General features: G+C 39.9%; 4 protein-coding genes across 8 annotated transcripts; 2 read left to right on the forward strand and 2 right to left on the reverse strand.

Moving 5' to 3' along the window:
• Window positions 1–11,152: 11,152 nt before the first annotated feature.
• On the reverse strand, window positions 11,153–30,614 carry rps6kal (ribosomal protein S6 kinase a, like). 2 transcript variants are annotated; one of them, XM_042492873.1, is made up of 22 exons: window positions 30,378–30,614; window positions 27,805–27,864; window positions 27,583–27,699; window positions 27,421–27,502; window positions 27,222–27,302; window positions 24,427–24,506; window positions 23,595–23,701; window positions 21,969–22,006; window positions 21,491–21,633; window positions 21,324–21,394; window positions 21,113–21,201; window positions 20,809–20,873; window positions 20,276–20,378; window positions 19,973–20,097; window positions 19,300–19,422; window positions 18,050–18,139; window positions 17,808–17,966; window positions 17,558–17,719; window positions 17,265–17,341; window positions 16,757–16,874; window positions 16,161–16,301; window positions 11,153–11,325 (listed from the first exon to the last, which is right to left on the reverse strand). In XM_042492873.1, exons 1-22 carry the CDS (start codon window positions 30,402–30,404, stop codon window positions 11,200–11,202), a joined length of 2,184 nt encoding a protein of 727 aa, XP_042348807.1. In that variant the 5' UTR covers window positions 30,405–30,614; the 3' UTR covers window positions 11,153–11,199. The 2 variants fall into 2 exon arrangements, with proteins under 2 accessions (XP_042348807.1, XP_042348805.1); XM_042492871.1 differs by lacking the exon at window positions 30,378–30,614 and adding an exon at window positions 28,348–28,427.
• Window positions 30,615–32,043: 1,429 nt separating this feature from the next.
• Window positions 32,044–41,277, reverse strand: hdx (highly divergent homeobox). Of its 2 annotated transcripts, none has more exons than XM_042493659.1 (11): window positions 41,028–41,277; window positions 39,235–39,444; window positions 38,474–38,620; window positions 36,312–37,499; window positions 35,919–35,975; window positions 35,593–35,739; window positions 34,646–34,844; window positions 34,487–34,563; window positions 32,985–33,089; window positions 32,682–32,804; window positions 32,044–32,565 (listed from the first exon to the last, which is right to left on the reverse strand). In XM_042493659.1, the coding sequence occupies exons 2-11, from the start codon at window positions 39,346–39,348 to the stop codon at window positions 32,296–32,298; spliced, it is 2,427 nt and encodes an 808-aa protein (XP_042349593.1). In that variant the 5' UTR covers window positions 39,349–39,444; window positions 41,028–41,277; the 3' UTR covers window positions 32,044–32,295. The 2 variants fall into 2 exon arrangements, with proteins under 2 accessions (XP_042349593.1, XP_042349592.1); XM_042493658.1 differs by having other exon boundaries at window positions 34,484–34,563; window positions 41,028–41,276.
• Window positions 41,278–43,706: 2,429 nt separating this feature from the next.
• Window positions 43,707–121,091, forward strand: si:ch211-26b3.4 (connector enhancer of kinase suppressor of ras 2). The gene is made up of 24 exons (XM_042493215.1): window positions 43,707–43,925; window positions 59,601–59,764; window positions 67,285–67,487; window positions 70,518–70,605; window positions 71,841–71,882; window positions 79,664–79,783; window positions 82,654–82,713; window positions 84,152–84,220; window positions 90,817–90,963; window positions 98,233–98,360; window positions 99,041–99,252; window positions 100,623–100,709; window positions 101,492–101,700; window positions 105,958–105,995; window positions 106,105–106,147; window positions 108,808–108,856; window positions 109,474–109,646; window positions 112,185–112,258; window positions 112,394–112,465; window positions 115,639–115,709; window positions 115,790–115,890; window positions 117,792–118,542; window positions 120,340–120,602; window positions 120,685–121,091. Exons 1-24 carry the CDS (start codon window positions 43,862–43,864, stop codon window positions 120,892–120,894), a joined length of 3,438 nt encoding a protein of 1,145 aa, XP_042349149.1. The 5' UTR covers window positions 43,707–43,861; the 3' UTR covers window positions 120,895–121,091.
• Window positions 121,092–125,646: 4,555 nt separating this feature from the next.
• Window positions 125,647–135,304, forward strand: apool (apolipoprotein O-like). Of its 3 annotated transcripts, XM_042493902.1 has the most exons (12): window positions 125,647–125,701; window positions 127,053–127,151; window positions 127,244–127,369; window positions 127,857–127,911; window positions 128,376–128,474; window positions 130,143–130,234; window positions 130,333–130,449; window positions 131,204–131,417; window positions 131,519–131,694; window positions 131,725–132,139; window positions 133,164–133,307; window positions 134,635–135,304. In XM_042493902.1, exons 1-12 carry the CDS (start codon window positions 125,690–125,692, stop codon window positions 134,721–134,723), a joined length of 1,638 nt encoding a protein of 545 aa, XP_042349836.1. In that variant the 5' UTR covers window positions 125,647–125,689; the 3' UTR covers window positions 134,724–135,304. The 3 variants fall into 3 exon arrangements, with proteins under 3 accessions (XP_042349836.1, XP_042349835.1, XP_042349837.1); XM_042493901.1 differs by having other exon boundaries at window positions 131,519–132,139; XM_042493903.1 differs by having other exon boundaries at window positions 131,204–131,324; window positions 131,519–132,139.
• Window positions 135,305–137,706: the final 2,402 nt, after the last annotated feature.

The following is a 137,706-nucleotide window of genomic DNA, read 5'->3' on the forward strand; positions in this document are numbered from 1 at the left end:
CTGTTCACTGTCCAAGACAGAATTCAAACTTCGGATGAATGAATATTGAATATTTAGCGTTATGTTTAAAATAATACAAAATTATCATTATAATAATTTTATTAGAATCATATTCTAGTGTTTTTATTATAATTTCATCACAATTCTATTATAATTGTATTATAATGCTATTGTTATTATTAAAATAATTTTAAATAATTAAAGCAATAATTAAATATAACGTTACATTTAAGAATTAAATTCATTTTCTTTTTCACCGTTACTTATACATTTATACACAACTTCAGAATGGATTCTATTTAAATTGCGACTATATTACAGGTATACTAAAAAGAACATTATGCTCCATTTATGTATTTATACAATGCGTAAGCAGCATAACCTTCACTCAGCTTCAATGTCAAAGTCAAAGGGCAACTTTTTCAGAGCCCTTCATGTCACTAACAGCTGTAAAATATCCAGTGGTTTCAGCAGGACCTTGGCTGCAGGTCTGCAGGCTCTACGGATCACAGCAAACTAAGTCGCTTTCTCCAGCAGCTCCACTGAAATGTTATTGTCCGGGCCCTCTGCCCTCCTCAATCAGACATGCGTGATTTATCGCCTGGGCCGCTGGGCCTGACAGCAAAACACAATGACACACACACACACACACACACCCAGACACACACAATCAGAAGCAGATGAATCTCATTTCAAAGACTACAGCTGCGTATAATTGGCCATGCAAGGGCAAAATAGAGCTATATTCCTAAAAAAAAAAAAAAAAAAATCATAATGCCTAAAAATAATTTAGGGATGGTTTGGAAATAAGTAGGCCTATAGATGCAGTGCTGCTTAAATGATTCAAAAATAGAGCAGGAGAGGGAGAGTGAAGGAGGGGAGAGAGGAGAAGAGGAGAGGCGGAAGGGTGCTAGGCCTTGCCTTGAAATGGAGAGCCTGACTGGAATACTAATGCATCTGAATTTATGCATCTCCTCAGTCTGCAGCCCTGAGAGGGGGGTGGGGGAGACAGAGAGAGAGCGAGAGAGGGAGAGGGAGGGAGGGAGAGGGAAAAGGGTGTGAGGGTGGAGGTGAAAGGGGGCGGTTATGTAGAAGAAGAGAAAAGTAAAACCATGGATGATTGATTCCATCCATCTATTTTAGTTCGAAATAATCCCTGATTTCTGAGGGGGAGAGAGGGGGAAAAAAAAAAAAAACCCTGGATGGAAGTCAGAGCGAGCAGCCGAGCAAACAAGCAAAGCGAGCCGAGGTCCAGAGCAGCACTGCAGTATCCTTGAGCCTCTTCCACCTCATACTGCTCCAGTGTGGAGTCTTTCAAACATCGTGCACCTTTCAAATATGTCCTTAAAGAGTAACTGATACCTCCACATAAATGAGTTACCAGTAAAAAATGATTGACTTGGGGAAAAATGTGTTAAGGACAGCGAGAAAAATATAACAGGTGCAAGATGAAAGCACATTTCAGAGGTATTAAATGAAGAACTTCAGGTAATTATTTCCTCCAAAATGCTTGAGGTTGAATGACTCTGGCAGATAATTGAGGCTGTGAATCAGATCCTGAGTGAGAGCGGACTGATCATCAGACAGGACAGCAACAATAGAGAAGCAGGAGTAGTGACTTGTGTAGTAGCAGTTTGCAGGATGAGCCGGTTGTTTACTGGCAGGGGATAATGGGAGCGGCTGACTCACACCTTTTTCATAATTGCATCTCATCACAAACCTTCTGTTCTCTTTGAATTTATTCTGTATCCTGTTTCAAAGACTTTGGTTGAAAGTTAAGAAGTCAAAAGTGTAAAAAAAAAAAAAAAAGAAAAGAAAAAAAGTGGGTTACCAAATTCTTCTAAATAAATTGTTTTCCAAAGCTTTTATTAATAGTGTTATTTTTCCCCCCCGAGCTCTTTAAAAAGAAAATCTCTGAAGGTCAATACAGTGAATGAAACACAGCAGGATTAAAGAGGAGTAACTTAAAAAGCAGGGTGGCACAAATTTACTGAGGAGGCAGGAAGAAAAGTTTGTGAGGCGCTGATATAGTGTTTGCAGTAAAAACTGGCATGTGGGAGGTCAAAGAGAGGACATTCGACAGCACATTTATCTTTAATTGGAAAGGGGGGAACGCAGAGGGCTGCAGTGGAGATGTCGTACGGAGAACACAGACAGCAGCCCACATGAGAGGACTCATACATGCGAGTAATGAATATCGGCTGCTAGTCGGCTGCATGGTGGCATGACTTCTGGACTTTCTCTCTCATCCTTTACAGTTTGAGTTTCTAAAATCGACATCACTCCTAAATATTCTCTCTTTTACCATCAGATGATTGTAAGGTCATCTTGTCTTTTTACAGCTCTCTTGTCAGGCCACTGTCCGTCTGATCCTGGTCTTACACTGGTTGTTCTATTGTGTTTTTCATCACCTAAATTAAGAACTCCAGTAAGTTATTTCCATGGCTTAGGGACGTTTAATCAATATTTGTGAACATGAGCAACTCTCTCTCAAAGCCAGAAACCAGAAAGACGAAAGTCTCAAGCTTGTGATGTTATAGGGTATAAGGTCTGGAGCTGCTCCATAGACAATGAATGGGAGTGATTTTGTGGACCCACAGGATGTTTGTTTTCTGTTTTATACCCACATGAGCTTTATTCTGTTGTAGTGTTCTCAGTCTGAAACACAAAATGCTCCCATATACTCCATATTTCCCTGGCTGCTCTGTGTCATCTGGAACATCTTTTTCAATTCATCGTCTGTTGAGCAGCTCTGGACTTTATACCCCGTGACATCAAACATTTGGCTTTAGGAGAGAGTTGTTCATGTTTACAAGTATTTTTGGACTGGCTTAGACCATAGCAATAACATGAATGAATTTAAAAATGGGTGTAGTTTCCCTTTTAAGCATTGGGTCCCTGCCTTTTTGGTTTGTTACTCTTCTTGTGACCTTCATAACCAGCTGCGTACTGTCAACCAAAGAATCTAATATTTTCACTTCATTTTTAAGCCTGAAAACACTTCCAATGTCCAGTAATGCAAAAGATTGTAAGATTACAAGGATTTGGATGTTTTGGGGTTTTTTTTTCTTTCATATCCTGTTAATAATGCAACCTTGTTTGAGTTTCCTCTCACTGGAAAGCACTTTTTTAAAAGTTTAATCTACGTTACACTTGTTGTAAGTGAGTCCTCAAATGGAAAAACAATTGCTAGCTTAAAATTTTGAGAGAAAAAAACCATCTAAAATGACTCAAAATAATAACAGAAACATGCATTAATTTATGAAAATATAAAAATGAGGAAAACAGTGTCTTTTATATTAGACATATTAAGTTTTGGAATATAGCATATATTGCTAACAAAACTTATGTTATCTTTCACTTGAGAAGAGTGGCTAAAATTCAATTACTTCAGCATGTGAGATATTTTTTGAGAATTCCCAAAAATGACCAAAAAAAAAAAAAAGATTGTGGCAGTCAAACTCCTTTATAAAAAAAAAGAACATTTTTAAAATTCAAAGTTGCAAAAGCTCCAGAAGTTAATATATTAGAAAATATGAAATGGATAAGGCACACAAGCCACTGCTGTTGCCAACACATACAGCATTTGCATTCATTCATTCAAGACGCCCTGTTAAAGGATACCAACACTCCAAAAAAGGTTACACTTTATTCAGATAGTCCACCGACAGATAGTTCATAGAGTATCTGTAACATTTCAACAGGTTATTAGCAGAGATTCAACAATTCAAATGTCACTACATATCCACAAAACAAATAAGTTGCACTTGAAGTATTCAGTCAAAATATGCTGTTTATGTAGGTATGTACATGAATTGTCACATACTGTATACTCTAAAGATAATCTGTTAAAACCGATACAGAATAAAGCAAAATGAATTGTTAAATCTCAAGTAATAAGGTTTTGAAATGTTACAAATACACTAAAACAGGTGTGCCAAAGTCCGGCCCGGGGACTAAATGTGGCCCGCGAACCCATTTTTAGCAGCCTGCAGCTTTTTGTTCAAAATATACACAGTTCCCACACATTTTTGTGGAAAAAAACTTAAAAACTTTTCCATGACTTTTAAAGGACCCATAATACTTGTATTTTTTCTTGCCCAACATTTTCCAACTGTTAGATTCACATTTTCTTCATATAATTTCAGCTAGCTGGCATACATGAAGGGAGAGACTGAATATTTAGAGAAAATGGAGAAAACGTCACACATAAGACAAAACGTCACACATAAAGCTATGTTACATCAAAAATTTCACTACAAAATTTCATGACTTTTCCAAAACTTTCAATGATGTTTACTAATTCCATGACTTCTAGAGGCCTTTGAAAATGTGATAGTGAAATTAGGTGACTTTTTTAGGTTCATGACCGTAGGAATCTTGAATATAGCCCCACTATATATGGCCCACCACACAACATTGGTTAAACAAGCAAAATATCTTTGCATTTTTCTGTGCACCTCATGCTGGCAGGACTATCATACATTTACATATATACATTCATAAACAAACGCCAAACAAGTAAATGAACACTTACTTAACAGCAGACATTTCCTGCTAGGTAGCAGACATGGCTACAGTGAAGAAGCACAGTGAGGGCCACCACTTTCAGGAGCAATGTAATGTAATGTGATGTAATATAATGTAATTTTATTTAGACAGGGACAGTGCACAATAAAACATGAATCTATAGAAAACAAGGAGAGATCCATCGTACCATTTTTTTAGCAAAGCTGCTATTTTCCACCCGTTGTCCCTGGACAGGTAGATGGAACAAATAAATTAATGACAGAATTTGATTAAATAAAGTACAAAACATCTGTTCATAAAATTTTACAAACATTATTATTCCCATAAATTTCAAATTTTCTGGAAAATTGCAGCTGTAGAATTAGCAGGGCACAGTCATTCCTACATCCTAATACCTGTTTGCACCGCAACATTCACAAATATGTGCAAAATAAAAATTACAAGGTAGATTTAATTGTCATTTTTTAAACTACCATTAAAAATGAAATTGATTAATTAGTTTCATTATTATTTTGATATTAGATATGTACAATGCTGCACAATCCCAAGTCCTGAAACACATTTTTCTAGGTGTAAAGTTGAATTCTCTTTCACTGAAAGATGTTACAGTTGTGTTTGTCTCATTTGTATTGGATATCTTTTAACAACCCTTATGCTGCGAAAAGGCAGCTGGCTCCCATATTTTCACTTTATTTAGATAGTCCACTTACAGATGGTCAAAAGCGGTGGCTTCCAAACTTTTTTGAATGGGGGCCAGATGAGATGAAGTGTTACCCCAAAGAATTTCTCCTAAAATCAAAGCATTCTTAGACTTTTAAAGAACCCTCCAATAGTCACTGTCAGTGGTTAAGAAATTGCTTTTTCCTGTATCTTCCCTTGGCTTGAGAGTATCAGTGAGTCTTGCATGTTTTGAACTGTAAACACATTGTTTGGCAATGGTTGTCACACTTGTTGCAGGGGGCATCAACACACTGATTCATCACATTTTCAGTTTATTTGTACTCGTAGAGCAGCCATGCCACTGCAGGGCACTGCCCCGACTTCAAAGTGAATTTGACCAAATTTGATAACTGATCACTGGAGGGCAGAGAAACCTCTGCAGGTAACAACAGTATATTAGAGGAGGGAATCAATTGCAGAGTAACTGTAACTGAGAGCGGAGGAGAGAAGAAAGCAGAGCGGTTGAGGAGGAGGAGGAGGAGGAGGAGGAGGGGGAGGAGGAGGGAGGGTGTCGAAGAAGAAGACGGGAGAATCTGCAATATGACTAATCTCATAACCTAAAATCAATTTCACATCCTCAGTTCTGGCATCCCCCTGACAGCGCTGGGCAGCTACAGTTTGTCGGGTGGGGGTTGGGTGGTGGAAGAAATACAGTAACATCCAGCTGAGGGAGTCCCAATATGGAGAGAACCATAACAAAAAAAATGAAGCATATTCTTTGTATTTTTGGTAAATATAAAATATTGTTTTTTTTAAAGGAGGTCTTCCTCACGTCCTAAGATTGGTGCAGACTCTCAGAAACTGCCATTTTTTCCCAGCCAGTCACTGACAATTAATTGTAAAAATGGTGTCAGTAGAACAGCTGCCTCTGTGATCTCATTGTTCTTCTCTGTTGAGGCTGTGGCATTCATGTCTGTGCAATTACTTTGACAATTAAAACCATATTAAGGTTGTGCAGTGTGATAGCTCCATTAAGAGACAGGGGAACTCTGAGTGACATCCACACTTTGTTATTTTGAGGCTGACACTCCTGTGAAACTTTGATGTGATGCTAAGAAGTCACACGTGGCTGCACACCTGCAGTGAAGAGGCCTTTCTGCAAAAAACTACAGAGCTGAGCATGCTCTGTGTTTAGAAAGGAGGCTTCCCACTTACTCTGCCCATTAAACACACACACACACACACACACACACACACACGAACGAGGAGTATATGTGAGAGGCCTGTTTATGACACTGAGAGAGTAAATCACTGTGTCTGATATCTTCATTTGAGACAGAGGGCTGATCACTGCTCGTCCTGCTTGTTCCACATTAACTCATTATCACACACGCTCACTCCATTAATTCTCTTGCTTTTATTAGCAGCAAGAGTGCATACACACGCACACACACATAAACACACAGTGGGCCGATGACGAGCGCTGCCTCTACCTCATCTGACAGCTAATGGCTTCATTAGGAGCAGCGTGTTAATTGGCTGACTTTGGGGAGACGCTCGTTAATGAGGATAAATAGATTCACACCTGAGCGGGGCGCTACCCAGCCACAGCAGCACTGTGGGAACTCTGGATGACGAGCAAATGTGGACTGCATGTGTGACTGCGGCACTTTATTGTGGGGTATAAGTCAATGTGACACACCACTGTCCCTCTTTTATTTTCCTTCCTCCCAGCCTGAACACAGTGGTGTTTTCCTTTGCCAGGCGCACTTATTAGCCGAGTGGTTGATTAGCACCAGGAGGCCAAAACAAAGAGCAGTATGTCAAAACAATTAGCCCCACTGTTTACCGCTCAGCTCCCAGGCTGACAACTAAATGCACCTAATCCAGGACAGAGAGAGGAGAGACAGGAGAGGACACAGAGTCGGCTCAGACAGTTGCAGAAAAAGGACAACAGCTGGTCCATAGGCCAACGTGTGTGTGTGTGTGTGTGTGTGTGTGTGCACGTGCATTGGTGGGAGCAGTCCTCTTGCCTCAATCCATCTGCTCTCCTTCCTAGATCTCCATCCTCTGCTGTCTGCTCATGACAGCTCTGGGACACACACACACACACACACACAAACACACACAGAGACTCGTCTCTTTACACACCACTGGTTAGAGGAGCTCTTACTCTCAGGGGAGCAGGGGGTTGGACAGACAAAATGGAAGCAGGCGAGACTGATCATTTACATAAGGGTAGGACACAGACCCACTGAGGGCCGCTGTGTTCGTCAGCCATGTAACTTCTCATGTACTGGACAGTTGTACCACCTAGTGGTGGCTAATACACTTTGCATGTCATTGATGTTTATTGGGGGAGGACACAAAGGGAAATGAAGCTCCTTGGGAGGAAGCCTCATTTTAAAGGGTCTGTTCATGTAAATTACAAAATAATTGTAACTACTCCTTCTATCGATCCATGAAAAAACTCGGGTTTAAAGTAGGGGTTGACCGATATTGTTTTTTTCAGCGCCAATACCTTTTGTTAGTAGTTAATGAGACTGGTAACTGTTATTTGGAACCAATATGCATTTATAATAAAAATGAAAATCTTTCCTTCAAAATTTAGAATCTGGAATATAATAAACTCCAACATAAAACTTAGTGTAAATGCCTTTAGCAAATGTTTAATCAAAACTGAAACTTTCAACATCAAATACAGAAAGTTCCCAGCAACTTTTTTTATATAAAGTTCTGTGAAAATTTAAATTAAAAATGAAAACATAAAAATAGTGAAAGTAAAAGTTCCTCCCATGCTGACACTTTATTTGCACATTGTAATCAATTAATTCTATTGGCTATCATTAAAATAAAAATGCTGATACAGATAAAAGGCAAAATGGCAAATACTGGCCCCAATAATTGGCCAGGCCGATAATCTGTCGACCCCTAGTTTAAAGCTGCACTAGTCAATATTTTTGTATCAACCATGTATCAAATTACTACATGTAAAGTATCACTCTTACTCCACTTTACCACTGGACAAAACACCCACTAATACTCACTGACATCTAACTTTTGGTGGACAGTAACAATATACATTTACTTAAGTACTGTACTAAAATACAGTTTTTGAGTATCTGTACTTTACACTACATCAGAAAGACAAATATTGTACTTTTGACTCTTCTACATTTCTGGCTCTTGTTACTCATTACGTTTGCTTTAAAGTCTGTGGATGATATTCTTTTCTTTTCTAAAATGCAAAAGACCATAAACTGTGATCATGCAGTGCTGTTTGTCCAAGTGGTGTTACCAAGTCTCTACCTCATGCATGTGCTACTCAGACTGGGCGGGTCATCGGTAGAGACAGGTAGACAGTATAGGTAATCAGCAGGTGCTTGTATTTGGTTATGTGATGTTAGTAATGGCTATAGCAGTAAATGGAGATGAAGCTTCCCCACCAGATCCCCAATGGCCATACCTCAATTCCATGTTAAACATTTGCTTACTTCCAGATGAATATTTTAAACAAAGCTGACTGTGCTTGTAGTAGTTGCTGTTTTTGTGCTATTATTGGTCAAATGACTTTTTATGGATTTGTCCACGAAGTTGCTTTACACTGTTATAAAATATTTTTACTCAGCATTTTCACTTTAGCTGTGGATTAACCAGTGTGTTGAGATTTTACAAAAAAGTATTCTGAATACTTGAGTATTTTTAAAAGAAAATAGAAAAAAGAAAATAAGTAGGCGAGTCATAGAGCTGGTGGGTGTGTCACACAGCTCCTCTATCTGCAGCTATACTTACTGTATATTAGACTCTTTTCTGGCACGATACAATGACACATGGCCACAAAATACCATTTAGTCAGCACTGAGGTTGAAAGACATTGAATAAGTAAGAGAAGAAAGATGAAACCAACATTTTCACAGACCTCCATGCTGCTTTCTGCTGTTTACTCAACTGTTTTCTGGCCTGTCCGTGATGTTGAACATTACACACCAGAAAAAAGAAAGGCCTATTGGTCTACTGGCAATAGGATCACTATTTTTCTCACAGGTTTTCCCACTTAAAGAACCTGCACACATGCACTAATTATGGTGAAAGTGTTTTAGAGTATGATTGCCAAACTCTGCAGTTCAACTCAGCTATGCAAAGCATTCAGCATTTTTTAGCTCATTATTTTGGTTTTATCCACAACTTGTGTTTTGGTTCTCTCTCAAGTCTCTCACTGACCTTGTTTTAGGCCTAAGCTATTTCCAGTAAACCAACTCAGATAAACCAGTTGTAAGCTATGTGCCCAGCACCTAATCACTGACAAAGTTATGAGTTTGTCATTACAGCTGTTGTTATCTTGGCTTTTGGAGCCAGAAGTGCCCATAATTGGCCCAGAGGGTGGGGCTGGGGAGGAGCGAGGGGTGGAGCCATCTGAGAACCTGAGGACATTGTAGACAGACAGCCTGTCACTCAAAGTGGCCACCCTTAATTATGCCTAACTTTGAGCCTTACTTTAATGTAAACAGGTTGGTTCTCTAAAAATTCACCCCCCTTTGCAGTTGTTGTGAATGTGAAATTCGCTATAGAGACCAAAACTGTTTTTTGTTCCAGACTGTTAACATGTTAATTTGTGCTGTAAAGTTGGGCATTTTAACATGGGGGTCTCTGGGGATTAACTCGCTTTTGGAGCCAGCCTAAAGTGGCCATTAGAAGAACTGCAGTTTTTGGCACTTCTGCATTTTTCAGCCCCTTAAGTTGCTGTTTGGAGTGGACAGATTTTTTTGATAGAACAAACCAGCTCAGACCACACAGGATGCATGTCAATAATGATCTTTAATGTCAATATATACAGAACTTGAAAGAAAAATAGAATCTTAAAAATCAAATGAAATAAATACAATATCATACAATTTCCACAATGTCTTTTTGAAGAGATATCCATGGAAATTCTTTTTTTTTTCTTTTTTAAATTCAGCCTCTCTGGTTCGACAGGGTGCGTCCCGTCCCCCCCAGAGAAATCCCTACAACTCCCCCACATGCTCTTCATCTTCATCATCTTCATTATATATATTTATATATTTTTTGCAAACTAGAATTTCTTTCATCGTTACCACATTGTTCCACCTTTGAACTCCAGATATTATCTTTAGTCCATTTGCAGCTTATTTTTCCTCTTTTGATACATTGTTAGCATCACAAAGAAACATGAGCCAGACTCTGAATTTTAGGGGAAAAGAAATACATGCATTTATGTAACAAAAGTGCTGACGGATGATCTTGATCCTGAGGGACCTTTTAATCTGCCTCACAAGCAGAATCATGTCTTTTTTTTTTTTAAGAGAGAAACAGTCGTACAATGTCCCTCAGTCAATATCATCCTGCCGACACTCTCACACATAAACCATTACTTCACTTTGAAGAAAAGAAGTTAAGACAGCAAAAGCTAACAAGGGAAGAGGAGAGAGAACTGAGAACTGAGAACTGAGAACTGAGGAGGAGGAGGAGGATGGCAGAGCGCAGATGAAGAGCAGTGGAGGGGGTGGGGGGGTGGGGCACAGTTTACCGAAGCAGCTTTGGATCAGCCAATCACAGTGAAGGAGAACACCAGCTGGTGCGTTTCTTCCCTACGGGAGGAAGAGAGAATGAAAGGCGAGGAGGGCAAGTGCATATGAAAGCTGTGGAAATAAATACAAGTCTGTCTCCCCAGCAGTAACAGATATGTGAGTTTCCCCTCTTCCTCTTCAGCTGACTTCTTCACAATGCAACCTCCTCCAGTGTGGGTGTGCATGTTAGCGTGCATATGTCGGGTGTGTCAAATAAATAGATTAAAAAGGGAGACAGTAGATCTGACTGGCCAGGACTTCGGTCTGTGTGTGTATGTATGCATGTTTGCGTATTAGAGTCCGACTGAGAGTGAGGTCAAAACAGGAGGACGAGCAGTGTGTGTGTGTGAGAGTGAGTGTGCCTACGCTTGTGTGTGTGTGTGTGTCTGTGTCTGTGTCTGTGTGTGTGTCTCTGTGTCTGTGTCTACATGTCTGTTGAGGTGAGTTTCTTCATGCTGCGTCTCTGGGCTAAACTGGAAGCTGCCACGGGCTCCAACACCGTCTGACTTGTCTTCTGGCTCAGTGCTGAATAGGTGGCAGCCATGGCTCCCTGGAAAACAATGAAATAAACACTTTAAAGACATAGATTCTGAAGCTGGGGGTCTCTCAATCAACACAATAACAAAAGGTAGACTTTGATGATGTCGTAGAGTAGCATGGGATCATGGGAGTTGTTGTCTTCACTGTTAAACGACCTTATACAAACATTTTTTTATCTGTGTTAACGACCACCATTTCCGAAGTTGCAGTTCTGACAACATGCAGGCATCATATTTAAAAAAACGTTATGTTTAGTCACTTTTAGTCATTTCATTGTAATAAAATAGCCGCAACTTAACTTGCTAACTTGTCATTAGCATTAGATGAGTCGAATACACTTGCACTAAAGGCTACAGCTACTGTAGCGATCCCTATGTGAAGAATTCAATCATGGGGAAGCTCAGGGCTGTTATCTGTGGTCAAAATAAGTCACAATGAGTGAGGCAGCAGCAGACCAGAAGCTCCAGTGTTCTGTGTGTTAAAATTACTGTTTGAGTCTAAGGAGTCTGGTGGCTTTGAAAAGGGCAATGTAACAGCTTCAACAGGGCAGCAGAAAAATGTGTTTTAACCACCTGAAAAACAGGCATATCTTTAAAAAAATTCAGATCAGTTTAAGTGGCCGCTATGTTTACCATATTTTCACCGCTTTAATGTGCAGTCAGACAGCCGTTTCCATTGGGGTCTGAAGTGACAGCCATGAAAAAAAGCCATTTTACCTTACAGAACATGGAAGTTACTATTCTACCGCTGTCTCGATTGCTTAGTTTATTTGTGTTATTGTGTGACTAAAGTAAATCTGAACTTATGCTTTAAAACATCAAAGTCAATAACAATGTAATTTTACTGTATGCACTGGCATGGTGCCTGGCATGAACCACTTGTCAGAGCACATTGAAATATCACAAATAAGGTGTCTGCTGGATAACTGTGGTGCAAAATGGCATGCAATAACTCAATGATGCTGTGTGGCAGAAATAATTCTGTATTAACGTAAATAAGCATAACTACCTGACGTTGCATGTTTTTCAGTGATGTAAACCCCGTGTTAAACCGGAAGTTATAGCAATTAGAGAAAGGTAAAGGTTATGTGACCCACCAATTTCTCTGGGTTTGATCATTGTTGAAATCATTTCGATATATGTAAGTACACAACTCAGCTAAATCTATGACAAAGATCTAGTCATTTTTAGACATTTTAATGCAGAAGTATAACATTTCCCATTTACATGGATTCAAGACTCTAGCTTTGAGGCACTTCTGTTTCCACTTTTGTTGGTGTTTGATTTTTTTACCCGCGTGTCTGTATAGGAGATCAGTCTGTTTTGTGGAACCAAACAAAACCAAGTTTTGTTTTTGGTCATGAATATGTGATGCTCATTTCGCCACCACAACTCTACTAATTTGAAAAATATCTTTTTCCATGCAACAAAAGATCCATTCATCTTTTCAAATTCTTGGTGAGTTATGCTAACATTCAGCCTATTTATCATTGCACTGCACTACATTTGCTTGTTTATTTAGTACCACCCACTTATCCAGAAACACGTAATCATCTGAAAATGAGAATGAGACCAGCATTAAAACCTGACACTGGCTTTAGCAAGTGCAGTAACATCTTAAAAAAAAGTAGAAAAAATATTACATCATCAAAACAGCAAGCGAATACTCAGGGCAATGGTGCAGGCAATCAAGGTGAACAGGTTCAGTTACAATGATGCATGCTTGTATAATCACAACTTCCTCTGCTACACTCATCAGTGTGTTTACAATTCCATATAAAAGAGTCAAACTGGTGGAAGATCCAGTCTGATAGAAAAAGCGCCAAACAGAAAGTTGTTGAGGAGGGGACTTGTTCCAACTTACAAAGAGGCCACAAGGACACAAATAACACTTCTGGGTGGCTGTGGCGTGCAGTGAAACATTTCTATACAAACTATTGGTCAGACCTTAAATCACATGTGCAAGAGACGAGAAGAGCAAAAATAGACCGGTGACAGCAGTGGGATTCATGACTAAGAGCAGAATGACGAGTCTACAGTAAGCAACACTAAAATTCACACTGACGAGGAAAAATGATGCACGGTCTCTTAAGCGCTAACAGAAAGGTAAAATTAAATGTGACCGGCATGAATATACTGAACCATCCATCCTACCTGACGATAATCGTACCATCTGGTGGCGAGCTGTTAATGACGCTCGAAATCTATCAGTAGAGCTTTACTTCAGTTTTAGAACTAAATGCTGTTGCTGACCAGGTGCATTCATGCAAGCAGGCGTGTCACTTCCACGTCATCAGAACAACCGCGCGCCCTACTGAGTGGAAAAAAAAAAAAAAACGCTGTTAAAGTTGTGGTGCCAAATTGGAAAATGGAGTGGCTTTATGCCTAATAGCTGCTGCGTTGTATTTTGCATGTCAAACCAGGGCTGAGCGATATAGAGGAAATCAAATATCACAATATTTTTGAACCAATACCTCAATATTTATATGGCAACGATGTTTAGGGTAGACTATTGGTGCTTTCACAGAATATTTACATGAGATTTTTTATAATACTGATCAATAGTGTGGATAAAATGACAAAGTGGGTAACGGCAAATAATAGGACAGCTAAAGCAGTCTGGTATATTCAGGAATCACATTAACTTAAAATGCGATTAAGATCCTTTGCAAGATCTTGTTGAATCTTTGGCTTGGAAAATCTAGTTTCTTATGGAGTACCAGCACTGCAACTATAACATTTTTTAAACAAAGCTGGAGATAAGACAGGACTCTGCCTTGTGAATTTATCTGTTGCATTACATGAATAAAGATCTCTGTAGAGCATGCACTAACATCTGTAATGGAACTAAGGAAGATTTAAGGACTGAGTGAAAAGGACTGAGGTTTCTTGAAGTAACACTCTCTGTTTACTGCTGATCTTTGTTCAGACCCTCACCTACATATGCTTACAGGCTTTGGGTTGTATCTGAAAGAACGGGATCACAGATGGAAGCAGATTCCTGTGCAGGAAGGCGGATTCTCTCTGCATGTTTGGGTGAACAGTTCAGCTATTTCAGACTGCCTCTATATACAACCGCTTAAAAGCTTGTTAAGGATCCCCCTCAGACAACCTCTCCCTGCAGGGGTGACAGAGTGATAGAGACTGCACCACTAAGTTATGAGTGCATGATCGTCCAAGGGGATGAGGGGAGTCAGTGGGGAAAGGGGGTTACCAGGCTGCTCTGCTGTGCTGTTTTTAATGTTGACTTTTTGTTACTTCAAGTTGAGTCATATTGAGGATTTTCATGACTTTGTAGTTTCTGATAGCTCTCAATTCATAATTTGAAGGAAGCTTACTCATCTGGTGGGGAATTTGGGTTTTTTGGCTCTGCCTAGCAACACTGCTCAACACTGCTCTCACGACTGAAACACACCGGCTATGACATGTTTTGTGCATAAACTAAAAAAAAAAATGTTCTAGCTTTCTGCTTTACTCCCGCAGTATGCTGCCCACTGTATATGCACATTAGAGTTTTTCCAGCTGGACCTGCTTGTTAGTTCCTGCTGTACCAACGTCACAGATTTTTAAATTGCTTTTCTCAGCTTGAGAATTTTTTTTACAAATATAAAGCCACCATGACTCAAAAATTAATAATACAAAGATTCTTGATTTTGTTTGCAGTTTGAGGTGTCCTATCAACAGTTTTAGGGGTGTCTATGGGGAAAATGCTTTTTTGGTCACAGGGGATTTTTTTGCAGCAGTATTGCAAGTGACCATTGGGAAAAATTGTCTGCAAGGCTGAGCGGCTTTCTTGGTCAGCATGATGAGCTTTTTTTTAAACTTCTTCTACTCTGCGTTTATTGGTGGCTCGCTAAAGAATTGGACCAACTACCTCACCTACTTTACCACGTGTGTAGATGCTGCCCTTGTTATGTCAGTGAAAGCCGTCTGGCTTTGTATTATCGGCACAATTAATCAGGTATAATTTAATTATCAGAGTAATACATAATAATATAAATTTCCCAGTCAAAAATACGACCTGATGGCCTGATATATATATATATATATATATATACTGATATACTGCATCCCTAGTTTTGGTGTCCATGTGTCACTCTATAACACCAATAATCCACTTTACCAGTAAATGATATATTTCATAGTTTAAATACTCACTGTTTTTTAACATGTTAATAGCATAATATCATCACTATCAATATAAATTGAAGCATTACTGTACACACTGTGTAAGCTGTCATTCATCAAACTCTTGGCAATTGACGCAGATTCTGATCCCCACTGAAGTGTCTTTCCTTTTTATTTTTATATCAGTTTTGTAATCTAATCACTTTATCCTTTCCGCCCTTTCATCCCTAAACTTGTTGTTCAAGTGCAACAAAATGATTCACCATTTTTGAAAATTGAACATCCTCTTTCTTGTTGTCAGCTGCCTAGCAACACTGCTCTCACGACTTAATCCACTTGAGCACCAAATGTGTTGTGCACTCGGCTTCCTGTGTCAAAAATACGACCTGATGAGTTCCATTTCAAAGAAGCATCTGACCTGGATACGTGGCAAGATAAGATAGAAGGATGGACACATCTGCTCTGTTGCATGTTATGTTAGTAATAGATGAGTCTAGAAGTGGATGAATCACCAAAGGACTGGGCTCACTTTCAAATGTCAAGTGGCACTGCAAGGCTATGACATCACGGAGGAGAGTTCAGACCCTCTTCTGGCTCAGAGAGATGATGTGGTTCCATGTTTAGAAACACTGAGAGTTATAAAGCATGAGGCCAACACAGACCATGTATGTGCCTGTGTCTTTGTTTGTTTGTTAGTTTGGAGGATATGTACACTCACCTTGACGAGGTGAGGTGCATCATGGCGTGTGAGCTGGAAGTGTGGTAGCGTATCTCTGCAGGTGATCCAGGAATGCTTTAGAACCTGTTCTGCTGTGTATCGCTGGTGAGGGTCCACATGGAGCATATGGGACAGCAGGTCCTGCAACAGATAAAACCCATTCAGTCTTAAAAGTATGCAAAAAACTCAATTTCAAGAGTGATTTTTCATTGATAAACTCTCAATGTGTCTCAACAATGATGAGATAAAAATGCTGTCTTTGTTGTTAGCATCAGTTTTACAACAAACCTTTGAGTCACATTTTATCACTGCCTTTGCACAATCATAGAACAAAACGATACATATAGTAACAACTCTTAAAGTTACTGCTAAATGAAGTTCATGTAGCACCTTTCACAAAGTGAAGACTGTTTTACAGGCATGAGAAGAGAAAAAAATATTTGATATTAGACTTTGAAAATGTTCTTTAAAGTCACAGGACCAATGAAAATCAGCTTCAAAGACACACCACCTGTGTGAAGCAACAAAGTGTCAGTGTGTGTGTGTGTGTGTGTGTGTGTGTGTGTGTGTGTGTGTGTGTGTGTATCTGTGTGTACCTTTGAGGTGTCTGATACAGTATCCCAGTTGCCACCTGTCAAAGAGAACTTTCCAGATCCTATCCGGAGTAGAATCTCCTCTGGTGTGTCGTTTGGCCCATTAGCAAACGGCGTGTACCTGACGGGCGTTAAAGAATAGACATTAGTAAAGCACATGCAGTATTTCCTTTCTTAGATACTATTGTATACTGGTCTCATAACTCGACTGCCACTTTGTGGTATTTAAACACACCATGAATACAACTATCTGACTTTCTTAACATCTCTGAGTACAAGCAGGAAATGCTGAAGTGAGGCCAATGATAATTGTATCATATTTGCTAATCTATCCATTCAATAAGTATGCTTTTTAGGAAATGTCTTAGTTACAATAATATTACATAATGTGAATCAGGCATTTCCAGAAGAAACAGAAACAGAAATCGGTTTTGCACTGTCCCTTTGTCGCTCTTTCCTACAACATTTAAGCTGAATTATCCAACATTTTTTTTAATGAGTGCATTCTTACCCTGCCAGCATGGTATACAGTAGAACTCCAAGACTCCATATATCACAGGCTGCATCATACCCTTGCCGCATTAGTACCTGGACCCACAAAAACAAAGACACAATCCATTAGCAACTCATATTGACAATAGGAATAAAAAAATCTCTTTTTTACATGCTTAACTTTCTGTCCACTTTACATCCTTGCTCCTATATTATATCTCTTTCTCTATATATCTAAATTTCAGATTTTTAAGTCTTATATTCCCTCAGCATTTGCTCCTTTTTTGCTTTCATCATTTTCTCCGCTTTCACCTCTGGTGCCACAAAGTTGGCGGTGTAACAGGGGGTGAGGAGCAGGCCGTTGCCTCCTCGAAGCTGCTTGGCGAATCCAAAATCACAGATTCTGATGGAGTCAGGATTGCCCGAGTCATCCATATATAGGATGTTACTGGGCTTCAGGTCTCGGTGTACCACCTGGAGAGGAGGAGAAAAAAAGAACCTTAGAGACAGAAGATATCACATGTCCACTTGTTCTCATACATATGCTGAAGTGTGTCCTCACCCCTTGGCAGTGGAGGTAGTCAACAGTCTTGGTGATGGTGTAGAGCACAGCACTGGCCTCTCTCTCAGAGAAAAACTTCTGCCTGAGGATCTTGTCCAGCAGCTCCCCTCCCTTCATCAGCTCTGTCACCAGGTATACATACCTGCCCTCGTCATACACCTGACACACGCAGAGAGAGTTAGTATGGTGACAAACTAAAAAATGTACTCGTCATGAAATGCTCACACTCAAATGTTACGGACATCTTTCAGAGTGATGATGTTGGGATGCTGTCCGTATCGCATCAGGATCTCGATCTCCTCAGAGGGGTCCCTCTTACTTTTGTCTATAATCTGAAAGACAGACATGAGCAGCTGATGTCAAATGACAGAACGTACTGGCTGGGTCAAATAAAAAATAACCTCTATTCAGGGTTCCCGTAGTTCCTTAAAAAGGCATTGAATTCATTAGTCTAAAATATCTTTCAAAAGTCTTAAAAATGCTAGAACATGGGGATTGGGATTTTATTAATCTGTTTTTTTCTAACGTTGCATTGTAAAATCTCAAAATAATTAGTGACATCTTTTCTTTTTATTCCTTTTCTTACTCGTCATGGTGGGAATCCAAGCAGTGGAATCTTACATGCACACAAAATTGTCCAGAAAAAAGGATACTATAATGGATACCTTTATGACAATACAATATGTTCATTGTCGTCCATGTGCTTCACTCTAGAAAGAGTTATTTTTCAAACATGTGATGTAGATAATTTAATCTTTTCACTGGACAAAAACTCATGTTTTTGTTACTATAAACATTTGGGCAAACTAAAATTGTCCTTGTTCAATTTTAGTTATTAGAAAATTGGACTTAAACTTAATTCCAAGTGGCATTAAAAAAAACGTCTTAAGTTTAACTTACCTGGTAGCCTTTAACAAACTAGGTGAGATATACAGCAAAGCATTGCTTTAAATAAATGTGAAGAAGTGCTGCCCTCTGCTGGCATGTTGGCAACACTAACTACAATTGACATGCTCAGTTTTTTAGCAATTTCATACACTCACAAGGTTCATTTTATGTACCCACACTATACAGACACAAATATATTAAATTTTGCATTCACACTAAAGTCATCTAAATTAATCATTTAGCTCACCAGAAGTTTAATAACACTTTTTTTTTTTTTTTGCTCACAAATGCAACAAGAATGGAGGTTTATTTTAAAAAAACAAACAGAAACATTCACAGCTATGTTATAGGAGCTGATCATAACATTAACCTTATGAAACCTGAGCAAACTGACTTGAAACATGGGAAGACAGCAATGAACAACTTGAATTGGCCCACAAATTGGCAAATCTTTTTACTATAGCCAATATAGACATGCCCTTGAGCAAGCAATTCACAGGCCAACTAAACTGGATAACTCTAAGTTTAAAGCATGGACAGTGTTTCAGAAAATGAGCACTGGTACTTAGTGAATTTTAAAAAAGGAACTGAAACATTGTACTACCTTCACAGCATAGTCCATGGCAGAGACTCGGTGTACACAGCGTTTACAGATAGAGTATGAGCCGACCCCTATATCCTCCTGCAGCTCGTAAAGATCTGAGAACTTGGTCGAGCCTCCGTGCATCTAAACAGAACGAGATCAAACTGTTATGTTACATCCTTAAACATTAACTGAATAAATTAAATATTCTGTCCTTCACAAGCCTACACATTTGATGTGACGACTCATAGACCTGGTGTTGCATTCATTTTTACACTGTTCACAAATATGCCCGAGTGGAACTTTAGTAGTAATTTTATTACATATTCAGCAGCAGCAGCAGCAGCAGCAGCAGCAGTCAAACTGTCAGAGCAGATTTACCACCTCTGTAGTATTAGCTCCATATTCACACATCACTTAATGGCACAATGCTGTCAAATTAAACAGTCATGGGCAGAAATGGAGCCATGCTGGATATATGTGTATGTGTGTGTAGGTCTGCAAAGGGACACATCCAAATCTAAATGGTGACTCCACTGTTGGACATAAATGGAATTGTTCTTTAACGTCTCTGCACAAGCTGAGCTTCATATAGAGTATCTGTGTGACCTTCATGTATGTGAGGTAATATATAATTAACTGGTGTAACTTGTGATAGAGGACATTTGCAGAAATGGGGATAATGTGTGTTCACCTGAACTATGGGGAGTATGCTGAGCAGCGGGGAGCTCTTGTTTTCATCCATAGGGGTTGGAGCAACAAAACTGAAGCCTTTGAAGAGCTGGTGGGCGTTCGCACTGGGAGGGATACCTGGGGAGTCTAAACATACAAAAGATAATCCACAATATAGTCTTATGAACATACAGACACCCACTAAATTTTGGAGACTTTGCTTGTATTCAGCACTCAGTCGCAGTTTCCATGGCTGCAGGAGTGGCTGTTGTTTTTAAGCTCTAAAGCATGTGAACAGAGCATGTGTGTGTAGGTGTAGATTTACCTTTAGGCGTTTTAGCGGTGAACTCGGGGTCGAAGCAGAACGTGTCATCTGGTTTACCTGCTGCGGGCTTGAAGGGGGGCTGGAGCTCTCTCCTGTACAGTTTCTGCAGGTGGCATACACCACGCAGAAAACACACATACATGTTAGAAATCAAACCCCACCACAGGCTGTTTGCAGTGTGTGAACATATGTGAGAGAAAAGCAAAGACCCCTCCCAGATTAACCCGCTCCCATCCCTCCATAGCCCGGTGCAGCCAATAGCATCCTGCAGGCTCTTAAACACTCACGCAGGGCTATTAGTGCACACACAGCGAGCACTGGCCCTCTGCCCAGACTCACACACACACAAACATACTTGGCGTGGCCAAGACTGATGGCCAATCTCACCAAGCCAACCGTTTGTTAGGTGTGAATCCTCAACAGAAGCTGGAGAGTTACATGTGTGTGTGTGTGAGTGTGGGTGTTGTGAGAAATGAGAGCGGTGTGTGTGTGTGTGTGTGTGTGTGTGTGTGTGTGTGTGTGTGTGTGTTCACATTCCAGTCGATGGTGGAAAAGAAAGCGTGGCGTTTGATCTCCTCCACTCCGTCGGGCCCGGCCCCTAAAGACACAGATCACTCTGGTTCAGTTCACTGGCACGTTCGCTTTTATTGTTTCCAGAGGATCAACACATTCACACATTTTTCTCTCAGCGGGTTTTTCAGCATGTGATTTAAGTGGATGCCAAAATGTTAACAAGCTCAAGCAAAAAGCAAGTGGCGCAATGTGAGGATCAACACACTTCGTTTACTGTTATTCTAACAGGTTCACGCTCACACAGTCGGCTTTAAAGCACCTTACCTAGTCTGTTAGCGGGGTTACGTTTAAACAGCATTCTCAGCAAACTCTGGGCTTCCAAACTTAGGAACTGAGGCATTCCCAACTTAGCTCTGGAGGGGCGGAGGAGAGCAGAAAGTGAATGTACGGACAAAAAGAAAAGCTACAGTTGATCAGCTCTTACAAAACTTGTCTCACTTCTGTCACACTTTCAGTGTCCAACATAATGACTCACTTGAGAATCATGTTCATGGTCTCATTGCGGTCTTTCCCTTGGAACGGCAATGTCCCCGTTAGCATTTCAAACTGCAAGCACACAATGAAAGAAAAAGGATTGAATCAACATTTTTTCTGTAATCCATTTATATAAATGTCAAAGTTAAAAAAAGGGAGTTTCTGTACCATAAGTACTCCCAGAGACCACCAGTCCGCACTTTGCGTGTGTCCTCTCCGGTTGACCACCTCAGGGGCCATATACTCCACCGTACCACAGAAGGAATAAGCCTTCTTATCAGCATCTACTGACTCTTTACTCAAGCCAAAGTCTGCACAACAGCAATGTAAAAAAAAAAGAAGGGTAAGACACATCGCTGACTGAAGAGTCCCACCAGTAATTACATCATGCAGAGCTTTTATTCTTTAGGTGTTAGCAAGGGAAACATAAAAATAGCTGCTGAAGACAGTCAGCCTAAGGACAAAAATGGGTCATGACTCTATTTTAAGAGGGCACATTTAATATGAAACACTTTAATTACAGGCCATTACCCAGATGTAACTGTTCAATCACTCTTTTATACTAAACAAATGAATTTACAATTAAAAAATAACTCAAATAAATACCTGTGCATTACGTGTATTTAGCACTAATTCAAAAACATACCTGTTAACTTTATATGTCCAGCTTCATCAAGTAAGATGCTGAAAGACAAGGATAGGTTTTCATGGAGGTGAGTTTTAAACAACAATACAACAATGACAGTATTTTATCTCGTACCTTTGCATTCTGCATAATATTTAAAGACATTTTTGCAAATCTTAAGGGAAAGTTTGGATTTTTTTTTAAAGTCAGGTTGTATGAGGTACTTATCCATAGTATGTGTTTTACCAATAGACCCCCAGTCTGGAGAAGCAGACAGGAGTGCTGCTTCAGAAGCAAAGCAGGGGCTGCTGTGTACGGGGGCAACAGCAAAATGTATTTTAAAAATGAGTTTAAGCATATTCTTTATTTAAAATATTTTCACCACTTAACTTCGTCATCAGACAGCCCTTTCCAACAGGTAGCTGAATTCGTTATTTATGCTCTCTTCAACAAAACCAGTAATTTTACCTCCCAGAACACAGGAGTTGCTGTTCTACTTCTGCCTTGATGGATTTGGTGAATCTGTAGTGGTAGACCAGCAACCCTAATGTTCTGCATTGAAGAGATCATAGATGAATACAGGGGTTTGAGTTCCCTGTTGGAAAGGGCTTACTGAGGGGCAAGGTAAAGCAGTAAAACTATTCTAAATATAGAGCACGTTTAAACCGATAATATTTTTTTAGGTGTTCTGCAGCTGCCCCTGCTACTTCTGCCTGCTTCTCCAGACGTATGGCACGCTGACTGCCATCTACTGCAGGTAATACGAGACCATTAATATGTACCTCATATGACCCCACTTTAAAAAAATCAAAACTATCCTTTAAGTTCTGGAGATTTCTAATGGACTGCTAATTGGAAAAAGTAACAGATCACAGTACTGTGCTCAAAACAACATTTGACACATCTAGTCAAATTCCAAGACCACTCAGAATAAAGTCTGGACTAAAGTCAAGAATGTGTTAGCTGGTGTAAGTCTAATATGTCTAGTGAAGTTATGAGTTGAAATGACTTGTGAAACATAAATGGAGGGATTGACCATATATGGTGACGGCTGCCTGAAAAACACTGCTACACTACGTTATTAGGAAGTAACTTTGGACATCACACTTTAAATTATACGCTTATGAATGCATTTTCTTTTAGATGACGAAAAACAATCGACCTGTGAATTCTTGTCAGCTATTAGTCAGAAAAATTAAATTTCTGTGCTTGATGCATGCAGTATATGGGTTATATGTTTGGGTTTTTTTTTTTTTTTTTTTTTTTAGCATTTCCTCTTTGAGACATAAATACAATAATTTTACTTTCAGGTCTTTGAGAACTGCACAGTTCAAAAACTGATCTTGATCACATTTCACCATGACTATCCTATGGTTCAAAAATAATGTCAAAGTAGAAAACTAATAATAGAAACATTTCGAAGTTTAAATCACAGTAATGTCTGACATATAAATTAGTTTTCTGAAATAATGAGTAATGCTTTTGGCATGTGGTGAGGGCCAGAGCTGTACAGTTTATTTGTACAATTTTTAAAAAATATCAGTGGTTTTGAACTTGTAATATCTATGAAGTTGGAAGGGTTTGGACGTTGACAGTGGGATGAGAGTGTGATGGGTCAAAGGTGAAGGTGAGGTTTAGGACTCATACTTCTCTGGCTTGAGATCTCTGTAAACTATGCCCAGGCTGTGCAGGTGGTCGAGGGCCAGGGCCAGCTCTGCAAGGTAGAATTTCACATCTTCCTCTGTAAACATAACCTGATAAGAACTGGACAAATTTACTCTCTGAACTAAGAAGAGGAGAGAAATTCAGCAGCAAAGAAAAAAAAGACACAACTTCAATATTAAGCTTCAGTAACCACAAAACAGAGAAAACAGAGGAGCGTTATTGTCACAATATCAACATTTCAAATAAGTTACACGACTCGGCAAGCTGTTGATTTGACATTGCCAGCAGCTAACGCTTTGGTTCTGAGACATGCTTTCAACACAAGGTCTATCAAGAGAACAATCACACATTGTCTGAGTTCCCTGAAAGCATTTGAAAAGAACTGATCCCAGCCTCTAACTGACAAGCAACCGATGATCTAAAAGCCAATACAGATTCCAAGAAAAGCACACGCGTTTCCACGAGGAATTCAAGTCATAATTTGAATAAAAAGCAAACAGAAAACAGGAGAGACAAATGACTTGGCAGTGCTAATGCTTTTATAAAATAAATTAAACATTTTTGCATACTAAATTTGCACCTGTTCCATTTGTAGCTGTCAGCTGAACAATTCCTCCGGGTTTTAAGGAGAACATTGTGGCTGCATATGTACTTCAATTTAACAAACATGTTTAAAACATTAGCGATTCAAAAGAAAGGCTGTTAAATACTGGAGTGATGAGGACAACATGCTGCACTTTTCTTCTCAGACAGAAAAAGTTGCAAATAATCTTTAAGTTAATGTGAGACATAAAGCAACGGGACGTCAGCTTACCTCTTTGGATAAGCGAGTGAATACATCCCCTCCCCTGAGAAAGTCCAGTATTAAATACAGTTTCCCTTCTGTCTGGAAGGCTGGGAGACAAGGAAACAAGTCAATTACCTGTAAGCTAATTGTGTTTCTGACTACAACAGAGACACTCAGGGTGACGCATGTAAACACAGTAACTCACTTAGCAACAGCTTAATGACATTAACAATGATACTGATATCATATAAGAATGAAAGTAGATATTGGCTCAACCCTTTTGTTTTAATCATTTTTTTATGCATACTGTCACTATCTTGTCTACCAATTCCGGTTCAGTAAGTGTGTAATAACACCGAAATTTTTTGATTGGACCATAAGGATAATACACATAAACAGCTTATCCTACCTTAACTGATTATTAGGGCTGGGACGACATGCTCATGTCAAGATTCAATACTGCCATTTTACTTGGGTACCTATTTGACATGTATTGTGATTCATTAAGCATTGCTATTCAATATTATGATTTATTATGATTTTTTGTTCGCTTTTGTTAACACTAGACCATGGTAAAAAGTTTAGCCATATACTGGCACAATGCCAGTATATGACATATATATATACGACATATACAGATCTGCTCAGCAATTATTTTACTTCCAACTTAACCTTGTTGTAGATTTAAAGGAATATTACACCCACAAAAGGACCGTTTGTACATCAGTTACTCGCCATGTGTTAAGTTGAATTCTTTGTTTATCTGGCATGCCTCCACAGTGACCAAAGAATCCAAAAACAGAAAAATTCCTGATAAATTGAAATAAAGGAGTACCACTTTTTTTTTTTTAAATTACAAAACGCAAACTTACACAACACTTGTGCAGTATAACCAAGTAATATTTATCTAGTTGCATTTGCTTTACTTTACAAATACACACATTTTCGTTGAAACATTACAATGTAAAATGCTTCCGCCTACGAGTCACAGCCCTGATCATGCACGTGTGTGTGAGCTTCGGAGCAGAGTTCCAATGCATGTGTGTATTAATCGGAATGTTTTAGCAAAAATGCATGTGTTTGGGAAGTACTTAGCATACGAAAGGTTAAAATTAGACTTGGATTATACCTCACTGATCGGGTGAGAGTTTGTAAACAGATAATTTGATATCGTTTTGCTGTTGTTAAATGCAGACTGCTTTGACTTAAACTCATGAAGAATGTTTGCCTTTTTTGGATTCTCCATTTGCTGCAGAGGAATGCAAGAAAAACAAAGGCTCTTCGTGAATTCACTGTAATGCCAATGAGTAACTGATATACAAATGCTCATTTTGCTGGTGAAGTGTTCCTTTGAGGCACGGCTTGCTCTGAAAAGAGCTTCCTTGATGGTATGACATACCACAGCTCAAAGGTATAGACCATGATTCAAAGATCTTTTTCCCACCACACTATACTGACGAAGGTCTTTGCAGATAAAATGAGTAATTGACTCCTTGATATATTCTGCTTTCTCTGAATAGCAAGTTATTTCAGTGTTCCCTCTGAGGTCTGTTTGCTTGCTGCAGATCCTTCGGCTAACTCCACATTTAGCTCTAGATGGTATCAAGCAAGATTGGCACTCATGTTAGTCATATTACCACAATATAATCCTTGTCCATGACAGAGCTTGCAGGCAGCTTTAGCCATGTCTAGATCTGTTTTCCCTTGCATTGTGTAAAAACTCAAAGTGTTTCAATACTTTGGATCTAAAATGTGAGGTTGAAGGTTGTATCTCGACTGATCTGGAACTGTCTGTCATTCTCTGCTTTCTCGCTTCTGCTTTATTAACCGGATATGACCTCACATTACTCATATTACAACAATAATAGCTGTAACTTCTTTCCAACTCAGTATAGACTAAAATGAAGCTATCACTTCAGGCAATGTTTACAAAAAAATCCAAATTCCTAAAGGGATACTTTTGTATTTTTGAACTGGAATTCAATTTTTTTTTTGTGTGACAAAGTGACAAATTGAAATGACTATTTTTGACATTGCTCCAATATTGAAAGACAACATCACAGCCGGCCGTGGCAAAACAGGCTGTAATGCAACCTCTTGGGGCATGTTCACACCATCAATTTACACCAATTGAAAGTGCTTGTTGTTACCACTTACAGGCTCAGATTATTAGAAATGTTGAACAACATTCTGGAAAAAAATCCCTAAGGAGAGTAAATGGCATTTCTTACCTTTTGCTGATCCGGTCTACTTAATTTTTGTGTAACCAAGTTTCACTCAAGTCTTCACTCAAGTCTTGTTCTAAAATCTTTTAAGCTCTTCCACATTGTTAAAATCACCTCAATATTCAGCCATGACATTGAAAATCTTTAAGATAACATGAAGCTTTACTTTCTGGACTGCACCACAACACACGAATCCTGGAAGATCCTTGCAAGATTTCAGAACGAGACTTCTCCTTGAGCAAGAGTTGGTCACAATAACAGACAGACCAGCTGTTGTTAAATTTAAAATGTTAAATTTCTCTGTTGGTTTGCGTCAATGGCGAAAACAAGTGCTTTTAATGGACATAAATTGACAGTGTGCACATGCACCCAGTGATTACATTGCCACCTGTTTCGATGCAGCACTGTATCTGAATACTAAACCTTTTTTTTCTTGAATAGTTATCTCCATTAAACACTTGGACAAAAAAAACATGGGGTAAATAGGGCCAAGGTTGAAAGATACTCAAGTTTCCCATTAAGTGAATCCATCTTATTCCCAACCTTAATGATTAAATATAATTGCTTGCACAATATGTGATTAAGAGTTTCTCTTACCGTAGTGCAATTTCACTATGAAGGGATGATTGACTTCCACTAAAATGTCTCTTTCCATCTTAGTGCGAACTCTGTCCCTGACTGGAGAGACAAAACAGGAAGGGACAGTGAGCGAGAAAGAAATTCAACACAGAGGACAGAACATACTGGGTGATTTGCGCTGCAGTGTTTGTGTGGATGCAGGCTGAAGTTGCGTTACCTTTCAAAGATGCCTTTTTTAGAACTTTCATTGCATATAACTGACCAGCATCTGGGCCCACAATCTTCCTGACAAGGAATACCTGAGAGAACAGGATACATTTAGAAAGATAAACACCTACGACTGCAGTGATGGAAACGTTTCATTTCCCTGTTTCCTCACCTTGCCGAAAGAGCCCTGGCCGAGGACTTTGAGCAGTTCAAACTGTGACGGATCAGCTTTCTCACAGCCCTCTTTCACATGGTGGGTGATAGGAATCTCTTTATATGTCCCTTCATCCTAAACAAACAGTATCAGTATGAGACTGCCACACAGGACTGCTGATCTGTCACCGCTTACATGCATGCATGTATGTCCCAAGACCTCGTGCCCATCATTACTTACACAGTGTGAGAAAGACTCTCCCTCCTCCATGGGCTCGTCCATGATCTCATGTCCATTGACCTGCAGCAGAACCAAATAATTTCATCAGAGTCGGCAACAGTACACACTTTCACAAAGCTTGATCATCCTTGTTTTCAGCCGAGCAGGACTGTGTGTGCAGCTGCTGCACGCCCACATGTATGACGGAAGACTCAACAGATGAAATCAGTGAGTCACATGCAATAACAGTGCGCTTTCACTTCTCCAAGCTCTGTTTGTTGTCAAACAGTATGGAGTCCATACTCTAAGCCCGTCCAGCTGTCCAGCTCTCATCCTGTCCCTATAAAGCCCCTCATTATTAGCATTCTAGCTTAATCCCCAGGCAGAGCAAAAACAACATGTCTGACTGGCTCTGAGAGTCTGATGTTTGCTAGGGCTGCAGTCAGCATTCACCCTCTTGAGGACAAACTAGGGTCCGGCTCTTTCAGGGCATCGGGCTGACAGTGATGGCAAGATGCTTCATTTTTTTAAAGACCACAGACAGACATGCTTTGTTCTACTCACAGTTACATTTAGGAGCCTGTTCCATGCCTCTCTTTTGTTTGTTTTAATAGCCATACACTGTGATATTGTCAGCGGAGGAATGTCAGATATTTCAGCATCTGCAAGTAAATCAGACAATAAACTGACCGCTGCAACATTAACCAGGTCTGCATATTTCAGTTCTGTGCTCAAGCTCAGCCTGCATGATGTATTCAGTCCAGTGTGTTTGTGTGTTGAATTCCATCAAGCCTCTGAAGAGGGGGGATGAGTCATAGCGCTACGCAAACCCACTCAGTGGGTGGAGCCACCAACATACACTCACGTATATCAACAGAACAGAGACCAACTAACCAATGTTTTAGCATTAAAGAATAACATACACAACAGAAACACTCACATCAGTCAAAATGTAAACCTCAGAGCAAGATATAACACTGAAAAATGTCAAAATGTAAGCCTTGGTGCATCTCTGAAGTGTAACATCCAGGCTAGCCAAAAGCCAGGGCAGTGCTTGTGTCATAATTCACACATACATTTTCACTCCCACCTTTGCTGTGGCTCATCACGGCTTGTAACAGAGTGCAGCCTACACTTGCACAACCAGGCGAGCCTTTTTCAGCCATTTGAAAAGATGTCTGACAGCCATACATAATATCATCTCACAATCACAGATACCGCCAGCATGCAATATTTTGATTACATATCAACTTCAAAAGAAAAACTGATACAAAGAGCATTAAACACCCAATGTTTGCTCATATGCTCCTGTTATCTTGGCATCTTTTAAACATGCAGCAATCAGCAAACAGCAGATTAAAGTGCTTATTTGTAGCAAGAGATAGAAATACTTTTAAAAACAATGAATTATTCAATGTTTCCACACCACCTACATAAACCGATCGCCTTCAACAGATTGACAAAAAGAGTTAAGATGGCTGGGGCATAAGTCTCCCAAACTACCACAGGAAGAACAGAGTTTAACTCAACAAAGAATGGGTCAGAAGTGTATGTTGCAATAGCTTTCTGCTGGCTTTTAAAACGGCCACAGCAGTCAGACAGACAGTTTTGGACTGTAGGTGTTAAAGACTGCAAAGAATCCCAGAGATGGAGAGGTTTAGGATGTCAGACTGGCTTTGCTGCACATAAAAACACACCTCACTGTGGAGCCCATGTAAAAGCAGTATTAAATATGTCCTAACACAGCATTTAGAGAAGTCTTTCAAACGGTATCATTGGGTTCTCTAAAGGTCTGAGGATGAAGGACTAGCCTACATTTAATACAAGGGTTTATATTCCATTAAGAGATGTTGTTATGAGCCTGATGGAAAGAATATGTAAATTTAACTTTGCTGGTGCAGTTAATATACTGTCAGCTGTGTGAATGAATAGTTTTATCAAATTATGAGTTGTTATTATTAGTTATTACAAACCGACAGTTAAAGCCAATAACAGCACTAGTAATTCACTTGTGCTGCTGACACACTTGAGAAGACGTCCGACCACATTAAACCGAGCTAATGTTAAACTTTGAATCAATGTAACGTTGCTGAAATATTCTATAAGATTACTGTAGATATATAAAAACACTTTACCAGCTCCTCGTTAACAAGACGGTGGCGGTTGAATAAAAACTTGTGTCCAAGTTTCAAGCCTGCAAGCTGTCAGCTAGCAAGCTAACTACATGCTAATGCTACATGCTAAGCTAGCTATGAGACAAACTCCTCTTGAGAAGTGTAAATAACAACAAAAGCCAATAGGGAGTCATGTGTCACTGGATTAGGAGCCCGTCCTCTGTGCGGAATAACGAGCGGTTGGGAAAACCCGGACGGGTTGCTATCACACAAATAAACCCGGGCAGTGCAACAAAAATAAACATCTAAACCAGCTGTTAGCATTAGCTAGCGTGTTAGCATGCATCACGGTGCGCTGCAGGTCGTGACGCGAATTTAAGCTCGACCCAGCCTCGCAGGGCAAGCTAACTTAACGGGACAGCACGAACCGAAAACAATGTGAAGCAGGTTAATATGCAAGGCACGTATTTGTCAACTCACCTCACTACTAACGCTGTTTACCTCCATCTTATGCCAGGATTCCTCTCTAAGTCTAAGGCATCCTAGTCCACCTAGACCCCCGCTCCACGTTGCATGTCTCCCCCTGTGTGGAAGTCCGGCTGCTCTGCTTTGATGATCGGATCCGAGCTGTGCGGCTGCTATCGGGATGGGATCAGGGGGTCGGTGCGGGGTAGAGCTGATGCCGATGACTGGACCATACGCTCGCCGAGAGCACCGCTACCCTGCCATGGATGCGAATATGGCGGCTATCGTGGTACCTGATCGTCAGTGAATGAGAGTTTATTGACGTATTTATGACGCAATTCAGTTAAGGATTTCCCCCCGTCCAAACCAAAGCAGCGGATCTGTAGATAGACAGGAGGGGAGGGAGAGGACGTGGTGGCGTGGGGGACTTGATGCTCTATGACATGCTGCGTGTGACATGTACATGCATCCGGGTGATGAGCCATGCGCTGGAAATAGTCCCCGGGAGCTTCATTTATGGTTGACGCAGGGTGAAATTAGGGAGCAAAACAGGCACCTCTTGTGGCGAGGCATGAATCTAAGCCTCTGATCTTAAGGGGTGTAAGTTGAATGTTTTAAAGCCACTGTTTCATAAGCCTGTCCATCCCTAGTCCAAGTGGAAATAAGAGGCTTAGAGCTCATCCACTTTCCCTCTAGTCTCTCCCACACACAGGCACAAAGTCTTTGTGTGGTGAGGTAATGAAATACACACTGCGTGCCTACAATTGTTTATGCATAGTCACAACTTGACATTTAAAACGCAACTAATAATTGCTGATTCGAGGTAGACCAGTCTGTGCTTTTGTTTTGTGTGGTTCTGTGTCTTGTTTGGGGTGATTTTGTGTATTAATTGTCAGTTTGTTTTTCTCTGTGATATCATTTTGTGCCATGCCATTTTGCTTGTCTTTGAAATAATTTTGTCTTTCTTTGGTCATTTTTTGTTGCTTTGTTTTAATTTTATGTATTTTTTGGTTGTTTTTTTTGTTGCTTTCATCAATTTGTGTCCTCTTGTGGTTGTTTTGTGTCCGTCTGTAGTGGTTTTGTTTTTCTTTGAGGTCATTTTGTGTCTTCCTATATTTGTTTTGTGTTTCGGTGAATTAATTTTGTGTCTCCTTGTAGTTGTTTTGTGTCCTGTAGTCGTTTCGTGTCTACTTGAAGTAATTTTATGTCCCTTTTTTCTAGTCGTTTTGTGTCTCGTCAAGGTTTTTATGCCTTCTGGTTGTTTGGGTGTCTTTGCAGTCTTGTGTTTCTCTGTGGCCCTTTTTTTCCATATTTGTGGTCATTTTGAAGCTTTTCCTGGTCAGTACTTGTTAGTTTGAGTGACATTTTGACGTTGAGAGCCTAGAGGGCCCCGATGCTTTGGCCAGTTTCAGTAATCCATCCATGATCTGAGTTACTCTAAATTTATCATGTTTGAATTTCATTGTTGGAATCTAGATAAATTTGGTCTGCGGCCCCATAGTTTAAGCAGTTTAATGACCACAATGTTCTTGTGTGCTACTGTAATCTACAAAAAAAGATCAGTTACTGTGTGTGAACTTGATTCTTTTTACAATTCTATATTGTTTTTTCTACATCTTCTATAAGCTGATACATTAAAAAAAAGCAACGTTTCTCTTACTAGAACAAACAGCCACACAGATGAGTTAGAGGTCGTTTATTGTTCTCTCCGGACTGGTCCAGAGCAAGGCGAATGATATGCAGTAAAAAAGGCATTTGTAAGCCCAACAGTCGTAGTGAAGCATCAATCCACAGGCACTGGGCGTGGAGCACGAGATTACCAGAGTGTTTGTGTAAATGTGAGACCGTATAGTCCGTGTTGTCTGAAACCAGCTTCTGTGTGGAGTATGGAAACATCTGTATGAGTCTATGTGAGCTGATGTGCATGAGATAGTCACTTTTGTTCTGTAACTTCCTCCTGCAGTTGCTCCTCTGATGCAGAGGGCTCAGTAACTTCAGTCGTCGTATTGTCTTTGTTTATGGTGACCGGTGGGACTTCTTCGTTCGCTGGGGCGGGTGGAGGCTCCGCGCTGCTCGCAATGGTAGTCGGGGAGCCGCTGTGGTTGGAGGATGCATCTGCTGACACAGCAGCAGGCTGCGTTCCTCTCTCCACAGTCATGTCCCAGTCCTGGTCTGAAGGCTGAGGTAGACTCGCCATGAGTTCCTTAACACAAAAACAACAGCAGACTAAAGGTGAGAAATGTCTAGAAATGGTGGTGTTTCGCTTCAAGCTGATGTTCTACTGGATCCTGTCAGAGTGTAACGTTGCTGAGAGTGTACCTGCTGTCTCTCCAGGTCATTGTTCCTCACAGCGCTGAGCAGGCTCTTTGTGAAGCTGACAAGTTCGTCATATTTTTGTTTTTGGTTCTCTAGCTCAATCTCTAAGAACTGCACTTCCTCATGCTGAAACAGATGGATTCAACAGAAAGGAAAAAGTTAATTCACTGCTTGAGGTCTTTGTGAGTTACAATGCTCTAATTTAGCATCACACCAGTATCCATTCAACAGTAGGAGGAAAAGATTGTAAGTGCAGCCACCAGTTTATGCACAATCAATCTGTCATAGTCTTGTGTTTGTCCTCACCTTGAATTCCAGCAGGCTCTGCATTTGCTCCCGGTCTGAAGCCACTAATTCACCATCATCATCGTCATATTCATCCTCTTCGTCCTCATCAATTACTTCAATCTTCTGTTAAGAAACCCCACAAAAAACAAAAACGCAGATTAGATCAAATTATCATGATTTGCTATTCCTTATGTTCTATTTTTGTAATTTAATGTACTATTTAAAACACTTTATATTGCAGTTTGTATTAGAAGAAAGATGCTACATATACTATGTCAGTCTGATTTCTCAAAAAACAAGCCTTATTCTTGTGTAAAAGAAAACATTATCAAGCTTATTCTTGTCTGTATAACGCAGTGGCAATTGTGATTTGGCTACAACGGTGCTGTAAAGCTCATCGTAAATTAGCTCACACTTACCATGAAACGTGTGATTAGATAAACTATCATCCATGGCTATTTATTGGACAGAGAATGGTTATGATAAAATCAGATGTAAAAATGATATAAAAACAAAATCATGCAATAACTGAATGAGGAAAATGTGTAATAAAGAGTATCCACTTATAAAGGGTGAAACTTTATATCAGATTTATAATACATGATTGCACTTGATATATTACATTAAATGTAGCATTTGCTGGATGATTTGTTTAACCTTTTATGATCTATTGGGGGATCCCAATTATATTTCACAACTCATTTATCCGTAAGAAACTAAAGAAAATGGTCATGATGGCATGATGGGAAAATGTGTCTATATATATAGCTATACAGCTGGTATTTTGTTACTACAAACTAATATAAACTTATATGTTTAAGTAGAATCAATGAGCTCTTACAAGTATTTATTTAGTTTACAAAAACTGTATGATTGATGAATTTTCAAAACTTTTCCAAATCCTTTCCATATTGTTTTACCCAATTTCCATGATGTAATGTGTAGAGGTACACACACATATGGCTGCTATTCTGGTACAGAGCCTCCATTCAGCACAGTTAGGGTCTACCTCTTTCATGAGCCATGTGTTATATTTGTCGTTTGAGAGCCATGAATTATTAAACATGCTCTCCCTGGCATTTGTGGTCAAGTGCAAGTGCTTGCTAACTTTACTTGCATGTTAGACAATCCTGCCACCAACTAGCTGCTTACGCCAGCGTGTATTATGTGATGCTTCGACTGAAATATTCAGTATAATCGGATGGCTGTAAAGACCTAAATATCAAAACTTTTTATTTACTAAAATACAGTAAAGGGGTTTGGTTTTTGTTTTTTTAAGATAACTAAAATGCCAAGACTTCTAGTCCTCTAAAACAGGATAAGGTTGACTAAATGTGATATAAACTAACAAGGGCGTTTAACAGCAGACTAAAACTAAGCTTGAATAACACCAAATTAACACTAGCTCTCCTACATTTTATCACATTGGTGTATAGACTTTATCCCTCTCAGCGCCTATTCCTAAGAGGCTAAATTTAATGAGGCTGTACTGTTACATCAAAGAAGTAATGAAGTACCACATTATTGGCCAGTGGAGCAGCAGCGGACACATCCATTCCATCCTCTCCGTCTCTGTGTAGTGAGTCGATGGTGCCATCTAGAAGCCAGAACGCTGCATGAATGCTGAGACACACAGTTTACATTTGACTCGTGTTTGTGCATTGTATCCGCAGCCTAACCTTCAGACAGGCAGAGAGATCCCTCATCGTTCAAGTCATCTCCGAGTTCAGGTGTTCTGAGCCTCTCCTCGTCGGGACTGAGGGTCACTGGAGATTCGTTTCCGGGGGATGAGGTCGAGAATACAGCAGGCCCACCTTTAGGAGGAGGGATTTCAATCCCCATCAGACGGTACTTCCTCCGCCTGTTACTGATCCATGTCTGCCAGTTGGGAAACACACAAGATAATGTGGTAAGTGTCCCGAATGTGGAAGAAAAACTTAAATTTAAGGACATCAACCAGCTTTTCAAAATAGAATCCAATGTGTTGAATGTGATGGTTAATAATATTACTTGGAAACACTACAGGGAGAGAAGTTGAAAAATTTTCTGTTTCCACTTTGATTTAGGAAAAAAAATTATTAAAGAGTATTCATGGATCACATTAAACCTAACTAAAATACTTTTTGTTGAATTATTGCAATTCTTTTAATATTATCCTGAAAGTGGAGTACTGTTTCTCTACATGGGCAAAAGATTTTTCCTCCTTACAATAAATATCCCGGTAAGTGAGATGGCAGTGGGTGATGTGTGTGTCAGGACTGAAGGACTAAATTTAGTCCATCAGCATTCGTACTGTGGCCCTGATATATAACGGCATGACTTTTACACAACTTTGAGTGAGTAAGTTAGAAAACTTCTCTGACCTCGAAAAGCTGCTCTCTCCTGTTTTCTTTTAGCCCGATAAAGTTCACACGAGTCAGATAGTCTTGTTTTCACTAAATGTCATAGACAAGTGGCCAGACAATGTGAGGGAGGCTCACAGCTTGCCAAGTCTACTAAACACCTCATAGTTTCAAGGGTACTGTAGAAATTTCAGGAGGAACCCCAAACATTTCTGGATTTCTATGTATTTGTTTTAACACTTGAATATATAAATCCAAAATTTAACGCCCTTGGAGCCGGTTACCTTGACTATTTCAGTGTCTACATTAAGTTGGTTTGCTGCAGCAGTGATCTTTTCCCTGCACACTGAGCCCAGGCTGGTCATGCCTCGGTCCCAGTAGCGCTTTAGCTGGATGAGATCCCCATCACTGAACTGGGTCCGATCCTGCAGCTGAAGACAGAAACCCAGAACATTCACACTGATGAAAAGCAGACTCTAGCTTGATAACCTTCCAGGCAACATCAGTGTAAATGTGTAATAACCACACAGTAAACCTGGTACCTGTTTTTTTTTTTTTTTACTAAATTATACATTCAAATATGGTGCTTGAAGTGACAAAAAATGCTTACTGTTCTCTTTCTGGAGTTGCTGATAACCCAGGGGGCAGCAGACACACTGACTAAAGTCTGCACATAGAGACAGAAACAGTCAAGTTAAGTCTCTCAATTCACTTTAAAGGAAGGCAGCAAAAACACTAAATCTCTCCCGAATTTGCATGTCCCATCCTACTCTCCCTCTGATTAGCTAGTAGTATTCGTTATCCTCGTTGGTTGGGTTAGTTAAGTTAAGGCAAGAGTAGTGAGAGTGGTTAGGGTGAGAGTTTCAGGGAAAGCCAATTGGAGGCAGGATGACACTCAGGCTACACTGCCTGGATAAGCAGCACGTGATGGCAAAATCGCTGCAGCTCGCACATGTGTGGTGTTGATAGCCGGACTGATAGCAGTTTTGCGAATCTCTCCTACCTGTGTGTTGGATTCCCCTGTATGTGAGGTCTGTGCTGTGACGGAGTAGCTGCCCTGAAGAGTTGTGTTGCTGTGAAGAAGTGCGGGTCTGGAGCCGGTCATCGGGGGCGTGTGGCCTCCTCTCACCACAGACGCTTCAGCCCCGGTCGGGCTGGCTGATGTCTGCTCCCTCTGGATGTGTGTCTGAGCGGCCAAATTTGCCAGCTCCTCTTCCCTTTGCCACTCATCTTCTTCATCTCCAGTTTCCATAGCAATAGAGAAGTTCTGACTGGCGTCTAGAAGGCGGGGCGCCCCCCTATGACTGTCCTGGCTTTTCCGGGTAGCCACGTGACTCGGCCGAAGTCGTTCCCCCTCGCCTCTCTCTGACAAGGTGAAGACCTGCTGGATACGAGGTGTCGGTTCAGAGGAGGGACCAGAGTTCTGTACCGGGAGGGAGACCCGGTTCTTCTGAGGAGCAGGTGGTTGAGGTTGGGGGTTTGAGTGAGGTCTGGGTTGAGGCTGAGTTTGGGACTGTGAGGAGGAGGACCAAGGGCGACTTTGCGCTGTACCGTACTGCCTAGTCCAGCTGTGAGGTACCACCCCTGCTCCTGCACTTACCCCTGCCTCCCCGAGGGATAAAGCTCCCTTCCTGACTGCAGTGTAGACTAAAGGCCCTGAGGCAGTTGTGAGGGGTGGGAGGTTTTGGGAGAGGGAGACCAGCTTGGAGTGGAGAGGTGAAGAGGTGGAGCTGTTCCTGCTCTGCAGGGCGCGGTTTATCAGAGATGAGGATGTGTGCGCAGAAAGCTCAGAGTCTGACTGAGATGGGGGGGCTGTGGGCCTCGGTCGGGAGCGAGGGACGGAGTTGAGAGAGTAAATCCCGGTCAGTATGACGTCATTATTGTTGTTGTTGTTGTTGCTTCCGCTGCTGTGGGGAGAGGAGGAGGAAGGGGAGGAAGATGTTGAGGAGAAAGAAGGAAAAGATGAGGATGGAGGGAGAAGGTGCACACGATTCTGGATGTTCCGCGCTGCAGCCAGTTCGGCAGGAAGCAGCGCACCTGCAGCCAGGCTGTGATTGGGCAGTGAACCTCCAGCTAATGAGTGATTGGAGAGTAATCCCCCGGCGAGTCCATGACTGGATAAGGAATGAGACATGCCTCCATTCTGTTCTACCTTGGAGGCGAGCTTACGTCTTTTGTTGCCAACCCATGTCTGCGGAGAGAGGAGCAATCAGCACAGTAACATTACTTAAAAAAGCTTTCTGCAGTACACTACAGGGACTAATTCAGCAAAGTGAGGATAATAATTCACGACTCTGCATTAGATGAAGAACTCGCAGGGAAGAGACGGGACTCACTGAGTACCTTTACATGCACAAAATAGTCTGGTTTTTGCCCTTAGTCTGATAAAAACAATATTCCTGCTAAGTAAGCTGTTTACATGTCTAATGAAAATAAATATTCCACTAACACTCCCGTTTATGTGCAGCTGTGCGTACGCCAATTAACGCGCCCTAACATGACGCTCATCACATCAAAAATAGAGAAGTAGAACAGCTGGAACTGCCGGTCATTTTATTTCTTTGCATCAAAATCCGTTTTTCAGGGTTTCCTACCATTAATAGACTTATTGAACTCCCTCTTTCCTTCTTTCACCTTCTTGAAAAGGTCGATGTAATATTTGTGCATTTCCAAAAACCTCTTGATATCCAAGTCTTTCATTAAAGTTTAAAAGCAGATGTGTTTCTCCTTCTGAGCAGAAATATGGGATTTTCTTTTGCATGCATCTCTACACCACAGTTTTGCGAACTGCTGGCGAGTTATTTTGTGTACAACATATCCATGACAGTGCACAGAGCTGACCGTATTATATATATCCCAAATGTGCTGTATACATGTCCAAATAAGGTTTCTAAAACCTGCATAATAGCGACATATCCCACGTGTCTTAATCGGAAACTGCTAAATTCGGAAAACGGCCTAATTAGGAATATTTAAACAGAATATGCTGTTTATATTATTGTATCAAATTAAGAATACTGCCATATTTGCAATAACAGAATACTGGTGTGCATGTAAACGTAGCCACTATCTCAGTAAGTCCCCACAGAGCTGCTACACTAATCATATCAAAGAGTTCTGCGTCCTGCTGATTCATTAACACACAAGCACATCTTAAGGGCATACCCGCACCACGCTGAAGTCCAGTTTGGCCTCCTGAGCACACTGCAGTATTAGCTGGAAGCAAGCTTTGCTCTGATTGGTCATCCCATTATCATAGTAACGCTCCAGGATCCTCTGCTGCTCAGCCGTAAACACTGACCGCAGGTTCATCTGAGGGACAATCGCAAAGATAAAGAACACCCAAAAACTTTGTAGAATTCACCAGAGCTCACTGACAGATTGTGGTAGATGATTGGGTTACAGAGATATTTCAGCTAGTGTGAACTTTTAACTTTATGACAGTTTTGCAATTTCCTCTTTTTTTTCCATTTTAACCATTGACTGCAGTTACATATACATGAATAACCTGTTTATGAGGCTTACTCCGGTTATGATCACATTTGGGATATGGTGTTTACAGGAGCACAAAGAAATCAGGTTATTCAAATTCCGCATATTCATCCCAGCTTGTTTTTTTCATAGTGCTTAATCCAGCATACAGGTTTCTCATAAACTGAATATGGCGTTTACAAGCTAAAACATGTGATACTAGGGATATTCCAAAAGCCTGATCATGAACACGTTATTCATATCCTTGTAAATGCACTTATTATTCATTTAGCAAAAGCATCAACTATTACATGATACTACCCCCTGAGCATGTCACAATTTGAAGATTACAGCTGCTGCAGCAGTCTCTGTATTCTGTTTTCATTTTATCAGATTTCAAGCCATGTTATATTTCTTCCTTACTCATATTGGAATACAATTCTTAATATACTCACAGTCTGCAGGCCACGCCGCTGTGACCATGCATCCATTCGGCTACTGGAGGGGAACTCCATTCTGCTACTGGAGGGAAACTCCATTCTGATACTGGAGGGGAACGAGGCAGCCATGCAGATCACAGCAAAACCTCCATGTTTTTAGATTAGCACAGTTTTGATTGTGCTCATCATGTCTCAGTGGACCTGGCACACTGCTGGGTACTGCGGCTGAGAAGAAAGCAAAGCAAAAATTGCAAGTGTTATCATAAGAGAATGACAAAATGAACATGATCTGTGTCATTATACACATGCTTTTCTGTACTAACAATAACTAAAGACCAGCAATTTTTTTTCTGGATCGAGATTGAGAAATGCACTAATCACTTTCATCAAGTTGTAGACAACCAGTCAACACTTTGTCATATAATACATTACACATTTTTGAAAAAGTTACATCAAGCATTGTGAAGCTGTAAAATATACAACCCACTGTCAGTCAAAATATAATAGGCAATGACAAGCCACTGTGTGGCATCAATAACACCATCAATCAAGCTAATATGTTGTGCCTACAAGACATTGTTTTATTCATCTACTGAAAAACATTTAAATTTGTGCCCTAGCAGTAATCATGGAGTTACAGTTATACACATTTTAAATAGCACAAATTATGTTAGACCTTTATGGCAAAAAGCAAACTAACAATGTATAATAAGCAATGTCAATTTTTCAAAAAAATCTGTCGACAAACGTCACTTTTCAAAGCTATTTGATGACATCATTCAGTTCTACTGAGGAGTATAATTTAGTTTTTACACAGATATGCAAACCTTTATTTATAAAGCGTAATGTAGTGTCTTTCTGTGACAAATGTTGTATACCTCTTTATTATGAATAAAGCTTCCTTAAAATACTAATGATAACAATAATAATACAATAAATAATACAAATACTACTACTTCTACTGCCGCTAATAATTATAATTTAGTGTACACGCCTTCAAAATAAATGCATGTATAAACAATGAAGAAACGGTGACGTTTCAAGTAGAATAACTTGCTTTTTTGTTGGCACAGCAAGCTTTAATCTGTCATTGTGACACACCCAAATAAAAATATTAATAAAGAGATTGCAGTGTTGATTAGTGTCATATCAAATGTGTATCGTTTCGGCACATTCAGACTGAACGAGGGGGACAGAAAAGAGAAGCAAGGAGCCCGGGTAAAGGAAATAACTGTGGCACTTCCAGAGAGCTGAAAAACTCCGGTTTAAGTTTGGAATACAGTTGTTAGAGGCTTAATAAAGACAGAAAATGTTACATACGGGAATGTTGTGTGACCAATAAGCATCCAGCAGGTTTATTTTGGCAGGCTGACTGCGCATGGCTACAGTCAATATGGAAACATTACGGAGAGAATTAGTGAACAAATTGTGGGCACGTCAGATTAGTATGCCACCGAAGCGACAGGCTGGGGATTCAGAAACATAATTCCCACACAGGAAGAACAAGCCATAACTTTACGACAGCGAGCCAGACAGTAAACAAACCGGGTAAGCACCGCATCACCACAATGGCCATACAAACAGCACGCGCTAGCTTGCAGGCCCGAGCGGCCATATCTGAGCCAGCCAAGGCTAGCTAGCATTAGCATAGCTTTCCCCATGGATAGCTGCAGCTAAACTTTTCCCTCAAATCTGTGATTTCCCGACCCTGGCATGGTCATTCTCGCTGACCCTGGCTTCGAGCGGACACGATCAAAAACGAGCCGGCATACCCTGAAGCGAAAAGTAAAAATCACTTTCCTGCTTACCATTTTTGATGTCCAAATCAGACGCACGTTCAAATTCAGCAGATTTCTTCACCAGTCCCCTTTGCTAGACAATGAAATCAGAACGTCCGATCATCAATTCTAATCATGATTGTGACGTAGCTGCAGACAGGAGCCAATGAGAGCTCAAGATCATCGCTGTGACATTCGGAAAGGGCTGAAAACTGAGCACCGTGGTCCCGCCCACCATTGACTTTGTTCAGTGGGCTGCTGGAGGAGGAGGTCACAGACATGGAAGCAGCCCAAACTTTGATGGGAAATGCTTTGTGTCTTCATCACCTGAACGTGTCAAAGTATCCTTTCAAATATGTTCAGTTAAGTTTACCCCTGAGGCTGTGCTTAAGTGTGCAGCACATGCTGGAAACACTGCCAACAGGAAATATTTATTTATTAACTATTCCACTGCAGGCGTCAACATGTCAGCAAATGATGTGATTAGATTTCTATCTTAAAATTTTCAGCAATATTGTCAGGAAAAGTGGACATATAATCGACTTTTTTGTCTTTTTCAGAATGTTTGTTAATTGTTAAAATCAGCATTTTTGACATTATTGTTTAACATTACAAATACTAGCCTACATTATTTATTATAGTTACATTGTAAACCTTGTAAAACCTGCTCTGGCAATACTGCACTAAACTATAGTCATGCAAATAAAACAGTGAATTTGAATTTTATTACTTTTTTATGTTGATAATAATGTAATAGGCAGCATTAGCACAGATGTTTTAGTTTTAGTAGTCTATTCCTCATCTCTTAATCCTAAAAAGGTTATATCCTACTGTGCCTTCAGCAGTGAGTCTGACATAGTTACTGTAATTTACAACCTAATAGGTTACAGGCATTTCTACTGCAGCAGGGTTAATAACATATATTAAGAGGAGAGACAGATAGAAAGACACAGAGCATGTATGAAGGATTTGGCGACAACAATCCAGAGCATCAGGCAAATAGAGCAGTAAAAGTTCTCTCCTTTGAACCAGGTCGAAATAAATGTTTTCCCTTTAGAGGTACCTTGCCTGTGATATAATCATAACCACTAACTGTGTATTTTTATTTGATTGATGTAATAAGTCATAATTGTTACTTTGTAGAATAGCCCTAGCTGTTAATTCATTCAGTGGAATTCTTCTTATACTGTTCTTATACTTTGATACTATTTTAATACTAGATGATACTTGTTTTTATGTATTTTGTTGAAATATCTTTCAAATCTGTATTGTTGTAATGTCTTGTTTTGGACTGCTGAATTTCTTGTCTGCACAACAGATGTACCCCTTGGCACAAATAAAGAAACCTTGAATCTTGAACCTTGAAGTTTCAAACTAGAGCTACATGGTATTCCGCACTTTGAAACACATTTGTTGTGTTTGTTATGTCTATGTAACATAAATACAGAAATAAAGGACATTATCGTATAATCACTGTGTTGTCTGATGTGTTCTTACTATGTGTGTGTTTATGCTTGTTTTTTTGTAGGGGTCATATATTCATTCTCGTCAGTGTTATTCTCAGATTTAACTATTGACACATTTAAATGCATCAGCAAGAATACAGACACTGGTGATGCTGCTGCTGTGTGGTCCCTCTGTGGTTATTGTGATATATTACGTTTATGTTGTGATAAGTTACATATTACCAGCTACCCTGTTAAAAGTGTAACAAGGAATGAAACAATGTCCCATCAGTAATGCAAATAATGTTATTTCTTACATTTTATTATTTTGTGATTACGTTTGTAATATATATATATATATATATATATATATATATATATATATATATAGTGTGTGTGTGTGTGTGTGAGCCTTATTGAATCGTGGGGTGGTGTGTGTGTGTGTTTTATGGGGGGGGGGGGGGGGGTGCTGCTTTAATCCATGACGTCACCTGTGTCCCAGGTGCGCAGCAGGGGGCGCTGTTCCTCACAGCTGAACTCATGCACTGAGCAGCAGCCCCTGACAACTGATGCTGATTTCCTCATCCACAGATGGTGAACTTAAAAAAAAACAGCTGACATATAAGTATTACCTTGCCCTGTGATGTAGCTCGCGTTGCCAACAGGCACAAAACATGCAGACAGGCACAATTTTTAACTTGCAACGACTATTTATTACAAGGAATTTTCCTTCACCTCATAAAAATACAAATAAAATGTAGTGTATCTGTGGTACCTAAAAGACCCTACTGCACTTTATGTATGATTTACAATGGTGTTTTTGCAACACTTAAACGTCATGAAAGGGTTGCTTAAGTAATCTTTGCATCCAGCCTTTCTTGCTCTTTCTATATATGTATGTGCATGTGTGTGTTTAAGGCAGGGAGGGAGACTGAGAGAGATCCTCCCTATATGGTGTGCGTTGCACCATTCCCTGGTCTGTGTTATGAGTGGTGGCCCTTGTGATGCTGCAGCGAGGCGGGCGGGAGGAAAAAAGAGGAGAGGGGAGGGGTTGCTCCATCCCCTCGCGCCCACCGAATCCACTTCTCACAGCGCGCGGGCTGCTGGCGGGAAGGCACGAGGAGGAGAGAGAGAGAGTGAGGGAGCAGAGCGAGGGAACGAGAAAGGAGGGAGGGAGGGAAAGAAGGAGAGAGAGCGTGTGTGTGTGCGTGTCTCCCGTGTGTGCGCGTGGATTGCACCACCGCATCCCGTTCACCGTTTCTGCAGGCGGCCATGCTCTGATGGAGAGAATAAAACTGACAAAGCTTTCTTTTTCCTCAGATTTACCCACCGCAGAGTCATTCCAGATGTGACTGACAAGTCGTTTTATGTCGCCCGCATTGAGTCCTGTGCTGTTCATCTCGGAGAGACTGTGACACCATGGCTTTGGTTATGGAACCTATAAGTAAATGGACACCAAAGCAAGTGCTGGACTGGATGAAAGGTAAATTTTGGCTTCATTGCATCAGGCTGATTATGTGCATTGTGGTTAAAATGATGATGATGATGGTGAGCAGCGGAGGGCCACACTGTATGCATGTGTGTTCTCCTTATCAAAAAAAAAAAAAAACCCTGCAGGCTGACGTGTGATATTAGCCGCTGGAGCTGACCACTGTGAGACTGATTTAAGTCACTAAAGTAGAGTGAATGCGATTGAGCCGGTGCAGTGAAATGGATGTCCCCAAGAAGCAGGGAGTGGAGGCTCAGCATTCTGTCATCTCGCTTGCTTGAGAGCGCACCCCTTCGCAAGCCAAGCCTATAGGCTGCTGCTGCTGACTCCATCAGCAGCAGCAGCAGCAGCAGCAGCAGCAGCAGAGCTCCCATCAATGAATGTGGAAAGATATGTCATCTGCTCTTTCACTCACCACCACATGCTCTAAGCTCATATCACCATTCGTTTTATGTATGACTGTGCTTGTGCGCGCGCGTTTGATTAATGTAGTTAGCTGCATGCAACCCCCCCCCCCCCCCCCTTCACCCCCCACCACCTATGCTGCCAGCCCGTACAGTCAGTTTCAGCACCATGGACAGCGCAATGCCGCTTTACCATTTAAGGCAAACGCACCGATCACATTTTTTCCTCTCTGTTGCTCGCTTTGCTGGCGCGAGATACGTCCCTTCAAACAGACAGTATGAATGAGTAATCACTAATCATGCGTGTGTGTGTGTGTGTGTGTGTGTGTGTGTGTGTGTGTGTGTGTGTGGGGTAGGAGCTTTTCTCACACACTGATGGTCAGACATAGAGCTGTGAGAGAAACTGTGGTGGGCCTACTAAGAGACAATGAAAATGGGGAGGGAGGGTGTCCGCAATCCCTTACTTAAGAGAATGACTTAATCACTTGTGTGCGATGACTCAAACCTACAATGCAATGTTGCTATAGATACTTGGGATGTGTGTCTGCATTGCACATACACTAGAGTGACCACTTTTTGTATCTAATGTATTCATCTCCTAAAACTCCATGTCCCCACATGTGTTTCAAGTTCCTTTTCATTATGGCAAAGCACTGATGTCTGAGATTAGAAGTCAAGGTGGTTGCCAGACCCTCGGGGGGACACAGCGAGGGAGTATTTGGGATGCGTTACGTTGAGTGATTACGATGATGTTCCTGGTTTTATAATTGCTCTCCTCAGCCACAGTAAGCAGCCAGTGGAGTTACGGCTTCATCCTCTGATCCGAGGAGTGTTCACTTGGAAAGCTTTGCTCCTGTTTGTTAAGAGGGTTGAATTTTGATTGGGAGATTAGATAAGCAGTATCCAAATGTGGTTTGACATTTACAGCATGGGAAACAACACTGAATATGTTGGTTTTGGTTCACTTTTTTGATGCCATGGTAGTATTTTGATGCCATAAGTGATCACTACAGCTGTAGTGATCACTTATTGCCAAATGAGGATTAATTACACTTTCACATGTTTTAAAACACGCTGCCAGTTTAGGGCCATGTGAGTTAAGTTATCAGCCAGTCAGTCCAAAAAAACGTGCTAAAATAAAATCCTCCATGTGGCAGTGATTTGCATTCCACCCACGGCAAACCAATGATTCCCCTCCTCTTACAGGCTCCAGGAACACTAGCTGTGAGCATGAGTATATGAAGACTACATATGAAAATACATCAGCTAGATCAAATGTTGCAAGACATGCTGGTTAAATCTGCCAATAAAGAAAAGACACATTTTTACATCAGTTATTTCATTAGTAAATCACCACAGTAGGAACTGAAAGTGTCAATGTAATTCAAAATTTGGAATGGAAAGACGGCACATGGAGATGTTAGTCAGTGACATTATTTAAACCTACAAGCTGAATCTGGAAAATGGATCATATTTCATTATTTGTCACACATTTGCAAGTTTCAGGTAATCTAATGCACAAAATAACCCTTTAGGTTTGCCATCAGTGAAGTAAAGACAAAGAAAAATGTGCACAGTCGCACCAAAACTCTTGAGGCAATATTGTTATATCTGCTCCACTCTTGGTCTCCTCATATGTGTTCTTATAATCCAGAGTCCTGGCCTCCTCCACATGAAGAGCCGGGGCTCTGAGATTCATTTTCATAGACGTTCGCCAACATCTCCCAGTGTTGTCCCTTTTCCTGTGTAGCCCGCTCCTTTTTCCTGCGGGGCTTCAAACATAGACCCTCAGCGGCAGGCTTACGCTCAGATCTTATTTTCTTATGAATAAAGTAAAAGGCGAAAGGCTAGTATTAATCTGTGCGCTTACAGTGGCTTCACTGTGGCCTCTTTCTCTGGGAGCTCTTCATCTCTCTCACGCTGATCTGCGTGCTCTTGTGCCTTTTTAGGAAGCAGTGACATTGAGACCTTCTTTAAGATGTACGTTGTGATTTCTCTTGCTCACATAAGAGAGAAAAGTACTTTAAATGTGCGCAGATATAAGACACAGATGGCAAACATTTGTCCTTACCTACATCTTTAGGACAAATTGCTATTATTATTTACTCTGTGGAGGTTTGGGGCATCAGTGGGCCATCATTGTCCTAAGTTTCTCAATTTTTCATGATAAAAATGCTGTGCCTTTTTTGCCACTGCACAGTGGCTGATTGTGGGAATGTAACAACATCCTTGTTGTATTGTATCAATTAATTTTTATCATTCTTGTTATTTTAGGGGTCATGCAACTTAACTCCCCAGATGGATCCAAACTGGGGATAGGCCATGGGATCACCCCTGAATGGTGATACTAGCCTTAAAAAATCATCAATATTATATACAGAAATTAAATAGTTTCACAATTTAGTTGCCTAATTTGAGGGTAAGAAATGCTTTATTAAAAATAAGAGTTATTCAATGGAAATCTTCCCTAAAATTCTAAAAAAGTGCTGATCACAAATAACAAATTTGATTGAGTAGGCACAAGTTGTTTCTAAGATACTTACGACACCACCGCTTCAATAAATATGATTTTTTTTTAATTATTAAAATGTGTCCACATCCACAAGTCAACTCAGATTTTCTCCTTTCTTGTTTTAAAGGTCTAGTGTGTATGGTATAGTGGCATCTAGCAGTGAGGTTGCAGAACTGAAACTTCTCCTGTGTGCCAAGTGTGTAGGCGACCAATATTGGCTGATGTGAAAATGCAAATTTTGCCTTTCTAGGGCCAGTGTTTGGTTTGTCTGTTCTTGGCTACTGTAGAAACAACATGGCTGACTCTGCGGAAGAGAACCGCACCGTATGTAGGTATAAACTGCTCATCCTTAAGTGACGAAAACACAGTTCTTTTTTGCAGGTGATTATAAACTAATGATGAAATGATTATGAATATTCTTTACAATTTCTGCCAATAGATGTCCCGAAGTACCACACACTGGACCTTTAATTTGGTCAAAAATGAGTGTTGGGAGTAGTAATTCATTTATTTTGACTGAAGTGAAAATATCAATATCACACTGTAAAAAATACTGTAAATTCTGCATTCCAAAACAGACTTCAACTAAATGTACCTGCCTCAAGAGTATTTATCTATACTGTAAACATACAGTGCATATATTTATATCATCATTAGTTTTAGCTGCTTGATGCTGAGCTAATTTTACTGCCGGGTATCAGTCTCAGTCTCAGTAAAAATATGATATTTTATAGACATGATTACTTGTTTTGATTTAGTCTGCAAAGTGGTAACTACAGCTGTCAGGCAAATGCTCTGGAGTAACAAGTTTAATATTTCCCTCTAAAATATAATGGGGTAGAAGTAATAAGTAACATAAAATGGTAATACTTCAGTACAATTACATCAAACTTCTACTCAAGTACAGGACATGAGTAAATGTATTTAGTTGCTTTTCACCAGTGGCTATATTTGTCCTTATGTAGATCCTTTCACCATTGAAATAGCTACATTTGCATTCAGGTTGGCCTTGTGGGACCATCAGAGATCGTTTGAATTCTAAAGACAGGATCAGGTTTTGTGGCAGTCGTTAGAGAGACGCGTTTAGGACTGCACTTTTTAGGAATCCATCCTTCACCAGCACAGAGGAGAGAGGTAAAATTACAAGCTTCATCCAGGCCTTTTGGACAGCAGCTCCTTTTCCTCATCAGTCCCTTCCTATCATATGAAAGAATATGAGACAGAGAGACAGGACACTGTGGAGAAAACCTGACACAGCTTGCTACCAGGCCAAGCGGCGTATACAGTATCTCTCCGTGCTGTAGAAGGACTGCTCCAGCAGCAGAACCCTGGTGAGGCTCACAGAGAGATGACTCATCAGCGTTTGTTTTGATTTGAACACCCACACCGGAGGAGTTTCCTCTATGTGTGTGTGCGAGGGGGTACGTATCTGCTGGGGTGTGTGCAGACGCAATTGATGTGTAAAGTATGACGCGTAAGGATCTGTGCTTTAACGTGTTAGGCAACCGAGAAAAATGGACTTCTTCTGTGCTCTCCTTGCTGTGTATCCCTCATAAGATCACCCTGTGCTCTCAGGCGTGCAGTATCGGCAGCCTGCTGATGCATACAGTGACAGGAAAATGAATAAGGCAGCTCACTTTTCCTGCAATAATCTCTTTTTTCCTTTTTGTGTGATTATGTATTGGAACAAAAAAATTTAGAAATAAAGGTGTGTGTGACATTTTAGTCTGTGCAGAAGACTGCGAATGACTGAAATCATGAGATGCACAAATATGAATGTGTAGCAGTGGTAAATGATTTGCTCCTCTATTGAAAGAATCCCCTGGATGTTATTTGGCCATTTGAGCATCCTGTGGTGTCCAGAGCCATGTTAACTACCATACCATACTGTGTCCACTGATTTAGTCTCCTGCTGACATGCTAGAGAAGTCTGTGTTGGAAAACACGCGTCCCCTGGCTCTGACTGTGTGCTTGTTGAAGTTTCAGCTGCATTAAAGATTAAAGAGCGTGCCTTATTATGAGGAAACACACACACACACACACACACACACACACACACACACACACGCACACACACACACACAGAGGAAACTCCTCCAGTCTTCGATTTTCATACACAAAAGAAATTCAGAGATGCATGAGCTGCATATGGATGCATGTGGACACTCAAAAGAACGCACATGCTCACTGAAATATATGGTGTATGTATGTATGTATGCACACTGACACACATGCATAGACACACAAACTCTGGAGCAGCAGCTTTAAGTGGGGCATCGGTAGTCATGGAAACCAGATCTGATCGTGTCGGAGTCACAGCACATGTCATAAGATGGGGAACCAGCAACGCACACAGATGCCCAATCTACATCCTGTGCGCCACGAACACACATTTAGACACATATATAGAGAGGTGCATATACATGCCACACACACACACACACACACACACACACACACAAGCCTCCTCTCCTGTTTTATGGCCCTGAGCAGAGAGAGAGCAGGGACACGCATTCAGAAATGGGGAGGCGCGGAGCAAAATGAAAGAAAGGCTGAGGAGCCTAAGATGGGGGAGGAAACGAGGGAGAGTGCAAGGGGAAGGGTGGGCATGACGGAGAAAGAGGGAGAGAGCACAGAGACGATGGCAGAGCAGTGCGGAGAATGGGAGGATGCAGTGGGCATCATATCAAAGCGCCCGCTCTATCCGGGCGTTCGGACAGAGGGGCCTGTGTGTTTGTGTGTGTGTGTGTGTGTGTGTTCGTATGTGTTTCCACTGGGTTGATTTTGCACCTGTTGTTCCGGGGGATGCAGTTTTACGAGCACATATATTAACTTGAAGCAAAGTTTCTCAAGCTTTGGGTCAGGACCCCACATGAGATTCCATGATGCACAGACAGGGTCCATGGAGATTTCTGGATATGGCAAAAATTGTGCGAAAATTCACATTCACATGACTGCTCAATTGCTTGGTGCACAAGCCAGCAAATGTTGAGATACCCTTAAAAGATGGACAGTTACCGGGGTGACAATCTGGAGTTAACAGTCTCTTTCAGTATAACTGTCAACATTACAAAATGAGTTTGTCTTTTTACGCTCAAACCAACAGCTGGATGTTAGAAAAATGTTTCAGAATCATAAAAAAACACATGCGGTTTAATGGCAATCATGGCTCTTGAGTTGTTTTGATTAGCATTCTGAAAATGCCTCCTAAAAAACACATATATCCTGGCAAATATTCTGCATGTTGCATTTGCAGCTTCTCATGTATTTAGTATCAACCACAACTACCTAGCAATAACAATAAAGAAAATCACAGAAGATTGACTGAGGAATCAGTGAAGTGTGTGTACATGTAATAGTATTTCATGCAGATTATTAGCTCAGTTGAAGCACATTCACCAATCACACTGCTCAGAGCCAAAGAAACAAGTATTTTAATGCTTAAAACTGCTTTCACTTTTTTTTTTTGGTCACTTTGGGGCAGTGCAACAAGCAACAAACGACACAATAGACACATCATCAGCTTTTGAATGTAAGCATGACACACATGTTAGCTAGACTTCCAGGAGACACAAAGCAACACGAAGCTGCTTTTACAATGCCATGTGATAATTGCCTTGGCAACCATCTGCATTCAAGAGCAAAGCGTTTTAAAATCACCTGCTGCCGCTATGGTCCTTGGCTGTGCAGGCAGGAGCTCCAGTGAACACTGGCAGAAGTGCAAGCTGGCTTGCAGCTGCATACTGTAGCAAGACAATGGAAATCACTGAAATCACCAAAGATTTCTACATATTTGGATTAACAGTCAGCTGAAGTTTGGTGGAAATGTTATCCCAGGCCCATTTCTCCTGGTTTTCCTTATAAGTTGCTAGCACCATAACTCATCTTCAGTAATTCCATCTGCTTTCTGCCACCATGATAGCCGTTATCGGGTGGGCCAAACGGCGGCAATCACCAAAAGTTCAACAGGTTGAACTCTGGGCAGCAGAGCAAAATGTGTCCACGTGGGCGGCAGCCATTTCATACCCCTTCTTCTGTGTTGGAGACTGCATTCTCTCTGCCGCCTTCCCCTCACTGACATGACTGGAGACAGAGAGTCACAGTGCAGCGGTCTGAAAGCCCCTTTGGAATTTTTGGGTTTCTGTTCATTAGACAAATTAAAATCCAACAATACCTCTTCTTTTGGCTTCGCTTTCCAACTACTGATGATAATATTTGATGTATGTTTAGCAGCTAGATCTTTTTCTTCACCAGCTAGTTGATGCCGTTATTTCATGTTGGTTTGTCAGTAATCACAGCTTTTTTTTTGAAAATAGTTAACTGATGTGCTGAGGAACAACACTGCATGAACCAAAACAATGAAAAGTGCTAAAATGTTCCATTGAACTGAACTGCAGAGTGAGGTGATAGTAGTCTGTGGGTCTGTTACTAAGAGAAACCTCTTTTAATCACACAAAGTCATTTGATCCTTTTTTAATAAAAAAAAAAAAAAAAAATAAGTGGAGCAGCTTGAACCCTTTAACACCTTGATTGACATCAGTTTTCTTGTTCTGCATTCCAACACCTTTTACTAGCATGCAAACTGGTTACATTTCTTTCAAAATCACAGGGAAAAAAATAAACTTGGCAAGAAATGTCCTGCAAAAAATAATAAAAGTCCACAAGGAAATTATCTAAAAATTAATTGGGGGGCATTATTAGATTTTATAAAAAAATTTAAATTAAAATTTAAAAAAGGAAAAAAAGACCAGAAAACTATATATAATTTTGTTAGAGAAAAAAGTAAACAACTATTTTTTAGCACTTTCTTGAGGTCATTTTCTCTTTGCCTTTATCTTTTTAAAAATGTTTTTCTCTAATTTCTTGATAATTTTTGGCCGTTTCTTGTTTAGTTGCTCATCAACCTCTTCCCATGTTTTTGAGAGAAATCAAGACGATTTGCTCGGGTTTTACGGGTTAATGTCAACGTGAGCACATTTACATTACAGTATGGAATTGCTTAGAAAAAAGATGGTGTACTCTGTTGTCCTCTTCTTTTTTCCAGAATTACAGCTGCAAATACATTGAACAGTGTACAATATAGATACTTAGAGCTTGTGAGGTAAAGCTAAAGTTCACGTTAATATATTATAATACCTCTGTGTCTGTAGTCACTTCAGATCTTCTGAGGTCGTTCAGATCCTCAGAGTGGAGCTCAGCCTCTGAACTCCTTGCAGCTTCCTGGTTGACCCTGTTTCCCGTCGTCGTGTTCCTTCAGATTGCCTCTTGACACCTCCCTGCTAGCTGGATTTCAGAGAGGAGGCTGTGGTGCACTTGAAAGCTCATATACCGGGGAGCTAAAATGCCACGGTCTTAAGAATATTCTGTCATGATGTGATGAATATTTCACAGTAAGAATATTTTTAGTGAGCGTTGTGTCTTTGCTTCCCACTCACCGAAGCACTTACTCCAGCTGGAAGCTCACAGATGGGGGGGAGGCAAGGCGACGGGACAGGAGCCTTTGCTGCCTGTCGCCGCTCTCAGCCCAGGCTTTACTCTGACCCAAACATGGTCTCGTAGGAAAACACAGGTTTGACAGTCAGATTTGATGTTAATGGCAAAGCAGCAAAGTAACTCTGCCAGAGTTGTTCAGTTTGAGCCGCATTCAGCTGTAAATGCTCTCTTTTTATTGTGGCCTTCAACAAGCTCTCAGTCAGTGTGTAAAACACATATATAGGCTACAGTATGTGTGTGTAAATATAGTGTGTATGTGTGCTCCTTAGCCTAGCATCAGTGCAGGGACCTGAGGGGCCGCAACTGCTGATCCCTCACTTCTGCTCAGAGGCCTCTCTCGCTCCGGTTGCCTGGCAACCCTCCTGTTTCTGAAGGGGAGGGTTTTATTTTGCTCAAGAAAGAGGAAAAGATTGGAGAGAATTGCATGAAATGTGGATGAAGCTGTCAACATGAAATGCTTGCTCAAGCCTCAGCGCACTGGGATATACTGATGGTCGGGATCATGGGATTCTTCTGTGTTTCTTACAGAGATATTTGAGTTTGGCTAACAAACACATTAGACTATGGCTACAAAACAAGAGAAACAACACAAATCTAGTGCCTTTGCATGAAGGTTGTGGTCCAACAGCGTTAAAAAAATGTAAAGTTTAGAATCGAGGTCTTTTTTTAAGAAGAAGAAATAACAAGAACAAGAAAGATTATTATTTCAGAATTGTGAGAAAAGTTTTCATGCTTTTCTGAAATATCATTTCATATATCAGTTTTTTTCTGTGAAGAAATCTCCTAATTATAAGATAGAAAGAGATAATAAATAATTTGAATTCAGTTCAAATTGGGTAAAAAATTTGTAAAAAAAAAAAAAAAAAGCCATCAGATTTTGAATCAGGTGTCTCTAAATCTTAATTGTTTTTCATGCAGGAACCAATAGCTTCAAAAAAAGCAGAGGCAGAATGCAGTATTTTTGGAACTAAATCCAAAATACAGGCCAGCCATAGCTGTAGATTTTGCTGTGGAATCTTGAAAATGTCCATTTGCCACAGTATTAGATTACTTTTATTTTAATGAAATTAAAGGTATATCACCATAAAGTTATTCAGAAACCGCACAAATTGGGGCTTAAAAATTCCCCAAAATGCAGGACATGTAGTGTGCCCTCTACAATGTTAAAATGAAACCTACATCCTTGGAACCAGCAATCAAAACCTAGCACTCTTTTGTGGTACTTTTCTCATGTAAAGAGTCTGAAAAAGGCTCTCATTCAACTTAAAGAGGAGCATAGAAAAGAGAAAAAGCACTGAGCCAACTAATTCACAAATCCAAGTATCACAGCAGAAATTACAATGTTGTGAGTACTCTCTGCATGCAGTAATCTTATTATCTCTATCAAAACCGTCTTAGACTGTGGAGGAAAAAACAGGCTGTTGACAATTGACAAATTTATGTTATGAAGAGCTATTCAAAGACTGATATGAAAGCAGTGCCCTGGTTCAGCAAATACTGTTTAATATCAAGCCCTGAATCACAGCAGGAAAAACAATATTTACAGGAAACACATCAGTGTGGCCTGCCTTCAACATATGAGCAGCAGTGACACGGCACACTGTGGAAGCCTGCGGAAGCAAGACTTCAACTATCTGTGGTTAAGCTATAATAAAATATCTTATTCCCAAGTCAGTATGGCTCCCAGGGGAGACTAGCAGCAGCTTACTACTTGATTACACAGAGAGACACTTCTGACATTACTCATGCAAAATTACTTTTTGTGTATTTCAGCCACACGCAGGCTAGGATTTGTTTGACTCTTATTTCACTACATGGCCTTCTTAAGCAAGAGGTCACTTTTATTATTTCCTGCAGATACTCTGAACACAATAAACAGTCATATGTGAGATGGCTCTTTGGCAGCAGAGAAAAGCATTTGTTGTTGCTTGGCGCAGTCACAACTGCTGCAGATCTTGACTAATCACGTGTACATCATTTTAATATCATCAACTGTCTGGCGAGGTGTAGTGCTGACCAACCTGACCCCTATGTGTTAGTTAGTTTGTGTGTGTTTGCGAGCACCATGTGCTATTTCCAGCTGGCATATGAACTCAGCAGATGAACCCAGATCAGCTGTTTGTCCTCTAGGGGAGGCGTTCTGACTCATCTGATTGGCTAGCAGCTGCGTGTCACAATGTGTATGTACATGTGTGAATGTATTTGTGTCTGTGTGCAGTTCTATGCTTGTGTAAGTGAGAATTCACATGAAACAACAAATCCCATCAGACCTCAAATAGCTGCTACACTGTAAAGTAAGTTGATTTTACTAGGAAACTAGGAAACTGATTGTAGTTGAAGTAAATATGACTATTAATCTTAATTTATGTTTGCTTAATATCTGTTTTTTATGGTAACTTAAAATTAAGTTATATTCACTTGATTTTTTTTGAAGATACTTAAAAATGACAAGTTTAATGAAATTAACCCTTTTACATTCTAGCAACTTCACTAAACATAGTTTACTGTGCTATATATCTGTACTCAGCTGGTTGCAATCTAGAAAATCATATTTGTATTTTCTTTAACATGTTAAGAAAACAGAACTCGCAGATCTCCTAACTTCATCATCAGCAAAATAATCTTCGTCATGATCGAGTTAAGTCAGACTAACTTTGTGTACTGATATTGCTAACACTTAGAAAGAACACACGGCAGATCTGCAAGTTGTTTTGTTAACATGTTAAGAATATTTAAATATGATTGACTAGTTTGCAGTTGGCAAAATACAGATGTATAGCACAGTAAACTTGGTTTACTGAAGTCGCTAAAACTTAGAAAGATAGATTTAATCAAACTTGTCATTTTTGACATAAATTAAGATTTATAGTCATATTTACTTTCCGTTTTTAAGGCAATCAGTTCCAAGATTATTTTGAGTAAGATCAACATAGATTCAGATTTTGCTGTCAACTCCCACTCATCTGTGTTTATGTTGCAGAAGAGGAACAATACAGGGCTTTCCCAAAGGAAGCAAAGGTAGCCAGCCTGGACCTCTTTATATAATTCATAAACTTTATATACTACAGAAGGTGAAGAGAGGGTAAAAAAAGGTGCAACAATTTATGATGAGACACCAGGAAGAGGACTAAAGCGACGACTAGAATAATAAGTGTGAAAAAGTTCATCCACTTTTTCCACCTGCAGAGAATCTTAAATGTGCAGTGAAGATATTACACCGGCATCATTTTGCAAATATAGTCAGATATTGCATTTGCATTATGATGACATAAGCCATAACGTGCCATATTGTACGACACGACTGCTATTAAAAAGTGCTTCCAGAAGGGGAGGCAGGGGTGTAAATGGGGAAGGACAAATGTGAGAGTGGCGGAGGAAATGAGACGGACGTATTGGGTAGATTTAAGAGACTCACCTCCCTTAGGTATGGACATAAAGATTTCCATTTTGAGAAATAGCCATTGCTATTTTTCTTCTCGTGTCTCTCTGATAGTGAGGGTCAGGAGTCACATTTTCAGAGATCAGAGTCATTAGCTGCAGGGCTTTTCTCTCCGCTTCGCCTCCATGCTCCCTGCGTGGCTGTGTCTCTGTATCTATAGCTGCTGGCTATAGCTAAAGAAATCTGCACATTCAGTCCACTCGTGCATATCTCTGCCAACACTGGCGATGATTTATTATACTACAGTAGACTATTTTCCCACTGTAATAAACATTTTACACTGAAAGGAAAGAAAAACAGCTAATTTGAATATAATGCTGGAATGTAGCAGTGTACTTACTCTCAGTCAAGAATTTGTTTCCAAGAATAATCCTGTAAAAAGAAAAAAAAAGAAAAGAAAAAAACATGCAAGACTGTATAAAATAATGAAATAATTTAGTATAGATTTATTGGTTTGTCTGAATAAAGATAAATTCTGGATATGACAGACAACAATTTAGAAAAAAAGTCTACATACTGAGAAAACAGAATCACGTGTGATCACATAGTAATTATCCACACAATAGAACACAAATTCACAAGTGCTAGTTAGAGCTAGAAAAAATGTCACTTTCTATCAGTTACATACAGTATTGTAGAATAACTAAGTACATTTACATAATGTTTGTACTTGAGTAAAATTTTTAAGAAGTGATTAATGATTACTCATCTCACGGCCGCTCAGATGTATCTTTTGGCCCTTTGGATGGGGCTCAGCCTCTACAGGTCAGGAACCACACCTGTGAAATTAGCTCTATGTAAAAGTGAAAACGTTCACCATTCTTTCTTTACAAAAGTAAAATTAGGAGATAAAGTACAAGTGAAAGTATTGCAGTGAAAATAATAATTCAGTAACAGAGTTATTGAAAATATATACTTAAAAGTTCTGTATGTGACATTCAGAGCAGCAGCGAACAACAATTTGTTTTGTAAAGATACAGTGGAGCCATGGTGTCCTCAGTAGAGAATGAAGTAAGCCTTCCTATGTGTTTTTTTGTTGTGGTAAACAGTCCAGCCGTGCATGCATGTTATGGCATGTGAGGCCTGTGTGTGTATCCCCCTGGCTAGTTAAACGCCACCGTCTGCACTGCACTCATACGCCAGCTACTGCAGATATTGGAACAGGGATGCTATAGAAGCGTAACACCCACCGTCCAGTTTCTCCAGGTTAACGTTAGCTCTGTCAACACTGTTGCTGTTGCTAGCGCTGTCTATGGAGTTAGCACTGTTGCTAGCTGTTGACTCAGGCACTTCAATGTTGAGAATCGTGTGTAGAAAACCCCGCCTAAGTCTCTGAATCATAGATATGCTCTGAATGTCACATACAGCTCCTTTATAGCATCAGAAGTGAAAGTGCAAGAAAAGGGCCTGTTTGTGTAAAATACCTTAAATATGTGCATATTTGAGTAAATGTACTTAGTTACATTTCACCACAAAAATAATACTGAAGCAGCTTTATTTTAAAGGCATTTTCAATTTTTTGACATTAGATTAGGGACGCAAGATAATATTGATAAGTCATTGGTATCGACCGATATTGGATATCGGCCAACATGCTGATTTGCCAATATAACAAACCAATTTTTTTATTGAAAGAGGGAACATATACAAAACATAAATCCTAAGTTGAAGTATTTTTCTTATTTTGCACAAAGAATGAATATTACTCACATTGAAAAGCATTGTATTTCATGTCTCCATCTGCTGATCACGATAACTTTATGCATAATATGTCGTTAATTCCACTATAAGAGACTTGATGATCACTAAAATTAGGCGGGGAAAAAAGTGGATGTATCAATATCAGTATCGCTTATTATTCCTAGCTTTGATGTTCAATAGTTTCACCCCATCACAATATCAAAATACATTTGCACATTCTGTGATATGCCTACTTGATTTCACATGATTTCACACATTTCATGTACAAATTCGATGTCGTTACAGACATTCATGGGTTAAATTGTATTATTGTATGGGAGACACATACTAACATGGGGGATATGAGGGTTTGTCTGTAGGGAATGCATTCCATTAAACAATTTCCACTTGTGTTGCTACAGAGCACAGCCTCTTACCGATGTGTTAGATTTACAATTGCTCTTCTGTGCTGGATGTAACAAGATTGTTTGTCCGTGTCACTCAGAGCAACAGCAGGCTTATATTTTGTCTGTTAGGTCCCATGGCATACCAAGAGCAAGATGCCTCTTGCTCATCCTTTGTAGCGAATGTGTGTGTGGTGACTGTGTTAAGGTGCTACCACACTGTCTGCTCTCTGTCAGCATCGCCTCCCTTGGGCATCAGTGTTTTCCTCACAGCTCCACTCGGCTTTAACAACATGCCTCCACAGAGGCGTCAAGACCCTGAATAACAACAGCAGTTGTAATTGTATTTGTGTGTGCGATTGTGTTCGAAGTGTGTGTTTTGAGGAGAGATGGAGTGTACTGTTCGTGCGTCTCCATGTGTGAGTATGTGTGCATGGATTTGCTTCCTCTCATGCGTTTTTTGCTCTGTGTGTGCTCATTTTGGAGCAGGCTTGTTCATTAGGTCTGTGGGGAGGTTCGCTTTCTGCTGACTTTGTTTGGTTCAAAGCCTGAGGCTCATACTGATCAATAATATCCCGGACCCACCACGTCTATGTGCAGCTGATTGGCCCTCTGCATGGCAGGCAGCCACAGCTTAACAGCGGAAAGTCATACGTCAATATGTTACTCACATCTCTCCAGCTATATTTTGGACACATGCTTAATCACTCAGAATGTGCATACAATTCAGTTCAAACTTTAAAACCGCTAAAAATGCATTGCTACTATTCCTTTGCATACAAAAATCAGAATGATGTGCAATCATCAGATACTTGAAACCAGCAAATGTATTTTTTAGGTTACAATTTGTAAGGAACCAAAAAAGCACTGATGAAATTTTTGGCTTTAGGCTGGTGTTTAGCTTTCATTTCTATCTGGCAGAATACTTTCGCATTGAGTTTCTGCGTGGGTGTTTGCACTCATGCCTGAAGTCTGTGTTGCAGCTATGTGATCCAGGATTCAGTGTGCAGTGTGACAGACAGGAACTTAAATTTGTATTTCTATCTAATCAATATTTCCCTTATTATATTTTTGTCTCTGCAGTGGCAGATCTAAAACACTAATTAAGCCTATGAACTGTGTTGGGAGTAACTAGTTACGTGTGTTCTGCCTGTGCTCTCCTCAGGTCGACATGTAACTAGATGTAACTAGTTACAGTCATTAAATTACAAAATAAATGTAATTGTAATTAGTTTCAGTTACTGAGAAAAATATTAGATTTCAGTTACTAATCAAAATGTTGGTGATTAGCAATTTTATTTTTCTGTAAAAACTTTATTTGTTGAATAAAACATCCATTCTGTTGCCTTAAATCTTTTTGCCTTGCTGTTTTTTTAGCATATTTTTGGACACCGCGAGCCAGCAAAGCCATTGAGCACAACATTTATGCACTTATGTTTTTAATTTTTTTTTTCAGTTTTATTGCCCTGTTAAAAACAATTTTTGGAAAAGTAATCAAAAAGAAATCAAATGTAATAAGTTACACACCTTTGATGAAATAATTAAAATAGTAATATAACTTATTATATTTTTTACAAGGTAACTTGTAATATATAACCTATCACATTTCAAAAATAATCTTTCCAACACTACCTATTACAATGTCTTGTTTTTTTGGCTAAGGCTGGCCAGCAGGGCCCTCATATATAGTGGTAGCACCAGCAGTGGCTAATCTGCATCTGTCTGTGCTCTCCTCAGGTCTGGATGACTGTCTCCAGCAGTACGTGAAGAGTTTCGAGCGGGAGCAGATGGGGGGAGAGCAGCTGCTGCACATCACCCATCAGGAGCTGGAGGAGCTGGGTGTCACCAGAATAGGACATCAGGAGCTCATCCTGGAAGCTGTCGACCTCCTCTGTGCGCTGGTCAGTCAACCTCTGCTACCTGCTGACACTGTTTCTCTCATGCAGGTCTTGGATGTGTGTGTTATTGTGTGTTTCAGTGTGCTGTAGGGTTGATCAGATACACTGAATTGGTGTGAGACTACCATGGAGCCCAAAAAACGGATAGATGGCAGTAAAAGGTTATCAAACACCTCAAAAATAGAACTGAATATGTTGCTTATAGTACTTTGTGAGTGTTAGCTTGCTAATTTTACTTGCATTAACATTGTAAGCAGAAATGTTTTAGCTACTGTTAGGTGATGCAGCAACAGCATGCAGTGCAGTATATATATTGTATATATACTATTAACATTACAGGCACTGGCTGGTGTAGAATTATGAAGAACATTAGCTTTGGCCAGGCCAGGTAGTTAGCTGAAAATGCTGGTGCTCAGGGTATTTAGCTAGCAGTGTTTTCCGTTAAACCAGCCAAAAAGTCAGATTTATTACTCCACTGATATTTGTCATTGGGAAAATTTAAAAAAAAAATGGCAAAATTTGCTCTTTTAGTCAAAACTCTCAAACTTTGACACATGAATGTACACCATTGACCAATGGCAACATCTTGACAGTGCAGACCTTACAGAGAATGGAGAGAGTCAAAAATTGAAGATGCTAATGTTGCTGCATCTTTTACCTTTGTTAAACCCTCCTATGTCAGAGTATGAACTCCCATATAGAGTAAGAATGGCTTGCAGACAGTTAAATAAGAGTAGTCAATGGTACAAATGCAACTCAGATTAACTGTGTGAATTTATATTTCTGTTAGCACTTAAAAAGAAAATGCCAGGGGGGAATAAACAGCACGGTACAGAGAAAATACCAAGCGCTGGAGGCTAGCTAGGCTGCTCTCAGCTGGTTCACATGTTAGCGGTTAGCTTGCCAGCCAATGCTGATTCAAATAACAATTATGCTTATTTTAAACAGTTATGATTGTGCAAAGCAGCTGCTTGTTTTTAGACAATATTTGACCTTTGACAATGTTGTCTTCTTTTAGAAAAACATAGAAGATATCAAAGAAAGCATTGTCTTGGTATTGTACTGTAGTGTCTGAAAAGTTTAAACCATGCACATCCTTATCCACTATATTCACCATCAGTGATTTGAAATTATACTGAGTAAGTTATAAAGAGGATTAATCAAACAAAGTAAAACTATGATAATTCTGGCTCTGTTTGCCAGAATAACCTTGAAGGAGCTGTGACGTATAGAGCATATTTAAAATTCAGAGTCTGAGCAGGAATTACCTGTGCACGGCTATTAACTTTGATGTGGCTGAGCTGGCAGCTTGCAGCTAACAGTGCCAACAGCGTGAATAGTGTCAGTCACACCAACATTGCTGACAGAGTGAACAGTGTTAACACAGGCGAGAACCGAAAGGTGGGCACTATGCTTCCGGGACAATGTCCTTCTGCCAAATAGGGCCGGGATGACATTATCAGTGATAACTGTATGAGTCTGTGCAGAGACAGTGGGACGCACTCAAACACAGAGTGACTAACTTGCACTAATATCCATTTCCCACCAAAATTAGCACATGCATGCAGGTTTTTTAAACACAGGTAAATCTGCTAAAAATAGGCAATAGGCAGCTTTCCCATTGCCAGTGGAGCAGAGCTTGTACACAGCTTTGTAGCAGATGGGTATGTGTGTTTGTGCAACATCACAGACAGAATGGAGAATAGGTATCGAAAGAGTTCTGTGAAAACCTTTCGGTGGTTACTCTTTATGTATCTCTTACTTACTCAGTCTCTCTGTCAAACTCGATGCAGACTAATTTGGACTGATGTTGCAGCGATGTTAAGGAGGAGACAGATGGTAATTTGTGTCGGAGCATCATTGCATCTCGCAGGTTAAGGAGCTGAAATTAGTGCATTCACCTGAGTGTTGTGTTCCCATCAATGCCAATTTGTGCCAGGGGTCATGAATACCTGTGGCTACTTCAGAGCCATTTGACCCAAGTGTGAATGCCAATTGTACATTTTCCCATTGCATGAAAAAGCCAGATGTTAGAGGGTGTAAGCTGGTTTTCTGTGTAGTGGCAATGAGGCTTTGCGCATGCCGAGACGCACCATTTACTGCAACAAAGAACAAAGAAGCTCAGATTACAACAAACACAGAGAGGTAGCGTAACTTCATTTTCTGCCCAGGACGCCATTACTCTACTATACCTTTACATCGCAGATTGCTGCTATATAAATATTCTGAATGTCGTATACAGCACGTTTAAGACCAGTTCTGAGTAAGAATAGTTTTTCTTCATATAACTGCCGAAGAAAGTCTCACAGGTAGAAAGATTTATGTTTTGAGTGATGTTTATGTCCCCCCAACAGTTGCTGATATTGGCTCAAGAAATGGCTAGAAAAATCCTCCATCATTTGGGCCCTGCTTCGTGTGTACTCACTCGGTCACTGCTGACTGTATGTGCAGTGGCCCTGCTCAGGATTAGGGAATTAGGGGGAATTAGGTGCTACTCTCCCAGAGAGAGAAAGAGACAGAGACGTAGGGAGAGTGAGAGGGAAAGAGAGAGGAAGAGGAGGAGAGAGAGTATGTAGAAAGAGTATGCAGGATGCACCTTATCTCCCAGGCACACATGGCTGGATTAGTCGGGGCTGTTTGAATGTGTGTGAGAGTGTGTGTTTGTGTGCGCACATGCTTGTGTGTGTGCTCATCAGCGGCTCTTCTCATTCAAACGTTCCAGCATGGGAATGAGTGTCCCAGAGCAGCAATCACCATATGTCCTGGAACTGGACACACACCACACACATACAAGATGTATCACTAAACATGCTGCTGTGAGTCGTATTAAAGGATAATTACAGTTTATTACAACTCAGGTCTTACACCTTGTAGTTTCAGTGATCATTCCTAGATACATTAACACTGATCGCCCAGTTGAGAAACATCAGCATCCGAGAAAGAAACTTTTAATCTTTACCCAAGTTGCCATAGGTGTGTGCGCTCACATCTTTCATGTGCAAAAAGGGATTATTACAGGCATTTTGGCTATGCTCACTTGTGGTTTAGATAATCTGGCTAAACTGCTGGCTGGTTTACAACTTGTCTGATCATGCCACTGTTCATTTATCACATTGTTAGATTTTGTTGTTGGGAAGTTGCAGTGTTTTTCAAGATCTCAGCAATTACTTTGGTAGTACAATGTGTAAAATGTTTTCATAATTAATAGAAATAAAGGCCAAAACTACTACGGTAAGACCCCAATTATAATAAATCAAAATTATCCTTTAAAATAGCTTCGGGAAAGCAATTCTCAACTGACTTCGTAACTCTCATTAACTGTAGTCTCCAGGTAACAAAGCGACACAGCTTAACCTGTAGAAACTGTGAATATTTGGATAATAAAGTACAATTCACTGTCGTCAGCAATATAATCCATCATGGGGAAAGCAAAACCCTGTTCCCCTGGCTCAACTTTTATGACTTTCTGGTCTTTCAGCAGTAAAAAAGGGGGAGCTTCTGTGGCCCTGGATCAATGCAAGTTTCAAGCGCTGACTGAGCTTTCAGTCTCGCTGTAAATGTGGAAAAGTCCCTTCTTTTATGCCTATGCAATCGAGTTTTTGCCCCCAGCATCTATGCTAAGTAGGTTTCTGTGGGTGCAGTGAATTTTCAGCAAGATGTGCTGGGGAAACAGGCATAGCTTTAGAATAAAGTGACTGCTCATCCCAAAATCTGAATTGAAAGACATTCATAAATGACATAGACATACGTGTCATTGTTTCGAAGTAACATAAAAAGTTTAGAAACATCAATTTAATTTAACTTACAACAAAAACACCACAGAAGGAAGCAAATACACATTTTCTTTCTCAAGCTGTTATTCAGTGTGAGCTGTAGAAGCCATGCTACAGTTTCAAACTGAGATATTAATTATTGCAATAATTAATTGCGAGTATGACAATTTACCATTCTCATACACTTAGACAGCTAACATACTGTGCACAGAGGATTTCTATAATAAAATAATAAGAAACTGCTCAATTAATGTCTATGTATTATCTTATAAAAAACTTCTCGTGCAGATAGATGATTCATTCTTTTCACTTATCTCTTTGCATCTCATAAATTGTATCTAACTGGAATCTGGTAGAGTCCTGCTCATCCCATTTTATGAAATATCACACAAATTGTTACTTTATTCCGCATCCTCTGGGACAACTGATGAGAAATCATCCAGAAAAATGTGTCAGTATGTGATTGAAAAAAGTCCTCATTGGGTAGCTGTGTTCAATGTCTTATTCTTGTGATAAGAAATGGTCTGAAGCTCAATTCTGAGGCTGCGCTTGAAAAAGTTTTTTATGTAAATAATAAGTATAGCAACTTCTGATCAACTCATATTCATTTTAGGCTTAGAATCCTCTGGTTAGACACCACCCACTTTCTTTTTATACTCTGTCCATTAGTACAGATACGCAAACAGAAACTTCGGTTGGATGAACAGATACAGACACACATAATGGTGTTCTCTGCTTTTTACATTCAAGCTGTCTTGATGGTGTCCCCCAAGGTTCTTTTTAGAGCCACTTTTTTTTCTATATGATGTATCATGCTAGCCTTAGCTTTAGTTTCATCAAAGGTCTAATAATCAGTTTAATTTAATAATATTAAGAAATGCTAATCTATTCGGATTAAACTCATTTCATCCATGCATTTGATTACAAAAATAAATGGCAACATTCAGTTTCTACAATGTCACGTTTCTTCAGAGCCATAGGACAGGCATCATTTTCTACTGACCTCACAAAAGGCAGAGTGACCTTCTGTGCAGCTCAGCAGTCTGTTAGGGCTAACACACACACACACACACACACGCGCACACGCACACGCACACGCGCACACAGAAAAACACATTCATGTCGTTCAGGAAGTTAGCAGAAGTTATTTATCAATTCAACTTTCATATGTCTGGAGCACCTCGAAGAAAACTCTTGCAAACAGACAGAAGATACAGTATATATATATTTTTAAAAATCAGCTTAAGTCTTCAAAACGTAACAACTCTGAAATCTTGGCATAACCCAAAATAATAATTAGGTAGCTTTTATTATGTTTGGATCTATGTCCCAGTTCCTCTTTTGTTCTGCTTTTGTTCAGAGAAAATGATTCATGCCATCATCTCTCCCTGTTACTCTTTCAGAGCAGATGAGTCAGCTTTCTATGTTGGTTCCTTTTCAATGCTACCCTGTGTGACTCCAAATTGATTTTAAAATCCTGGTGGTTATGTGAAAGTTATTAAATACTTGACCAAAGTTTATATTTCTGGTCCTTTTTATCTTCATTTCAGCGAGAGTCCTCAGATATTCCATGTAGGAAAGCACACATGAATGTTGAATGTTGGGTTTGTCCCTTTATTAACCCCTCCACTCACCCCTACTTGTGCCCTTGTTTGGTTTGCATGTATGTGTGTGTGCATGCATGTTTGTCTCTGAGTGACCTTAGTCTTACATTTCTTACCATTTTTAAATGTTTTGTTTTTGGTACAGCACTTTGGTTGATGGTCTTGCATTTTCTTTTGCTTTTGTGTAGTTGTTGATTGCTCAGAGGTAACACTGTCTGGATTAAAACACTTTGTTTTAAACAGTCCCATAAAAAAGGCCATTAAAAACAGATCAAACCATGTTCAGCTTCATAATTTGTATTCTGTTTTTCAGTGGCTGAAAACAGCTTTTTTATTATTTTAGCTCCTTATTTGAACTGTAAATGGATGTTTGTTAAAATCAAGGGGGAAAAAAAACATTAATTTCATTTTGCTTTCAGTTGTAGAAAATTGTAGCTGGCCTTGTTTAGGGGTAAACAGGCAGCGAAAAATCCCAAATTCTCTCATTATACAAAACTCATATACTTGAGTTGAGCAGCAGATCTTCCAAGCTGAGAGCAACACAAACACAATCAGTATTCTCTTGATTAATAAAGGTTTGATACCACTTTGATACTTACATTTTGGTGCAAGTTAAAGTACAGTGGAGCATTGCGAATTAATGCTTGTACTATTGAAAATGCAATGATTAAATAAATGGTGAACTCTCCCTTTTTAACCTAAAAATGCCATCAACAGTGTTCGAGTGCGATTCTGCGAACAATGGTAGAATTATCAGCATAGAGGAGAGGCCACTCCACACATGGCTGCTATGGCAACTGCATCGACACGAAGGTGGAGGGAAGGGGAGGGAGGGTTGCTTAATGGCATCGCCCTCTTATTGTATTGATTTGACACACACATGCATGCGCAGCTCAAATTGTTTCTCCCTCTTTCTCCACACAGACAGTCGACACAGGGCATTATTCCCCCGCTTCATCTCAGCACTCTGTCCCCTGGAGAGAGACGCACACAGCTTTAGATCGAATCATAGGACAGGCTAATTACAGCTGTGCAAACATGTGTGGCTCCAAGTTCATGTATACATTCTCACAGAATACAGAAGATTATACAGAACGCAGTGCATGACCCAGTTTCAGAGAGATGCATAGCTGGGTGCTCTCTCTTCCTCTCTCTCCCTCTTGTCTTCTGTCTCTTTAGTTCCTCAATTCCCTCTCTTTCTCTCTCTCTCTCTCTGCTGCCACTGTGAAACCCTCTCTCCTTTGTAGTCACTGTGGTCGTGACTGTGTAGAAGAGATCTAGAGGCAGAGGAGGAATAGATACGTCTAGCTAAGCCTGTGCATCTGACGATACAAGGGTGTGTGTGTGTATGTGTGTGTGTGTGTGTGTGTGTGTGTAGCCTTTGTGTCAGCAGGAATCAGGCTCTGTCAGGCAGGACATGACTGGAGGTGCCTTGGGACACTGAGCGCAATGTGGCTCAGTGGGTCTGTATGTGTGTGTGTGTGTGTGTGTGTGTGTGTGTTTATTTAAAAGGGTCACAGTGCAGTAATGGGCTACTCAACCAGCTTTTGTGTTCTTGTATTAGTGTGCAGAGTGGCTGTTATATGAAAATGCTAATGGATATTCAGATATAGCATTTTTTATTTTAGTTCATTCCACTGAGATCAACCATCTGTGGTTAATGCACAATAGATACTTACTCTGCTCAATCTCTAAAATTTGCAGAAAGGTTATGCTCAGTTAGACAGATTAAAGTATATATGTGTAAGTTATATTGCATGTATTCCAAAATGTTCCATGTTACTTTTTCTTTTGTTTTTTGATACATAAAGGGTTTTTATAAACCTGTATTTCAGCATTTTGGGAAATCTCTTGCTCCCTGAGAGTAAGATGAGAAGATCAATGTCTATTTTATGTTTGAGAGCGGTATCAATTCTCTCATCTAACTCTCGGAAATATTCCAAACTGGTAAACTATTTCTTTAACCTTTGATCAAACAAATCATTGCCAAAAGTCAATCTTCAACCTCTGACTTCTAGCATAATGTCGACACAGCAGCATGTCAGCAGCAGCAGTTTGCATTCAAGAACAGTATTTAATGCCTGACAAATATACTGTATAGTATGTGATTGTAGTTCTAAAATGAGTACTTCTGTTTTGCTCCCAGAATTACGGTCTAGAGACAGAGAACCTGCGGACTTTGTCTCACAAACTGAATGCATCGGCAAAGAACCTCCAGAACTTCATCCTGGGCCGGCGGAGGGGCGGCCACTATGATGGACGAGCTTCCCGGAGGCTACCCAATGACTTCCTCACCTCGGTGGTGGATCTGATTGGTGCAGCCAAAAACCTACTAGCCTGGCTCGACAGGTAGCATCCACACCTGAGACTGTACAGTAAATTTAGAAATTTTACCTTAAGGACAATATCCCCATATTTTTTCAGTTTGGGTTTCTACTAGAACATGTTTACATCCTTTAATGTAATAACACGCTTAATTTTTCTCATACTGTCTGCCTGAATATACCTGTATTTACCCTCTGGCTGAAACTGTCTCTTTAAGCCCCCTCTCAAAAAAGCCTGGTCTGCTCTGATTGGTCTGATTATGTTTCTGGGTCTTCTACATCTGAACTCTCGGTGCCTGTGCACCATCAATGCAGCCAGATGAATGGCTGTAATAACATTGTAGCATCACTCTCTATCTTTGATATGAAGTCACAATTTTTGTTTACAATAACTTCCTGGTAGAAAAACTCTGCATCACCCACATAAAATAAAAATGACACTGGGTAGACTTTGCTTCTATGGGTTAGTTTTCAGCCAGCTAAAAAATCCAACTTAAAAAATCAATATCCTTTTAAGTGTACACTTTATTTGGAGTATTTTTACTGCTTTAACTTGCTGTCAGACAGCTTTCTCTGACGGGGAACTGAAGCCCTTATCGCAAAGCCACCAGACTCCATTGACAAAAACTGTAACTTTAGAACATGGGAATTGCTGGTCCACCGTTGCCTCGATCAGATAGTGTGTACATTTACAGTACAGTACATGATTCTCAATATAATGTACCCTTACACCTTTACTGATTTTTTTTAATGGCTAAAATATGTTTTACTGGGGCCCTATCCACAGCAGTACATTGTTTAGCTTCTGTGTAGTTTTGATTTATGAAAGACACTATAGCAAAGCAACAAAGTACATAAAATAAGCACAGCAGAAGCGTCAGATAAAGGTCAGATCACTGTGTTTTAACTATATATCTTCAAACATTTCATTTAAAGCTGAAAATGACAAAAATAAAAACGTTGCTGATTTCACATATCTCCACAATTGTAATCAATTACCAGTTGTCATCCTGGAAGTGATTGTTGTTGTTAGCATGATGTCACGGTGATTTGGTCCATAGATCATTTCACTGGAATCACATTACTAGGCAACAGCTTGGGTCTGTGTTTATTTCCTGTTACCTGATGTCATTCACATACACTGCAAAACATTTCAACAGGAAATACAAAGGGCCCAACTAATATGTAACAGTCTATATAGAATAGTTGTGACATCACAGCTTCACAGGAGTCCTGACGGCTTGTTTAAAGGCGCAGTTTGTGAATACGGACTGTGTGCATTTCTCTGTGGATTGAGAATTTTTGATATTTTCACAGTTTTTATACCTGCTTTATATTTTAAAAAAAGATATGAAAATCTGACTTTTTACAATATCGGACCTTTCACTACACAGGGCAAACTAGGCTGTGGACAAAATAATGGAAACATCTTACGATCTACCCATGCAAAGTTTCAACAAAAGTGGAACATAATAAACTTGTACTGTGGGGCTGCATTATATGATTAGGTTTTCCCTTTATTTTTATGTCTTGTACAGTAACACAATTCATAGATTGGTAAGGAAGGCTGTTTTTTCTGTGGTTATCATGAAATTAGATCACCTGATGGTACCATATGAATCTGAGAACACATACAAATAAAGCGATGCTGGGCTTAGATCCCTGGGTTGCACAGCCTTCTGGCCATGATATAAAACCAAATATTGTTGTTTGTCTTTATCATTTGCTCATGTGCTCTGAGAGGAGCAGAGAATCGTTTTTATTGCTTTCTCTCTTACTGCCCGATCACAGCTTTTAAAAACACACTGTTGGCAAATAAACTAACGGAACAAAACAAAATAAAAAGAGCAATATATAAAAAAAAAATCACTTCTTCAAAATATAGTAAGGGAATCCACTTTTTTAATAGAATGACCAAATATGCTTTGCTCACATTCATTAAAGTGTGATTCTGAGACCTGTTTTACCCTGGAGGAATAAACTCCATACTCCACTTCCAGACTGGAGCGTTTGATGAAAACAGTAACAAAATGTAGAATAAGATGACCAGTATCCAATGTTCTACAAAAGTTCTCCATGTTTTTAATGTCTGCGATGCATTTGTCAGCTGTTCAATTCAATATATTTCTAAAGTCCATCACAAATCACATTTTGCCTCAAAGGGCTTTACAGCACACAACATCCCTCTGTCGTTGGACCCTCACAGTGGATAAGGAAAAAGTCCCCCTTAAACAAACTTTTAATGGGGAAAAATGGTTGAAACCTCAGGAAGAGCAATGAGGATGGGTCCCTCATATTGTGTGTACAGAGCAGAATAATTCAATAAAATTACAGAAATCCATATGACAGGATGGTTCATACAGAGAGAGATGCACAGCGAGAGAGAGAGATGCACAGCATTAACAATAATAACAAAAACAGCTATAATAATAATAGAGATATGAATAATAATAGTAGTATATTATAGTGTATGTGTTATATGTATCAATCAGTCTTACATGTATGATGATTGTTGAAGTATGTCTAGTAGTAGTAGCAGTTGTAGTCTACATCAGGCAGGAGCTCAGTATATCATAGGACATTAGTTTCCAACTGATCCAGCCACGGGGTTCAGATTTCTCCCCAGTCATTAGTTCAAGATCTACACACAGTAGATGAATTACCACATATTCACAAAATGTAAACAACATGTTGGCTTACATCACAATGAAATGAAACATATTGCAACAATAAACAGAAACAGCACTTCCAAATAAAATCTGTGTTGGAAATTCATTATAATTAAAAAAAAAGAAAAAGTGTGGGTTTTAAAAAAAAAAAAAAAAAAACACAAAAAGAACTTATTCACGAGTCACTTGCAGTCCATTCACAATGGACTCGGACCCACATGTGGAGTACGACCCACCAGTTGGGAACCACTGTCGTAGGAAATCCCCTAGCAGACAAGGACTATATCAGCCTAACTAGGGGCTGGTTCAAGGCAAACCAGAGCCAGCCCTTACTGTATGCTTTCGATTATGATACAAAACTCTGTATTTTTGTGTGTCTTTTTCAGGTCTCCATTTGCCAGCGTGACAGAGTACTCATTACTGAAGAACAACATTGTGCAGCTCTGCCTAGAATTAACCACCATCGTACAACAGGTGCGTCATGAACAGACAGGATGCATGTGTCACACAATCCATTACGTCCATATATATTCATGACACTGATACAATAATGGTCATTATTTGTAATAGCAAGAGCAAAACTAAAGTGTGTTTGGACTGGGACCGTCAATACTTTCATTGCTTGTTCCGGTCTACAGCTCATTTCTATAGATTTGACTATGTGTGAAACATATGCATACTGCCGCAGGCTGTTTGCAGCATGGCTGATGGGATGAGTAGCTCTCAGTAACAGCCTCGAGCAGAGTACTCATTGACTCACTGTTAGACCACATCCTGCTTAACTTTTAGGCCCTGATGGAGAATGAAACAGGGGTCTCTCATGCCTTCATTTCCTGTCCTCCCTCTCCTCCCCCTGTGGCTTGCTTCCTCATGTCAATTCACCACACTTACACACACAAATGCACTTAAAAAAATAAGATTGGAGGTGCATTCACACACACACACACACACACACACACACACACACACACTGATACTGTAGAAATCTCATTGTTTGGACGGAAAGTATGTCTGCTCTCCTGGACCCCATCCACGTCCTCCCTGTAAGAGCCTGCTTAGAGTGTGTGAGAGTGTGTTTGTACGTGTGCCCGGAGTGAGTCCTGGAGCTGAGCTGATAACACCCATCCCTCCTACAAGGGCCAAGAGGAGAGGGAGGAGAAAGGGGGCCACCGTGGGTCCACAATGGGCCAAATGAACATGTGGCTGCCAGGGTGCAGCGAGACAGACAAAGGTGGCAGCGCTGCTCGCACTAATGCATCAAACAGATGAATTAACTGCTACCATGCACATCTGGTGGATTCAGTGGGCTGCTTTCCCAGAAATAGATTAACTATCAGCTATCGTTAAATAACAATCTGTCATGTTCAAATAATGTAGTTTTTAAATCCTGCGGAGACTCGTGGAGCTCCAGGCAGCCGAGTGGATCCAGAACTGGTGAATCCAATGTTTTAGTCTGCCTAGATTATAAAGTAATATGCATAATGTGGATGGATAGAAATGAAAAAGCTGACTGCTGATGTTCTGCATTGAAAACGAAGTCATCTGTTTTTCCTCCTGTTGGCCGTCTCATTACTCTTATTTCCTTCTTTCCTGGTTGTTATATTTGGAGGACGGAGATATTTGAGCTTCTGTGCGGATGTTCACATAGATGCTTCCTCCATCTCATGTTTTCTTCTTCTCTTTCTTTCTGCTTTTTTCTCATTTTACAGGATTGCACAGTGTATGAGACAGAGAACAAGATTCTCCATGTGGTAAGTTTCTGCTTTAAAATGTCAAATTCATATGAAAAGATCAGTAATACTTTGTGTAAAAGGAACCTTGCCATTTTCAAAGACACAGTCACACAGTCTCCCTTTTCAAGTCTTGCAAGTCCTTGTTGCATATAAGGAGTGATTAAGCATTTTCAAAAATACGTCCTTTCGCTCCCAATGGTTAGACTGGAAGCTCAAATACCACTTTTTTAACAGTATCTTAAATAGAAAGAGACACTGCCAGCCGATGGTTTGCTTAACTTAGATCAAGACTGGAAACAGGAGAAACAGCTAGCCTGGCTCCGTCTGAAGATGACAAAATCTACCTAGCAGCAACTCCAAAGCTCAGTAATTAACACAGTATAACTTTTTTTTTTGCTGTACAAATCCATACAAAAACAGAAGTGTAGATATGTGAGCAGTTACCAGGCAACCAGCAGCTACTCTAGGAAGTTAATGCTCCTGGCAAAGAAAAAGTCCAGCACATAACCTCCCATAAAACCACAAGTTATCATTTTTCACTGCAAATTTAGTAAAGATTAATCCTTTGAAACCTAAGCAAATTGGCTCGATTTCTTTCAAAAACATGGGAAGAAGGCAATGAGCAATGAAATGACCCAAATACTGACAAGAAATAAGTAAACAGTACAAGAAAATTATGGTAAAATTAGTTTAAAAAAAACCCCAAACAATTAAGACAAAAAAAAACTAAACAAAAAAATATAAAGAAATTAAAAAACAAACAAACAAAAAACCAAGGCAAACAAGACCTGGAAAAGGTGATTTAAAAACATAATCATTCTGTAATGTAACTTAAAATACCTAATTATTGTAATTATAAATCTAGTTTTTCCCTAGCTTTTTTCTTTTATCCCTAGACATTTTTCCCTAGCTTTTTTTGAAAAATCATTTTCTAAATCTACTAATTTCTTGCAATTTGTTGAGCATTTCTTACCAAGTTACTCATTGCCTTTTTCCGATGTTTTTGAAAGAACTTGCACTGATTTGCTCAGAGTTCAAAGGCTTTTAATACTTGAGAAATGCATCTGAAAGCACAAGAAAAATGTTGTTGCTTCAGGTTGAAAAAAAGGGTTAAACAAGGAGACATAACATGTTAAAGCTGCAGTTGGTAACTTTTAGAAAAGAAAAACTAAAAATTATATTTCCTGAAATGGTCACAATATTCAAACAGCACTAAATGAAACAGTTTTATTCCTGCCTACTTTACTGCCTTGAACAAAAATGACTAATCAGAGCAGAGGAGTCTCCAATCAGCTGTCAATCTCTGCTCTTGAACTGCGGTTAAATCATGAAACTAGACAGCGCTGATCAAATATATATCAAGATCTATTAATGCACTCTATGAGAAAGTTGTGTCAGCTTGTGGTTGGTGCTCGGCACTTCAACTAGACTGTATCCAACATGGCAGCCTGGTCACACACTTTCTCATTTTACAGCTAAACTGTACACCAAAATTCGTGAAAACATTTTAGGCAAGAATTAGGCAATGCAGTAACAGATTCTTAATTCATGTATGATCAGAGCTGCCTAGTTTGACAGTTTGACCGCAGTTCACGAGCCATGATTAACATGATTGACAGCTGTGTTAGAGACTCCTCAGCTCTGATTGGTTGTTTTCGGTGCACTGTGGTGTGATTCTAGCAAATGTCATTAGAAGCAGAAGCAATAGGAGGAGGGATATGATTTTTTCCACAGATTAGCTGTTTCATGTATTTCTCTCAGAATATAGTAACAGTTTCAGCAAATATGACACAAAGTTATTTTCAACTTACCAAGTAAGTTTAATGAATAACTCATCTGTGAAGTTGCTGGTAGGCAGATTGTGTTACCTGTGTTTCCCTGTTTCCAGTCTTTGTGCTAAACTTGGTATGAAAGAAAACCAAAAGGAGGACCCGAACCTTATCAATTTGTTCTTTTTACTGGTAGATAAATTGTTTGCGTTCTAATAACACAGTAGTGATGATTCTGAAAACACTGAAAAGCTTAAAAAAATGACTGTATGTGTGTTTGCTCTTGATCTCTGCGTGGGAGTGTGTGTGTGCATGTCAGTGCACTGTGTGTTTTTGTAGGAATTTGTGGCACAAAGCTGTGCATGTTAAAGTGCAAGCGAGCCTTAGGCCTTTTGAAAGCTTTAGTTTAGCTTCTGTGTGTGTGTGTGTGTGTGCGAGTGTGCATGAGTGCGTGCCTGCATGTATGACGGAGAACTGTCTGTGTCCACGTGTGAAACCGAGTGAGCAGCTAGTGTCTGATCTGGGCTGACAGTTGGATTGGGACACTTCCTGCTGCCATTCAAGGTCAGGTGGAGGAAACCAAATAAAACTCTGGCAGGGGGAGTTCACAGAAAAATATCTGGGTATTTCATGCCAAGAAATAAATCACACATCAGATGCTATGTCAGTATATGGTATATCAGTAATGGTGTTACATATTTGTATAAGCAAAAGCAATCATAAGTGTGTATTCTAGTTGTTGGTCTCCCCGTGGTGTAAAAAATAACTCCCCCCTCAGCTTTTTGGTTGTCTTTTACCTCTGTTGTTACAGGCCTGTTAATGACACAGGACAGTGACATCAGGCAAATTCAAATATTTAAATGGCTCTACACACACGCACACACACACACACACACAGACAGCCCTGGGTGCCAGACTGAGGGCTACACATGACTAAGTCTGTTATGTGTGGGAGGTTTATGTGTGAAATAGGGAGACAGTGCGAAGGGAGCGAGAGAGGAAGAGGTGTTTGTTTTTAGATGCTGCTTTCTTGCTGATATTTATTTACTATGTGCTTTAGAAATTAATAAAAAGAGGAAGTGAAGTGGCACTAAAGCATACACAACGGACACACACACAAACATAGGATGAAGATGATGCACAGTTGGCATTTTACGTCTCAATTTTGAGGACGGGGACGCGTGCTTGTCATCTTAATGGTTAAAAAGTAGTTCCACTTTGTTTTCCATTGTTGTTGTTTTCAGTGGGAATCATGCAACATATTGCTAACTGATATAAAAAACATATGTCATTTTTTTGCTATTGTTTAAATGGATCAACAGCAAAGACCGTGCTGGCTAGTAAGAAACAGTTGTGTGTCAGTTACCTTGAGACAGCCCTGGATATAAGTAAATTAAACAAATTACCATATGTATTCTCTGCCTCTCTTCGCTCTGCTCTTCAGTGTTAAATCTATTTCAGTTTTTATAGTCATACATGTCATTAAATTAATCTAGCAGATATATGTTATGATAATTTATGTTTTGTCTTTTTCTGGTTTGTGTATGTGTTAGTTGAAAATGATGCTATATTTTTGGATATTTTAAGAGACAACCTTTGAATTTTTACCCCATTAGTGTTTCCGAGTGGTATTGTTTTGGTGGCATTTTGCATAAAAAGTTTACTTTTTATGCAGTCAGAACTGTGGGACCTGCATTTGTTTTTATCACTGTACTTGTAACATCCAACTTAATACCACTAGTTTTTGTTAAGAGCAAAAACTGTAAATAATTAAAAATCAACACAGTGTTTTGCAAAACCAATACAGTAGCACTGACATAATGTTGTGATGCTAAAGTGTATTGATGTTCTCTATCCCTATTTAACATTCAGAACAGTCTCTTTAGTTAGCGTGGGATAGACCACATTTTTGACATGGCGTAATATTGAAAAATAACTCCCTAAATATCTACCTAATTGCTAACATAATGCTAACTAACTAATAACTAATGTATAACTGTAGGAAAACTACATAACAGACAACTGATGATGAAACATTATTTAGTAACTTTACTTATGTATTTGACAGGGTGGGAGTACTTTCCTTCAGTGGTTCAAACGTATATTTTCATCGCATACACATGATCATCTTATAAAATAATAGTATTATACTGACATGTATAATAGAGTATAAATGAGTATAAATTTGTTCTTACAGGTCCAGTGTGTAGGATTAAGGAATACCTATTGGCCAAAATGATATATATATATCATTCATAAGTATGTTTTTGTTAGTTCATAATCACAGAGAATATGAATTGTTTTTGTTACCCTAGAATGAACCATTTATAACATGTTTTAATACACACAGAGCGGGTCCACAAAGTCCACCATGTTGTTTCTACAGTAGCCGAGAATGGACATACCAAACCCTGGCTCTATGTAGGGCAATTTCTTGCTTTCTTTCTTTCTTGGCACATGAGAGAAATTTCAGGTCTGCAACCTCACTGCCAGATGCATATTAATCCTAACATGAAACCTTTAATACTTGTATATTTTTACAAGCCTCCAAAAATATAAGTTTTAAACTCAGTTCTTTTTACATGGAGGCATTGGTAATATGACTGACCTTTGAAACCTGAGCAAATTGGCTTGATGTCTTTCAAAGACATGGAAAAAAGTGCAGAGAAACAAAAACAAAAAAAAAAGACCCAAAACTTAGCAAGAAATTGATTTTAGTACATCAAAATCACATGAAAATGATTTTTAAAATAATTAAAAAGAAGATAATTCTGTTACACAAATATTAATGTGCAATCATGATATTTATATTTATTATAAAAAATATAATCTTTTTTCCCCCTAGCTTTTTTAGAAATAATTTTTTAAATCTACTAAAAGCTTTAAGTTTGTGGAACATTTCTCATCAAGCTGCTCACTGCTTTTGTTCCCAAGTTTTAAAAAGAAATCAGACCGATATACCCATGACAGGCATCCGAATGCAGCACTGATGTATATCCATGTGTTAAAGGGTTATTAGCAAATGTATGGAGGGTGATCCAGACAGACATGAAAGAGTCTCCAGTGTGCATCCAGCATGGGGCCCAGAGACCTTAATGCTCCGGTCTGCTCTGCTGTAGCTACTGTAGCGGTAGTTGTACGTTTGTCAGCTTCTGCTCAATAATGCAAAACTTACTGCTACTCTGCTCTCCTCCAGACTACGGCCTGCAGCAATCAGATGGACAGGGATAGTGTGTCTAAAGTGTGTGTGTGTTGTGTGTGTGTTTGTGTGTGTGTGTGTGTGTGTGAGAGAGAGAGAGAGAGAGAGAGAGAGAGAAAAAGAAGATATGAGCATGTGTGAGTCTGTGTATCTAATGGAGCGTGAAGTGTGTATGAGTGTGTGTGTTTTTATGTGCATGCATGCATAAGGATGAGAGGAATTACATAAGACTGTCCTAGTTGTGTGTTTTCCCTTTCCCTTGTTTTCTCCCCTTTCCTCCCAGACTCTCCCTCCCCACCTCCCTGCCTCTCTGCTCCTCTTCTCCACTCTCCTTCTCCTTCTCTCGGTTCAGGTTTATATTTGCCGCGCATGCTCATGCATGTGGATGTAGATGCATTACGCAACTGCGCGAGCGGGAGAAGGTGCGAGTCTGTTGGGGAGAAAGAGAGAGCGAGAATGAGAATGAGGGAGTTGGTGGGTGAGGAGGAGATGGAGGAGTGCAGCCAGAGCTTAATCCATTTGGCAGCGTACTATGTCTGGCTTTCTGTTTGACTGCTCTTAAATCTCACGCCAGCCAGCCACATAAGTTAACTTCCCTATAATCTGCGCTCTGATTCTCCAGAGGCGTGTCAGATCAAGGCTGGGTGTGTCAGAGCTGGGGGAGTTGAGAGTCTCCACACTGGTAACTGGTCTTTTGTCTCTCGGCCCGTGTTAATCCCAGGTCAAGACTATTAGTCCAATGATCAAAGAGGAATATAAGCAGAGCCACAACATTGTCACTGGCTGCGGTCTCCCGTTGGGGACTTCACTTAGTATTTATGGCTCTATAGGCCTGATTAGACATACTTTACTTTTCCCAATTTATTTCTCACTTATTTATCCATTTCCTTGTTAATTATTTTCAAATTAAATGTCTCATACTGCAAAATGTAGGGTTGAGGAAAAAAATCTATACAGCAAGAAAATCACAGTATTTTTGCGTGGCAAAATTGTATCGATATACAGACATCAAATATTATTATTCTTTTATTATGCAAATTATCAATGTTACAAATACAAATTAAACTTTTAATAGCGGGTATAGCTGCTATAAAAAATACTGTGAAAGTGTCAAAATGCTCAATCCACACATAAATGCACACAGTCTGCATTTAGAAATTGTGCCTTTAAGTGTGCTGTCTGGACTTCTAAAGATGTGATGTCACAACTATATTTGAAAAAAGGCAGAAACTGCCACTATAGTACTATAACAGTCATTACCCGGCAGCAGTTACACTGCAGAGACACTGCGAGTGCAGATGTGGAGGACCCAGAAGAACTGACCAATCAGAGCTGAACTGTTTCGGGAGGGGGCCTTAAAGGGACAGGTGCTAAAACGGAGCGTTTCAGTTAGAGGGTGAATACGGGTGTATTCACACAGACAGTGTAAGAAAAATGTTTTCTTTTTTGAACATTAAAGTATGTAGACATGTTCTGGTACAAACCCATTTACAAGTAAGAACCTGAAAATGATCATAATATGGGACCTTTAAAGCACCTTTGATGTCTGTGGATGACATGAACAGTCTTGGGTATCCCTTTATGTAATGTGTACACGTTGACTCGAACATTATACTGTAAACAGAAAACTAAACAGGCAGTGTGGTGTTCAGATAACTGACCCAGAAAAGGATGCAAGTTTGTGTGAGTGAGTGTGTGTGTGTGTGTGAGAGAGAGAGAAAGACAGAGAGAGAATAAGCATCAAATAGCCAGCTCACTGAAGATCCTCCACCTTTTCTCTCACACTGAATGAATCATAGGCTTTGAGCTATAGTGTGTGTGTATGTGTGTATGGAAGTGCTTGCACTAAATGTGTGTGTTGAAGATCTCCTCTGTTCATTTCGTAACTATAATCCGGTAATTGCTCATTAGGATTGAGATCAGGAGATTATTTAATGCAGAGATCATCACTGTAATGCTGTGTGTGTGAATGTCGACAACCTATATTCTCTTACATGTATGTCTGCCAGTGTGCACGTGTGTGTATGTGTGTGTGTGTGTGTGTGTGTGTGTGTGTGTGTGTGTGTGCACGTGCACTTGCATGTGTGTGTGCATGCGTGCGCGCTTGCATGTGTGTGCGCTCAGCAGCGATGCGATGAGGCAGGATAACCAGGGTAACGGTCTCTGTAAGCCCGCTGTAATCAGTCAGCCAAGATTAGAAGGCAGAGATGTTGCTGATGATAAATTAACTTGTGTGCGTGACCAAGCAGACAAATAGCCTGAAAAACAGTCAAGGTTTATTTAGAACAAGGCAAGGTGAAGCCATGCTTTTTATTTGCCGTATTTGCTCAGATGTATTAGGTAATATCTATTAGAGATGTTAAAAAAAAAAAAACAGCACAGATAACCTCACCACTCTACAATGTGTCAGATTTTGTTTAGCTGATGTGAAGGCAAAAATAGCCCTTATCGTACCCCCTAAAAAATGACAGATAACAACAAATGAAATCTGTGCTCTGTAATTTAGATGTTAGAAAATGTCATCTGGGTACCTCGGGGTTGGCTGGTATCGGTGATGTGTTGTTCTGTCTGTGACAGTGTCTTGTGGGCATGCCCGTGGACAGTCTGTGACAGGAAACAGTTTGTGTGCTGGAGTGATGGAAGTGGCGATGTGGAACAATCTGATGAAATGATTTCTGTTTCACCTCCTCCAGCTAGGTCACGGCATCCCTCGCGGACCAAAACCAATCTCAATAACTTTCTGTCTTTCTCCTTTTGTCACTCTCTTTCTCTCTCTCTTTTCCTGTCATTTTCCTTCCCTTTGCTTTCGTTACCTCCGATGCCATCTCCAGTGTAAGACCTTAGCGGGAATATGCGACCACATCATCTCTCTGTCATCAGACTCTCTGGTCTCTCAATCTGCCCATCTGGAGGTGGTCCACCTCACCAGCATCATGCCCAGTGAAGGGCTGGTAAGGACACATCTGAGCATGCACACACATGATTCCTCTAGAGCTGCTTTTAAAGATGCACTAGTCAATAGGGATGTCCCGATCTGACCTCAAACATCAGGTCGGGGGCTGATCAAGGCATTTTTTGACTGATCAGGAATACTCTAGTTTATAGAGTATCCAATCCGTTGTTATATGTCAGCTGTCACACAGATGTTTTTACTTGCATACAGAGCAACAAAGAACGCAGCTTTCATCACATCTGCTCCACTAAGCTGTCTGTTTCTCCTCTCTGCTGAACTTAAGAGCCATGGCTGAGCACACCATAAACACAAATGCAGTATAAGACTGTTAATTTACGTTATTTACCAAAGTTAAGAGCACTCATTTCATTTCAGCTCAGTGAGTGTCACATTTTGCCTTTATGGTGTTTCTCCGCCCTGCTTCGAGGAGGCACAGACAGTGGTGCTGAATTTACTACAACCTCTGTCACCATTCGCCACTGCAAGTATGAAAGCTGTGCAAGCAAAACCCCAATATGGCTTATTTATAAATGAAGTGTAGTCTGTCCAAAAGATGTGCAGATGACAAAAATAAGCAGATGACGGAATACAGTTTTTTCAGGTTACTGAGACAAACAGTGGACTTTTAAAGGGCCAGAGACATTCCCAGTGAGGGGGCCAACAAGATTAAAAGGAGGGTTTGTCATTTTTCTATTTAGAAAAATAAATAAACAAATAAAAATTATAGGCTTATAAATAAAAATAAATAAAACATCAAGAAACAGCTTGGATGCAGGTACTTTTTAAATAATGTTAAAGAAGCCTTCTTAAAGTGTGCACTGTACAGCTGTATTATGCAAGAAAACAAAAGTATCGAATCAGGACTCGGTATCAGCAGATATTAAATAATAAATGACTTGGATCAAAATCAGAGGCAAAACAATGTGATCGGCACATCCCTACTTGTCAGTTTTTTAATATCAACCATGGACCAGTTGTGTAATGTGAAAGGCGTCGCTGGTGTTGACAGACTCACAGAGTCATCACTCTAAGCTCTGCAGCCTGTTTCAGCATCACAAGTCTTCATAAGAAAATTGGCATTTTTACTTAATTTAGACTGTTTTCACACAGCATTTGAACATTCTCCTTTCAAAGCTGTTAATAGTGTTTTTTACATTATTGAATCCAAGTCTCTATAATGCATATGAATAATAATTAAAAATTCAAGGTGTGTAAATATGCAATGGCTGCCTTTTGCACTCTTATTCATTATTAAATGTTACGGGACCTCATCGGGTCAAAACATGAGACTTGAATGTTTTTGCTTTTAAGTCTTAAGGGGGTTAAAATTTCAAGTACAGATGAAGATGAATTCATGGAAAATGAACAAATCTGAAGAAAAAATGCAAAAGTAGATGCTTTTGTACACAGCTCAAGGGGTCAGTGGGTGGTTTTAAGAGTATGAAATTATAAATCATGCACTAAAGCCTTAGAAGTTGGCCTTATTGGAGATTTTAAAACAACATCACTATCATAAGAGCACAACATGAGAAAATGTTGTTCAAAGAAGTAGAGAATCTTTGACCATGAGTATAAAAGCTGCCCTGGAAGCTCTTGGTTGACCAACACTTTGGAAAGATGCTTCATGTTAGTTATTAGGGGTGGACTGTACTCAGGACTGACATCAGTATACATTTATTTATTTTAATTCAAACTACTCATTTAGAAAAAAAGGATCGAATTGACAAAGCACGTGATATGAAATTAGAGCAAATATAACGCAAATAGTTACCAAAAAAATGTCACTCAACTGAGTTTATTTCAAATTACCCACTTGTTCACATGTCATGGATAAAAAACATCCCATTATTAATGGGAAAGTGCAAAGAGTGTCAGCTTAGGTTTTATATACAACATCCATACTGTATGTGACATTACGATGTGGCTCACTTATTTAAACTTTGTTAAATCGGCTAGCATAGTCATTGTTACCATGCTTGCCTTTATATGTGTTCTTAGATTTGCATCTGTAGTAGAGAATGTGTTCACTCTGAGCTGGCGTAGCTTCAAAGTAACAATGTAGGTTTTGTTAGTCACAGTGTCATTTATTTGCTTTAGTAGGGCCATGGTAATTCCGGAGGTTTATCCAAAATGACGCTGTTGCTGTGTGACTAGCACTGAGCCATGAGCACCAGTTGCACATCATTCCGCAAAGGTGAAAGTTCAACTGTGTGGTGGTTGCTGCCTGACGAATGCACCGACCCTTTTCTATGTTAAATGTCTTCAGGATGAGACGCAGTGATTTAACTGCTATCTATGAATAGATCCTTGTAGCAAAAATTATAGATCTGCGCAGCCACAGTCAGACACTCAATCAGACCTCACAGGCAGAATGGTGACCCGGCAGAAATATGATGTTTGGTAGTATTTAGACAAATTAACGAAATGAATGTGCAGTTCAAGCTATGTAACATTAAACTTGCATGTCATAACAATCTCTACAGCCTGCGCAGTGCAAAATAGAAAGCTTTATGCTGATGCATATTTTCACTACTTGGTTGTTCATTTCAGACCCTATTTCTTATGCTAGATTGTTTTATAGTATTTTTGATGAGTACTCAAATATGGCAATTACTTAAAATGCACATCTCATTAGTTCTCCCTTTAATTTATGACCCATCTGTACGTCAGGTCTTACACTTGTTAATTCAAAGTCAAGTCTGAAGTCCTTTATTTGTGACCTGAATCTGACTAAAATCTCATGTATATCGCTCTGCTTCTCACACATAAATATAGACGCAGATTCAGAGGTGTAAAATATATGTATCATGTTTTTTACTTTGCACTCTGTATCATGCTGAATCCTCCCTCCCTGTGCTTGTGTTTTAGGGGATGTATATCAAATCGACGTATGATGGACTCCACGTTATCACCGGAACCACAGAGAATGTGAGTTTTAGTTTCACTCAGTAGGAAGCTTGACACCCCACCAACTAAAATTCATCATTTCAAATTCCACAGTGACGCTGACATTTACACAACATTTGCACAACATTTACATCCTCCAAACATTCAATTATTTGTCCTTTTTCTGAAATGGACAATATGTCTACTAAGTTGTTCAAATGGATAATGAGAATGAATATTCCTCTAATATTCCTGTTTACATGCAGCCGTGCAAACTCTGATTAATGTGCCCTAATATGTCGTTTAAAAGTGGAACAGCTGGAGCCCCTTGTGCCATTGTGCATCGTTGAATCAAATAGAAAGATTTTTTCAAAGTTTAACACTGGTGGCAGACTTGTTGCCTCCTTCAAAGATGCAATATTTGCTCATATCCAAAAACCTGTTGACATCAAGTCTTTTAAAATGTTTGAAAGAAGGTGTGTTTCTGAAGGTGTGCTTTTCTTTTGGGCATGCATTTCGACCACAGCCTTGCAAACTGTTGGCTAGTTGTTTTTTGTACAATGCACAGAGCGAATTATAAACAGGCAAGGGTTGTGTATCGCAAACTGTGGGAATAATCACAATTGAGACGTATTGAGTGTGTTGTATATACGTATGTCCATAGAATTTTCCTAGAACCGGAATAACATCGGTGCATCCCACATGCCTGAATACAGTGGCGAACGTAACTAAGTACATTTAAGTACATTGCACCAGTAATATGCTTCAGAACAATTTTGAGTTATTTGTACTTTACTAGAGTATTTCCATTTTATGGTATTTTCTGCTTATTCTCCTTACATTTCCAGAGGTAAATATTCTACTCTTTATTCCACTACATTTTTTAAAGCTTTAGTTACTAGTTACTGAGTTTATTTATGTTTTGTGTCAATAACCTACAGTTGCAAAAGGTTATAATATATTCTTACAGCTTTAACCTCCCATCAGTATATAGAGCAATTTAAATGAGCTCTACCTTTACCAGCTGCAATGCATTAAAATTAAAAGCTCATTAATGTATCAATAATTCTAATTCAATAATATAATATGCACGATTCTGAAAAGGGACATTGGACATGGAGTACTTTTACTCTTGGTACTTAAGTTTATTTTGATGCTAATACTTTTGTACTTTTACTCGTAAGATTTTTAATGCAGGACTTGCTACTACTTGTAAAAAAGTAATTTTACACTGCAGCTTTACTACTTTTGCTCAAGTATAACATCTGAATACTTCGTCCAACACTTTCTGTACTGGAAGATGCAACATTCAGAAAAAGGCCTTAATTGGAATATCCTAACGAACTATACTGTTATATTATCATTTTTATGATAATAGTGGAATATTAGTGTGCATGTAAACGTAGCCACTGAATTTGTGCCTTAATATATCCTGAATTCGTTCCCATTGTCCCTTTCTGTCCAATTTCTGCCTCTGCAGTCTCCAGCAGATCAGTGCAAGAAGATTCATGCAGGGGACGAGGTGATCCAAGTCAACCACCAGACAGTGGTGAGTTAAAAAGCTTCCATACACAATAGAAGCATCACAGGAAATGTACTTTCCATGTGTTTCCACACTGCAAGCTGTCTTTCGTTCTTCCATTCTGTGCTATGTTGAGGAGCTGTCAAGGTACATGGTGTCTGCTACCACCACCAACACCACCACTGCCGCCATGGTGCTTCCTGTCCTGTGCCTGTGCAGCTATGTAGGCTAATTAGACTTGCTGCGGGAGCAGATTATAGAACGATTGTTACAAGACCTTTGTTCAGTCCAGCGTGATTGTCAGCTCGCTCTTTCCGGAATTTGTTCCCATTGTCGTGAGAAACCCCTGAAGGAGGCGTCTGGTTTTGAAATGTGAACTCGTGTTCCACTTTCAGACTTGAATAAGTTGTATTTCTGCCTTCAACTCATCACATAAGAGGGAAGCACGAAAAATGGGCAGCCATTTTAAATGGAACGGTGCCTTGTGAGAGCATGTGATTGAGCGCGCTGTCTATTGCCTGTGCTGTCAGCTCTGGCACAAACGATTTGTTCCAGTGTTTATTTGAGATTTCTGAGGAAGGGGAGGGGTAAAAAAAAAAAGGTTTGTGTCTGTGTGTAGACGTCTTTTGTATGCTTTTTTTTCACGTAAGTATTTCCTCGTACGTCTGGATAGGTGCTGCTCATGCGAAAGCGTGCATGCGGGCACTGGGGAGCGGCGTTGATTGACGCATGAGGGGGGCTGCGTGTTATCTCTCCCTCTCTCTCCTCGGGGTGACAGTGCAGATCACACCCTGCCAGGCTCTCAGCTCCAACCCCTCATTACTCCCTCAGCTAGACCCTCACCACTCTGATCCCTCACTCTGGGGGAGGAGATAAGCAGGGGGAGACGGAGGTGTGTGCGTGATGGGGAAAAGGGGTGAAGTTATCAGGGGATGCTGGGATGAGGCAGAGCTGGGAGAGTGAGGGGGTAAAGGGAGGAGGAAGTAAAAAGGGACTTAGGGAGAAGAGGAAAAGGATGAAAAGAGAGAACAGCAGAGGGAAGTCTCTCGTTTTTTAAATCCTAAATGGAGTTGCTGAGGAGGAAAGATGGATACACACTACCAGCAAACTCTCTGTCAACATCACAGCTGATAAGTTTATCTAGCGAGGCTCCATATTTAAAAATTAGATTAGTGTGAAGATTGAATGAACAAATTCCATTACATTATAGAATCATTATGTAGGCCTATCCCACGTATTTAGCAACAGCGCTGCCTTCATGTCTATGCATGAGCTTCTGTTTGAGACCCACTTCAAAACAGGACTTGCAGTTTTTAGCTCAGCCTCTCTTTTGAGGTAAAAATGTGGAATTTGCTCAAATAACAAACTGATTGTTTGAAGAGGCAACATAATTATGTGGAGGTAATATCATCTGGGAAAATAATGAGGACCCCGGGGATTTGAAAAAAAAAAAAACCCTCTCCAGCAGCAGTTTATGTACTGTTATTATTTTGGTAGGTCTCTCCCTGTTTCCCTGTGCTCGTTGTGTATTTGCATAACAGAAGAGATCTAAACTGGCCTGGTTAGGACAGGCTTTGTGTTTGCTGTTAACATACACTGTGTGCTGTTCAACCATTGTGACGGAGCTAACAAGGGTTTAGCATGATCAAGGTCCAGTTCAGTGAATTCAGGATTCACCCTTGAAAATGTTCGACTCCTTCAGAGGTAGGCTGTGCCTTGTTTGGAAAACCACAATGGTTTGAGATCTTTGGCTTCTTTTGTTAACCCTTTAAAACCTGAGCGAGTTGGCTCAATATCTTTCAAAATCATGGGAGAGCAACGAGTAGCTGTACAAAAAATGGCCCAATGGGGCTTTTGCTCAACCCTTTAACCTGGATCCAAATCAGTGTTCTTGTGCTGTGTTCAGATGGCTTTCACATGCATGTAAACCTTTGAAACAATTCAGCAAATTGGTTTGATTTCTTTTGAAAACATGGAAAAAAAGGCAATGAGCAACTTGGCAATAGATGTCCCCCAAATTGCATGAAATTAGTAAAAAGGGACAGGGAAATGATCTGAAGGACCTGAAATAAGAAAGAGAAATATATGAAAACTGTAATAGATGAATAAATAAAATAGGGGAAACTTATATTTATTTCAATAATCATGACAGGATCAGAAATATACATAAATATATTTTTATATTATTTTAGCACTTCTAACTTCTACTGAATGGAATTTTTCTGGATTTTCTCACTGTCACTCTGCAATGCTGTCTGCAATCGGATATGATCTTTCAGAAATGAAGGCCTGATTTACCACACAAAGGTAGTTTGTCAAAAATGATGCAACCAAAACAGGAAGAGAACAGTGCTTTTTTTCCCTGGTGGCTATTGGTAGGCTAGTTATCGCCACTCACCAAATAGTCAGTGCAAGTTCTTTCTATCCCCACAATCATGGAATCCATTGGCCATTGATCTTATGACCATGAAGCCTCTGGGAGCAACAGCCAATATTTTGGGAGCTATGACATGTTTAAAAAAAACTCCAGGCAAGTTTGGTGAGGGAAAAGAAGAAAACATTTATTATTTATGCTTAAAAAGTCGTGGAAAATGTTTAAAATTGTCCATGAAAATGTGTAGCAACCCTGTAATTAGTGAGCTTTCGAGGTATTACTGTAGTTGGCAGACATTATTTTTTTTTACAGATGGACAGACCTAAGCTTTCTGCTGACAGTCTTTATGCTAAGTTAAGCTGATTGTTGCCTGGCTGTAGCTTCAGTTAAAACAGATAGATTTGTGGTTTGTTACAGTTGCTCTGATGCCAAACATAGAGAATTATAGAAATAAATACCAGCACAAACTATGTAAGAGTGTGCAAACATATAAAACTGTGATTTATGTTACAACACAATGCATACAACAGTATGTAAAGTTAGAAATATTATGTATGTGTGTAATGCTGTAATGCACAACCGATATAGACATGGTAAGTATAGTTGAATTATTGCACCAATTATCACAGTTATAAAGAATTATTGCACCTTAAAAAAAGGATTGCACACATGGAGCAGAGCATACATATCTCTTGTTGCTGGTGAACGCTGTCTGAACCCGGAAGTTGTGAACTGGGCCAAAGAGAAGAAGACACGTGCCGCTAAAGGCTGACACAGTCTGGTCATCATTATGTCAGGAATAAGGTCACAGCAGTTCTGTCTTGTGTGTGGGTGAGTGTGTGCGAGTGTGTGAGCGTGGTGCCCTCTGCGGACACTTCCAGTAGCTGAGACCAGTGTAGCCAATCAATGGGCTGACGAGTGCTGCGAGCTCTGGAGACAGGCTGGCCGGAACCATGAGGAAACACTGCAGTCAGCACTCCTTTCTCACTCTTTCACCATCTCTCTCTCCTCCTCAGACCTAAACCGTTGTGACTGAGCCGTCCTTTATTTGAATATGTTTTCAGATCAGTGGAACTGGGACAGTCTGGTGCAGTGTAATGGCTGGTCTGGTCAAGCTTAAGTAAAACATATTGAGTACGGAGGGAACAAAAGCAGCGTGTCTGAAAGCCCCATATAGATCAAAGTGTACTTCAAAATATTCATTGTAACAAATTGCTGTAAAATATACGACAACAGTATCATACAGTTTTTCCCAAATACTATAAATCTTTTTTGTTCTTGTTTTTGTTCTATGTTTGTTTTCGAGGCGATATTGCTGCTGTAAACATACGGCCGAATTCTAACTCTAATGTACTTTATGTTTTTCAAAATACAGTAAAACACTGTAAATCTTGATGCTTTTTAGAGGCAATGTTACTGCTGTAAAAATATGGCCACATTTAACAGTAATGTACGGTTTTCCAAAAATACAATTAAACTCTGTAAATCGTGATGCTTTTTGGGACCAGTATTAAGCTGTAACCTCACATTCTACTGTAAAACGCTGTGATGAATTTAACCATAATATAATTTTAAAGTTATTTACGGTATTGACCTTGTTCCTGGGATACTGTTTTTTTTCTTCTCTCTGTCATCGTTTGTTCTGTTAACACTGTTTTGTTGAATTGAAAAAACATAAATGATTAGGAAAGATGTCTTAAAAGAAAATGCACATTGATGAACAATTATGCAAATTTGTGGATGGCAGCCAAAATTTTGGGACATTACCGAAATCACCTCTGTGAATATTAGAGATTAGATGTGGTTTACCCTGATTAGAAAGTGAATCAGACTCATGACAGCTCACTTATATCTGTTTAAAGGACCAGTGTGTAAGATTTAAGGGTCACATGGCAGAAATGGAATATAGGATTATATTCTGTTTTCTTTAGTGATTAATCAGATTAGTCTGAAACTAAGAATTGTCTTGTTCTCCTCAACTTAGAATGAGACAATTATATCTACACAGGGAGTGGGTCCTAGTTTATGGAGATCGCCATGTTACACTGTCATGATTCTACAGTAGCCCAGAACGGACAAACTAAACACTGGCTCCACATATGGCCATTCACATTTTTGCGTTTTTTTTTTTTTGTCGGCCTCCATAGTAAAAAGCCCAACTGCAATGAGCAGCGCCAGAGATACACAATTTATAGTGTAAAACTGCTTCATTCAGTGTTTCTTCGGTTTAAATCACCGAATCCATTTGCTTTGGAGAAGAAGTGACCTCTGTGGATAATTCAGCTTGAGCATGTTATGGACAAGCAGCCTGACCCAGAGATGTCAAACCATGTTGGAAATTCACTGATTTGCACCATGAAACTGCTTGGTCTGTTGTTTATAGCTGTTTTAATCGCCTGCTTTGTTAGTTCAACCAACCAATCCAACTTCAGTGGGCGATACGGCTCCCGATAAAAACCTTCTGAATAATGAAAACTGAAGGAATTATAGCCAGGAGAAGTTTTAGCTAGTTGCAATCTACAATTTAATGCTAGACACCAACAAATTCCCCCTAAATTTTACACACTTAACCTTTAACCTAATAACCTAAAATGCTTTTATATTCCGTCATATATATATAATGTTACAGTGTTGGATGTTCATGGCCAAAGCTTCACATAAAGAGGTAAATGTACTATGTTAAAGTAATATGTGTGAGCAAAAACCTCTTCACACGGTTTTGCAGAGACAAACTGAAGTCAGATCATGCCGGTTTCTTTTATATGGTCATCTGCTCCAGGCATGTTAGCACAACTGTTTTCTTTTACACTACCTGGCCTACACGGCTACATGTGGATACATGCTAACGTCAGGGAAACATTTAGTCTTGGTTACCAGTGTTCCTAATTGTGCCCCAGTTTTGAATTGTATTCCTGCTGTAACATGTCCAGTTTTAAAGATTTTGGTTGAGAAGCTTTAATTAGTGATTTTTCTTGGTAGAAAATGCAGATTATTCAAATTAAGGGTTTTGTTTGAGGATTTGTGGTTTCTTTTTTTGGGTGAGTAAGTCATAAAAGCTGATGACGAACATTTGAAGCTTCATTCAAAAACCTCGATAGAGGTTTTGAATGTTTAAAAAAAAAAGACATTTGGTACAGCCTTGATAAAAACATTGTTAACCCTTTGAAATCTGGATGGACATCAGTGCTTTTGTGCTGCATTCAGATACTTTTCAAAAGTCTTTAAAGCTTTGAAACATGAGCAGATTGTTATGATTTCTTTCAAATACTTCAGGGAAAAAGGCAATCAACAATTTGACGGGAAATGTCTTGAGTTAGTTAAAAAAAACAACAGAGACAGAATCATTAGAAAATTATCAAATAACAAGGGAAAAATATCAAGAAAACTATATAATTATTATTATTATTGTTATTATTATGATTATTATTATTATTATACATTTAAAATTAGGTTCAAGGAAAAAATGTATATATATATATATATATATTTATATATAAAATTATTGTTTTTAATGTTATTATTATATTTTTTTTAAATTTTTGCACTTTTTTCCCAGGTCATTACCTGTTTTGTTCTTTTACCTTTCTTTTTCTTTTTTTTTTTTTTTTTTTGCTGATTTCAGATAACTTTTTTCTTGCTAATGTTTGGCTCATTTCTTGTTAAGCCTTCTTTCCATATTTATGAAAGAAATTAAGCCAATTTGCTGATGCTTCAAAGGGTTAATGTCTCTTTTAAATACTTTATAGCTCTCTTCACTAAATCTGGTTTAGTGAAAAAGACCTATTATGACCTTTATACCAAAATTCACAGAAGAACATCTAGACCTGAAAATGTAATGTAAATGACATACAGTATTATGGTTTATATGGTCATTGTACTCCCTGCTTGTAAATTGTAGCACTTGAGGGGCTCCTCCAAAGTTTAAGGGTCAAGATGCTGACCTGACTGCAGCGTCTCTGGTTATAGCCGGGGATCTTTGTTGGATCTTTCTCTTCCTCTTTTCCATTCTATCTTTTTTTTTATCTCTCTCTACCGCCCCTGTCTAATAAAAGAAGTCTATACATTTCTGGTAGCATGTTGTGTTTCAGGCAGGTAGTATCAGGAGCCGCGTGTGGTGGTTTGCAGCAACAGTTTCTGATATCTGTGCGTGGTGGTTTTCCTTAGCAGATTTGGTTGCTCCCAGTGTACAGCATGTGTGTGTGGTGGTATGCAGCAGTTGTTTCGGTAGCCCGGTGTGTGTGCTCCTCAGGTGGGCTGGCAGCTGAAGAACCTGGTCAACGCTCTGAGAGAGGACCCATGCGGAGTCATCCTCACACTGAAGAAAAGGCCCCAGAACACCCTGAGCTCCACGCCGGCTCTGCTCAGGAACGTGCGCTGGAAACCACTGGGCCTGCAGGTAAACACCAGCAACATATGGCCGCCTTAAAGGGTAAGTGTGCTGTTTTTCAACTTGGACCCTATTTCATCATGTTCTTGTGTCCAAGAAACTAATGGGGACAACAACTATGGAAATTTGTTTTTTTAGGGTGCAGCTGTTAGCATCCAAACAGGCTGCAATGTAACCACTCAGGCAATTGTGCACTGTCAGTGTATGTCCTCTAAAAGCGCTTGTTTTTTTCCTGTGACAGACTCAGATTTTTGTTTTAAGTGTCTGAAGAAATAATGGACAGGATCCTACAGAGCTAGACCTTTTTGTTTAACCCGAAACTATAATTTTATCATGTATAGAACCATCATCTAACTGGGTGAATTAAGAGTTTATTTCAACCCAGCCAAAATGGGTGATTGTTAGACAGTGGAAAGACAAACCAAAATGGTCTCCGCAAATTATATTCTGTTTCTGTCGACTCTGAATTAAGTCTGTTTAACAATGATAAAACTACAGAATATTTAAGTAGAGTCTGGTACACTGTAAAATCTGACAAATGTTCTTATTTAAAATAACCTTGAAAATGAGTGCCTTGAAAAAGGAAAGTAAATAGAACGTTTAATCTTGTTGCAACTTAAAAATGAGTATGTGAAATTAGGTGTTAGCAACGTCAGTAGAGCAAGTTTGTCTGACTTAACTTGATCATGAAAAAGAGGATTTCACCAATGATTAAGGTGGGAGATCTGATGGTTCAGTTTCGTTAACATGTTTAAGAATATATAAATATGACTAATTCACAACCATGCAGCAGAGCACAGACAAATCAAACTGTAAACTTGGTTTACGGAGGTTGCTAAAACTAAGAAAGATTGATTTAATTAAAATTGTTTTAATTTTTCATTTTTAAGTTGGAGCAACTTCCAAAAATTCATAGGTTATATAATTAAATTTTAAGTACACTTGACAATTAAATATAAAGTAAACGTAAATTAAGACTTACAATTATATTTACTTACATTTTTCAAGGCAGTTGATTTCCTAGATTTTTAGAAGTGAAATCAACTAATTTTATGGTGTATGTATGGCGGTGGTGATTTTAGAGCTGTTTTCTGGTTAATGACAAAAAAACAACAAAAACAACAACAACAAAAACATATACTCTTTAACAAAAAAAGTCTATCTCCATCTCTAGAGATCCTTTCCATAATGTTTCCAGACACTTTGAATAACAATCTCAGTCTGTCAGCGGCAAAAACAGACACTTTTAGAGGGTCTGAATTGACGGTGCAAACATGCCTCTAATGGTTACATACTAGCCCATTTCACGGCTGCTGGCTACAGCACTCTTGCTCAATACTGAACCAGTTTTAAAAATTGTTGTTCTCGTTCAACACTTTGACTCAAAAACATGGAAAAAATCTAGTCCCGGTTGAAAAATACCAAACTTACCCTTTAACTGCAGTATTATAACAAGCTACATCCTAACCTGCAAAGTCCTAAAGAGACGCGCTGCTCTGAAAAAAAATATTGAAATTTGAAAGTAAAATGTGACCCCTCTTTCAAACAGTCTTGTACATGTATGTCTGCCCACTTCTCGTACTTACAGTGAAGGATTAGAGGCAGGATGATTTAGCACTGTGTACAGTGAGCCGTGTTGTACCTCTGGCTTTATCTTTGACTCACTCTCAGCTCTTGTTTTCACTGCCCACACTCTGCATTCTCCTACTGGCATTTTAAACAAATATTTTCAAAGGAAACTTGTTCACTGTGTGACCTTGCATCAATCCTCCTGTTGAGCATTTCAACAAATCTCTATTTTTTTTTACAGCCTGCCGTACTGCTGGCACAGTTCAAAGCCATTCACAAATGTGTCGGTAACTCAAACCTCCATCTGAAGAGAAGTTATGCATACTGAAAGCATATTTTTTTTTTAGATAAGAGGAATTGGATGGGGGGGGGGGGGGGGGTAGCTAATTAAATCTTTGCACTTTGTTACTGTGGGAATGATTTAAATGGTATAATGTGGGCTGAACCTCCTGCTTAGGAGTGAGCACAGGGCAATAAAAGGTCACCAAAAGGTCCATCCACACTCCCACTCACATTCATATTCATATTTACAGAAACTTTGCTCCTGATTCATTCAATCTTTGCCCCAAAGGACATCTCCTTTTTCGAAAGAGAGTAAAATTTTAATGTACAGTGGCTCTAAAAGGTGGAAAGCTTGTTTGAAGGCTTACGGCTCGGAGCAGGTGTACACATTTCACTTCAGGGCAAACACTTTGTCAATCCGTCAGTCATTCCGAGCCTGGAAAAGTCACTCAAATATCGGTGCACAGAAAGAGCAAGCTGTGCTGAGACGGACAGAGAGCTGCCTGACTGCTTTGTGAAGTCATGTTGTGCATGTCTGTGAGCTGAGTATATAGCACATGTGAGTGTTTGTTCACATGAGAGCTTTACACGTTAAGTCAGTGTTCTGTGTTTCCATAATAGCCATAAACCATTAAAACACTGTTATAACCACAGAGCATACTGCAACTTCATCACCATCTCTGTCTCTAACAGCGTTGCTGCCTTGTTAGGTCATCGCTCTAAGTTGTTACCATGAGCTTATTGTTATATTTGCTGCGTACAACAGCAGAGGATTGTGGGAATTCTAGCCTGATGATTTGTGCTAAGACACAAACACGCCGTGAGCACCCAGATCAGAGCACCAGAGATATCTGTGGGAGAAGAGAAGAAAGGAGTGTTTTAGATTTGTTCTCTCTCAGAAAGACTGGAGCTCTTAATTATTCATAAGCAACTACAGGCAGCTCCACTGGCTCTGAAACAAGAGCCGCTACTCAGCAAATACTGGAGATAATGCACTGAATCCAAAATATCCCGCTAAACAGCCTGCGTGTGTGTACTGGGTGGGTGTGTGCACACATTTCTAAGCATGGCCGTATGCACGTTTGTCCATCTGTCTGTGTCAAAGCAAGAGTGTGTTTCTTTGCACGTCTGTGCACGCATGCAGAGAGATGTTTTCCTGTTATCAGTTGCGTTGCTCCTTTGAGAGGCGAAGGAACTGGGTCACTGCACTCTGTAAGCTCAGTTTTGGATACATACTGTACGTACACTCTCTCCAAAACAAACACACGTACAAACACATGCGCACTCATACCTCTAAAGCCCGGTTTTAGTGGATGAATGGTACGGCTGTGAAGTTTAGCCCAAATGTGGCAAGCGTTCAGTCGGATTATAACTGAATCCACAAAGGAAACAATTTATCTCTGCAAATTATCATGTGATTCCAGCCCAAAATCCCTCCATGGCAACCTTCTTTATTCTGCTAAATAATGGCACATCTCTCTCTCTCTCTCTCTCTCTTTCTGTGTGTGTGTGTGTGTGTGTGTGTGTGTGTGTGTGTGTGTGTTTCTATATTAGGATGTAAAAGCAATTTAATAATCCACTGTAATTACAGTGATGCTGGCAATGATTTTGACAAATAAGTTGAGGATTACTGTGTCTGCTGTGCTGCTCCAAAACCTGCATGTGCGGAGTCATTTTCTGTGTGACTGAAGGCCACATTAGCGTCCACATCACTGGTCACACATGTGTGCCGCATATTGTCCATGACCCCGCTTTCATAAATCTGTTATATGTTTAGATACATAAATAATTACTCTTTGAAAATGCATGCTATTCTCGGCAACATGTATTGGCCGTCTATGTATTATTGATGGGCCAGCTGAATGGGTGAGAGGTTATGACTTCATTTTTTTTAAAGAGTACATTCTGTTGGTCTACTTTTGTGATGGCTAATGCAAAAAAAAATCTCTGCCCTCCTTTTAAAGATAAATGTTTGATCCATAATATTAATCCTGATAAATTACTGTATTCACCTGAAGGTCCATTTTAGTTCAGCAGTTGGAGTTTGAGCCAGCCTGGATGAGAAGTCCTTAAAGTGTTCAGAAACATAGAAATTTGAATGTGTACAGTTCCATGAAAATGGATCAAAGTCCATATGTTGATGAAGATTAAGTGAATGGCTGAAATCTGGAGAACAGCTACTAAATGGACCTTAAGGTGACACTGTCTTGTAAACTGCTGTTTCCAAGGCCAAGAACTTTGAAGCTCAGTAATAGTCACTATTATATAAAGGAATAGTTTGAGTATACACGTATTTGCTTTCTAGTTGAGTAGATAGGTACTGCTCTCATGTTTATATGGTAATATATGAAGCTACATGCCTCAGCATAAAGGCTGGAAGCAGGAGGAAACAGGTTACCAGGAGTCTGGTTGGATATTGCTGCTGCGCAGAATTCGGCTCTCAGTGACATCACCAGCGCAAGATGGCATCGCCCATATCCGGGATATTTTAGCCTTGCTTAAACATAGTGGGGTTAAGTGGGGATTTAAAGCCAATTCGACATAGTTGCCAAACTGTGGAATTAAAACTTGCACAAGACTTTTTCCCATAGACTTGGGAAAGAGATGTCAGTAACATTTCAAAAGTCTAGAAAAACCATACGATTAAATCAGTTTATCCCTATTCAAGTTAGTGAAGGGCTAAACCAGAAGACCGGCCGCTGGAAGTCTGTAATGCACTTACTCTATGGGCCACATGATGCTTATTTTTATTATTAATATATGCAGGAAGTCAAACTTCTTTTGCTTAACGCTCCACTTAATAACTTTCATATAAACAGAGGCACACCTCCAACAATGTATCCAGTTCTCTTTATATATCCATGACCAAGTCAAGCAATAGTCTGGCACCTAACTTCCACAAAACCTTTTGTTGTTTTTGCACTTCAGTTTCAGATGGATTATACAAACAAGATATAACGTGTTAATCAATGAGCTTCAGAGTTGACTTTGACAAACATGAAAATGGTATTAATCTTGTCACCTTACTCTTTGCAAGACAGTAGATAATTTCCTGCTATGTCAGAAGATTCCTTTAATACACATGATGATATTTCTCAACCATGCAGGCTTACTTTTTTCATTTATATAATATTTTTGATTAATTACAGCCAGACCAGTAAAAGATTGTGGACTTCTGAACTGGACTTTTAGGGTAATTCATTAGTTGAGCATCTGTCACTTTAAATATGTGGGATTCAGATGAAACGCTAACTTATTTACAGCTTATAATTTTATATTTATAAAATTAGCTTTTTTTTAAAAAAGGTATACTATGCAGGAATGATTGGGTAGTGTTGTATATATACATCAGTATATACATATATATATACCATCAGTGAAAGTGAAAGCCAACCCTAGCTTTGTTCACTTAGCATTTAGCCTCACTGTTTTTGCATTTTTTGGTGTTGTGTTCATGATTTTCATAGCTTCCTCTTGTGTGCGTGCAAACCTGGCACCTGGTTGCTACCTCTTATAAAGTCTCAACCTCACCTGTCCCGGAACATACCAAACAAAGTCAAAAGTACAAAGATACAGTCTCTTTAGATAAATACACCGCCAGTTTTTACTTTGTATAAGTTTATGCATTGCTTTTTAGGAAAATCCTACATAGTATACCTTTAAGCTTACCAGTATCAGACATAATGTTGCTCGATAAACAACAATAACAACAATTTGCAGTTTACTGCAGAAGTTGCAAGTTTATTTTTAAACTGTAAAATGTCCCGCTTAGTGTATATCCTTATCTGTCATTATTTAATAACCAAATCAAAGTTATCCAAAGGATTGTAAATCTTATATAATTATAAGATTTGATTAACTAAAACATATTGTTGTCAGCCTTCATTAAATTTAGTTTATTATGCAGCCCTACTGTAAACTTTTTATTCATGCTGCTCTTGAACCTTTAAGTCTCTTACAGTCAAAATATTATGTTAAGCGTATTAGTGTGTATGTGTGTGTGTGCGCGTGCGGGTGTGTGTGTGTGTGCGTGTAAAGGTGGTGGAATGAGAAAAATCGGTCTGGAGAGGATTTGAGCAGCAGATTTTTTGGTTGTTGTAGTGGTTTGGAGTGGACGCAGCGGGGGTCAGATGGTTTAAGTGCTGTTTTAACAGACTGGTATTTCACCCGCTGTGGAGGTCCCATCTCTCTCTACTTCCACCCCCACTACCCCCTCCCCCCTTTTTCCATGCAGGCAGCAGTGGGCTGTAATCACTAAATTACTGTTTTCGCTCTCAGCTCCAGTCACCACACTGCACAGCTCTCCCGCCTCGCTCTCTCTCTCCTTCTCCTTCACTCCTTCTCTCTGTCTCTCTCTCTTTGTCCTATTTCCTTTGCTCTCTCCTCTCCCTCTCTTTGCAGCCCGTCTTCATTATTTATCGTGAAGCCGTCTTACTGTAAGCTGCCTTCATAAGAGGAAGATTGTGAGAGAGAGAAAGACATGAAGATAGAGACAGGGCCCGGGGATGGGGATGGAGGTAGTGAGGGTTCTGAGGAGGAGGAGGGAGGATGGAAAGTTTGGAATATGAAATGAATTTGCCTAATGCACTGCTGATGAAATGATGAAACACCGGGCCTTCCTTAATGAGAACGCTGCCCGCCTCACCGTCGCTCAGGCTCTCTGTCTGTTTATCCATTCTGTACACACTCCCGTCTCCTCTCTAAAATGGAGCGTCCTCCTCTGACATACAGTAAAACACCCTTTTTTGTAAAAATAAAATCTGGAAACCTCTTCCTCAGGGAGTAATTGTCTGCACGAGGTGCGTATTTGTCACACCAGCTGTTCCGGCTGAGGACAAATATAATTCACTTGAAATTTGGACTGGGTTTCCGTGACATCAGAAGCGAGGCACCCTGTCCTCACGGCGGACCTGATGACAAATGAATATACGTGTCCTTGAGTCAAGCTGAGGAGGAGGCCACTCTAGCTTTCCCCTGTCCTCTCCTTCTCCTGTAGCACAGGAGAAGGAGAGGAGAGGGTTGTCATGGGAACAGACATGGAGAGCCCCGTGTGAGTGAAGAGGCTTGAGACAAAATGACAGAATAGTGAAGTGATTGAACGTGGGAGAGGCTGCACAGTCAGACAGATATAAAAAAGACAACATACACAACATGGCAGCTTTGTGGAAATAACTCTCGTGTTTGTGATTCAGTGTTAAAATGAGCGTGGGGCTGCAGTAAAAGAAAGAGAACACAAATAAAAGGGCTCCCTTCTCCTCGTAACACCGTAAACTGTGTGCTTGTTTGTTTTTCTGTGGGGCAGGAAAAGATCTAATGCTCTGTTTATGCAGGTTGCGCTCCGCGATCCCCCTCGCCATCCTCCAATTATGACTCAATGAAAAGGTGTGAGTCACTCTCTCCTTCTTCTTCTCCTCTTTCTCCTGTCAGCCGGTTCCCACCAGCCCAACCAGCACCTCCCCAACACCCGGTGGAACTTTGGGCATGTCCAAAATGGATGCCCCCAGCATGCAGGACGTCTATATCCTCTCCCCTGTCTCTGGACTCTACAGCACCAGGTCAGCACACATGGATGTTTGATGACAGCAGTTATCATTATTATTAGGGTCCCCACAGATCCTTCAAAAGTCTTAAAACTAATTGACTTAAATAATTAAAGAATAAGGCCTGTACTGGTATTAAAATGTTTTAAATCAACCTTTCAAATGTCTTGAAATTGGTACAAATGGGAAGTAGATTTTAGATGCTTTTTGAATTGTTTTTTCTGATGTTGCATTGTAAAATCTCAAAATAACTTGTCCCTCCTCTTTTTTTTAATTTACTGAATACTTCTCGCATTAACAGGTTAGGACAGATTAGCCAATAGTGCTCACATTGATGATGCTCGTTCAATTTCAACAAAAACTGGCTATTAAATTAAGTTGCAAGGCAATGCATACAAGGTTCAGAATATTTAATGCAAAAAAAAAAAAAATCATCTCTGCACGATGGGACCTGAGTCGGAGTGAAAAACACAAAATTGGCAAAAAAAATTGCAGACTTTCCCTGTTCTTCTCTATCCTATTCTCCACCATGTCTTTAAAAATATATATATATTTTCATTTTTGTTGTTGAATTGGTTCTAAACTTAATTCCAAGAAGGATTAAAAAAAGTCTTAATCTACCCTGTCTCAAGCTGTAGGAACCCTGATTATTATGACCCTGCTGGTGATGGTGATGACGACTCTGCTCTCCTCAGGGAGGAGCTGGGTCTGATGTCGTGTGATGACATCAGCCGCTACAGCGTTAGCTCCCAGTCTGGCTCCAAAGGTTCAGAGGCAGTCAGCTACTACCTGGACCAGGACAGCGGTCAGTACTTCTCCCTGCTGGAGGGAGACGGACCCCCAGGGCCTGACTACGACCGGGGCCGCAATACGGGGGTTCGCCGGCGGGACAAGACCCCCACCCATGGTAAGACAGAGAGCGCAATGCCACAGTTTGAATGGGGGCAATGAAGGCTCCGGCCCTGAGTTTGTTCTGTGGGACAGCATGCTCTCTCTCATCATTTTTCTCATCCTTTCTCGCAGAACTCCTCCTTATGTGTTCATCATTACTCACTTCATGGCTCTGCTTCTCTGTGTCTTTACCTCGCGTACGCACGTTCCAAAAACACTGATCACATACCAAAGGGTCAGTCCAAACACAGTGTGTCCAGCTCCCTGTCTGCCCCACCACTTGTGTCACCTTTGTCCGAGACACCTTTCTAAACATCCTGTATCTCCTTTGGAGACTTCCAAGAGGCCTATGATGTGCAAGGCGAGGGTCATGTGCCAGACCAAAGCATCAGAAGACTTTTTTATTATTGTCTTGCTAGCTGTGGGCAGCTTGTACCGTCAAGATACCAAACTGTAAAAAGGTTATCAATGAATAAAACTGTTAGGGCCAAAATATACTTTGAGCACTAAAAAAAGTAGTGTAAAAGTAAAAGTATCCAATACTGCAGAATGACCCATGTCAAAGTAATAAATACAATATTATATTACTGGATTGTGTAGCTACACTGGTCCAAAGAATTAATGGCCACGCTTTGTACTGATGTTTTCTGTCGATATTATGATAATAAAAGAACAATTAACGTGTGCATCTCTTGGACCTGGTGTGAAATATCGTTACTCTGGAGTCGTATGTTCGTCGTCTGCAGCCACATTGCTCTTACCCACAATGCCACTGACCTATAACCTCACCACACAACATCACATTTCCCTCAGTGCCCTCAGCCACACTGGGATGGTGTTACTCTGCATTAAGTAAATACCTTACATTAAAGGCAATACATTATTTAACCAAACATTTTACAGTAAGTGGCATTTGAGGAACGCCTTTGGCACTTTGGCATTGGCTTCATTTTCAGCCTCGGAGGTTTCCACTTGGTCATGACACCATGTACAATATACAGATATACAGTACCAAGCAGTAACAGTAACAAACTGTAGGATAATAGCTCATCAGTGGTTATCGGCCCACATTAAATGTACTAGCACATTATCTCACTAGCACGACTGCTACTCCAGCCAGCCCTGTTGTTTGTGGAATTTACATGAATAAAAAACTAACTTGACACCATAACCTGAGAATAATGCTGTGTGACCTTTACCTTGCATGTCACAGCAGTCCTTTGACTCAAGAGTCTGCCGTTTCTTCCCCCTCACTTGCACACACTTTGTCTCAATGTCCACCCCTCCAGCTGTCTCCCACGCTGTCTCTCAGTCACCACCTTTCCGTGACACCCCCACTCCCCCCCCCCCGTAGACGACTCTCTGACTGCTGATTGGTCCTTCCAGGTGACCTCAGACCCGTTTCCATGCCTCCCGAATATAACTGGATGGCCGAGGCCAAGGAACCCAGCATGGGCAAGAGAGGGAGCCGAGGTACACACACACACAAATACACACAAAAACACACAGCCCCACACACAAACAGGTAACAAAAACGGGTCAGACCGGTGCCGCGCTTTGCTCCATAACACATTTCAGCTCATCCTCTGGTTCTCCATGGTGGTGTGCTTGTGTGAGGATACATATCTGGCAGGTATGTATCTGACAGAGCGACAAGTAAACATAAATGCAAGGAAATTGCATTTATTCAGCGGCTCTGCAAATGAGGGTATTTCGACGTGACCAGCTCTAACCAGCTGCACTGTTTTGCAGCGAGACTCAATCTGTATTCGGCCAAGGATCCTCCACTCTACCATCAGAAAGTCCATGAATAACATTAAAGCACAATACTACTGTCTGACTTTTCTCCTTCTCTCAGTCACTTTTTAGTTTTTTCACATTTAAGTATATGGATAATAAACAAATAAAGTGTGAAGCTTTCTCTATCCGGAGCTAAAGCCGAATAAAACTTTCTGTGACTGACAAGATTTAGCAGCAGTGCCCTCCGAATCAGCATAATCATTGCAAAAAGATTAGCTGTATGTCCCCGGCTGTGGATCCATATCAGATACTGCAGCTCTGAGGTACTTTTATCCCTTTCTGTTGGGTTTTTATCAGTAAGGGTCTATTCACCCTCATCTGTTTCTACTCTGGGGTTCTCCTTCGACTCTGCGATGCTATCTCTCCCCCCTCCTCTGTGGTTTTTCTCCCTCTGTCATCCATTCAGTCACCATCCTCTAACCTCTCCACCTGTCTACTGCTCCTCATCCCCACAGATTCAGACAACTCCCTGCTGCGTTACCTTAGCGACGACAAGATCCTGGTGATCGAGGAGGAGCCCGAGGGTCCGGGCAGAGAGAGCCGGCGGGATTCCACCAGACGCTCGCGGCGCAAGAGCCGCAATCCCAGCAGCCCTAGCTTTCCCATCAGCCCCTCCATGCTGTCCTCAACCCTGCGCCTCGACCAGCCACCCGACGCTTTGCCTGTATGTACAGTCTTTTTACCTTTGTATAGTATGTGTAAGTCAATTTTTTTTGCAATGCTGCTCGCTATAAATCATATATCAAGTCATTTTTATGTATTTTAATATTTATATTTTTCATTTTAAATGTAATTTTTAAAAAAAATCAACGAAAAACTTGACACATTTTTTCCATTTGTGTCCACTATGGTCTGTTTAATTCCATGTCAGCAACTGTAGTGTGTTATGTCTGTTTTGTGAACACATTTTGTGTAGAGCGCTACCATGACATGAAATGTATTACTCCCAAATCAAAGCTGCATATTTTTCCTCTGTATTTATCAAGCAACAATGTTTTATTGTGAGTTGCTGAGTAACAATAAGTTAAATATAGAATTATGCCAGCCTTATTATTTAAAGTCTGCACACAGTGACTTGTATACACAATGTTATTAATATGGATGCATGTTTTACCAGACCCCCCCCCCCCCCCCAGTGATGGAAGAAGTACTCAGCTCCCAAAAGTAAAAGCACTTTCTGCACGTCACTGATGCATTATCATGTATTACATTATGAGCAGGGATTGGATCAACTCATTGTTTTACAAGTCACAAGTAAGTTTCAAGTCTTAGCACTTAAGTCCCACGTCAAGACTGACAAGTTCCAAGTCAGGTCCCACATCTTAACTTCAAGTTTTAGATCCTCACAAAGCCAACATGCACTGTTCAATAAAAGTAATGCCAATATTTAATTGACAAAAATTACCAATCATTTTTTTTAAAATTTGCATTTATATGTTAAAACACTTTTGTTAAAAAGTCTCTCCACTACTAAGCTACCTTAAGCAAAGCATTAGCTCACTAATTGTGTTGATATCAGCTTTGACTTCCTGTTCTTTGTGTGACATTCAATGTTGAAGTTGGACACTGTGTCTTTCATTTTCAGCTTGCACATTTGCATACTGCAGTTAGCGTTTTGTTAACCATCACATATTTTTTGTACCTGTACAAAATCTTTGAGCTTGGGGGAAGGTATGGAGTATTTTTAAGTCTAAAGGCTCAAGTCCAAGTTATGTCACGTTACCAAAGTCAACACCTCTGATTCTAAGTTTGTTAATAATGAGATGCATAAGCAGCATTATACTGTCATAGCTGGTTGAGGGGGAGCTAGTTTTAACTCATTTATGTAAAGTTAGCTACATTAGTCCAGTGGCTCCCAACCTGCTGTTGATCTGCTCTAGTGTGTCTCAAGCAAAATCTGATAGATTGTGATGTATTGAGTAAGATGGAGGCTAACACCTGTGCTTTGTAATAAAAGCACAGGTGTTACTAATAACATTGCTGGTGCTCCATTCCATTCAAGTGTCCCAGTAACTCAGTCTGACAGTGAGCCAGCATGCACAATACCAGGACCCTAAAACTAAAGCAGCTAAATTGAATTCAGCCATTATTAATTTATTATGATCACTTGTGCTTTTCCTACTGTCTGCGGTGCAAAAAACTGATTAGTGGCACTAAAATCACCTTCAAGGCTTTAATCCTTGCTCACTCACTCAACTTCCTTCATCTACAGTCTTACAGTGTGTGTCCTCTCAGAGGGAGACTGTGTGTTGTTGCAGGAGAGGTCACGGTGTTCACAGATTCTCATACATTGTTGTAAATGTGTGTGTGTGTGTGTGTGTGTGTGTGTGTGTGTGTGTGTGTGTGTCAGGTAGAGGAGACAAAGGAGAGTGAGGATGATCAGTGTCATTGCATGGCTGCCAACTTCGTGGATTATGAGAATGACAGTCACACTCTCAGACACGCCCCTCTCTAACTTTTCTCTCATGCATACGGCAGCACACACACGCACACACACACACACACAAACACAAACACACACTGGCACACGGGAGTGCATTTGTATGCAGGGTAGCCATCTCACGACTCATCCTAACTCATCCTAATATCCCCATCTCCTCAGACACGCCTGAGTCTAAATAGGAGTTTATTCTGGACAAACACACACACACTTACACGCGCACACGGGCACCGACACGTATCCCTGTGAGTAGGTGCATGACTCAGCATCAGCCAGACCAATTACAAGCGCGACTGACAGACTGTGCTTAAAACACGACGCGCACAAACACACACACACATACACGGCGCGCTAACAGCTTAGCTAACACCAGCCTTCACTAACCCTCTCAGCTGTGTGCTTCTCATGGTGGTGACTCATATCTATTCGCTGGCACATGAAGTATACTATCCTGCGCTAACAAGCATACGCTAACCTTAATGACCTGCTTGTTTCTCTCTCTTCTTCCCTCTGTATGATTCTTTTCTATTAACACAAAACACCAACATTTTAGCGGAAAACATGTTATTTGAATTTACCGAAGCGCATTTTGTGGAGTTTCGTGTCTTTGTCCAGTAGTTGTGTATTTTCCTACACATTGTACACAACAATGTTACCCTGAAATCATCCACAGCAGCATGAGCACACCCACATATGTGTTAAATAATGGTAAACAAATGGGTTATGAAATAAAACCATGCCTAATGGCTATGGTTCAGGGACCCCTGACCCTCTCCTGGGTGCTTAGGTCCCTAAGCTTGTGCCTGGTCGGCCCATTCGTTTAAAAGTGCGTGCACACTTGGGGCAGAGATTAGTGCACAAAAGAAGCATTCTCAATAATATCCAAAATTCAGGTATTTAATTAGGGGGATTATGGGATTATATATAGTAGTTAATGTCTTGATTAAATTATAGTCACCAGGAATCAAGTGTGTAATCAGCCAAAAAATGAACAATTTGTGATGGAATTGATCAGATGTAGGCAGCATAAGTCCTAAGGACAGGCTGACAACTTTTAATAGTAGTAGTATCAGTACCTACACTGTGCTGTACTTTCTCTGTTTTAACAGATTTAATTTTCATTTCAATATATGAAATGTCTTTTCAACAGATAAAAATGACCATTCAACTAAAAACATTAACACAATACTCAGTTAGAACGACACTACTTACTAGCTCCTGCTTGTGTTATTTTTCTTTAGTGTTCATGTCATACAGTACAGATACATACTACTAAACTGATTTTATTTGCTCGTTTTGCATTGAATTGAGTTTTTTTTTATTTAACCTAATTTGTCATATAAACTTTATGGGATAATTCATGCTAATAGTTTTCTTAAATATTTCTTTAGAGAAAAATATTTACGTTTAGTCTTACAGTTAAAGGAATGATTCACCCCCAAATTATAATTTATGTTTGAAATCAGTCCATGTTAAGTTAAATTTGTGAAGAAAACTTTTGCTGTTTCTCTTGCATGGCTCAGTGATTAGTGTTGGTTACCCTAATTACAGTAATATAATGTGTAAATGAATGGATTAAAATAATACTTCACACCCCAAAGGACTTTTTGTATATCAGTTTTTCACCTCATATTATGTTAGATTTGTGGGGTAAAACATTTTCCTGCATGCCTCCAAGATGAACAAAGATTTTTAAACCTGAGGAGATTCTTGATAAATTGAAGCTGGTGGGGTCCACAAACTCTCATACAACTCATGCAGTAAAATCTAAGTCTCATTTATCCAGTCTTATACTCAGTACTTCCAAATAAACAGCCCTTTCTGACAAGCAACTGCACTGACTCTTCAGATCCAGACTCCATTGACAAAAACATACATTTTACATTGCTGAACATGGGAGCTGCTGTTCTACCACTGCCTTAGTCAGTTAGTTTGTGTTATTGTGTCTTTGGTGAGTCCGGACTGACATTTTAAACCTCTTAAGTCACACAATAACACCTGTAAATGTAGAGCGCTGTTGCATGCCTATGATTTCAATTCATCAAAATTTTTACCATTTTCTTCATGAATTCGATGTAACGCAGGCTGAGTGATCCACATAGAAATGGTCGTTTGAAAGGTGAATTATGCCTTCAATGGATTTATTTATACAGTATATATCTGCAAAGAGGCTAACCAGCACTTTAATCATTGGGCCAACAATTACATGGGTCTGTAATGTTTCAAATGAAAAAAATATGTCAAAGTAGTCTTTGGTGTGTAATGTGTCTTAGAAACAATACCCACCTCTTATGTGCAGGTCAGTTATCCAGATTTTCAATAAATACAGGGAATAGAGATACAAAAAACAATACAGAAAATACTTATTACCATCAACGATGCGCAGAAAAAGTGTTTATGTGTGGTACAATGTAGGTAAACCTATAGAGGGATATTAGAAGGTCTTAAATGAAGTCCTTTTTTTCCCCTTCTGTCTTTCAGCGAGGTGCGGACACACTGCGAGCAGACACGACAGACAGGTGAGTCTGTGTTTGTGGTTGTTCGTGGCTCCACCACATGCTTGTGATTGACAGAAGGAGCTGTAACAGTCGTTTGTGGTCACATTCAATCCTGTCTGTCGTCTTGCAGGTACTCCGGCTCGGGAAGCTCAGGAGCAGCCTCCATGAGGAAGGTAGGAGAACACACAGTGCCACGGGGCTGACTGTGCGTCTCTTAAAGGTTCTGTAAATCTAAGGGGGTTTATTTACTTGATTTTTTTTAATAATGCCGCTTTTCCGGTAGAGTTTGATTCTGACTCAAACTGCATTTTAATGAAGCAGCAGAGACTTTCGACAGCGAGAACACATCCGCTGTTACATGGAGCTCGACTGTGTTCAAATAATAGCTAAACACGCAGGCACACAAGAATAGGAGAGATACCTGAGATGAAACCCATTCAGGACCGTAATAATTAAATAAAAGATAACGGTCGGATGAGGTAAATTGGTTTCCATATTTAGGTTACTGTGACACAGGAAGCTGTCTTAGTCATTAGCCCTCGCCTCTCCTCCAAAGCACTATGAGTTGTAGCATACAATGAGTCAGCTTGACTATGAACCAATATTTATTCGGCTTTGTTACCTAGATGAATAGTCAAAAAGTTTGTTTAGCTATTTTTATAGCAACGTAGCCTACTCACATTAGCGTCTTTGAGATGCATTAGATTATGTACAATTCATGTGTTTTTAGAAGACAAAATCTTATTTAACGTGAGACTATGTTACTTTGAAAAAACAAATAAAACACTCTTTCCCTTGCACATGAGAAGTCTAATTCATAAGCAATAAAAGGCACCCTTCAGTTCATTTCAATACAATCAGGGGAAAATTCACAAAGAACAGATTGCAGCCAGTGATACCACCATGAATTGCACATCACTTGCAGCCACCATCTGCCCCGTCTCTGATTCACAAAAGATATTGCGCCAATGATATTACAGTGCAAGCACACCCAGAAAATTTTGCAGCTGAGTGCAAGTTGCCTTTTTTTTTTTTTGCATCTGATTACAATTATCCATGTGACAAAGTATAAATGTTGCATTTGCACTGAGAGCACAATAGGCAGAACAATGATAGAGAAAAGAAAACTAAAATTTTCAGGCCGTGAGCTGCAGGTCCTTACCAACACTGGGGCGCAGAAGTATTTCTCAAAACTTCAAGCAAGGAATTAAAATGTGACTGAGAGAAACCATATTTGGGATTTAATATAATACAATCCGTCAGTGCACTTCAGTTCCAACTAACTAGGGTTGTCAACCATCCCATAAAACATGGAGCCATCCCGTATTTGGAAACTAAAAGACGTGTTTCATATTGAACTGATACAGGGAGACCTTTGTTCCATATTTTTTTAGTATCAATTAAGCGTAAATCTATGAGGGAGAAACATTACAGATTAGACTATCTAAGACAGGGCGATATGTGTAAGATAGAAGGAAACCCTCCTATCTGTCATCCCTCGGCCTGTCTGCCGTGTCTTGTTCCACTGCTCAAACAGAAAATGTGTTGTGAGTCACAACCATAGACTGTATATAAAGATGGTCGATGCATCTCCACTTATTCCCACTGTAGAAAAATGAAGCCAAACGACGGAAACCGTTCTTTGTTGTGTACTTAGTTTCCAGTTTGGTCCATGTCCCATTCACCAACATTAAGGGAGCTGACTTTATGACCTGCCACCAGGGGGTGATCAAGATGTTTTGGCTTCACTTTTGGGGAGCTGTCATGTTGTCCATTTTTATGTACTGGTATGACCAGGAGCTTATGATTGCTAATGCTAGCTAATGTTAGCGTTCTTCAGATTTAAAGTTAAAGCTGTATAACAGGGATACTCAACTTGCTTCTTGCAAAATGACATGAGGCCAGGGTCCAGTCGCAACAGCGCCATACACGTTGCTCAGGTTTTAGGGTATTTCTTGGATTTCATTGTGTTTCTAGGATTGTTAGGACCTCAGGGGCTTAGCTAAGACCTCTGTCGGGGGTTATGGGGGATCCCCAACAGGTACTTTTTTTTTTTTTAAATAAACAAGCTCTTTTTTGTTGCTGGCACCCTTTATATATACTAAACATACAAAAACAATTCCAAGTGTAAATCACTTTGCTTTTAATGTGAATTAAAAAATGGTTGTGGGGCCACCCAGCATTCTATCAGGGGCCAGATTTGGCCCGCCGGCTGTAATTTGAGTATCACTGCTGTATAAGAGTAGACATTAGTAGTAGACATTGTATAAGAGTAGACTGAGTTAGTGACTATATGACTCTTTTGCTGCACTACATTTTATCAATAAACATCCGCACAAGTAGCTGTTTTTCAGGAAAGTCAAGCTGTTAGCAAGGCTAAAGACAGCAGAGAAATTAGCCTACGATCAACATAGAATTAGGCCACAGTGGGTTGGTTTCATCACCAGCGCCTTTTGATACAGTATGAGAAAAAGTTTCTGAACTAGGTACTGAAAATCTGAGTCACCTTCAACTTCTTGGTACTGAAATCTTTCTGATGCTTTTCAGTGTTTTGAAATGACTAAAAGTAGCAGCTAAGGTGATGCAGCTCAGTGTGGTTTTAGTCTCTGTGGCAGGCAGCTTTCATTTCTCCATCACAGGTTGTAGGTCACTTCCTGGCTGTAGCAGTTTTAGTATTGTGATCCCTCTGTGCCTGTAATCCTCTCTGCTGTGCGCCGGATAAAATAAAAATAAGCGAAACATGGAGAGTGAACTCACTGCAACCTCTCTACGTGCATCAACACCAACCTAGATATATTTTTGTGCTAACATGTTTTTTCTCTCTCCCCTCTAGTCTTTCCATTACACCTCTCTCAGAACGAAAACCAAAAAGAGAAGTAAAGGTACACACACTTGTGCATTTTTTTCATTCGTCTTACATGATCTTTACAGTTCTGCCACAGTGTATGTATGTTAGTGTTGGTACCTCCAGAAAAAGGGAACCTTTTACCCCTAAAAGTGTGGCTGAATCGAACTGTCTGAACTCCAAACTAAGCCTGGCAGACTTTCAGCGCTGTGACTGACATGTGCACTGTGGTGTGTGACTGTGAGAGGGTGACAGGGCTTGAAATATCAAAAGGAGAGTTGAGACAGGCTGATATAACACATTGCTGTGTATGAAAATGTGCATGAAAAGTCCAGATGCACAGATAAAAAGTATTGCACACACAGGTGCAATAACAGTGCTCTTGCAAAATAGAAAATTTACATTTACAGACACCTGCCACACCTGACTGATCGTCACTGATGTTAAACTCTAGCTGTGCAGATGTGCAATAACACTGCGTGTTGATTTTTTCATTTGAAAAGTCTGACTATTAGCTACTGCAGACTTAAAGAGTCTAGACATTTGGATTCGGCCTGTTAGTGCCAGACTGGAACCACTCAATACATGGCTACACTTATACTTTACTTATGAAAATCACTTTCAGTATTAACATCCTTTTTTCCTCTCTCGCAGGTTCCCTTACTAGTGCCAGTCGAAGGAGAATTTCCTGTAAGGACCTGGGCCATGGTGACTGTGAGGGCTGGCTGTGGAAGAAGAAAGATGCTAAAGGTTACTTCACCCAGAAATGGAGGAAGTACTGGTTTATCCTCAAAGAGTCCTGCCTCTACTGGTACACCAACCAAAATGTAAGGAACAACATTCAACTGTCATAATGTCCTAAATCTCTTTGTCAGACTCTATTTTTCATCCGCATCCCTTTCTCTCCCTACATCTTCATTCAAGTTGTTCAAACTATTTTATTGACAAAATAAAAATTATAATAATAATTTTATTTATATGCCACTTTCCAATTTTAAGATATGTCAAACAGCATAGAGTCCATACATAAAATGATGGAGGTGCAACTGCAACCTAAAAACTAAAAACATATATTAATAAGTAAATTCTGATAAGAAAAGTAAGCTTATATGAAGCAGGTAAAATTGAAATTGATGCACAATGGTCAGATATCACAGTTTCAACAACAACAAAAAAAAAAAAAATCAGGGAATTAAAGGGACACTCTAACAATTTTACACAAAATAGTCAGTCTCCTCGTCATGGAGACTATTGCTCGATGAGTAAAAACACCTGTAAAATGTCTTCTGTAGCAGTCAGTTTTCTAAAGGATGAGAAAATAGAGTTATCTTGATTTATGTTGGAGACTTTAAATATTTGAAAGCAAATCTGCGCTATAAAGTGGGGACACTGACTGCAAACAAAGGCTGTATTTAACATCTCTAATAAAAGGTGAAAGTGACTTGCTTTATTGGAATTGTAGGATCCAGTGCTTTTGGAGCTTGACTACGGACTAAAAAGCACAATATTTTAGCCGCTACTGCTTCAGTTTTTTTTTGTTTGTCTCCCAACTTTTATAAAAGCGTTATACTAACTAGTGTGCCCCTTTAAATACAGATTAATTTTTTTTTAAAGATATTTTTTGAGTGTTTTTGCCTCTAATTGAAAGGACAGCATGAGGGGGAAATGAGGAGAGAGAGAGAGAATGACATGCAGCGAGGGGCTGAGGCTGGAATTGAACCCATGACTGCTGCAGCAAGGACACAGCCTCTATACATGGGGCACCTGCTCTATCCACTGAGCCACCAGGCGCCCCAAATACAGATTAATTTTAAGAATATTAAAATCTTATATCCAAACATTGTTACATAAAATATACAGTGTAATTGCAATGTAGTTACAATTACAGTTATTAAAAGAAATAAAGAATGAATAATGTAATAAAATAAATATTTAGTTTTGCATGTTATCAGAAACTTTTTTGCTAGTTGCTTTGACTGTCAAGGAATCTCTTGATCGATTAATCGTTTGTTCTTTAGCAGTGGTTTTCAACTGACGCGGTCATGTGGTCCAGATTTCTCATTAGTCATTGGTTCAAGGTCCACACATTAGATAAATAACCACATACTCAGTTTTATTTCACAAAATGTAAACACCACATTGGCTAATAACACAAAGAAATAAAACACATTGCAAGCATAAAACAAAAAGGTTCTTCTAGAAGTTCTTTGCCAGAAATCCACTGTTACTTTAAAATAAATTTGTTTTTTACACGCTGATAATCTCAAAAGTTACTTTTGGTCCATTCAGAATGAACCTGTGACCCACTTTTAGATGTGACCCTGCAGTTGGGAATCACTATTCTATAAGACATCGAAAAGGAGGAAAAAATATCCATTTCAATTCAAAGAGCCCTAGATGACCTCATCAAGTATTTTGCTTTATCAGACCAACAATCCAAAAACCAATAATATTTGATTTAATGTAATGTAAGACAAGCAAAGCAATTGATTCTCACATTTGTGAAGCTGGAGCCATTTAAGCATTTTTGCTTTACGGTTTAGTTACAGAGTAATTTTCTGTCAATTGACTGATTAATAGACCAATCAATGCAACTCGGTTAATTCAAGAACTATCATTACAGGGTTCTTGCAGCTTAAGGCAAGGAAGATTTAATACTTTTTAAGACTTTTAATGCCACTTGGAATTGAGATTAAAATAAAAACATGACTTTTGAAAAGAAAATGTTGAAATGTTGAAAAGACAATCCTTATTAGAGTGAAACAAATGGAAGACAATGAACATATAATATTATCAGAAAAGTATCTACTCGGTTTACCAACAGAAGTGGGAAATATCTGTTTTTTCAATTTTTGGTTGATTTTCTGGGCGATTTTGTGACTCAATCTACATTCTACCACTTTTACAGTGCCATCTAAAAAAAAAAAAAAAAAAAAAACCTCATAAAATCTTAGAGCATATTTAAGTCATTTAAAAGATTAATTTAAGTTTTAATTTAATTTTAAGTCAATTTAATACCAATTAAGGCCTTATTTTTAGATTGATTAGTTCCATGCCTTTGAAACCTTTTAAGGATCTGTTGTGGGAACCTGATATTAAAATGTGTCGGATTATAAAAAAAAGACATAAAAATGAACTGTAAATGTGATAGTTTTTTTTTATAACTCGATTTTCTAGACAGGATCGTCATATCTCATCTTTTCCATGTCAAGTGGTGAAAGGAGCCAACACAAACAACATATGCCGTTTTCATATGCTTGAAGAGCATAACACTGTCCAAAATAAAATTGCGATATCAGTATGTATGACATTTTGTTCTCTGTGTTGATGATGTACCACCACTCTCCATCTGTCTCTGCCTGCAGGATGAGAAGGCTGAGGGCTTCATCAGCCTCCCCGAGTTCAGAATAGACCGAGCCATAGAGTGCAGACGGAAATTGTGAGTGTCCCTCACATGTCGCCGAAATTACTAATCAAGCACATTTGCTCTCACCCACACAACATGAACAGCACACACACCTATGGCGCGTACACCAAAACACTAATCAGTCTTCTTCTCCCCGACCGACTGCAGCGCCTTCAAAGCCTGTCATCCCAAAATCAAGAGCTTCTTCTTCGCCACAGATTGTCTTGAGGAAATGAACAGGTGAGTAAGTGAGTGGGTGTTTGTGTCTCAATGTGGACAACAGTCAGATGCCGGGGAGGGGGGGGTCACGTGTCCTTTCATGAATATTTTATCTGAGTAAACCAAGTTTACACAAGGCAACAGCCCACACAACACTGTGCATGAATAAGGCATGAACCCAGCCCTCTGTTGTTAAATGTAGAACTCTGTGTGTGTGTGTGTGTGTGTGTAAATGTTTGTGTGTCACGTGTGTGCTCGTGTGAGAGGGAGATGGCAGTGATACTTGCAGGAGTGCTATCTGATGAGCTCTAATTATCCACACCTCTCCTCAATGACATGGGGAGATAATTGGGGGAGAGTAATTAACCAGCTATATTTGACTTCCATACTGCGCTCGGAGGTGCGTGTGTGAAAGCATGTGAAAGGTGTTGGTATAGTCATCAGAAAAATGGCTTAATGTGCTGGGAGAATTTATCATGGCTTTTTTGTGCACTTACATGTGGATTTTTTTGAGCTTCCAGAGCAGGGGCGGAGCCAGACTTGTAAACAGACGGGGCTCAGCCCAAACTGAGGGGGAGGGGGGTCCGGGGGCATGCTCCCCTGGCGAGATTTTATTCTCAGTTTACAGAAGCTATATGCACTATTTTTCAAGCCATTTAACATGACAGAATGCCTAGATTCTGAAACAAAACCAATGTGAAAGATAACTAATACTTACTTCTGTCACCCAAAAATAGTCAAAAATTTACATAACATCGGTAAGGTAGGCATTAAGGCCCTGACACACCAAGCCAATAGTCAGTCATTTGCCTATCTTGGGACGACTGCAATCGTCCGTGGCCTCTGCATCTTAAATCAGCGGCGGCAGTGGAGCCCAGCACTGTGATTGGCTTTTCAGCTTAGCACACAAGAAGAGAGATGGAAGTGAATATAACGTAAAAAAAAAAGCTAAAGTCAAGAGGGAGGGAGGTCTAAAGGTCTTAGGTTTTTTTTCTGTTTTGAATCACGATGACAGGCAACCGCCTTCTGCTGGTATGGAGGGGTATTTCCTCTCAGGCAAGTGCAGAGCATACGTGCTTGTTGCCAGCTGGAGTGTTCTTGTGCAACTTGTTGGCCGAGACATGGCTACTTGAGGTGATACAGCTGGGGACTTTAATCCCCGCTAGTTCTCTGATGTTGACTTGGTGTGTCACAGCCTTTAACAGCATTACTAGTCCTGGAACCTAGTTTTGTTAGACTGTGCTGAAGTAGAGTTCACAGAAACATTGATACAGTGTTTGCAGTTGCAGTAGAAAAATTCTGTAGAAAACAGTCCTGTCCCACCGTAAAATACTAAACTCAGAGCAGGGATAAAATAGCCTAACAACTTAATTTACACTCTGGTTTCTCCGGTCAAAATATGGGTAAAATTTCTGAGTCCCTGAAAAGGTTCCTGGGAGAAAAAAACCCCAGCTACAACTAAGAGCACAAAATAGCTCATATCTGCAGACAGATAATCGAAAGCCACCCCAAAGATTGAATTCAAGGAAAAGGCAAAGAAGATGATCAAAAGTGACTGAGATAACTTGTTCCAAATTTTTCCTTATTCACTGAAAATCCCATAAAAATATTAAAATGCAATGCATTACTGGAACTGGAACGTTTCTCTCACTAGTACTGTTTGATTTCCTTACCCTGCCTCAAGCTCCCTTAGCCCACTTCTTCCTTATAAAGAAATAAATCTTTAGAAATGGCTCACAAGTACATAGTTTTATTAGTACATAGTTGTTGTTGTTGTTGTTGTTTTAGCAAACATTACACAAACAGAAGAAAATAATGCCTTTTCTTTTAGACTATTTTCAGTCATAGATTAATAAACATTTGAAGTGCTAATAAGTATCCCTGGCAGCTGAACTATATATGTCAGTTCAACTCAAAAACTACAGTGCCCATGTTCATGTTCATGAAGCAACATGTTCACCAGTGCAACAGTGGCTCACTGTTGTGTGTTTAATAATCTTTGGACAATGACGGCGCTCCATGGCCCAGAGGAGTAAGACAAACTATGTCTTACAATGTGTTTATAACATGTTTTTATTAAACAAGGCCAAAGTTTTAAGTAATGAGGTGAACTTATGTATAAGTAATTAAGTGGCTAGCAATTAAAATTGGCCAATGACAAATATCTTTACATGGTCATCTGCTCCAGGCACGCTACTGCAAGTGTTTACATCACATAAACTGCTACATGTAGCTACATGCTAATGCTAGGGAAATATGTAATCTTGGTTGCAGCTGGTGTCAGTTTCATTGATTGCCAATTATTTTGATAAACTAACTAATGATTTTCATTTATTTAGGTGGTGTTTTCTATTTGCTTTTTTATTTTAAGTTTTAGGAGTGTTTTGTTTTTTTTATGATTTTGAGGTTTTGGTTGTTTTGCTATTTATTTAAATCATTTGGGGGTTTTTTCTATTTTTAATCATTTTAAGTTTTTCGGGTGTGTGTCTTTTTTATTGTTTTTTAAAGATTTTTCTGCATTGTGTTCTTTTACTTTTCATACTTTAAGTACATTTTCCTCATTATGCTTACTTACGTCTACTTCAGTACCATTTTCAATACTAGACTTTTTCTTGTAACACAGTATTTTCACAGGTTGGCTTCAGTACTTTTACTTAAGTAAAGGATCTGGACACTTCCACCACCACTGCCTTTAATCTTTATGTGGAAATTACTTATTGTAGAATAAACTTCTTCGTATGACACGTTTCCTGTTCCTCATGCACAGACTGGCCTCTATTCTTAGTAGCGACCTTATTACTAGGTGTCAGTAGAGAGTCACAGGACAAGCCGGGATCTGACAGAGGGATGAGAAGAGGTCAGGAAGCACAGATGTCGGGAAAGAACACCGTTAGAGACTCTCTGCAGAGAGAGACAGGACAGAGGATTGTCACTTCTCTCTTTCTGCATCCATCTCTTTAATTATCTCGATGCTTTTCTCTCCTCATTGGGGGGAAGGAGTCCGTCAGACAGATATCAACTGTGAAGAGACACCGCTTAAATTATTTAAAGTCAAAGTTTTTTATTCATCACCTACCATTTACCCAGTATAACCCATCCTTTCCCCTCCTCCACTGCTCCTGTTTTCATCCATCCTCTGCTGCCTTTCTGTCATCCCTCACCTTTCCTCTTTTTCCTTTCCATGTTTTCTCCAGGTGGATGAACCGGCTAGGACTGGCTGCTATTGGTTACACACCAGATGACAAGGTGCCACGCCCTGATGAAGGTGAGACAGATTCACTTGACTAGACTTTACTCTTTCATCCATGATATGCTAACATGCACACGTGTCTATCCCAATTTCAGACTACTGGAGTGAGAGTGATCAAGACGAGGTGGATGGCTCGATGACGCTCAAACAGGAGGGACCCTCATCCCTCTGTGATACTTATCACCGCACACCATCAGTAAGTACACTCGCACACACGCACATACTCAACAATTTCCTTGCAGGGTTTCATTCTGATGGAATATTTCATTCCTAAAAGCCCCACAGTTTTCTGAGCTGCATAGAGCGAGGCTCTCAACATTAATAAAACATCAGAGTGTGAGAGTATCTGGTTTAGTAAGCAGCCTAGACCATCACTCGTCTGTGTTCTGCTGCCAGAACTACTTCACAGTCTGACCTCTAGGTGGCGACAATTTCTCATGACATCCCTGAAAGATAATGTAAAGCTGTGTTTCCATCAAAAGCTTTCGGTGTAGTACTTTTGGAACCAAAGTAACACCCATGAAGAGGTACCTAGACCCTAGATCTTTTTGGCGTTTCCACAAAGACAGTACTCTTACATCTGGGCGGGCTGGTGTCACAGCTCCGTCCAGCAGGACTTGCTGTATTTCCTTATTCACCAGTGATACAGAGTGAAGTCCGCACCTCTTGTATATACAGATGGGGGCTGCAGGATGGAGAAAGAGTCTCTCTCAATGGGATTTAGCGAGTTTGTGCATTGACTCCTTGTCAGGCAAGAGCAGGGGTTTAGTGCTGCCGAAGCGCACTGAACAACGCTCCACCGCGTTTTTTTCTCCAAGTGATGATTAGAATATACTGTTCACACAATCTGGTCGCAATCAATTTACAATTTTTAAACTTTTGAAGACTGACTCATTACTAAAAAAGTAAATCATCCAAGAGAGACATTAAAACAGATGGAGTGGTCAAAGTTGTCATGTTAAAAAAGGGTCCCCTTGGTCATGAAATTCCTAGAAAAGGTATGAAATTAGAAAAACTGTTTTTAAGGCCTGGAAATGTTTTGGAATTAATAGAAAGTTTACTAAAAGTTTTGAATATGTATTGTTCAAAATATGTTCATAAATATCCCAAAACATGTCAAACATTATGCAAAATATGTTGCATTTAGAATCCAGCACTGCGCTGTATGATAGTCAATTAGATCTTTAGTTATGTAACCTTCAAAAGAGGCCTTGCCTTGATGTTTTGCAAAGTACCCATTTTTGCCAGTCTGGCCTTTTTGGCATATGAAGCTGGTCCGGGAATGTCTAATTTGCGAGTAAAAATAACAAGCTCTAGCAGTTTGCTTATTCACAAATACCCAGGAAGTACGTATTTTTATTCCTACCCCTCTTAAAATTCTTATATAATTGGGTAAAATATAACGGAAAAGTTTGGAAAAGCATTAGTAAAAATGCGTGGGAACCCTGATGATATTGAAGGTGTGTTGGAATAATCACGTTCTCATCTCGTGCATTGAGAACATTAAAAGTAAACATTCCACCTTAAAACTTTTTGGAAGTCGACCCAGTGAATTACATCTTTTTTTCTCAGTCTTCAGCTGCTGCTAGAGGCTGCACAGAGTGTTGATCCTTTACTGACCAATCAATGGACTGCAGCGTTTCTAGTTCCTCCTTTTAGTAGTGTATCTGGGTGCGAGGTACCCCAAGCAGAAGAGTGACCAAAAATGGGGATGGTTCCAAAGGTACCCTCCACAACTTTTCACACAAAAAAACGTGTACTGAAACAACCTGCTGGTGAAAACGCCCCATCATAGACTTTTACTCGGAGGGTGGTTTAGTGGCGTTGGTACCACATTTTCCCAGCTGAGTCATGCAACAGTCATATCAGTCATCTGCCATCTCATTGCTTTTTTGCTCTCATCTTTTGTTCTCTTTATATTCTTCTGTCCTTCTTTCTTCTCCTTCCTCGCACACTTCCTCCCTGTCCTTGTTTTGCGGGTCACATTTTCCTTGTATCTGTGCTCACCTTTCACCTCTCTGTCGACTTCCATCTGTCCTTCCTCACTCCTCTGCATACTGACCAACCTGTCTGCCTCACAAACCCTCGGCCCTTCAGGCTAACTTCCTTCACAGTTATGACCAGTTGCCCCGCTCCGTTAGCTCCATGAGCCTTATGCGCTCCACTCCGTCCCCACTCCCTCCATCAATGAGTGCCTCCACATCCCCCATCCCTCCACAGATGGTCTCTTCCACCTCCCCTCTCCCTCTCCAGGTCAATTCTTCTAGCCCCTTCCCGGAGCCCAAGCACGGTCGACACTTCTCCAGCGAGTCCACACACTCCCACTCCTCTGCAGAGGACCAGCGCGGAGACATGGGCATGGGCACGGGCACAGGCAGCACCAGTACCCACTCATCTGGCTGCCGCTCCTCCCACCGTGAGCGCCGCTCCTGGCAGGACCTCATTGAGACCCCTCTGACGAGCGCAGGGCTGCACTTCCTCCAGACAGCTCCAGGGGAGAGCGAGTACGGAGGCCTAATGGGTAGCATGGCTGGAGAGATGGGGCTATACGGAGGGTTGGGCAGACAGGGCATGTCCCCGGAGAGACGCAGGCAGGCCACGCTGCCCGTACGGAGACACCACGCCGCAGAGAGGGACAGGGAGAGGGACGGGCCCTTCCCTCTGGAGCGAGGTCCACACACACACAGCCACACACACCGGCGCTCTCATAAGCAGCGCAGCCAGAGTCTGCCCAGGAACAGGGACCCCATGCCAGGAAAGCTGTTACACACATCGGCTCATATGGAGGAGAGAAGTGAGGACGAGGAGGCAGAGGGGCAGGCAGCAGATATGCTGGAGGGTGATGAGGGTAAGGAAATGACATACAATCTGTTTCATAGAAGAAGAGCAGCATTTTTACACACAAACACTAAAAAGCACATGAAAAAATCCTCGGAGGTACAAACTTAAGAGTAGCTAATATGTCAAAAATATTGTGTTAAAGAGTGAATTATCTCTCAATAAAACCAGTGATACATAAACATGGGCCTGGGCAGGTGATGTTACACAGAATATTGGGGTAGAGGGGACAGATAGTATAAGTTTGTCAAAAATGCATTATGGCTCAAATGATATCATTTAGGCATGTAGGGATAACTGACAGGGTACAGGCCCAGGTGGCCCCTGACCTTCCCCTGCGAAGTGTCACTCAAACACATACTAACCAGGAAAAGAAGTGACCACAAAGAGAACCAAAGAGCAAGGAGACACAAAAATTACTACAAAAATGGGCAAAACAACCACAAGGAGGAACAAAAAGATACACACAAAAAACAAAAAAGACACAAAATTACCAAAAAGAGATGCAAAATAATCTCAGAGAGACAAAAAACAACTATGAAGAGACACAAAATAACCAAAAAAGACGGAAAACTAACTGAGAGAAAATGACAACAACAGCGCACAAAACCACACACAAAACAAGCATAACGACTACAAAGAGATGCAAAACCACCTCAGAGACTATGTCATGCTCATATGTGGGAGAGTTCGTGGGGCCTTTTCTTTATCTTTGCCCAGGGAGCCATTGTCTCATAAGCTGCTCATGCATTTAGGCAGTGAGAGAAAGTAAATGTAAGTATGTATGCACTGAAAAGTTACCTAAATAAAGTACTATGAGCAAAATATTTCAAAAGAATCAAAAGTAAAACCACTTCTAAAGCACAAAATGGGCCACTGTGAATGTTATAGTATTAAATATAACATTATTTCATTATCACCACTGATGCATTAATATGTAAGTTGCATTATACTACAACAGTGAAATGCAACTTAGATATTAATGCCTCAGTGGTAATAACAACTCTAACTTTAGCTGTTCATGAAACAATCTGATTATTGTTTTTATATATTCACAGTTTAGTGGCTCTAAGTTGTGAATATTTGCCCATTTTGGGGAAAAAACAAACAGATTATCGAGGTTGTGGTTGTTGAATTATGTTGATTCAATTTCTGTCATGCTCATTGATTAACCCTTTGAACCCTAGATTGAAATCAGTTTTATTTAAAAAAAACGGAAAAAAAGGCAATGAACATCTTTGCAGGAAATGTCCCACAAATTTCAAGGAAAAAGGTAAAGGGCGACAAGAAAATCACCACAAAATTATTGCAAAAAGGGTAGTGTGGGGACACAAAAATGTGAGAAATGTCCTGAAAATATATTTAAAATTGCTATAATTTTATATTTTAAATTGTGAAAGAGAAAAAAACATACATACAGTACATTAATAATATTGTATGTATATTTTTTTTACTTTTTATATTTTTTTATATGTGTGTATACTAAATAATAGTAAGTTACAGCACATTTTGGATTTTGGGTATTTTTCTTTTGTTTTCTTTTTGTTTTTTATTTTTCTGTTGTTTATTTTTAGGTCATTTTCTTGTAATTTTTAAAAATTATTTCTCGCTAATCTTTTGCGATGTTGCTCATTGCCTTCTCCCCCACATTTCTGAAATAAATCAAACCAATTTACCAAGGTTTTCAGGGGTTAATCGACTAATTGTCTCAGCTCCATATTAAACAGCACTGTATATCCAGAGGGAGCGCACTGTGTGGTTCTAGCAGTGAATGTCACTCTTACGGCTGCTCTCCTGGCTGTCTCAGACCTGCGGGAATTGAGAGTGGAGAGCAGAGAGAGGAGGGTGTCGGAGGGAAGGGAGCGGCGGGTGTCCGAGGGCCGTGAGCCGGAGCCGTTGGATGGGCTAGAGCAGCTTTACCGGGCCCTGGAGCAAGCCAACGTGACGGCCCTGGGAGACCCGAGACCCTGCGGTAGGCAGGAGTTCCGACGTTGTTTCACACAGAGAGCCAGGGACCCTCTGCTCAACGACAGGCTGCACCGAGTCCGAGCCCTCCGCAGCACCTTGAAGGTAACACAAACAGAGGATTTAGAGAAGAATAAGACGTGCGAGGATTCAGTGTGGTAACTCCCTGCTGTGTCTCCCTCCTCAGGCCAAAGAGTCGGAGCTGGCGGTAATCTGCGCCCTCCTGGAGGACCCTGGCCTGTGCTCCCAGACCTTCAGAGAGTGGAAGCAGTGGCACAGCGAGCTCTACTCAGACATCTGCCAGCTCAGTCCCGGCACCAACGGCCAGGACGACCTCTCCCCGCTGGCAGCACCTCTCATGACCCACACACACTCCTTTATCGAGACACACGTGTGAGAAAGGGGTGCGAAGACTGAACTGACACACACTCACACACACGCACACACACACACAGAGCTTTAGCTGAATCCACTCTCCTGATCACGACTCTGAGCACGCACACACCGACACACACACACACAAACACATTGTAAGATGTGTAAATATCATAGAGGGAACAGTCTGAGACCTGCGTGTATGAACTTTTGATAATCCTGAGGACCCCACAGGGTGCCTATTGCATGCCTGAACAGAAAGCATTAATCTTCCTTTGTCTATGGAACTCAGCATAAACTCCACACGCTTGTCGAGCAAAATGGGAAAAAAAGGAGACTTTTTAAACACGTTCGTTCCTTTGTATTCTCTTGGTTTTTGCTATATTTTTGTTTTTCCTGTTGATTTCAGGGGGCAGGGGGAGCTATGTAGCAGCAATACAGAGGAGAATCCTTTTCACCACAGCACTGTACTTTTGTACTGATGAACTTTGCACCCAGAGCCACCAGTTCTCCCCCTTTCTCTCTCTCTTTTGTTCTCTCAGTGCATATCTCGTTGATTTACCGGGACCTCACTTGTTATTTCGGGCGGGACAGTTTGGGGACAGTAGTGACTTTTAGTACAAGACTGTGACAGGTAGCCATCAGTGCTGGTTTATCTGGTTCCCTCTGGGATCCGATGAAGCATCTCGAGCATTGAGGGACCATTGCGCTGGCTAGTTGCACACTATTTCAAACTGTGAACTGTTATAAAAATGTATCTGCAGAAGGAGGCTCCTCTGATAGAGTGCAATCTTACGATTCAGTTTGCAATCTCTCTCCCTCTCTTTCTTTTCTTCTCTCTCTGTGTTTCTGTCCATCTCCTCCTTCTCTTTTCTTCTTTTTTTTGTTTCCTCTCTCTCTCTCTCTCTAGTCGTCAAAGACTTGTGTATATGTGTATACTGCTGTGTATACTGATGTAAATGTTTGCGTTCCACTACCACTGTGATATGCTTCTAGAGGTAGCGGAGGGAAGACAGAGAGTATGTATTTGCGTGGGTGCAAAACAGTTTTTTTTTTTTTTTGTTTGTTTGTTTCTTTTCTTAAACAGCGAATGCAAGAGCTAGAGAGTTCTTTTCAAAGGAGTCACTCACTACAAAGAATGCACTTTCTATATCTCTATATCTCATTGGCTGCATCACAGGGTCTATGTCTCATCGGCCTCTTTACCATTGCTGTTCAAAATATCAGGTAAAAAGCATTTGCCGTCTCATTTTCTAAAGATTTGTGTACAGTCTACAAATATATTTAAACATAGAAGAATATATAAATCTATTTACGTTTTGTGTCATAGATATAATGTAAAGTATGATGTATTCTATGCCAAGGTTTTGCAGTGTCCCCCTCTTCACTCTGTAGACGCAGGGTGTTTAGCAGTTGAACAACTAGGAGGCAGACCACCATCATTAACAGTTGATTGACGGTTTTTACATCCCCTCTCCTGGTGATGTGTTGCATGAGAAAAGTCCTGGGACTGATTTGATTGGACAGGGTAAAATATTGTGGATCATTTATGTTTGTTTTGGGGTTTTTTTAAATCTTCCTCTCATGATTGCAAGATAATTAGACTTGTAGCGCATGATACATGCAAAAGTACTGTTGAAGAATGACCTTTTTTTGTATGTTCATAAATATTTTTTTCTGACATTAGATAGTGTTTGAAGACACACACTGTACATTGACTGAGGGAGGCATTTTGGCTCCTCAGTTACTTAATGCAGATCCTCTGTTAGCACCCTACCAGGAGGTTTCAATTTGTTTTGGTTTACATAGAGAAACTGACATGTGGCCAAAGGCTTCAGGAATCGAACCTGAGAGACGACAGTAACTTCTAAAAGCTATTTTTTACATTCCCTCCAAGCATATGGTTGATACTGGACCTCTACTCTAAAGGGTCTGTAATGTCTGTGAAACCCGGATGAATCATTTCATCTGCAATATCAGGCCAAGGACTCAACGGTGCCCCCCAGTGTCCAAGACTCTGAGAGACATGCGTAGCACCCGCTGCATCCAGCACTATCTGTACTTATCCTTCATATTTTACTGTAGTTCTTTGAGTCAGGTTTTTCCATCATGTCCCACTGTTGTGAAATATCACACACACACACACACACAAACACACACACCCCAGAGATATAGCTCATGTTTTTACTTTGAATAGTTAATTTGAGAGTACCACAAAGAAACTAAATGATGCAAGCACTTTCCCTGTGCCTCCCAACCCTCTCTTTGGCAACGTTGGACTGACTATACCGGCGAATCCTACACACACACAGCTGTAGATGAGTTACAGGACAGTTTTAGTCTGCAGATCTCTCTCCGTTTCTCATCTGTAGTGGTCTTCTTTTTTCCAACCGCCGCTCCGCCCGAGCAGGCGACAAACTGTAGATTAAGAGGTGCGAGTTATGATTTGTAGGCACAGACTGTGTTTATCCCTCCCAGATCTTTGTGTGTGTAGACCTGCAGAAACAGGCCGAAAAGGGAGAATCCACTGTGTGTTCTTTCAGGGGTGTACACCTCATGGTACATTGCACAGGTGTGTAAGATGTAAGTTGCACTGCGACATTAAAAAAGGAACATATTGCTCTTTTTCAAGGATAATATTAGCTTACTGTTATTCTGTACATTAAACTGACTAAAGATGATATTAAAAAAGAAAGAAAATGACATTTATTCTTCCTAAAGTAGCCTTTTTTGGTTTCATATATATGAATATATATTACAAAAAATACAGATTGTAAACTTAAGTTGTTAAACTTTGACTTCAATAAACTGAATCCTCTGCACTATGAGCTATGATCTGTTTATGAGTAACTTTTCTTGGATTTATTAAAACAGCATTATAGTGTTTTCTGTGCTTATTTTGGCAGGAAGAAGATGAGCGGCTTTCAAAGAAAGGGCAGAGGTCATCCAGTAAACCAGGAGGCCATACCATGTTCCATTTCTGCAGTAACTAATGTATAAATCTAAAATGTCTTCAAGCAAATGAACTCTTGCCTGCTCATTCTTCATAAAAATCCACCTGATAGTAAGTTTTTTATTAGTTTTCATTTTCATTTTGTTTTTAACTCTTTGAAACAGCGAGCAACATCGCTTTTCTTGTGCTGCTTTTAGTATCCTTTCACAAGTATTTAAACCTTGGCAAGAAATGTCCCGCAATTTGAGAGAAATTAGTAATTTAGAATTGTTTTATTTTTTAAAAAGCTTGGGAAAAGTCTTAAAAGCAAAACTATATTTATATACTTTTTAAGTTTTTTGTCTCTTACTTTCCTCCCTTTATTTTCTAATTTTCAGGTAATTTTTGTACTTGGTTTTGATTTCTTGGGGAATCATCTCATTTTTAATTGCCTTCTTACCATGTTGTGCTCAAGCTATTTTGCTCAGGTTTCAAAGGGTTAATTCAGTTATTTTTTCTGAATAATTTTTCTTTTCTTTAGTTAGTCTCCTGAGTGGGTTTGCTCTTTTCATGTCAGTTTTTATTTTATTTTTATTCTTATTTAAGTTAACTGAAATGTTTTTTCACACTCAGTTGTAGTTTTGGGTTTAGTTTTAGTTAAGACTAACTTTGTAACTACCATTCATCCACCCATGGCCTCAATCTTATTCTGTCCCTGTTTCGAGTCCACACGGCAATACTTGGCTGTTAGGCTTTTTCTTTACTTGCCCTGTGTGCGCTGTGTATGTATCCTATCACCTCCAAGTTCTCCTCAACTTCATTGCTGTGTTAGTTTGTGGAAATCTGGATAAACTTCATTTTGGAGAATGCAACATGTGAGTGCAACATAAATTAAGCTCGAGGTAACCTTTAGCTAACCTGGTAGAGTGTGTGCCCCATGTTGGCTGAGGCTTTTGCAGTAGTGCAGGTACAATTCTGACCTGTGGCCCTTTGCTACATGTAAACCCAACTCTCTGCCACCTTTCCAGTCCATCTAGCTGTCCTGCCAATAACATGCAAAAAATTATTATTATTATTGTTATTGTTATTATTAATTATCATTATTAATGCTAATGCTACTACTACAACTACTGTTACTAATAATAATGATAATGATAACAATAAAACAGTAATTCCACAAGAAATGGGCATAAAAATTAATAGATTAGATTAGATTTCACTCTATTGTCAGAAATAATTCTGAAATTTGTCTTGTGTCCCCAGACGTCAACTGTCTCCGTAAATACAAACAAACAACACTTAACCAAACAACAAAATCATATAATAAACGCTACAAATCCCCACAGACATTCCAAAAAAGTGGATGCAGTGCAACATAATACTCATTTTCTATTACAATCAATGTTTGCCTCAGATACACTCAGGCTACTTAGAGGCCATACTCTGATTTAATAGGTTGACAGACTCAGGAGCAAAAGAATTTTTAATAATACCAGACCAGTAATAATATCAGATTTACCTCAGTTAAGAATTGTGTTGAAGTTGTACCCAATCCTTAACAAATTTGGAATAATTAAATTACAAAAAAAAAAGGATTGCTGTGAACCAGGAGCTTTAGGAACCCTTTGGGGTCTGGGGCTCCTGGACAGTTGTCCTCCTGTATCAGTTTAATCATTGGATATTTGAGTTTGGTATGTTAACAAAAACAAAATCTAATATTTTGCATTTTAATTTCATGCATGCTCATCCTAAAACAACAGTCTGGAGAACACTGTGTGAACCTCGTATGTGAACTGTTGCAGGTTCCTCTTCAGTCCAGCAGGTGGCGGTAGGTGACCGTGTGTTGAAGCTGCAGAGCCCAAGAAGAAGGAGGAGGAGCGCTGTCATGGCGGCCAAGGTGATTGCTTGTCATTTCTTCTTGGTTAAAGTATATGTTTAATGAATGTCTGGGTGTAAAAGTAACGTCAACTGTCCTGGAGCCGTTAATATAAACTTAAACAGACCGCAGCTTTAATGACAATTAACGCTATGCTGCACGACATTAGCACTGCTAACAGCTGCGGGTGTACTGAGCTAGCCTCGCTCAATGAGTCAGTGCTAACAAGACAGCGTTTGACTTCGTTAGCTGACAGCAGTTCAAGCTTTGCTCACTCTAGTGATTATATTTTAAGAATGTGTAACAGCTGATATTTGTCAAATCTGGCTTCGTTTGCCAATACAGACAGTATTAACCGCTAGATGTAACATTACAGTTGGCGTTAGCTAGCTTAGTTGGAGGCGGTTGTGAGTTATGGGCATAACTCAGTGCTAATAAACATGTACTGTAAGTAACTTACAAACACCGTGGCTGTTATATACGCTAACTAATGTCACTTCTATAGAGTATGTCTGAATAAGTGGTCATCAGTAGCTAAATACAGTAACTTAAGCGCTGTTTTAAGTACAGTTTCATAATGTTACGCATTTTATAGTTTAAAGTGCTTAACTGTACACCTATTTGAACATATTGCCACGTTAAAATACAGCTACTGTTCATGCTTCAAAAATAATAGTCGATAAAAATAACCATAACATTGGGAAAGTAGCACATTTGCATGATGAGTACTGTTGATGCTTTCATAAGCTGTCATTCTCAAAGTTGTACACTTTTTTCAGTGACAATATAAATGAATTAATGATTTTTTTTTTTAAATTATTGTCTCATGCAAACAGTTATGCACATAAAATCACTATAAATTCAGAACAAGCTAAAACCAGAGTCCAACATGCACATTTTCATACAACACTAAAAGTAAAGTAAATGGATCAAAACAACAAAAGCATCCTACATTATCACATTATCATTGTGTAAGACTGTGTAAGACTTCATGGATCACTCACCAAGGCATCTACTGTCTGGCATTGGAAAAAGAAAAAAATCACAAAAGTACTAACTAACAAACGTTCCTTTCTTCTCTTTTAGTCTTTCATAACAGCAAAATAGACAAACTTAATCACATCAACTTTTCACAAACATTCCAGCTTTGGTCATCTTAGTGCCAGAAAAAATCAGGGTTTAGACAGACAGGACTTTTACTTTCAATGGCGTATTTTTACATTGTTGTTTTGCTATTTTTACATATATAAATTATCTGCTCCCTCTACTACGGACCCACAAGACTCATCTGTCTATCAGTGTGTAGTGTCTGTCTGTGTTGTTGCTATTAGCGTACAAATACTTAAGTTGTTGTACTTTTATTGTGAACTAGGTGGTGATGGTGGCCGTCCCGACGGTGATTGGCATAGCCTCCATCCGAGTGTATACAGTAAGCGAAGTGCCCACTGATGGACTGGTTACTCGAGAAAAGGTATGTTTGTCCCAAAACGTCAGCAGATCTGATATGAGATAACGTTCATGTTGCACAGTTACAGAACATGCTGACTCTGCCTCTGTCTCCAGCTGAACATCTACAACCCGCTGCCACAGTCCGCTCAGGCCCAGTTTGTTCCAGAGACGCCGGGTGTTATTCAGCATGGGTTAACTACAGCGAGAGAGAGCATACTACCATTTGTCCAGGCTGTTAAGGTATTTATATTGAGCAGTGTGTATTTACAGTGATACATGAGAACATATTACAGTTTACAGACACCTGCTGCAACATTAACTCATACTTTTCCATCCTGTCTAACACCTAAAACCCCAAAACAGCAACCATGTAACGGATGTAAATACGTGTTATATAAATGGAACAAAACACTAAAACACAACGCAGAGGTCTTATCTTGCAGCTGCAGTGTGAGTTTTCCAGTCCTGATTTTTGTTCCTCTTGTGTGTGGTCACAAAGCACAATCCTACGTGCTGCGAGTGCTCTGTGAAGGTACCATTTTGCAAGCAGCAAAAGTTCAGGAGTCAGACAGGAAATAGAGTTCATGCAGTTAACTCAGCAGCTGCAAGGTTTGCGATGAGATTTGGCAGTTTGATACTGTGAAAGACGGTTGTGTGTGTGTGGGGGGGGGCACTTCACACTGACTCGGTTATAGCGGTGTTCAGCTTTGTCCTCTGTTCTCTGCAGGGTGCCTGTGTCTCTGTGAAAACCACAAGTGTTAATCTATACCATGCAGGAGAGGGTGAGTCAACACTTAGTACCTTAAGGTGTCACACTGTAACATTCTTTTTCCCTGAAACTCAAAATGCACCTTTTGTTGCCCTCAACTCATGTGTTTCTACTGACACCAGAAAATCAAATCCCACTGTATATAAGCCGTTTATTAATGGCACTTATTATATTACTTTTTCGTGTATTGATGTTACAGTATGTAAGATTAGATTAAAAAAAATACACATAATTCACTGTACTGCAGTGTGACATTAGTACTATGTTTGTTATGTTACCAACCTCAGAAAATATGTGAGAAATGCTGCACATAATATTAATTAATATTATTACTATTCATGCTACCTCTCTCACTGTCACAACTACTTGTGTAGCATATTATGAGCAGAAGGTGAACAATAAGTTCAGATGAGAGAAAATTGAAGGAATGTTTTTTTTTTTTTAAATCATGTTTACTTTCCTCTTGTGTTTTTCCAGATGTGTACTATTACTTAAAAGACCCTCCACCAGGTTTTCTACCCAGATTTGGCACCATCACCATGGCTGGCCTGATCGGCATGTTCTTGACACGGAAAGGTAACCCGATCATCAGTCACTATATCACAAACACTTAAGGCCTGCTGGCAATAGTTTTTTTCTCATCATCTTTTAATATATTTACTTGTGCACACAACAGTATTACAAGTATAATAAATAATCCACAGCTAAACTTTTTGAAATGTAACAGTATATAGGTCATGTCACAATATTTAAAGGGATAATTCACCTCAAAGTCAAAAATACATATTTTTCCCCTACATGTAGCGCTGTTTATCAGTTTAATTTGTTCTGTTGTGAGTTGCAGAGTGTTGAAGGTATCGACTGTAGAGATGACCGCCCTTTCTCAAATATTATGGATCTAGATAACACTTGGCCTGTGGTCCTCAAAGCTATATATATATATTTCAAACCTCAACCGCAATGTCTTCCTTCAGAAATTATGTACTGGCTACCCAAGATAATGCACGTATGTACCTTACTGTGAGCAGTTTCTTTCACTGACCTGCAGATCATGTCACAGTGCAGAACAAAGCACAAAAAATATTGATGGTGTCCTCCTGACAATGAGCTGTAACATCAGCTAGCTCAGCGCTGCTAGGTGAGCTAGCAGCAGATGCACACTTCCATTTGTGCTGTGATACCGTTGGGGGATGTAGTTTGATGGAAAGAAAATAGTTCCTAACTGAAAATGCTCACAAGGTCTGTGCTGCGTATTTTTTGACATTTGAGCACCACAAGCCAAGTGCTATCTAGTTCCATTTAACAAAGAGAAGGTGGACATGTTAATTTACTACTTAATTTATTACTACTACTTTAGTACTACTACAGGTAAGACAAAATATATTGATTTGGGGTTGAACTGTCCCTTTAAGCATCAGAAACCATCATCATTTTATAAATTGCATGATAAAGTATTTCTTTTACTGGGCAACCATTAATATTCCCATTTGTACCATCATATTCTGGAAAATAATACATGGCTCTATAAGAATTGCCATGTAGTATTTAGATGTATCAGTGTTGAAACAGGATATTTTGAAGTAGTAAAAAATGATCTGCCACGAGTCCCTTGCGATATACAACATGCAAGTTAGCACAGTGGCTTTATAGCAGAAGGACATTTGCTATGCAGTTATGTGGTAATGTAACAGCTGTGCATACTAAAATGGTACATGGTGTTTGTGTTAAGATTGTTCTCATATTTTGGATGTATCATCCCATGAATGCAGATGTGTAAATATAAAATGACATAATACATACCTTGTATATATAGCATACATTTAGCACATAAACTCAGGCACTTTTTAAAAAACATCATCCCTTTCATACAGCAGGTGCTTGCATGATACCATTTTACCTGAAGCACATTTAACCTGAGGTTGACTTGGTAATAAGAGACAGCTGACACAGATTATCAATATTTGCAGACCGCAGTTTGCCATTCAGGTCCCCAAAACCTCACTGCTAAACCACAGAGACACAAAGAAGATGCTACGGCACATAAGAAACGAGGGGAAATAAGTTTCTGTTTCAGTTTTATCACCACTCTTTGGTTTTTTTATCTTACTCTCTGTGTGTCTCTGTGGGGTCTCTCTGTCATCTCAATGGCATTTTTCAATACAGCAGGCCAAGAAGTTTTGCTCCAATATTTCATCTGTACAAAGTTAGATTGATTCCCATTTTTCATTGTAAACTTAATTTCAGGCTCTCAATTCAAGAGGCTAGCTGTTCCGCTGGGCCTGATGAGTGCAGGAGCGTCAGTGTGCTACCCGGCTCAGACAGTGGCTGTGTTTAAGGTAACACTTCTCACACCAATGCTGACCTCTTGTTAATGCAAATATCTTCTTATTGTCAGAGTTTATCAACATTATATTTGTTTTTTTGTGAATCCAAGGTGACAGGTAAGAAGGTGTATGCTGTAGGACAGTGGAGCAGCGCTGCTGTGTCTTCCCTGCTCGCGTCCAAGCCTCAGGAGCCCGTCGCCAAGGAGGTTGCTGCTTCACAACCAGAGGTGAACAGACGAGATTTATTATGATTATCATAAACAGATGTAACCAGTTAGTTTTAAATAGAAAGTACTGAAGTCCCCGGGGCATCCAGGAGGTTACCTGGTTGAGTGGGTGCCCCATGTGCAGAGGCTATGTGCTTTCACGCTGTCTGTCGTATCAAATAAAATAAAAGGGAAAATCCTCCGAAAAATAATCTAAAAAAGAAAAAAAGTATGGCCTTTATTACTGCGTGACTAAAACCAAAACAGCAGTTCAGCCCATATAATGGTAACTCCCTTCCCACTGAATGATTTCTCACTCTTCAGTTTTTACTTTCTCAAAAAATCCCTCCTACCTCTGAATAGGTTGTATACCATTTCCTTTCCCAGCACTTCGCCCTTTGATGATGCTTGTATTGTTACTGCTGCTTTGCTCTTTGTGCGTCATATGTTTTGGTTGCTTTCAGAGTTCAGTAATTTCGAAGTGAATGCTTTGACTGATTTTAATCTCCACAGTCACCTCACAGTATTAGCAAAATGCCTAAAATAGAAAATGTTAATATAAGCAATTACATATTTTTTCCCTATAGTCAATGTAATAAATCTAACCTATTGGAACTGAAATGTTCAAGAAAACTATAGTGCTTTATTCTGTTCATAGATTAAATACTGTTTTAGAGTAATTAATCATAATGTGAAATTCATAATAATCTGATGTAGAATAATGTGTGCAAGTCTTGGTTAAACTGTCTCTTATTCTTTATCCACATGTTGGTAGACAGTGCCAAATCCAGAGTCTGCAGTAGGTCAGGAGTCCAGCTTCACCAAACACGGCTCACCTCAGGGCTCTGCAGTCCCAGAGACAGAGGTGAAATCAGCGGAGTCTGTTTCTCTCCCTGGTGAGCCTGCTGTCGCTGTCAAAACAGAGGAGGTGTCATCAGTAACAATCACACAGATATCCCCTGACCAGACCCCCACAGAGACCAACACAGGTTTCATAGATATTGATCTCTGTCTGCTTGTTTCTCTGTCTGCAAGCACAATCACATAAAGGCTTCCACTGATGGTTTGCTGTATTTCCTCTCCTGTCCAGACCCAGTGCCACAATCAGTGCCAGCAGAGACAGAAGTCACCACAACCTCAGAGGAAATATCTGCACCTGTAGCAACTGAGGAGCCTTCAGACATTAAACAAGCACCAGCCAAGCCCACACCAAGCTCTGAACCCGAGACGATAGAGTCTACACCAGTAGAGTCTGCACCAGAGGAGGCTGCACCAGTAGAGTCTGCACCAGAGGAGGCTGCACCAGTGGAGGCTGCACCAGTAGAGGCCGTGTCAGCAGAGGCTGCACCAGCCGAGTCTGCACCAGCGGAGGCTGCACCAGCCGAGTCTGCACCAGCGGAGGCTGCACCAGCCGAGTCTGCACCAGCGGAGGCTGCACCAGAGGAGGCTGCTCCAGCGGAGGCTGCACCAGAGGAGGCTGCTCCAGAGGAGGCTGCTCCAGAGGAGGCTGCTCCAGTGGAGGCTGCTCCAGCAGAGGCTGCTCCAGAGGAGTCTGCTCCAGAGGAGTCTGCTCCAGTGGAGGCTGCTCCAGCGGAGGCTGCTCCAGAGGAGGCTGCTCCAGCGGAGGCTGCTCCAGAGGAGGCTGCTCCAGTGGAGGCTGTTCATTCCCCTGCAGAACCAGCTCCTCCAGAGGCCTCAGACAAGCCAGCAGGTACCATAGATATTGTGTCTCATAATATCAAAGACCAGAGAGAGCATTAGTATAAAGGAACTACTTAAAGCTACAGTTGGTAACTTCATAAAATAACTTTTTGTCATATTTGCTGAAACTGTCACTATATACTGACAATGTTACATGAAGGAACATAATCTGTGGACAAAATCATGCTCTTCATCCTCCTGGGATGGCATTTACAAGAATCCTAAGCAACTGAAGGAAAAGCACCAATCAAAGAGAGAGTCTCTAATCCAGCAGTCTATTGTATCAGTCTCGACTGAGGACTGTCTGTTAATAAGGCAGCACTGATCAAATATGTATCAGTATTCTGTTACCGCTTTTTCTCCCTTCAAATGTTTTCAGAAACATATTTTCGTGACTGTTTAGCTGTAAAATAAGACAGTTTGTTGCCTTGCTAGTGGGTGGTGCCTTGGTTTAGTTTGACTGTTTGGCGGCCAGGTCAGAAACGTTCTTATTTTACAGCTAAACACTACATTGAATGTGTTTATGAAAACATTCGAGGTGAGAATTTTGATATATATGTGATTAATGTCGCCCAGTTTAGCAGTTTGTCTGCAGTTCACGAGCAGTAATTGACTGTGTTAGAGACTTTTTGACTCTGATTGGTTGTTGTCCTTCTAAGTATAGTGACAGTTATGATAAATATAATATAATATAATAATATTACAAAAGTCATCATTATAAAAGTTATTAACCGTAGCTTTTAAGTATGAAATTATGTGTAAAATGGATGATGGTTCAGTTCAAAGTTCCTCAGTAAACATGATTGTATAAAAGTTTGAAATGAAGTTCATAAAAGCTTTATTTGCATCTCTTTTGTTGCTTCTTAGTAGGACCAGTCGATGCAGGTTTAGTATAAACTGCCAAAGGAGAACTCTCTTAATGTTATTTCTATTAATAATATTAGTATGAAGTCACTGCAGCGCCCATAAAAGTGGAGACACATGCCCTCATATCTCTGCTGCACACTCTCTGTTGTATTTCGACTTCTCCACAGAGCCAGCTGTTGAATCAGCCGAGCCCGAACCTGCTGCTCAACCTGAGTTAGCTCACCCACTGCAGGTTACTGCTGTGGAGGAGACACCAACCCCTACACTCACACCACCTCCTCCTCAACAGCCTGCAGCAGAAAACAACAAAGGTACTGAGAACCCCTGCTGCACCTCCACTGCTGCGCCGGTTCAAGAGTTGAGCACTGACTAACTAGAGCACACTGATTCACACACTGCTTCTCTTCTGAGAATTACCTGCACGGCATTTCAATGTTTCGGCTCCTGTGCTTGTCAGTAAGTGTAGGGTTAATTCTCCAGACGTGATAAGCTAACCTTTGTTAATGCTTTTGTCAGTTTCCACTGAATTTTCTTGCGACACAAGCCAGCTCTGACAGACTGAGGAGTGAAGGAGTTCTGCAAGCTGTTTACTGAATCATAACCAGAGGGATTCTTCTGTTAGAGAGCGAAGAATAATATCCACCAAATAAATCCTGAGAGGAATCTGATGAAATGCTACCAAAGTCAACATTTGGGTTTACGCAGCGTGAAAAACTTGTGCTCTTAATGATTAGACAGTCTCCCTTTAACCCTTCAAAACTTGAGTAAATTTTCCAATCTCCCCAAAACAGCAAGAAACTTTACTAAAAAGTTACAAGAAAATTACTTGGAAAAAAAGAAAAAAAACATGAAAAAGTGCAACAACTGGAAAAAATGCAAAAAAAAATTAGGTGTATCATTTTAACATAATGTTAAATACATAATTATAACGATTATAAACATATTTTTCTATACATTTTCTAATTTTTGCTTTTGTTGGTAAATTCTTCCCCTTTTTTAATGCTAAATTTCAGGTTGTTTTTTTGTCATCTTATATTAATTTCTTGCAATTTGTTGGACATTTCTTGCCAAGTTTGTCATTGCCTTTTCCCCATGTTTTTGAAAGAAATCAAATCAGTTTGCTTAGGTTTCAAAGGGTTAAATGGCTTGTGTGAGGCATCTGAATGCAGCACAGGAAAATGAATGATGTCGAACCAGGTTTCAAAGGATTAACTTTACTATGCAGTGATCCTATATTAATAATACTTAATTCTACTGTTTTTAAAAAGAAAAATGATAACAGAATCTTTTTGCACTAAATAACGTCAGTCTCACAGGAAAACACATGCAAAGATCCCTGCAGACACATGCAGATCACATTGAATTTAACTTATTCTAGAAATGTCTTTTGGGTTTGTTTTTAAAAAGCTGTGGCAGTTGCACTGACCACTGGTTCACTAATCTTGTGTGATCACAGTAAGACTGTGGCTTTGACCCTGGTTTATCTTTCGTTGCTTCTAATTTGGGTTAGGAGTTTTGTTTTATGCTACTGATTCATTTATTTTAAGAGTGGAACAGTTTAATCGGTTGCAGTTTTAACATGTTATATTTTTGTGGTTGTGGCTGAGATTTTGTTGCATTCCTCCTCTTGTCCTCCAGGGGGCACCAGTTTCAAGCCAGACCCTGCTCTGATGGACTTTGGCCAGTCTAGCCCCGAGGATGAAGACCTGTACAGCACACGCAGCTGAGACACTACAGCCGTCCGTAGGAGAAGGCTCATTCCCACACTGCCATCTCGCATCTTATTCAGATACACAAACACTGTGTCGTTATGCAGTGTAAATAGGCCGTTTTGCAAGCAAGCAGAGTTAGGAAGTCTTTAATCAACATTTCCATTCTCATTTCTTCGGCCCACATCATGTATATTTCCACAGAAAAGGTCCAAGTGCATTTGCTTTGTTGCAGCAGAGCAGTGAATTCCCATACACAGAACTGAGTCGGGCTGCTCAGAAGGACAGAAACGTGGAAAAAAATACACCCACAACTGTTTACAAATCTTTATTCACAGATGGCAGATTGTGAATTTTTCTCTCCGTTTGTGTCATTTAACAACTATTGGCTTTATGGGCGACAGCTTTCACAGTCATGAGTGCATGGTGCTTTTATTTATTGTAATTTAGCCCACTGTGTTGGTATGTTAAAAATACTGCACATGTGCAGCTAATGGTTACAAGATGGACTAGTGCTTTTCCTTTTGATCACATCGAAAAATGTCCATGTCCTCAGTTGTTTAGAACCAAAAAATAAATCTATATTTTTCATGATTTTATCTTTTGCTTTAATAACTACTAATTGCTTGTCAGTATTAGTACGTTGTGTTAATTACTGTCATGCTCAAGAAGGCCTAGGAACACTAACTTACAAGAAAAATATAGTCATCGTGGTGAAAAATTTGTCAGATAAACACATAACTTCTTACATACATCATAACATTGCAAACGAAGTTTGCCTTCTATCCTAAAGCTTGACAATTCAAATCTGACACATAAAGGCTCCTTCCTAAAACCAACAACATCATTTTTTTTTTGCAACCAGAACAAACCTTCAGAAATTAAGGACATTTTATTAATCAACACACAATTTACAGCTCAGCAGGAGATTAACTTAATCTTCAATCAGTCCTAAATCACATCAACAAAACCTTTTCTCATCAGGTTAACCATTAAACCTGCTTGTTTCTGCAGCTAATGGTTACCAGAACACTTTTCTTATGCTTTGTCCAGACACCTTTTACAAGAATTTTAACTTTTGAACCATGAGAAAATTGCTTTGAATTCTTTTAAAACATGGGGAAAAAAACAATACCAACTTGCCAAAAATTAGTTGATTTAGAAAATTATTTTTAAAACGTTAGGTTTTTGATGTTCCCTTTAGCTCTGTGCTTTGGACAGCAGTCTTCAAAAGTCACCTGTCCCAGATAAGACTTTAACCACCAACCTCAGGCACACTAACTGCCGATTTACCCACTGAGCCAAACCTCCTGTCACTTTGCATGTTTTCGACGTTTTAGCACAGACTAGTGCCCCCATGTTAACAGAGGCATTATCAGACCTTAATAACAACACAACTATCTGTCTTTCAACCATTTCTTAAAACATCGTTTTAAAATGAGCAAAACTAATAGTAACTAATGGATTTTCTTTTGCATTTTGACAGATACAATGTCTGTTGGTCAGTCTACAACTTAAGTCCAGACTGAAATTTCTCAACAAATTTTGATTTGCCATTAAATATCACAGAGACACTGATGGCCCCCAGAGGATGAAACCTACAAATTTCCCCTTATTTTGGGAAATATCTCAACATCTACGGGGTTATTTGGCAAATAGAAATTGTACAGACATCCGTGGTTCCCAGATGTTCTTGGTGAGCCCAGTAATAACAGTGACTCATACTCTAAAACAAACGAAATGAGAACTGCTTTCTTGGTCAGTCTAGTACGCATTGTGAAAGGGCTCTTCAATCAGATCCCAAGTGAAATGTCATTGTTTCCTAAAACAAAAGCTGGGATATTCAATTCATTAAGATAAAACAATTGACGTGTACATCATTAATACCAGTGGACACATATCCACTGGTAATGATGATGTTGAGGAGCTCTGATGGTTTGAGCAACAAATGTGTGCTCTGACACTGGGAATGTCGTGCATACTTTTAAGCGTTTTTGGTGCCACATGTTTTTGCTTATTTGTGTGAGCACACAGTCTGTACTGCGGGACCAGGCTATCGGTTGACATCTTTATGGCTTCTTTACGGCTCCTCAGAGGAACTGGAGCTCCCTGAACCTCATAAACTCTGCATGAGGTCGACGAGAGTCATGACCCCTGGGACTCTGTGTCAGTGTGTGGTTTTGTGCAATACATGCTCACATATGTGTTTAACAAAAAATAAGTAAAAAAGGAAGATGTTGGATCAAGTGGACATCAATATTTGCTCATCATTCTTTCTGTTATACATGGAGAAAAACAAATATGGGAACCAGGCTTCCTGTGGCATCGGAGCGACAGTTTGTGCTGCTGCTTTGAGTCGTGGGGTTCAGGGACTTGTGGGCCGGTGTGACTGTGCTTTTTTTTTTGTTGCTTTTTTTTTTCGACAAGCACTGCCAAATGTTCTGATTTTAAAAAAAATCCTCCAGGAACAACTCAGTGTCCTGGATTCATTATCCACCGACAGCGTGAACAAAAAAACACATGGAACATATTGACTCAGTTCAAAATAGAACAGAATGGAGAGAGTGGGAATGCTGGAAATCTGTGCAGTCCTTTCTTCTCTCATGGACATCTTGTTGCTGTAAGCGCGGGGGCCAGTGATGGAGGCAAGATGTGACGCTAAATATAGCCTCATCTCACCTCTCTCTAGGGCCCCCTATACATATGGACCCCCCCCAACCCCCTCCCCCCCTCCCTTCCCACAGCATCCCACACAAGCAGGAGCTTTGGATACTTTCCCATTAGCAATGTCAGATCCGACTCAATCATGTTGTTCAGAGCTTTCTCACATTTTTTTCTTGACTAGCAGAGAGGAAGCAGAGCTCAAAACCCTGACCTCTCACCTTTCACCCCCATGGGCTGGATTTTCCACCAAGGACTTTATGGATGGCTATGGTCTGCAGTGGTTATCTTCCCAGGATCCGGCTGACGAGGGAGACCCCCACTGTCAAGTAAACACACA

Source organism: Plectropomus leopardus, chromosome 9, assembly GCF_008729295.1.
Source record: "Plectropomus leopardus isolate mb chromosome 9, YSFRI_Pleo_2.0, whole genome shotgun sequence".
Classification (NCBI taxonomy): Eukaryota; Metazoa; Chordata; class Actinopteri; order Perciformes; family Serranidae; genus Plectropomus; species Plectropomus leopardus.

Bases quoted from the DNA above. Each gene is read 5' to 3' on its own strand.
- rps6kal (XM_042492871.1), bottom strand. From the start codon at position 28,401: ATGGCTATTAAAACAAACAAAAGAGAGGCATGGAACAGGCTCCTAAAT. The intron at 21,634-21,968 runs GTATGTTTTTGA...GCTGTTGTGCAG, and splicing joins TGGACATATAAAGTTAACAG to ACTTTGGCTTGAGTAAAGAG. The intron at 21,202-21,323 runs GTGAGTCATTAT...CCGCCCCTCCAG, and splicing joins ACCATGAACATGATTCTCAA to AGCTAAGTTGGGAATGCCTC.
- hdx (XM_042493658.1), bottom strand. From the start codon at position 39,348: ATGGCTGCCTCGTTCCCCTCCAGTATCAGAATGGAGTTTCCCTCCAGT. The intron at 32,805-32,984 runs GTGAGGACAAAC...CATCTGTTTCAG, and splicing joins AGAGCCTGCTGGAATTCAAG to CATGAGGAAGTGCAGTTCTT. The intron at 32,566-32,681 runs GTACACTCTCAG...TTTTGTGTTAAG, and splicing joins ATGACCTGGAGAGACAGCAG to GAACTCATGGCGAGTCTACC.
- apool (XM_042493901.1), top strand. The intron at 127,370-127,856 runs GTATTTATATTG...TGTTCTCTGCAG, and splicing joins CATTTGTCCAGGCTGTTAAG to GGTGCCTGTGTCTCTGTGAA. The intron at 132,140-133,163 runs GTACCATAGATA...ACTTCTCCACAG, and splicing joins GGCCTCAGACAAGCCAGCAG to AGCCAGCTGTTGAATCAGCC.
- si:ch211-26b3.4 (XM_042493215.1), top strand. From the start codon at position 43,862: ATGGCTTTGGTTATGGAACCTATAAGTAAATGGACACCAAAGCAAGTG. The intron at 101,701-105,957 runs GTATGTACAGTC...TCTGTCTTTCAG, and splicing joins AGCCACCCGACGCTTTGCCT to CGAGGTGCGGACACACTGCG. The intron at 118,543-120,339 runs GTAAGGAAATGA...TGGCTGTCTCAG, and splicing joins TATGCTGGAGGGTGATGAGG to ACCTGCGGGAATTGAGAGTG.